We start from the raw sequence: 121,896 nt of genomic DNA, 5'->3' as shown, positions 1-121,896 counted from the left end.
AAAGCTTTGTTTGCCATACATCAGCTTAGGCTTTAATTTTTAGTGTTAGGAATGTCCTTTTCTTTACTGAATGCTATGATCGGAGCTAAGAAGATTTGCCTGTAGAAAACTGAGATGCATGCACCCTGGCTCTCAGACACTACCTCACTTTCAGATCCCACGGGTATACCAGCACACACAGGTAGGTAGCAGGCTCTAATCCAATCATTTCCACCCTAATGGATCTTATTCACAGATATTCTGAAAGCAATTATGGAAAGGCTGGGGCTTGGGGAAGCAGGTTCTGTACCTATTTCCCTTACAAATATAGTTTTAAGTTTTCAGAAAGGTTTTTGCGAATCAAAATCTACAGATAGGATCAAAAGGTTAGGGATTGGGCTGTATTTAGCTGTGCATTACGCAACAAAGCCTCTGCACTCCTCCTCCAAATGATGCCAGGTTAATCCAAAGGGCGCATGAAGCTCAGCTTTGTTGAGTTTTGTTATGTTCTTGGACTATTGTCTTTGCTACCTTTGGGAAAAACAAGCAGTTCTTTTGTATGCGATATAAGCAGAAAGCTGTGCTGCCCTGCCCCAGGTAAGAAGAAAACAAAGAGCTCAGTGTTTGACATCTGACCAGGAGGGGCATCAGTGCCTAACTGCCTCCCCTCCCATTAGACTCATTCTCCTAAGTGGTCGACCTAGCAGTTGGCAGATACGTCCACGTCCCAACACCACCAGCCCGGTTACCTCAAAAGCAGTGGCTTACCATGTGTCCTAAAAACAATGCAACACAAAGCCAACATACAGGCCAGGCACAGTGGTGTAGGATGACTTGTCTTTGTGTAGTGTGAAAGGCTGATGCTGCAGTTTCACAGCACAGAGACAAAAGGCAGAGAGCAGGAACCCAAAGGTAGAGTTAAAACTGTATTTTAACCAACGCAGAGTGTGTGCTTAGGTCTGTGTGTGTGTGTGTCTATGTGTGTCTGTGTATGCCACTCTGCACCACCTTGCAAGGCTGGAAAAGCAGGCAACTGCCACAGGATGTCAGAACTCAAGGGGCAACAAAAGCCTCCCTTATGAGTGTCAGTATTACATTTTCCAGGACATTTGGTTGTTTTGGAATATATTTTTTAAAGATGTATTTTCGGCTTTTGTCTTTATTAGATAGGACAGTGGATAGAGTGGATAGACAGAGTGGGCATGACATGCAGCAGAGGGCCAAGGGCTGGATACAAACCTGGAGCTGCTGCATCAGGGAATGAGACTTTTAACATGGGGTGCGAGCTCTAACTGCTGATCTAATCCGGCACCGCTATTTTGGAATATTAACAAGTGAAGCAGAATACTATCTGTCATGAAAAAGGCCTCAAGGTAGCTCCTGCTATTACCTGAACTAGACACACAGTCTAAAGTGGGGGCCCTGTGGCAAATTCAAGTTTGAAGTTATTTTGGGGGCAGTTAACTTTTTTAGACAATAGACAGTAGAGACAGGTAATAAGGAGCAAGAGATATGAGTGGTTGCATGCACTAAAGGTTCTTTGTCAGAACTGTGTGCTGGAAGAGGCTGCTATTAGATGGTTAGCATCTAAGGCACCTTAGCTGTACTGCTGCCATAGCTGCATAAACCAGTCAGCAGGCCCGAGGCAAAATAATAAAATTATTGCTTAACTGACACACGAGTAAGATATAGGCTACTGGGACATTTGAATTAAGGAGTCTGTGCTTTTCTTCTGATAGCTTAATGACAGTCTTCAAATATAACTTTTTAGCTTCGGGGTTATGACGCAGGAAGTCCTGAACACGTCAACTTGGTGTTCAAGGTTGATGTTATTAGAACATCGCCACAAGGCAACAGCAACATGAAGCCAAAAGCTTCGCTAGCAAACCTGTAACTGAAAACAAAGTCATAATCACACAGCAAAAAGATAAGGGCATTAGGGATACCAACAATATCAGAAATTGAATGAAAAAACTACAAAAATTACAAATTACACAGGGGGGGCATTCAAATGGTCTCTTCTTGTAAACACTGTAAACAAAAACCCCATGTAAAGGCACTATTATGTCTTCCTGGAACACTTGAACAAAGCGGCCATCGTTAATGTAATTAGTCACACCTGTGCTCTTCCTATGATAACAGTCTGCTTTGAAAAAGGGCATGAAGGGGCCCGGCAGACCAATTTTGCCCCAGGGCCTCCCAGCAAGTGAATCTGGCCCTGCCCCCACTGTTGTTAACACTAGGGATAGATGTCTTTGTTTGTAACAATATGCATCCACATCCAAGCAAAAGGAAACAACAACTCACACAGTATGAAAAAGAGCACCTGCTGCCACACAAAAGACAACAATAACACAGCCACAGAAAAACAAGTTTTCATTAATAAATCATGAAGAACGACACTTTTAATATGTCTGTCAACTAACATACTTAACATTTCTGTCATCAAATAAACTCCCAGATAAATGAATGGTGTGTAGCCTACCTGGCTGCCCTACCCCCTGGGCTCCTGCCCTCCTCTCAGCCGTTCGCCGTTGCCAAGGTTTCCGTGTACGCGCTGCCCGCGAGAGCGGAGCCGCGCGATTGTCATACAGTATTGGCAGACATGGCGGCGGATCTACAACCCGAGTGGATTTCTTGTCTCCCTTCTTCTTGGAGTTATGGGGTTACTCGGGATGGACGAGTCTTCTTCTTTAAGTAATTTTCCCTCTTAAGACAAACAGCTCGAGTTATTCTGTCCGTATGTGATTCAAACAAAGTGACCGTGTAATAATGACTGCCTTTCCCCTCTCTCAACAGCGAAGAAGCCAAGAGTACAACCTGGCTGCATCCAGTAAGTGGCGAGGCGGTAATAACCGGGCACAGAAAAACTCCAGGTAAGGTGATACTTAACGGCTGTCAAGTTTCTCTGTTGTGTTTTACGTCTCCCATGTTCGCCGTCATGTCTTGTTGTTGCTGCACATATTCCCACACCGATACTTCCCACAGTGAGAGGGACAGAGAGGCTGTGACATCCATGCTGTGTTTCTGAACGCATGAGTGGGCTTATGTCGCTCGTGCTGTGAAAAGTGAGTCCTCTCATCATGCCCACCTCTGCCCCTGCTCGCGCCACGTTCCTCGTGAGCCCCGTTTTGAGGTTGGTCTGTCAGTTAAGTTGACGAGTGGACGTTAGCTAACACACTTATACACTTGTGAAACGACGACTTTTAACTGCGAGCACCAGCATGTAAAGTGATTTCAGTTTAATGTATCACTCTAACGTTTTCTGTTAAACAAAACGTACAAAATGTGAAGTCGAGCCAGCTGAGCAGTTGACAGGTAGAGAGCAACAGCTGCGTTAGATTGAGGGGCTGGTAAAGGTTAGCTGTAAATCTACAAAATTAGCTTCTTTTCTCCCGCCACTCTTAAAAAAGCTCCTAATTAGTCCTAAACTCAGTGTGTTACTTAGCTAAATTAGACCCTTGCATTGTATTATGAGGTGACGTTATCATGCGACTTACTATGTAGCAGCCTCCTCATTCAACCTATCTGCAGAGCATTCCCACTCGTGCTAGTGAGGAGCTACTGCATCTCTGAGGGGCTGCAAGTAAAGACTGAGAAACAGACCATCTCCTCTATTAAGTATTTTAGTCTATGAAATATGTTGTCTATAGAATTTACCATAGTCAATTGATCATAAGTCAATTGTCGAATAATTAATCTTCACATTTTTGCTGAACTGTCAATTGTTCAGACTGAATAGTCCCTAGTTCTAGTTTCTAAAATGTAAGTATTTCATGCGTTTTTTTGTCTTATGTAATGGTAAATTAAATGGACATTTACAGCCATTTATAGGCCAAACAATTAACCAAATGAGCAAGAAAATGCTGAGGAGTATAATTGAGGAGTTTATCGGATTATTCGATAATCAATGTCAGTTTCAGCTCTTAAAGTGAGGTGCAAAAATTGCTTAATTTGTTCAACCAACATTTCAAAACCCACAATGAATTGATTTCAACTAGATGCTGACGCTCAGTTCTTACTTTCCTTATTAGTGGGAGGATTGACAACTGGGAGTGCATGGCCCCAGTCAATTTAAAGCTCCTGTGAGGAGTTTTTTGCTGGTTATAGAACAGACTGAAATTAATTCTGATTACTTTATATGACCTACAAAAGCAAACCAGACTGTCAGCGACAGGCTTGATTATTTCTATGTAGTTATTTTTAATGCCTGAAACTGCTGGCGGGGGGTAGGTGTCAGACGAAGCGTTTAACTGCACGCTGCCTTTGTTTACATTTTCCAGGGCAAGCATTTAAAGTGAATGATACATATGACTGTTGAAGAAAGCTGGATGATATTTTTGTTAAAAACCCCTCACAAAAAGTTCCTCACAGGAGCTTTAACACACACAACTTCTGTTAGTTTCCCCATTCAGCGTTCACATGTTTTCTGTCCACCTCTCTCTCTTTCACAGACCTACCCACTGGTTGGGAAGAAGGATATACTTTCGAGGGTGCACGCTGCTTTATCAAGTGAGTTTTACACCCTCCCACCACAAGACACACATCCATCTTTACCCTAGAACTGTATATAGTATCTAAACATGCCACATGCATATTCAAAGCATTACTCTTTTGCATGTCACCACCATTGCTGTAATTATAAACAGGAATTTATTTTACGGCAGCTTTTCCGCCTCAAATGAATGAAAAGCGCATTCAAATGCTGCGCTCCTGCTGAAAACATGCTGTGTTTTAGAAGTAAACATTGCATGGCTGTAAATTGGGAACCTTTACACCCTATTTCTGTTCGGTGGGAGCCTATCGCAAAAAGTTAATGATTACACAGGAACCTTGTGCAAATACTAGACAGACATGGGCAAAGTGTGGTTGCTGTCTTCTTGCAAGGTGTTTTATTTATTCAGGCTTACCGTGCTCAGAGCTCTGCCTGGTTGGAGAGTTGATACAACTTGTAATAAGTTCTCTTTTATTTTGACATTTAATAAACTGTCCTAACACAGTTATCCTCTCTGTTATATGGTCTGCTGACGATTTAAATGACACTAGTCTTAAGTCGAAATATTTTTAGGTGCATGCCGACTTACGGTTTGAAAGACTTCTTCTTTAAATGTCCTCTTACATTGATTTTGTTGGAACATTTGGCTTGTTCAGGTTGTTCCCCTCTCTGTTTAAAAACAAGGATCTACATGAATCACATTAGTCATTGGCAATGTTACATCGTTGTTCATCTGCAGTATGCTCCATATTTTCCTCTCTCTTCTCTGGTAGTCTGATGCCTGCGATTAATGAAAAGAAATTACAAGTGGTATCATAAAGTCGGCACCGATTCATCATCCATCATCAGAATATTTCACATCCAAGGATATGAGTGGAAATATTCTGTTATTTTGCAGATGAATTTCTCTGCCAAACTATAAGAATGCTTCTGTATGATTGAAGACATTGCTATACACAGGCTGAGCATTTAGGATATTATGCCTTATTATCCCCACTCAATCCCCTCGCTGCTTTGACTTCCTCGTGAATTTGAGGAGCTTTATGTGGCAGGTTGCCAGGCAGTCAGACTGAAAGGCAGTCATTTTATATTCCAGTATTTCATCACAGCTTCCTCAGTGCAAAACAGAGTCAGGGACCACATTCATTACTTGATCACTGTGATTCTGGCACAGTCCAATGACATGGTAATGTTCTCTGTAAGACAAGTTACAAACTAATCATGTTGTCACCCGCAGAGCGTGCAGACTGCATTCTGGAAGTGAAAAAAAAGAAGCTTTTATGCTTGAGCTACGTTTTACACAACAGTTAAGGCAAAAGTATAATACTGCACTGAATTCAGTTGTTGTGTCTGTGTGAGTTTGCAGTATGATTGCGATGAAACCCCATTTGTTCTGTCTCTACAAATGACTTAGCTGTTAATCTCTTTTTACAGATTCTACGTTTCTATGTCGAATCTGTTGGCAGGGACGTTGATTTCAGGGATGGCAAGTGTTCTGGTTTCCGTTTGTGCTACGCTTGTAGTCCGTGTAATATTGACCAATCACGTATCAGCAGGCTGCAGCGTATGCAGGAAAAACAGTCCGCGTGGAGAGCAAAAACAGGCGGAATGTAATTTGACATTAATAATGACATTCCGACTCCCATCAAGCGGCTATCTGACGATGATTTAGCTCCTTATTAATCTCTCTTCATGACTGGAAGCCGTTTATGCTAATCGCTGGCTACATGCCCGGTACGTTCACCGGTGTCCCCAGAGGCTAGACCGTCCTCAGACTATAACGATAGGATCAGAGATTGTTTAGCTGTCAGTAGATGTCACTGTGCTGTAGGCAGGATGCAAGATAAACCAGCTGTTTAACTGAGGAATAAGAGTATAGACTGTTGTGTGGTGAACACTTCAACCCAAAGATACTTCACTTACTGTCACTAATAGCAAAAAAGGTGCATAATTACATTTTTGTTTCAAAAATGACAAAACATATCTCAATTGTTGGAGATAAATTTTCTTTTAATCAACCAATCGATTGCTCTGCTAATTCTTGCAGCTCTACTGCTGACCCTTACATTTGAGTCAGACATATAAAACAAACATATAAAATCTGCCTCCCTTTAACAGTTATAGGAGGCTTATTGATTATCTGACAAACTAAACAGGACAATTTACAACATCCATGAATGAGCTGATGCACGACCGCTCAGCAAACACGACGCGTGGCATTATTTGTTTGTTTGCGAAGAAGCAGCTGAACCATGTGTGAATCTTTTAGTCGCCTGTGATACGAGCACCAGCAACAAAAAAAACAAAGTACAGAAACTTGACGTGTTCAGCCGGGTGAACTGAGCCCGTTCTAAACTGCAGCTCAGCAAGTAAAATGCCAAAACACAGAGAAACAGCCCGGGGATACAGTATCTGATCAGCAATGTGACCAAATCTGTGTCTAATTAAAAAAGATACATACTTTAAAGACTTTAAGATACTTTAAAGATACACAGTGCGGCTCTGTAGATTGCCTTCTCCTCTCCTTCGTCACAATCCTTTCTCACCTCTCTTATTCTTCATCCCCCGCTGTCACTAATTTTATATGTCACTCATGTCTGTCCTCTATTTTTGAACACTGCATAACAGCGACAAACTGAAATGTCTAATTCATTTCTTATTGTTAGTTTTAAAAAAAATGGCCTAACTCCCTTATGTAGAGGGCCTACAGAAACGATTCATAGGCGTACAACATGCCTGTTTATTGGATCAGACAGCACTGCTTAAAGGAGCAATGCGCCCCTGGAAAAAGCCACTGTCAGTCAAAGCTGGTGTTCTCTGTGATCGATAGAAGCAATAATATTTGAAATTGGTGCCATAGATGTGGAGAAAGTTGTACAAGCAGCTTGAGGAACGGCCCAGCGAGAGACGCTGGAGAGAAATACTACCGTTTTCCAGTCAAGGACATTGATTGCTGCAGGCAATGGCTCAGGGCGGTACAGAATCCGAAATACGACGAGAATATACCGGTGGATTGTCCGAAAAATCTTCGGGTCTGCAGTCAACATTTCAAACCTGATGATTTTGAACAACACATGACATCGGAGGCGGGCGTCCTAGATTGAAGAAGTGCAGTTTAGCGAGCTCCCTGGCCTCTGCCAGATGAGGCAGTTTAAGTAGTCTGGCGTCCACCAAAGGCATTGCATTTTGTTTCTACCATAATGGCATTATCTCTGCATAATAGAATGATAGGACTGAGTTTGAAAGTTGGCGAACTGGCCCTTTAAATAAAAGCTGATGCTGATGTTGTGGGTTAAATGCAGATAATTAGCGACAGAGGCTGCTAGCTTGTTTATACTGTTGTATTGAGACTAATTTTCCCAGGCTGCTTAGCGGCCCAAAAGCATCCTTCTTTGCTGTTTTACTTAGCAAGAGCTTTTACAGTTCTAGTTATGTGGTCAACACTGTTTATGTTTGTCATTAAGCTGCGCTGATAAACAAGTATGGTCTTTCATTATGAAGATTCATCTTGGATGTGATCAAGCTTGAGTAATTGGACTATGTAAAACTGCTCTTGTTAATGTCATCGTGACTCATTGTTTTGACAAAGAGAGCTGTTGACAGGTTTATGTGATAACTGTCTTGGACAGTACTCAGGGCATTTTGAGGCTTTATGTGAGGCTGCCAATAAAAGCCTCTGAAAACTAACCAAAGCCATTATCCCGATGACAGCTGGAAAAGAGATATGTCTGACTGTAGGTCATCATTACTCCATCATTAATTAAATATTGGTAAATATCGCACGTTTAGGGTCAGATCCTTCCATTTTTAATACACAATAAAAAGATGCAAACACCTCCTCTTGACCATTGATACATTCCTCTGACTGGAGTCTTTTTAGAGCCTGCAAAAGGATCTGGCCCTTTCACATGCTGGCTGTGTGGCTCGGCTGTTACCATCAGGTTACACAGTGTGAGCATGGAGGAGCAGATTGTGCTGACGTAGTCTGTCCTCTGACGGGATGGGATGAGACGGATGGAAGGTGCAGATTGTTGGTGCGATAGTGTGGACGAGAGGCACAAGATTTGATTCATTTATGTCGCAGTGAGTTTTGATTGAGTGAAGGTCAGCGCAGACGGTAATTGAATCAGCCATGGCTTACTGCTCTCCAAAGACCGAGCATCAGTCTCTTTTGAGTTTGTGGGTTGAATGCAGGTGGCCCAATGCCAACACAGCTTTTTGTTAGCTGGTCAGTACTTGATGCCCCACATACAGCAAGTGATACCTTGTTGTGCTGTAAATCTGCGAGCTATTGTCCTGTTTATTTCATTCATAGGCCAACATCTACAATGTAATTCAGCGTGTCTCATCAAGTTAAAATGCCTTGGTTAAAAATGTCAGCTTCAGTGCTGCATAATGATTCTGTTTAACAGCATTTTTTCCTTCAAATGTGCTTGCTTTAAAGGACACAAGCACACTCACTCTGTATCCTTGTATCTTTTCATCTGCTGTGGCTCATTTAGAAGAGTGTCAATACGGCTCAATAGCACTCACCTATTAGTCTTAATACATTCGAGATTGTAAGGCCAGTGGCTCTTTGCTCTTGCCTCAACTGCTGAACTTTGCAATAAATCAGAGATCACTGAACTCCGTCCAGGCATTCTCCGGCTCTGGTCCTCCAGGAGCTGAAACAATAATCCACACATGATAGTGACAGACACTCTTTCTTTTAGATTACCTGTCTGTTACTTTGAACCCTGTGTTGAGAGTTCTGACCTGGGAGACTTATCTCTAACCGAGCTCCACCTGGTTCGCTAAGGCTGTTATGCATTTTTTAAAGGACACATGCAAAATACTGAATGCTGCATATAAGCTCTGTTTAGCATACTGAGTATAGAGACAAGCAATTGGACGATTTATTGCCCTCACATTTTCTGTGTAACCCTCCTGGGCGCTGAGTAGTGAATTCTGCAGTAACCCAGAGTGCCGTATCTGTTTGGTCAGTTTTTGTTTGTGACGTAAACAGCCTTTAGATGAGACTGTGCCATCTGGCAGATTTGTGTTGTCCATTTTATCTCCGTAGCACATAATCCCACATTTTAACTTAAGCAGCGGGACATGATTTGGCCAATTGAGCCAGCATTTTGTCAGAGCGTTTGCTGTCAGTGTTTGCTAAGACGGGGTTCTTGACCTGTGGAGACCTTTCAGACGTGTGTATCAGGATAAACGAGGTGAGGTCAGTTTGACTGCTGCAAAACGGTTCATTTGTTAGTGGAAGAGTGATGACCCTAATTACGAGTGTGTTGCCTCGTGGAGTGTTTACAGCAGTTATGTTTATGAATAGACAGGTACAGATCTCCTGCCAGTTCCCTCTCTTTATTCTCTATTTTTGTCTCATTTATTTAGCCTGGAAAAAAACCAACAGCTGAAGTCCAGGCTAACTGCAGTAGGTTACACAATGAGATGGCTGACATCTTGTTTCCAGGGCTAATGGGTGAATTATAAGTTAAGGAGGAGGCTCAAACACCTGACCCAGACAGTGCTTCAGACCACGAGTCTAATAACTGCTGCCCAGTTATTAATGTTTCATTTGATGACATTTTATCAGCGTCCTTTGAGGGTAATTTGCTGCTCCTGAGTGCTCATCAGAATAAAGTGCAATATGAAATATAAATATTGTACAAGCCTGCTCTGCAACCACCACTTTCATTAGACCGTTCACTTCTGCTGCTGCATAATTCATCACTCAGAACAGAGGAAAGCATGTCAATTAAATTTTGACCAATTATGACAAATATCTCTCTGCTACACGTCTGTTTATTTATTGGTTCATTCTATGCTCACACACTGACTGAATGTGTATTTAAAAGTAAGAGTATCTGGTTATTGTGATATATTCAGTTGTGTTGTTTGTCCCTCACAGATGAATAATCAAATGCAATTTCTGACATCTCTGCAGAGTGTTATCGATAACCTATAGAGCTTTCATGTATCATACTGGCCCTGCAAATATAGCTGAAAGAATATTAAAACACATTTGCTTGCTAGCTTGCTCATAGTTCCTTATTTAAACTTTTAGTAAAAACGTTTTTTTTAAAGACGTTTTTTGGCCACCTGGCAACATTAAGATCAATATTCCCTCTCTTGTAACTCTGTTTTTGGTCTCCACCTACTCCTAAGGTAAATATCTGGTTCTTAAGCTAAATGCTCCATTATGTTCCCCAGCTAGTTAGTTTACATTAAAAACACCCTGTCCTAAATATTTAATGTAAGGCTCTTGTGGTATTTGAAATAGTTTGACCAGAATGTCTCTATATGTCTTGCCTCTTCTGTACTTAAAGGGGCCGTATCTTTTAAATGGATATTCTCATATTTTGCACGGGTTTCACATTTTTGAGCGTTTATTGTTCTCAGTGAAAAAGTGAAAACATTTTAAAAAGGAAGCCTCAACTCGACCAATCATCATTCACTGTCAATCACCTCAGGCTGCCTTCTTGCACTAGCTTGTAGTCAAGTTAGCCGAACCGCCAACAGCGTTAGCATCAGTCATTGGAGATTTCAACTTACCATACTGATACCTCCTGGCGATTCTGGCTCGTACATATAAGTTTGGAGTGACAGTGCAGTGTGGCCTCTCCCTCCAAATACTGTCAGCCAATCGTGGCTAAGGTCTGACCTTTGAATGGCAAAATGGCTTGTTCGTTTCAGGAGGAAGGAGAGGCTCCGAAAAATTATAAAATTAAAACATGTATACAATTTTTAAAACGAAACAAACTTTACCAACGTGATTCAAAAACATAATAGAATAATAGAAAATTGATTGCCTAGCTAAAATATGTCCACTTTAACTATAATCTCTGCAGTCCCATACACTGCTGACGCTGACACTTAAGGGCATCAGTGAAATAAGGCATCTTATCAGAGATCTGAAGAATGGATTAGCATGTCACAGACTTCAAGCTTAGGGGATTTTTTATTTTCACAAGTGACATCAGCTAAAGTGAGTTAAAAACCTGCATTGCTAGGGGACAATCTGAGGAATACGCTGTCATTGATTAACATTTCTGTGTATGAGTGTTTGCAGTTCCTTGGTGTGTAGCTTCACCTGGATTGTAGCAAGATTTCATGGTTGAGGTCTTTATCTTTCAGGGGAAACACGACTGGGTCCATGTCAACCCTGCAAAACTGTCAGTCACACATTTATGGCAGACTTTAAACGCTGTCTCCTCTCTCTGGAGAATAATCCAGGCTTCTATCTGTGAGCTCAGGCTCATATCAGACCTCATTATATAACCCTAAAAATCCAGTCCCAGCAGTGTGAGTAAAACTGTGAGAGAGGTGACCAAGTGTTCGGACTCTGAATAGAAACACAAAATAGGGCTCTAATTTTTATACTGTAATAATTAATGATCACAGTTTTGACCACCGCATTGAAGGTGATTAAATAAGATTAAGTTAAACATTGACTTCATCGTAAAAGTGCCGTCTGGCAACACCATATGTATCACAATACATGGGTTACAGTTTAATACCTTTATGTAGTATTTTGATACTGTTAGTAAGATTTCCATTTTCTTGCTAATTTAGAAAACTTCATAGTACAAAAAACAAAATACATCATGCAAAAACTTGACAGTCAATGTTTTTTAATGCAATCGGAACAGTCTGATCTACATGTTTAGCTCAGTCCCAGGAACATCCAACATCATATCACAACAAATATCACTACTCAATCTGAGCGAATTTGACTGTATTAGTAAAAAATAAAATCTGCATGAAATAATTAAAAAGTGATATGGTTTATTTAAGAATTAATACAGGAAGATAATGATACTTTCATATACCCCTGATCCCTGAATAACATGGTTTATCCTGTTACAATGGCACCTGTCAGTGGGTTGGATATGTTAGGCAGCAAGTGAACATTTTCAGAAGCAGGAAAAATGGACAAGCGTAAGGATGCGAGCGACTTTGACAAGGGCCAAATTGTGATGGCCAGATGACTGGGTCAGAGCATCTCCAAAACTGCAGCTCCTTTGGGGTGTTCCCAATCTGCAGTGGTCAGGACCTACCAAAAGTGCTCTAAGGAAGGAAAACCGATGAATAGGCGACAGGGTCATGGGTGGCCAAGGCTCATCGATGTGCAAGGGGAGCGAAGGCTGGCCCATGTGGTCTGATCCAACTGAAGAGCTGCTGAAGCTAAACTAGCTGAAATATTTGGTCTTGATAGAAAGGTGTCGGAACACACAGTGCAACTTAATTTGTTGTGTATGGGGCAGCGTAGCTGCAGACTGGTCAGGGTGCCCATGTTGACCCCTGTCAACCGCCAAAAGCGCCTACTATGGGTATATGAGCATCAGAACTGGACCACGGAGCAATCAAGGAAGGCAGCCTGGTCTGATGAATCACATGTTCCTTTATATCGTATGGATGCTGGGTGCATTTGCGTCACTTACCTGGGGAAGGTAACGCACCAGGATGCACCATAGGAAGAAGGCGGCGGAGGCGGTGTGATGCTTTGGACAATGTTCTGCTGGGAAACCTTGGGTCCTGCCATTCATGTGGATTTTACTTTGACACGTACCACTTACCTGAACATTGTTGCAGAAGTACATCCCTTCCTGGAAACAGTATCCCCTAATGGCAGGGGCCTCCTCCAGCAGCAAAATGCACCCTGCCACACTGCAATAATGGTTTGAGGAACACGACAACAAGTTCAAGGTGTTGACCCCAAATACCCTCCAATTTCCCCAGATCCCAATCTCATTGAGCATCTGTGGGATGTGCTGGACAAACAAGTCTGATCTATGGAGGGCCCACCACTGCTAACGTCTTGGTGCCAGATACCTCAGCACACCTTAAGAGGTCTAGAGGAGTCCATGCCTCAACGAGTCAGGTTTGTTTTGGTGGCAGAAGGGGGTCATACACAATATTAGCCATGTTGTTATGGCTGATTGGTATAAAGCTGTAACCAATCACAGGTGTTTTCTTAAATCAAGCTGTGGTTATCTATTCTCTGCTTGTAAAACATGACTGCTGCTGCAGGCAAGACCATTTGGAGTACTCAGTTAACCTTCAGTGTGATTTAACTCAATTTTCCATGTAGGATCAATTCTTTTTATGCCACGGGTGAAGACAATTCTACTGTCTGATTAGCTGGCAGGTGTAAACCTGTATATCAGGTCTGCTCAAGGATCAGCAATTACATGTTAAACCTGTATTTTGAATCAGTGCGCATGGTATAATCTCTCTGAAATAGTAAAAAATACTGTCTCTCTCTGAACACTGTCATAGGCACTGTGTTCGTTTCATGTACAAAGCCCTTAATAGTTTGAACAATTGTATGCAAGATACTGAATGCATCCAAAAATATGGAAAACCAGCACCAGTAAACTCCCACTGCTGAATCTAACCTCAAACCCAATCAGAACTAATTAACCGTATCCTGGTTGCTGGGGCAACAAAATGTCTTTTTTTGGCATTTTCTTTCATTTGAACAAGTACCAACAAACCACTTTCCCTCCTGGATGTCTCTAGGTCTTCTGTCCATAGTGTGTGTCTCAACTGGTAGCACCGTGGAGTACTTACAGAGATTTATTATTAAGGCAACAAGTAGCGCCAGTTTCTTCCATTTGTTTTTCTGAAGCTACTGGGGCAGAGTGCACACTGGACGTCTCACCACTCTGCCACACAAAGACAGACGACCTCATTCACACTTACGCGCAAATTAGTTTCCAATTCACCCAGCGTGTGTGAGAAACTCGAGCACCCATAGAAAGTTCACACAGATGCAAAGACAACATGCAAACAAACTCCCTTAATAAAATCTTTAGAGGATGATTGACAGTTGTATCTTCGATCGTACCTTATCCATTATTTCCGCTGAATTAATGAGACTGACAGACAATGTCGTCAGTATGGTGGCTAATCGTAACAATAATCTTGAAGCCCATATTCAGTGTCCAACAGTATATTTGTAAAGAAGTAAAATGTTTGTTCCCACACACATGGCTAACATTAACAAATGGCACACCAGGGACGATGCTTTATTCAAACTGCTCAGCTCTGAGAGTGTTTACTCACCCCCTTGGCAGGGGAAGGCTCTGATTGCTGTGGCTGCTGACTCACTAACTCTGTCAGTGCTCGGCACTCATGCTGCGCACTTGTGTGTGTAATGTGATTTAAGAGGGAAACTAGTGGACCTGGATCTGCTGTACATCATCCCCGTCTCCAGCTCCATAACTCTCTGTTGTGTGAGGCCGGGAGACAGACAGTCAAACGAGGCAGGATAGGCTGCTCAGACTGCTCTCACGCGTCGCAGACTCCGTGGGGTCCTTGCCATCTGGAGGAAGAAGTGTGTTTTGGTGTTTGGCTGCTCTGTTTGTGAACATATGTGTAAGAGATCCTCTGATGTTGTCAACTGCCCCAGGTGCTGATTAAGACAGTTTGTGTGTGAAAAATCCACATCAGAAATGGCGACCGTCTGCTGTTGTTTCATAGTGTTCCTTGATGCATTTTGTTGTTTATAGATTATTGGCACTAACAGCTGCTTGTTCCTCTTTTTACCTTATGGGAACGGTTCTTTATCTCAGGATTGGGAAGTAAAGACATGGCTGCATTTAAGTGGATCAAAATACTCTTCTCTTAATCTGAAAATGAAGAGAAAGTCTGTCAGAGTGCTCGACTATTATGTTTCATCATTTTAAAAATGATCGCAGACTAAATGACCCTTCAATTCTCTGCAATAATAGAGAATATGTATGTGACCCCTTGTGATATAGAGTTTGTTGTTTGACTGTGGCTTTAGCGTGGTCCGAGCACACAGCCTGTTTCTTTGCCCCTAAAGCCTCTTAGTCGTGTGGCGTCTTTGATTTAAAGCTGATGGAGCTGTTGAATTTGAGTAATCCCTGTTGTAATCTGCAATGAGCCGTCCTTTGCTGATGTTGTGCCAGGTTGAATGTGGGGGCAGCTGCCTTCTTTGGGGTCAGGCTGTTGGTGAGATATTACTCCACACACTTTATTAGGTGCACATTTGCATATGAGAGCTTGGCCTCGTTTTGGGAGAATCAGATACAATTCTCACAATGTAGATTTCATGCTTTACTTTGCCATGCAGGGAGAACCAGCTTCTTAAGTCTCCGTCTCTTCTATTCTCCTATAAACAGTTAACTCACCTTTTACTCTTTTATCTATAAAGCCGAGAAGAAGATCAGAATTTGAAGTCAGAGAGGGACGAGCTAGAAAGTGTGAGAATTCAGCATCTTGATCCTGGCAATCTCTGCTCTCCTCTGATCAAATGTTCTAAAAACCCCTCCGGCCAGACCGACTCCTTCTTAAGGGCCTGTTAAGTCCAGGCACTCAATATTTCTGGAAGCTTAAAGAGGAAAACCGTCACAGTGATCATGGTATGATGCAGCAGAAATAAGAGAGGGGCTGATCAGTGCTTGTGCGAAAGCAACTGTGCTCTTAAAATCCTGCATTTCCGCTATCATACCGTAACAAAGCCTCCACCTTCAGAATCTCTCGTCTGTCTACCTCAGCGCTGTGGACAGAGCACGGCCCAGTTGTTTTCCAGATGGTCTGTGATGATTAGGCAGCTTTTGGAAGCCGTCGCTCTGCCCAAATGTTGTACAGCTGTGAGCTCTTGGAGCACCATGTTAAAATGTCCACAGAGGGCTTTTGGAGCAGCATATTGTTTCCTGAAACAAACTGTTACAAATCCAGCCTCCGAATTCGTCTTTATCCACATCCAAACAGGCAGTCAGCACTTCCTCTTTTTTCCTCTTCAGCTGCTATGCATTAAGAGAATCCAAATCCTCCTTTTTCACAGTTATCACATGTGAAGGGTTGACTGAAATATTTCAGCATACCTTCCTTTCACACTCTTCCAGGGGGTTGAATAAAAGCTTTAGTGATGTACTGGTTGCTGCCAAGTTTTCAATTTAGCAGCAGTAGGATTAATATCCTACCCTGCTGGTCCTGTGGCTTTAGCTTATTCTCTCCCTTCTCCCCCTGCAGACCTCGCATCTCCCACTATTGTCTCTCCCTGGCTCACGTGTTTTAAGCTAGACACAATTTATGCCATCAGCCGGACAACCTTTCTTTCTATGACTCCTCTGTGTGGTTTTAATCCGCTCATGGTTCTCGTCGGTGTCTGTTGAGCTCGGTGACAGCAACAAATACTTTTAGCTCCTTAGGTGTGAGCCTTTGATGTCTTTTTCCTCTTAAGAACCATACGGAGTGTTAATAAGAGGGAATAGCTGGCTGGCGGCTCCATATGTAGATTTGATAACCCTTCCCTTATCTCTAGTGGTTTAATCACTTCTAGGAGGGATTTGATGCACTGGGAGGCTCGTTTTTTCCTCTACTCCGTCAGTGCTGGCGCTTGTAGAAGCCATTCATCTAAAAAGTCCTTACGTAATATCACAACTGTGTGAAGGGCTTCCATAGTTATTCCCAACAAACATCAAACCTAAGTGAAACTGCTTTTTACAACCACTTACCAGGCCTCTCTTGTGTGTCTGTGTGCACGCGGTTTAGTGTGAGGCCCATCCTGACTTGAGTGCACTGTAGATTCTGCTGCTAGATGGGGCACTCGACAGTTATAAATAGCAGCCAGGTCATCACGACTGCTTCAAATAGCACCTAGTTCTCTGAGGTGTATAAGCACCGTCAGAACCATCAGATTAGAGAAGGAGGAGATATTTAAAACTTATTTGGAAGTAAATCTCCATCCTAACATAATACCTGTAAAGTGTGCAAAGCGGCCGGGGGATTTGGTTCTCTTTCAGTACACAGGGAGGGATGCAGTGACGCTGGCAGTGATTGGATAATACTCTGCTTTTATTGCTCAACTGCTGGGTAGTGACTCTCCTGCTGTCAGAGTACTCTCCCACGCTCTGTCCTCGGGATCTGGCCGTCCCTGCTTAAACAAATATTTACACTCGGTGCCAAGTCTTTCATTGAGTGTATACCTGCTGTGATTGATATTGTACATTTGTGCTTCTCACAAGCTTAATGCCATCACTGGAGTTACCGGGAAGAATGTGCAATAGCGGGGTTGGAGTCTCAGACAACTTACCAAAATTGTTGTCCCTCTTTACAAATGAATACAAGCTGTTTGTCCAACAGACACAAAAGACTGGAAAAAACAAACTGCTAAATGTGCATCCCTTGATCTAAATTGGTGCCTTGGAGGCACTGCATGCTTCCTGGAGTTAAAGCCGTCTGTTTCCAGGTCAGGTGATTTACAGATAACTGAAAGGAATACCAGTGCTGTACTGTACATACAGCCTTACCTCAAACTCTCACTTCAGATGTTCAGCAGAATCCAAGGTGTATTTTTAATAGAAGAACCAGCATTTTATTAAATGTCCAGCTTGCAATCCTTTTTGATTCACCTTCCTAGTAGGAGCTGGGTTTGAGGAGGAAGTTTGCATTTAAAACAATGCTTTTAAAATGTTTAAAATCTCTACATTTCTTTGTTTCCTACCCACCTTTCTACCTAAAATACCCCTTTCCCACCAAAATTAGCGCAATGACACGGCTTTTCAGACCCGGGAAGACCCGCTTATAGATGCCAATTGTCTTTGTTCCCATTGCCAGTGAAGTATCCTGTTTTAGGTCTCTTTTCTGCTGCGTCACCGATGGACTTTACAAACGCGCCGGAGACAGGGTTAGTAAACAGTGAAGATGTTACGGTGGTTACTCATTCAGTTTGTTTATTAAACTTGTCAGCGACAAATCTGGAACGATGTTTGAGCGCTGCTCGGACGGAGAGGTGTGGAATTTGTAGCTGAGATGACAAGGAGTCGCAGAAGTTACCCAAGGAGCATAGCATCGCACTGGAAAGGGGTAGGAGATTCGCGTGTTGACACAGGTTTTGTGTTGCCATCAATGCCGATTGGAGCTGAGGCGATAATTACCCGGGTCTACTGCAGAATCATTTGACCCGGGTCTGAATGCCGATTGTAACCTTTCCCATTAAGCAAAGAAAACGGGTGTTAGTGGGTTTTTTGACCAGTGGGAAAAGGGCTAAACATTGACAAATCTTTGCTTTGATATTTTGAAGCCTGAATTGTTTGTGATTTACTATTCCTTTCTTTTTAATTTTGCAACCCTTAAAGCACGTTACCACCACCACCTGTTCATGCACTTTGCAGGTAGCAGAAATATGCATAACTGAACCCCATGCTTGTGCACATGCACGTCTTAATGCACATAGGTGCTTTTTGACAGCAGGAACTTTCCCCAGGAACTAGGAACCTTTAGAGGAACTCTGTGCGTTTCGATAGCAGGAACCAGGGTGTAAATTTACTTCTGGGCAAAGTGATTTACCCCCTGAAAAGTCTGTGCTTGGGGGTAGTACTTTCCAAAGGTCCAGGAACTCTCAGGACGGGGCCTGCAGTGCTGATCGTTTCTGATTGGTCGAATTCTCGTAGCATTTTATTTCACCCGCCAAGTTTAAAGACTGCAGCTGCAAGTTATCATCGTGCTTCGAGATTGTTTATCACCGTGCTTTGAGATGGACGCTAACAGGCTGCCTGTAGTGTCACACAAATGATGATGCTGGCCCGTTCTTTGCTGTATGGTCTTCTTCTTATTGCCACCTACTGGACTGGCTGTGTAGTGCAGTTACTTTATTGCTTCTCCATACGTCATTGGCCTGATTTGCATAATATTCCCGGGACTTTAAGCCGCTGTGGAAACGCAGACAACAATGGGCCACAGGAAACATTTAGTTCATGGAAGAGAAGTTCCTCCAACTAAGTTCCTGGTACTTTTGGTGGAAAAGCACCTACAGTTGTGAACCTCAGGATACTAACAATACAGTGACCTACTCTTTAAGACATCACTCTTCCTTGCCACTAGTGCTTAAAAACTCCATAGGTTACCTCTAAAGAGAAGGTGCAATGAAATCAACCTGTCCCTCTTTTCAGCTCCGGGCAGCCTGCTTTCAGTCTCACTTAGAGGGTGTGTGTGAGAGTGTGAGAGATGAGCCCACAGTGCAGTGAGCTGACAGGGGCTTCATAACCGTAGTAATGGTTGCACCACATCGTGATCCATCAGTCTAATCAGCTGTCAGCCCTCTGCAGCATGTTTCTGCAGCATCAAGGATGAATGTCTCTGGAAGTCAAGAGTCGGGTTTAAATATCAGCACTAGTTGCTCAAGGATAAATGCAGCCTTCCCACCTCTGTGTTGCTATTCACAAACTGCTGCGTGCCGGCTTCCCTCCTCCTGTCTGAGTGAGAGGGAGCTGACTGTGTTTCACTGTAAGACCTCTGCTGGCTGCTCAGATAAATACACCCTCAACTCTGACTGTGACGTTATGATCGCTGCGTTTCTGCCTCTGCGCTTCTGTGTGTGAGGCGGTGGGATTTAGCTCCACGTCTTCCCTGTGTGACAGCTTTATTACTGCCTGCCACTGGACTGATGGGGGGGGCTTATTGAGTGTGTGGGGGGTGGTATGGTGCGTGTATGAAGGGGTGGGAAATATAACAGGTACAGATGTCAAAATGGTGGAGACGAGTCATGATATGATTTTTACTGTACTGCACCGAAAGAAGAGACTTTTTCACATCTCATAAAGTGGACCAAAAGAATGAGCACAGCTTACTGCATGTCAGAGCACAGATGTGATACATGTAATCTAGTTTTCTATGGTATTGTTGCAGCTTAATATTTGATTGACAGATCAGAAAATATTTTGACAACCAATAAATTGATTTTGTCCTTTTTAAAGTGAAAATGTCAAGATTGTGATGGTTCCAATGTGGGTCTATAATTATCTTCTTTGTGGTCTTGCATGATACTAGATTTATTATTTTTAGGTTTTAGACAAAACAAGACATTTGATGGAGTCATTGTTGTGTGATATTATCAACTTTTTCAGCCCTAGTTGTGTTACAGCCGTAGCTGTGTAGGCCTATTTGTATGCTTTGATACAAATATGGAGTTTGTCTGTTATTGTGTTTGAACACTTTTTATATGACGTTACGTTACGTGTGCTTTGGTGGGTTGTCATAAACCAAGTAATGCTGTTATATGTTTCATTCTTTATCAAATACTCAGCAAGTCGGTCTTTAAACTGACAAGCTTGAAGATTCGTTCTCTTGGGCGCCACCGTATGACGATACACTTCCCAATTGAACCAGACGTCTACGATTGGCTCCCTTTGTAGCCGTTTTAACTCTTGATTTTCCTCGCTGACAGCCTCTTTTCTTTTTTTGACTGTTTGCTTCATCTGAGCATCGAATTTGTTTCTTTTTCTTTGGATTTTCACTTATTTTTGAAGTTGTATCTGTAGTCGTCCATCTTTTCTTTGTTTGTTCAGCCATAATAGATTACTGTTTAGTCACAACATTTACAGAAACCGGAAAAGCAGCCGCTTAGCTCCGCCTACCCTCTCTGGCAGACCAACCACTGCTGGCTGATGGAAAACGCGCCACAGACACCCAATCCTTTATATACTGCAAGTGCAAAGGCTTTCATGAGTGGGCCATAGACTCAATCACCATTGTGTTACCTCATTCAACGATAGATAGTGACCTGACATTTATATACATGAAAAACTTCGAGATTATTACTTTAAAGACCAGCTCCAGTCATGTTTTAAGACATATAAAATATTCTGTTTGATATGTTTTATTTTCTGCAAAATACGTTTAATTACCTTGTACAAATCATCCCAAGGCACCTCCTCTTTCTCCCTCATTCAAAATTCCTGACTTTGCATAGGCCCCGCCCACTATGCAAATTTCCAACCGCCTCCTCCGTCATGAAGTCAAAACACGTCTCTGCCACTTGTTGAAACTCGGCTAGCTTGAAATGTAGTAATTAGTAGCAATAACATTAAGTCAGTAGTGAATTTGCTAAAATTATGATGACGGTTACAGCTGGCTCACGCATCGCCGAAGTGGTTGCCATAGGTTGCACATAATGATATGCATAGCGTCACCCCGTCCATTAATGGGATTGGCTCCCTAGCTTTGTGACGTCTCAAACCTGCCAATCTGAAAACGTGTTGTTCAGCCTGTCCTTGGTGCACTGCAGTTTAAAAGCAGACAGGCCCAGCCATGGAGATGACTGCTGATGTTGTCCCTGATATGTCTTGTAGCACATGAGAAACACCACATGGAGATGTTTACAAGGTTAAACACCTGATTTTCACTGGAGGGGGGCTTTAACACTTCTGTTTACAGTTCTTGTGGTTGGTTTGTTGTTGAGGACACTTTTTAATACATGTTTTGGCAAAAATGCACATTTTCTTATTTGCTTCGGTGGGTTGTCACACACCCACAAGTAATGCCGTTCTTTATGTTTTATTCTGTAGCAAATCATCACCAAGTCAGTCTCTAAAGTATCTTTAGTTCACAGTGTAACTTCTCAGAATAAAATAAAAGACGTCAGCTTTAATTTGATTTGGCTCAGTTCTGAATAACAGTGATGTCATTGACACTCAAAGGCAAACTTCTCCTTATGGGAGTGTGTGTAGGAAGCAACATAAATAACTCAAGCCTCTGAGTATTTTTAGTCCTTTTAAGACTTCATATTCACAACTTTAAGGAGTGATTCTGAAATATTGTATGAATGTGGGGCCTGGCGCTTGATGCTGCAGACCTGTATCTGTTTGTCTACAGAGAGTCTCAGACCTTCCCCCCCTCATCCACTTGGACGTTTCTGTGTATTGATTTGGAGCTATCCTAAGTGGACTGTACGTCTTGTGAGCTGTTAGGTTTTCCTCTGCCTATTTGTTTTCATTGTTTATTTATGGAGGGGGGAGGCTCATTAGTCATTCAGCATGACAGTGTAAATGTGTACACAAGAAGTTTGCCAAGAACTAAAGCACAGTGGATGCTGGTCCACTGCCAAGCTCAAAATTGGCTTCACCTCACCTACAGTCAGAATGGCAGTGCTCTCAAAAAACATGTTTATTCCCTTTTTATAGAAAGCTAGCCAGGAATGTGCCTGACAGAAATTGTTTATTTATTTTTTAAAATCAGTCTCACATCTTTTAGTCACAAGTAACATCTTTGCTGAATTCAGATAGATTTTTTACTATTTACACAAGGCTAGTCTGAGAAACAGAGGTATTTAGGTGTGGCTATTAAGGAGTCTGTGAAGTTTCTCAGTCATCCAGGTCGTGGTAATTCTAAGTTCTTTCCAAAAGGCAGCTGGACTTGGTTGAACTTCTTGAAGATGTTTCACCTTTCATTTGAAAGGCTTCTTGAGTGCTAAACTGACTGGTGGGCAGAGCTAGAAATACAAAGCCCTTTTCCCGCTGGTCAAAAAACCCATTAACACCCGGCTTTTTTTGCTTAGTGGGAAAGGTTACAATCAGCATTCAGACCCAGGTCATATGACTCTGCAGTAGACCCGGGGTAATTATCGCCTCTGCTCCGACTGGCATTGATAGGAACACAAAACCCATGTCGACACACTATTCTTCGGTAACTTCTGCGACTCCTCGTCATCTCAGGTACAAATTCCGCCCGCCTCCATCCGAGCAGCGCCCGAACATCGTCCCAATGTACCATCTTCACTGTTTACCTACCCTGTTTCCGGCGCGTTTGTGACATCAGACAGTGACGCAGCAGAAAAGAGACTGAAAGGAGTATACTCTACTTGCAACGGGAACAGAGACAATCGGCATCTATTTTTATTCGGTGGGAAAGGGGTACAAGACTCTGTAGGTCATTAGTATGCTAATAGATGTGTGATCAGGGGAGAGTCGTTAACCTGGCCTGTTGACCAAATGGCAATGAACATCGTTAGTACCCTCTTCCCTAGGGTATTAACCTCAGCCAAAACTTCTGATAGTGATTAAAATTCTTAACGTTACCAGGCTACTGTGGGTCTAATAGGAACATGTATTTCTTCTGTATATCCAGCCATTCACCAAAACAACCTCAACCTATTTTACATGAGAGAATTTTGATAGTCGGCAAAGGAGTTTAGGTCTGACCACACACCTTAGTCAAACATGGATGGAGATATTTAGCTGCTGCCCACGCTGTTTCAGATATCAGGTGCTGCATGACTCAGAAGCATCGCAAACACAGCATGGTTGCTCATGAATGCATCGATACTTTTTTGGAAGCATTGGCAAAGTCCAGCAGCCATATTGAGCCAAGAGAGATTGCTGGTGATGTTCCAGCAGTGTTAACAGAGCTGTCATAGTAATGAGATACTAATATACACATGGTGAGAGCTTCCCTCAGGGAAAGATAAGAGGGGCATGTGTAAATTAGACCAGCTTTTGATACTAATACTCCCACGTCTCATTGCAGCACTGCAATCACAGTTTCAAATGGACTAAATAAACCTCAGCTCGGTGCCGTATGGTTTGGGGCATTCCTGTGTGTTGCTAAGCTCCGGTTTTTCTTGCTAATTGTGGATAAATTATTGGCATCAGTGTAAAAGGCAAAAACTATAAACCTCAATCACAGATATATTACTTGCCTCCAAATAAAAGATTAAGTGGTGGTGTTAATAAAAAGGGCTCGTTTCCCAAAACTGTACAAGATTAGTGTGTCTGCAGAGAATGCAGCGGCGTTTAGTCGACTAATGCAGGACTTTAGTAGCTTAGTCACTGCCAGAGACAAAGCTCGTGGAGCAGCTGTACAACAGACATGAGCCTATGACCGACTGTCTCTCACAAATTGGTCAGTGTTGATGGTGCACAGCTTTCTTGCAGAGAAGACTTTGCAGTGAAACAAATGTCCAGCCAACATCCAGTTACTTCCTTTCTATCACAAACTTGGGAACTACCCTGTTGCTGTTTTTATGCAATCTTTAACCATCACCACTTATATCAAAGTGCAATAAGCATTTAGATATGAAATAGTGTAGCATTAGTCATGCTGATTGTACCAATTTGAACATAATTTCATGTATCACATTGCTTTGCTTTTTCAGGTTATTCATTTCTTTGTTTCCTAGTCTCGGTGAGGTGCAGTGTTGATTTGCCCCAGTACAGTGAATGTTTCAAAGGATTATAAAGATTTTTATTAAGTGAAATATGTTTCTCTTTTCAAGAACTCTTATTTTGAAAATCTCTGTAGTGGCAAACGTGACCACAGTATGACTTCCTTTTTGTTACCGAGTTGAGAAGAGTACTTGTCTTTTTGTCACAGAAAGCTTTCTCCTTTGTTTCATTGAGAACACTAGCGCTTCAAGCCACCTTGATTTTTTTCTGCTCGTAAATTGGTTTACTTAAAGCTTTTGTACAAAAAGACTTTACGTGCATTTCAATAACCAACACTTTGTCTAACTGTTAGGCTCGCTGATGCAGTAGGGGAAATCAATCAGAGTGTGCGGAAGAAAAGGTCTTCTGTGAGCAGATTGTGTCCCCTTTTCATCTCATTCTTAACCTAATGCTTACTTTTTCTTATCTTATAATTGGCTGCCTTCACCCTATATGCATCTACACTTGAGATAATTCTTACTAACCACGAGTCAGTTAATCTTTAACATGTTTTGTATACAGAAAAGGTATCTGTCAGGAGGTGCTGTGGATGTTTCAGACACAGGCTTCTCTCGGTCTACTGCAGTATTCTATGAAATGAAAAGAGGACTTAAGTTGGATTTAAATGTTTTTTTAGTATACATTTTCTGTGTTATTTTTGACATTTATTCAATTTTAGTGCAAAAAGATTAAATAAAAAAAGTGCGGGCAATTGCTGTCACCTGCTGTCATCTCCTTTCCTCCCATCCTTCAAGACCAGATGCGGGTACTTTATAAAACGAGGACATATGTCTCTTCTCACTTGTAGGTTTCATTGTAATGAAAAAAATGCCATGCTGTAAATGCCAACTACTTTAAGTTTCCAACAGTACATTATTCCCAAATGCTTGGACTCTGTTTTGTTTTCGTCTATCTTTTCGGGCAGTCAAAAAACACTAAATGAAACAGATTGTCTCATAGGAAGATAGGAAGGGAAATGCAGAGCCTGCAAGCCATTTGGTTTACACACAGGCAACACAGCAGCAGGCTCTCTGTCTTTATGTGTGGTATATTGATTGGCACGGCTGAATAGTGTCCCTCTGTTATTTACATAATATAAAATATATTTTGGCTCCATTTGACGGTTTTCTCTAACTGATATACTAGTGTCTTCTCGCGGAGTGGAAAGCAGTGAGAATAAGATCAAACATCTTTAAATTTAAGAACATTGTCTCTCTCTGAAAAAGGTGGCGTTTCCTGTTATTTAAGCCGCAAATGTCCCAGTTTGAGATCTAATGATAGTGAGAAGGTTTGTTGAGAGGATGCAGTGGTGCGATTGTTTTCTCTTGACTCTTGTGCTAAAGAAGGAGAGATCTCAGACATCTCGATTTACCACTCTGCATTTGTGCTGAGTGTCGACCTTCACCCGTGGTCAGAAATAAGATCAGGGATGGAAACAGCCAAAAATAGTGGCCTGCATCACTTCTCCTGAGTCCTGACAGGGTGAGGAGTTTAGTGACCCTGCTGGACCTTGTTGAGAAGCTGATTCACTCTTTATGAGGGGGTTCAGACTTTACAGAGGATGCTCAATCCTGGTGGTTACCTGGGAACAGGCGACTGAGAGGAGACCTGCGACTCAGTGGAGAGGCCACATGTTATTATAAGCCTGGGGGCACCTTAGGGATCCCCCAGAAGCAGCTGGAGGAACCTGCTGATAAACATGATGAAGTGACACTCAGCCTGCACCTGGGGCGAAGAAAAAATGGAGGAATGAAGTGATGTTATTTGATGGTCCTCCTGAATCTGACAAAGCCTGGGCTGTTTCTGCGTGTGTGTGTGTGTGTGTGTGTGTGTGTGTGTGTGTGATTGTCTCTCTGACATGTGCTGCTGTTTTATTCTCCTGCAGCTCAGCCATTAGCAGAATGAGTTGCCGCGGAGATGAAAGGCTCTTTGATCTGAATTATTTTGAGGTTTCCTCGTTTGATTGAAGATATTTTCAAAAATTAAATGTAGGTTATTCTGTGATCAAGGTTTAGTTTCTGACAATGTCTGAGTGAGTTTTAAACATTTGTTTTTTCTTTGATCTAAATAATCTCTCTGTCTGTGTGGGAGTGTTATAGGCATAATTGTGTAAAAAATCAGAATAAATCAGGAGATATTTGCAGACTGACTGTGTGATTCTTAATATCATAATCCATAAAGATATCCAATGCCTGCATCATGATGTGTCAAGTCCCGCGTATTGTAATTTATACATTAGACAAAAATGAGCATAAAACATGGGGACATTTTTGCATTTCATGTCTGGATGAGAGTGGGCACTCTCATGGCTTTCAATAAGCATGTTGGATTTTGCATGAGAGAGAGAGAAAAGGTATTCAGCAGAAAACATGACTCATCTCTGCTTTGGATTTGTCTGTCTATGCGTAAGGCTGTTGGACTAAACATAGATGAGTCTTAACATAAAAGCAGCTGTGCTCACAAATCCCCCTTTTTTTGATGAATATGCATAAATGTAGTGACATCATCTAATGCCTTCCTCTGCTGTGGTGTTAATTGTTTATGTCTGCATGCTTTCACTTGCTCAGCTTTGCATCTTCTTCCAGCTGTAGGGGCCGCTGACTGTGCTGCTGAACGAGAGAATAAGCATTAAGATTGAGACCAGATGTCAGCCTGCATGCTATTAGGGGTTTAGCTAACTGAGTGTAATTAATGATTGTAGCCAGCAGAGGGCGTCAATGGAGCATGCCATGCTCCATGATGTACACCCAGTTTCAATAGTCTAACATTGCAGTGAAAGAGAGTGGGTGTGTTTTGCGGTTCATTTTAAATGTTGGATTTGTTTACCTCACACACTATTTTATATTATCGAAGTCTAAGAAGCTGATATTGATAGGCTGTAACTTGTTTTCATATCAGTGGATTTTATACAATTCTTTTTAAGTGAAAGTTGTGTTGAAGTAATTTCAAGTAGTTCTGTTAATTATTTTTATTTGATTTATGTAAAACTCCCCCAAAAGTTTGACATATATATATATTTTACTATTTTGTAGATATTTTGTGTAATGACTGATTGTAGCCTTTAGGGGGCAGTGTTGGATTCTGTCCAGATTATCTAGCGTCTCTGCGGAAACTGTAATCATTATTATTAGAAACTTTACTCCATTAAGAAATATATTTCTGCTCCAGAGTGGGTGCAAATGAATTAATGCATTTCTCTGTGTGTGAGGGGAGGGGTTTAAAGCAGCACTAGAAAGCGTTGTGCATCCTCATTGACAACATATTTCCCTCCTCGCCCCCACTTTGTGTGCCTGTTGCATAATCAATCCAGGTAAGTGGTACTTAAAGTGCATGTTCGACCAAGAAAATAAAAGCCTTACCTCTGCCAAGAGTAGGAGGATGACTGGGTGTATTTCACCTTGAGGTGTTTACAGTGAAGTGTGGTGTCCAACAGGGAACATTTCTTCCTACTGTCTTCCTCTATTTTTACTGAAAATGCTTTGTGCATGCGGCTCATGTACGGCAGAAACTGCTTCTTCCTTTCACCTTCCCTTCAGAAAAAGTGCAGCATTTGTGCCTAAGTTCAAACAGCTAGGTTGAACTATTCACCCAATTACTCCCTGTCTCTCTCTCTCGCCTCTCCAAGTACTTCCCTCCCTTCTTCTGATCTATGAGCCTTGTCAGGATGTTGATGCATCGCCTCCTTGACCCCTTATAACTCTCCACCTGACACATGCAGCTGTTGGTCAGAAGGCCGAAACCACGAGGGAGGAACCGCAGTCGACACATTGTTTGTATGAAACAATATTCTCCCTCCACAGTTATCATGAATAAGCTGGACCTGGCTGCTCGGCTGTAGGCGTGCTGAAGTGTAAAGGAACAGGATTTGAACCATGGATAGAAAAAAGCTTGTTGTTCTTTTTCTCTGCAGATTTCAGTAATGCAGCTGCACCTACAAAAACACCAGTGGGTGACCGTAGAGGAGACACTCCCTGTAAAAGTGAGGAAAACTGGGCCTCTCCCTCTGATGAGTCTGTGTCACAGAGCAAACAAAATGATGGAGGGAACTTAAGCGTGTCTTAGAGAATCTATCCTCCAAATGCAAAGCTTTGTCAGAGTCCGAATGAGACTTTGTGAACTGCATGAGGAATAGGAGGGTGAATAACAAGCGGCGAGAGACACGAACGTGCCAAACTCACATTGGATTGAGTCACTGACTCAGTTGACCGCCCAGCACACAATGCTGTCCTCAATTTGTCTGCTTCCCCTGCACACGTTCAGTCATTGTTGTAGAGTGGCATTGATTGTCCCCTTTTCCTATATGGATTAACAGGGTGTTATAATAGAATGTCAAATCAGGATGTGGGAAAGTTCACTGAGGATGTACTGTCTGTGGGCCCTTCTGTTTATTAGCAATACTCGCATGTTAATCTGCACTTTGACTATGCCAAAACACTGCCATGAAGATGTACATGCTGTACATACATGTTCAGATTTGTTGACTGAATACACTTGACTCCCTGTGACTGTGCAACAAACGTGTCCTGTGTCTGTGTGTTTTTCCAGTTCATGGCTGCCTCTCTGTGTGTTGACGTGGATTAGACTTGCTGAAGAGGCAGCAGCTAGGTTGTAGATCTGATGCCGTAGCCAATCCATTGTTTCTAAGATTCAGCTTTTAGCGTGGCATCTGATTAGTTTGTTGTTGTTGTGTCTGCACAAATGTGTTTTTTTTTGTGTCTGTGCAGAACTTCTGTCTTCCATCAGTCATTTGCACTTTGTTTATATGATACATATAACGCACCTAACAGAGCAAATGCACAGCAAAGGTCACCAAAAGGTAGCCTGAAGAAGTAAAGAAGTAACTTTATATGTTGTTTAGTTAGGCTCTTCTGTCTCACATGACTGAAGCTGCAGGCAAGAAGGGGAATATGTGCTCTCCGCAATGTTTGTTTAGTCATCTGCTGTTTGCCTTCCTGCAGCCTGAAGATGATAATATTTGACAATCTGCAGCACATGACGACTGTTTTTGCGCTTGCTTCTACAGAGCTCATTTGGTTAAGAGAAAAGGCCTGAATAAAAGATGATTGTAATCAACAAATGTACATGTAATTGTAAGGTAGCACTCATGTCAAAGTAAATATCTGCCTTCCTGATTACAGGCGCTGCATCCTCCACACATCTCCCTCCTTTTAATTTCCAACATGGAACATTTTCTGAAGTCGTGCACTCACTTTCTCTCTCTCTCTCTGTCTCTCAGAGGATCTTGTTCTGTCACTCTCATGGCTGACCCACTTCTGTTGGTCATCTTTTTTATAATCAGTCGGACCGATGTCTCCGTGAGGAAGTGCCGCTCGTCTCTCTGCTCACGCTAAGCAGTTATCTTTGCCCGGGGACGAGAGGAACTGGAGCTTAAGAGATCTTTTATTGCGTTTCATTACAGTGTCGGTTAACGGCTGCCATTCTGTAAATCTTTCTGTCGATCGGGAGATGAAGTAATTTTCATTCAGCTGCTACTGTGGCTGTGGCTTTTCCTCCAACTACAGTATATCCACATCCCTGCCTGTTAGAGTTCTGGATGATAGACTGATCAATAACGCCCATCAGCAGGGGTGGTATTATTTGTCCGGGGCCGCAGAGATGATATTGGATTTTGCTCCTATATTGAGGGCAGACACGCTCCTCCCTGTCACACACTCTCTGTCAGATTGACACACACACACACACACACACACACACACACACACACACACTGCAGTTAAACTTTCCATGACATTATTGGGTTTATCAGATGTAGGCCAAAGCAGAAGCCTGTCCCTCTGGCAGGCCTACTGAGCATGCTCAGTGCTGCTAAAGGCTGCATCAGAACCTCGTTCTACTACTACAACTACTTTCTGTCAGTCTCTCTTTGTGTGTCTGTCACAACACAGGCCCAATGAGCATGGCAATGAGGATTTACAGAAAGTAAACCACTCTTTTATCCAGATGCTACAACTGGGTTTTAATCTCTGGTTTTCTGCTGATTATTTTATACTTTTAGTCGATAAAATGTGACAAAACAGTGAAAAATAAACAAATAAATCCTCAAATTTGAGACGCAAAACATTCTAATGTTTGACATTCATGAAGGGGCAGCTCAAACAGCCTGGACACTCCAGGTGGATAATATCAGATCAGGTGACCCCTCCGTCTCAACATGTGGCACAAACAGAAGAAAAAAACACAGACAGCAGGCAGAGGAGCAGAGCCAGAGGGATGTCACAGTTTCTGTGTCCTCATTTCATACTGAATAGTAACTGCATGCAGCTGTAAAATCCTAATCGTTATAGCAAACTGCTTACAACACGCCAGCTTACGAGCGAATTTCACTTCAAATTCAACTTCTCATGGACAAAGCAAAGTGTCGCTGTTACATTTACTTCTTATTTATGTGTTTTCTGTGGTTTTTCTACAGTTTTCTTCCCCCAATTCCCAAACGTTTCTTTGCATCTGTGAGTAGCCTTTCCAATTCCATGTATTACATAGTTGGACAACAGTGTACATAAAGAGCAGCATGCACAAAAAAATCAAGCAATAATTGAGTATTTTTATTCCTGCATCCTCAAAACCTACTTAGAAATATGACTTAATGTGGAACTGGGGCACAGTGAGTGTCTCTTTCGCTGTCTGTTTTCATTTTTAAGAGCCTCATTGAAATATAGATTCACTGATTTTGTTCCCATAGAACACATGAACTTGTATTTAAAGTGTGTATTAGAAACACTTACAGCTACAACAACACAGGGAGAAACATAAGATACATAAACATATATTTAATCCCTCTATGCTCTCTCAAGCATCTATAGTCGTCACTGTAGTAGATTACTCTCTCGTTCTTGAAGGGGCCATAACTTTTGAATGGATATTCTCATATTGTGCATGGGTTTCACATGTTTGGGTGTTTATTGTTCACAGTGAAAAAATGAAAACTGCATAATTCCGTGTTTTTCCACAATTACATTTTCAAAAAGGTCGCCTCTGAAATGGGCCGTTCAGAACAGCTGCAGGTTTCTACGTAGAACCTTGCTTTCTCTGAAATCGACCAATCGTCATTCACCGTTACTCACCTCAGGCGGCCTTCTCGCTCTTGCTTGTAGTCAAGTCGTCGTCAAGATTTCAACTTACCCCTTACTCTACAACTTTGGAGTGACAGTGCAGTGTGGCCGCTCCTCCACGTGGGATCCCACACGTGGGGGAGGGGCTATGCTGTCACTCCAAATACTGTCAGCCAATCACGGCCAAGGTCTGACCTTTGAATGGCAAAACGGCTTTCAGGAGGAAGGAGAGGCTCCGAAAAATAATGAAATTAATGTATACAATTTTTAAAAAGAAAAACAACCTTTACCAGCGTGACTCAAAACCACGTCAGAATAACAGAAAATGTATTGCACTCTTTCCTAAACGTAATGATGCACCTGTTGAAGTAATTCATGAGCTGTGACTAATTCAAAAGAAACTCTTTACCATTTCACTGCTCTGTCTCCATTCATATGCATTAAGGTAATTACATTGGTCTTAAAGTAAGTGAGGGTCATAAAACATCAGCCTTTTCATGGCGGGATGATGGTGCTGTTGTCCGGTTGGGTTGAAAAGAGTTTTCACTCAGTGTTTCAGCAGTAAAGGAAGTAACTGTGAGAGAAGACGGAGCCTTAGCAGCCAGTAAATTTCTCTCCTGGCGGTGATGAATGGATATCTGATGTAGATGTGGAGTCATTCACTGAGAGAATAAAGAAGTTTGTTTAGAGGGGAGATCAGTTTATTTCCTGAATGGATTCATAACTTATCTTTTATGACATGCAGACACACATCGCCTCGAGCCGGCTGGTGCAGGGTTGATTAATATCGTAGCATAAAGTTTGCCTTCGCTCTGTTGCTGCACTGTACAGTGTGGTGTAGGTATTTGTGCTGCGAGAGCTGATGCTGCATCTGAAGCCTTCTCCATAATCAATCTGAAAACACATGATCTCAGCGGGGGAACGAGCGGGCAGAACGGCCGATGAAACATGCTGCGCTGTGCTCCTCCATTGCTGTAAACTCATCAGTTTTGCTGGTTGTGGAGACTCCCTGTGTAGGTGGATGGAGTTAGTGTTATTGGCTCTATCAAATCAGCACCGTGGCCTACATTATCCACTCCCAACAGGCTCATTACACCCGAAGACAAGAGCTTCTATATTCATTAGACTCACTAAGAACTGTGTGCATCTTTTAAGCATTTACCTGGAGGAGATGTGAGCAGGCGTGTAAAGGGTTTGTGTTGTTTGACGATTTTGTGTATGGCTTAGAGGGAATTTCAGTTTACTGTAGATGTCCAATCATCACTGATAGTTAACATAGTCACTTAAAGAAATGAATTCATTTATTTGTGTTACACTGATAAATAGAGCTGTGCTGCAGTGCTGCTAGTTCCTACATCTACCAGGATGCATTGTGCTCCAGCAGCCTGGACTAGCCTCTGCTGCTTTCCTTCTGCTGTATACTCATATTGTGCGATGAAATGTTCACTGGTCAAGGAGTTGTTTTGGCGCTTGTTAGCAGTACAACTAAATGGCCAAGACTATACTCATGACATTGTGTGCCGACTGCTGCTGGAAGCCGGAAGAAAAACTAGATTCTGCAGCAGACACTTTATATAGCTAACTCAGTCGATAAAGACGACTTTAAAATCAGCATGTTTCTCTATAAGGATGATGCAACTGTAAGATGCCATTCTCTATCATGCATTCAAAGTTAGCTGGCTTTGCTGTTTGTCTGGATCGGTTGTGCCGATTTGAGTGTCTTCAAATGGAAAATGGTAATGCACTGTCCTTAAATAGCGCTTTTCTAGTCTTTGCGACCCCTCAAAGCTACACTACATGTCACATTCACCCATTCACACAATGATGGCAGAGGCTGCCACGTAAAGTGCCCGACTGTCAATGAGTCATAACATTCACACAGCGTTGGCTATGGAGCAATGTGGGGTTCAGTGTCTTGCCCAATTACACTTCAACATGTAGACTGAGGGAGCTGGGGATCGAACCACCGACCTCTCGTGTGAAAGATGATCAGCTTCCTGCAGACGGATCTTCAGGTAGCCGTGATGTGAATTCTACCATTCACGTTATCATCAGAGGACGTCAAATGATGTCCAAGTATTTGATTTTCTTCTTTTGTTCTGCGACCACAGAAAGTGAGCCAACATTGTATGCTCATACACTCATTTCAAATGAGAGACATGCATATTAAGGAACTGGCCTAGTGAGTGTATTCTCAATGTTTTAATCAGTTACACAAGACTGCTTTTACTGGTTTAACCCTCATCATTGCTGCCATGAGTCTGCAACTGTGATCCACATACTGCAAACCCGCAGTTACATGTAGCCTACCAAATAACAAATCTGTTCCAGTTCACACTGCTTGTGCTGTCTTGCTAAATGTTTGTTCTTGGTTGAATATTGCTCTAATGTCAATAACAAGTCTCCATATCTGATAGGAACACCTGTCCACTAAAACTGGCTGTCTCCAACCTGCATTCAACCCTGCACGCTAACCCATTAAATCCCTGACTCGGATGTAAGGGATATTAGATGATATCTGCAGGAAAGATGGTCGGAGATTGTCATGCACACTGTGTCTAAGTACTGGTGTAGGCACTAGTAGGAAGCGGAAATGTAAGTTCCAGTGTAATAACAGAGTTGTAATGCGTGCACAAGAACACCTCCTCTTGTATTCATGTATTCCTGCAGGGCCCGGAAACGAAATCTCTCGGAGCCCCAGAGCTTACCGTTTATATGACTTGATCAGATTCCAACAACATTTTTGAGTTTTTCCGCAAGACTCAGAACAACATCCTTCACTCATCATCCTGCAGAACTGAAGCCCCACGGATTGATGCTGTGCTTAGCCAAAGGTTTTTGTGTTTATCTTGAACAGTTGAACTATAAATAATTCATAACCAAATAATTACCTCTGTGTTTGGTTGCCTCGGCGTTGGAAACACAGACTTGACAGGCTGATGCTGTCAGCTGTGTGATCTGAGATGCAAAGGATCTATAAATATTACTTGAATAACCAGAGCTGGAAGCCTCTGTACCCTTTGCAGAATACTGATATACGTGGAAAAAAATGAAGCCAGTCAGCATGCAGTCATGAGTTGGCCGAGATGTGTTGAAGGGGGCTGGGCTGTGCTCATGCTAGAGTGCATCACTATTGGTGTTTTGAATGCAAACTGTGGAATTTGTGACTGTCAGTGCTGCCAGGGCTCACAAAACAGGCCGAGCAGTGAAGCGAGTCTGTCTGACCCCTCTGTTCACTGCTGGCCTTCTGTGAGGTCACTCACCAGAGACATTGTGTTTAAAAACACTCTGGGTTCACTGATCTGCAGGCCTACTTTTCCTCCCACTCTTTCTGCTTCATCCCTGTGGTAACTTGAGAATCTTGGTTTAATCCCAGGATCTCACATAGCCCGAGTCTGCTCCAACTATCATATCTGCTAGAACACTTGCACGAGGCAGTTCCTAGAAACAGCCTTTCGATTTTCAATGTGTCAGTAGCTCAGTGATTTTTGGCCTGCCTGTGTAATTATGGTCAGTGGGGTGTTGCAATTCATGAGAGGATTCAGCTCTCCTAAACTTCCTGGCAGCCTGGGGGGACTGTGAGTTTGACTTCCTCATTGATTGGGCTGTTTTGTTAGCCTCTGCAAAGTTAGCCAGTTCTTTTTTCATCCTTGACTAATTGGTCTTTTTCCAAAGTGCTTGTGTGAACTCATCTTTCTTTCATGATATCCTTCAAAAACTACATTGGAAAAATGCCATGGATTAAACTTTTTATGGCATTGTTTTACTATCTTCAGTAGCTTTACACTCACTTTGTCAGGGTGTTACAGATTGGACACAGCAGTTTATGAGAAATGTTTTCATCTCAGTGTCAGATGCAAATACTTTAATCTCTGCAGCTCCAGCGCACGATAAAACCTGTCCTGTCTGAGATTTCTCAATTCCCAAGAAAACATACCTCCATAGAGAAGTGGAAGCAGCTCCAGAGAATTCTCTCTGCTGCTCCACCTTTGGAATCATGTTAGATTGCATCAATCTTTGCTGGTATCTTCCCTGGAGCATGCCATAGCATGCCATGAATTAGCTAGTTGTGCTTTAAATGTAGCTTAAGTTATCCAGTGTGTGCTTCCTGAAATCACTGCACTATATTAACATGCATGAGAGAAGAAGTTCATATTCATTGAATATTTAACCTCTACAAAGTCCTTTAATGAAAAGGGTAATAGTAATTTTCAGTTCACTGATGTCACTGGAGTAGTGTTGCTCTGAATGTGACTGCTCAGGCACTCAGCAGTCTATTGTTGTATTTCAGCTCCATTTGACACACACAGCTAATTACTGAAGCTGGAGACACACCCCCTTTTCCCCCGCACTTACACACACCAATGCACCAAGAGGGTGGCCATTGCAGCCCATCTTCTCACTGGCTCCCTGAAGACAAGCTGGTAACAGAAGTGTTTGTGCAAGCAGTATTCTTTCGCTCTCGCTCAGTTGGAAACAGAAGCCCCTGCTGAGTGCTGGCAAACTTTGACTGCGGCCGTCATCTTCACCATCAACCCTCCGGCTGCTGCACGCAGCCGCTGTACCTGCTGCTGTTTAGAACACCAGTAGGTAATGACCTGCAAATCAGTGACAAAGGACGGAGCGTGGGAGTGGAGGTGGAAGAGGAAAGAGCCATAGACGAGAGCGAGTGGGCAGGTAGAAGAGGATCCTCAGAGAGTGGATAAACATGTGAACACTTAGCGATTCCCTCTCCCTTCCTGTCTCTCTCTCTGACTCTGTGTGGGCCGTTAATGAGTCTGAAAGCTTCTCCTCGGCATCTGTCAGCTGAGAACCGGATGAATCCTCGAGTGAAAGCTGTAGCTGAAAAGAAACGCTCTATTTCTCATTGATAATTGGTACAATATATAGAAAAAGGGGTTTCTTTAATATCTTCTTAGCCTCATCCATAGACCTCCCTATGAGACCTGTGCTGCACTGCCAAGGACAACAGTTGTTAAACACACAGGATATAATGCAATTCAAGGGATGAATACCTTTTAGAGCACCTCAGCTATTCAAACTCTGGATGTAAGAAACGTTGCATTAAATATTTTATTTTTAAAATATCATAAAATCAAATCTCACTCACCATTATGAGCTTTTCAAAGGTAGCTCTGTATATTGCAGGGCTGTTGTTGGATTGTATTATGTTGCACAGGTGATGCTATTGTTCACAGTGTCTTTGCACAGTGCGTCGTTACTTTATGAGGCCTTCAGCTTTGACAGCCAGGCAGGAGCGCTGGAGCCAAACCGCTGTGATAACATCAACAGATCTGAGCTTGCCCACCGTGTTATCCTCCCTCTGTCATAAAGCCTAATGGTGTGTAGCCATCAGATGGAGAGCAGTTAAGGTTTGGGTTGAGATAAAACAGTTTGCATGACCTTGGTATGGTCACAACCCCACTTAAAAAGATTCTTGGTACAGAAGTTAGGTATCCCACTCCCACTTGAATGCCTGATGAACTGGTATAAGGACTAGTTTGGATTTTCCATGATGCTAATTTATACAAGGAAAAGAATAAACAGTCTGCTGCTGGGTTGATCTCGAATGATTTCACGAGTTTCTCAGACATTTTTAGCCCTGAATGTAGAACGCCTCAAGCTATTAAAAGGAGCAGTTCGCCCCTGGAAAAAGCCACTGTCAGTCAAAGCTGGTGTTCTCTGTAATCGATAGAAGCAATAATGTTTGAAATTGGCGCCATAGCTGTGGAGAAAGCTGTACAAACAACTCGTGTGGTTTCGCCCATTCTACATTCCTACAACACCCAGCGTGCATAAAAACATCTTCAGGTCTGCAGTCTACATTTCAAACCTGGCGATTTTGAACAAGACATGACATCAGAGGCGGGCGTCCTAGATTGGGGAAGTGTAGCTTAGTGAGCTCCCTGGCCTCCTCCAGATGAAGCATTTTACATATTCTAATGGAGGTTTTCCAGGGCCCATTGGAGAAGCGGATAGCATCTTCCAATGGTAGAGAGAAAAATTAACCTAGGACTGAGGTTAAAAATCGGTGTACTGGCCCTTTAAGTGATTTTAAATCCATCCTGAAAATGTATGTTTTGGGATATTTAGCGGGACTTGTTGGCTGTGATGGTGACATTTACCTTTTAATCATCTTGCAACGGCCCTCAAACTGACTTGCAGTTAATGAGTGAGTGAAGGAAAACATGAGAATACTTTGATTAAACTCAGTGTTTAGACACAACTTTAACGATGTGAGGAGGATCAATCCTGCAAGTTGTTCGCCCTGACAGTGGGAAGAATTTTCCATAGAATAGTTTGTTTTGAACACTCACATCCAACATTGATTCAGGCATCCTGGATTTAAAAAGACATGCTCCCTTGTGGCTACACACGGCACACACACAGATGGCTGAACAGCTTGCTTTGAGTTTCTCCTTTGACACTTTTGTGCGGGTGTCGGAGCACAAGCTCCTCATTGGCCTTGGATCAATCCCTCATAGATTGAGTCACTAAATATCATATCAAATATCCCCCATCTCTCTGGTTTTTCTTGGGGTGTGGTGTCCATTCTGTGTCCCAGGTGGTGGCCACATCCCCTGGCTCCAAGCTCCAGCTTTGGGGGCTCTCCCTGGAGGACCAAAGATAGCTGAAGGACTTAATGCTCCCCCTTCCCCCTTGCTTTGAAATGGAAGCATGATGCATTATTTATGAAGTATAGCAAGTCAAGGTAACTCACTTAAAACTGACGGTGTTAACATCCATGTTTTATTTTGTACTGTTTCTAGCCATAAAAAATGCATTTAGTAGTTAGTTTTTTGTCTAAACTCAATGAGAGTTATGAAGACTCTTAAGAAAAGTGAAAGTATCAGTAGAAGGAGGGAACAGGGAGAGAAAAGCAGCCACCAACAGTGTATTGACTGTCTCTGGGTGTCTTCCTGCACCATTGACTGCTCTCAGCAGGTTGATGAGTGGAGGAGCTGTTTGGCATCGAAGCTGTGGCCGAGGTCATTGTCCGGGCTTTCATGTCTTCAATAGCTGCAGGCTCCCTGCTGAACCTACTTAATATTCAGTTCTTTCTTTGCCTCATCCTATTGAAACTAACAAGCTTCAACCAGCACGGTTCTATTAGCCGCAGAAGTCAGGAAACACAGTATACCTCTGCGGATACAGTATTTTTCAACAAATTTACCACAGCCCTGATCAGGATGAGTCCAAATACTTTCATGATGAGCCTTGTGAGGCCATGGTTCCTTTTTAAACATGCTCCTTTGTCAGGACTTGCTGAAGAATGAGCTGAGGGAGGTGTACCTCACCGCATTACCAAATGCCAGAAATCTCTGAGCTCACTCAGGAAATAAAGCTCATATTTATGTGCATATTGTTGACCTGTCTGGATTCAGCCCCAAATAAACAATGGAAAAACTTTAAATCTGGGATATGGTGTCTCTTCAGATCTTCCATGTGGTTTTGTAATAATGCCTTTAGCTGTTATGGAGTGTCTCATATTTTTTCCATTCGGTTTTCCCTTTCTTTGTATACGGAAACCCACTTCAACCATTAAAAGAAAAAAAAAGTAGATGAAAGCTTAGCCTTGATAATAAAAGTATTCCTTTGGCAAATCATAATTGTGAGATATAAGTTTTAATTATAACTAAAAAGTTGTAATTATGAGATAAAAATTCATAATCATGAGACAAAAAGTTGTTTTTATGAGATAGAGTCGGAATTATGAGATAAAAAGCTATGATTGTGAGATTAAAATGAATGAATTATGAGAAATAAGTAATGTCTTTTTTATCTGAAATTATGATTCACCATTGGGACATTATTTTTTTTATCATTCTTTCTTTTCTTAACTGGCGGAAACGGGCTTCCATACCTGACGTGTGGAGGTCTAAAAAGTATTAGATGTGAAGACTTAGTCATATCCGGCTACTGTAGAGGAAATAAAGCTATCTTTTATTAATTTCAACATGGCAACATCACGTGCTGCAGCAGTTTCTCTCTCTCTCTCTCTCTCTCTCTCTCTCTCTCTGTAACCTGTGTTGGCTCGGTTTGTAATTGTGCTGGGAGGAGGGAATAATAAAAGCGCCACTGGCCACCTTGCTTGCTTTACATCCGGACCGTGACATCATCGCTTCTCTGGTTTCAGTGTGTCTCTACTACGGGGCGCACGCGGCACAGCAGTCTGCGCGAGAGCTTCTGCCCTGTGAGCACACAGCAGCACACTGGGCGCACTTCACAGCACACGCTTCTTCTTCAAAGTAACAAGAAACTCTCACGTTGTTACATTTGACGTTCACGTTTGGATAAAACGGTTACCTTTTTTTTGTTCAGTCTGCGCGGTGTTTTTTCTGGCCCGTGTGACTTCAACGCGATTTTTTTTTTAACTGCGTGGACATTTATGGAAGCTTTTCATTGTAAGTAAAAAGCTGCAGTGTTGTAGATTTGTGCGTCATGCTTTGAGTGGGGTTTGTTTGAAACGCGATAATTGAGGTGTGCGGGGTGTTAAATTGTGCTCGTGGTGATGGCTGATGCTATCAAACGGCTATTTAAATGCAGCCCCTGTGATTAGCTTCTGTATTGCAGTTTTAACCAGCTCCTGCCAGGCTCTCAGTCAGCGTTTGTTCCTCCCATTACTTCATGTGCAAACTGCTTCTCTACTCGGGACGACACACCACCACTCCGATAGTGTATTTAGTCAGTGTTTTGTTAAGGCTGTCTATGTTGTTAAGTTAGAGGGTCCTGTGTGCTCGAGGTTCAAACAGTGGTATATATATAATAAATTACATGTGTTTTTATATATAACTTTTGTAATATCACTTAATACTTTAGGGATATATTCACCAATATGTTTTTGTTTTTTAATAACAGTTCTATTTACATTATTTGTGATAAAAGAAATTGCACTTGTTTGGTATAGGATTTACTACTGTACTTTGAACCTGCCTTGCCAAAAAGGAAATAGCAATTTTCGATCTTATCTCTCACAATTTTAAAACTCATAATGTGCGGGTCAGTAAAGCTGAGCCCCAGGAGTTTCATGTAACTGTACACAACAGTGAAAGCGAAGCCCTGCAGGGAAAATACTTGAAACTTCCTTTCTCAGTTTCTGTTTTGTCTGGGGACTCTGAAATTTCAGTGCAGTCTTATTTCAAAGCAACATCTATCTAAATCTCATGTTTAATTCTCTGTGTATGGAGTTTTTGAAAAAGCATATTCCAAAGTGTTGACCATCATGTTACTATAAGCTGTCCTAAAGAGCCACTGTCCTCTCCCCCCAATGACTGTAAGCTGTTACTTTGCATTAGATGATATTTTCTATTCCTGGCAGTACTCGAGTGCACAGTGGTTCTGGATGCTCTTTAAAAGCTTTTATCTATTACAATTACAGTTCAGGCATAATTACAGCATTGCCCACTGTGTTTCCTGCAGTGACCAAACTATGTCCTCTCTTTAATTATCAGTGTAGACCACATCACATCTTTTAAATCTAATAAGCAACAGAAGATGTATTTGATTCCTTTTTTATATTGTGGTTTATGACAGAACTTCTGGGACACATAAGGAGCAGTTGAACCTGTTCCTCATGTTGTGTTCTTTGGCATTATGTTAGCAGTTTCTTTTTGTTAGCCTTAGGACATGTGCAAATATCATCTGTGAGGTGAGCTGCTATTTTTCTGTTTGACTGTAAAAATAAGGCAAATCTGAGGTCTGTTTTGATCCGTAATGTCTTTGATTGAAGTATCTCTGTTGGGGCTTTTGGTCGAGGAGATCGTACACATAGTATAGTGTGGTTTAGCATGTGTGCAGTGCTGCTATCACCGTGCAAAGCCAAAGATTAGGATGACACTTGTCAAACCCAGAGGGAGGCTGTGCTGTCCCAAGTACTTATTCACTCTGAGCTCATTCAGTGACCATTGCCTTCAGTCTTCTGTGTTTCCTAAAGACTTTAAATTTTTCAGCAGAGTTTCTAACAGGCTGGATTTATTTGAGCTGGTCATGCAGACCTTTTTAAGGCAGTCAAGTCTGATAAACTGTGAATTGTAAGGAGCAGCCAGCAACAAATCTTGGATGGAGTGCATCTGTTTTAACCGGCCCTCCAAATACATTGTACTGAAGGAGACACAGATTTCATAAAACGGCCTGTCAGCTGTCATGGAGATGTACAGATTCCCTGTTATTGGCTCATAGTCCGGCCCAGGCACTCACTGAGCACAAGACATCAAGAGGGAGTGGAGGGCGGAGCCGTGTTTCATTCCAGGCTTTGACTCATGAGAGATAAAACAGGAAAATGCTGAAAGCTGCAGAGAGTTATGCTATCTCATATTCAGCTAATTTACTAGTTGTAATATACAGACCCATCCTTGGCTTCCAAAGTGCTTTTCAAACTCAGTTATTCAAGTGATAGCAAGATGTTTATTTTGCCTGATGGCAGCAGCTATGTGGGGGCATGACACTAGCTCATGGGAGTGAAGCCGTTTGTAAAGAAACATTTGAGCTTTGCATGTATTCAAAAGCTCTCTGTTGATTTGCCTCCTAATGTATTATGCCATAAACAGGGAAGCCATTGTTACTTCCTACTTAATACTGCTAGTTTACTCTTGAATCATATGAAACAGCCTTTTCACACATATTCCAAGAAAAACACAAGCCAATAGTCGAATCATAATTGAATCGCCTGCAGTTTCCAGCCTTTTTTCCATCTATATCTTTAAGGAGATGACCTTCATTATAATAGTCTGAGTGCTATTTAAGGTGCCATACATCTTTATCATCCCTGCAGTGAACTTCCATAGCTACAAAGTATGGATGTTGTTTCTGTCTCACATCCAGGAAATCATCATGACAGTGTTGTTTTGTTACAGTGCTTTCAAAAGACTGCCTTTCGGTTTCTTTCATGTACCTCATCTTCCATGAAAACCCCCCTGAATGCTCGCCCGCTGCGTGCTTTAATGAAGCCTGAAATTAAACATTGAGTAGCTAACAAGGGGAGTTCTGCAGAGACTGAAAGTGAAGATGGGAACTTTTGAGGTAAGCGTCATATTTGGAATTTCTCTGATATAAATACACCTTTAAGGAAGTGATTCTTCAGTGTGATGAGGAACAGTTGTAACATGTTGGCCTTTGGTCAGAGTTAGGTCACAAAGAGGCTTGTGACTGGAATGCACGGTATTTTACCTTCAAGAAACTTTCTGAATTTGCAAAAAAATCTGTATCCTCCTGAAGGCAGCTTGTTTCCATGGCTCTGAAATCTTCCTGACTCGCCTGTTCAGCTGTGTCACCTTGACACACTTTGCACACAGTCGCAGCTGCTTCGAGGGGGCTGCTAATTGAATTGTTTGTGAAAAAAAATCTGATTTGTGGCTCAAATGAGCAGCTGTTTCTGTGCTTAAGCACAAAGGTCTAAGGTGAAAGTCAAAGCTTCATAGGCTCACAGCTGAAGCTACCAGATGGGTTCCTTATAATGATTGTGGTGTGTGGTTTTTCCACAACTTTTTCCTTAAAGACATGTACCCTAATTCGTCCCGGATGTGACAGTAGTCCAGGTTGCTCTTGTGTGACACCACGTTGCTTCATGTTGCTGCGCTGTGTTTCATGTGGCCTCTCGGGGACTGCAAAGCCCCTGTATTGTCTTTTTTGTCTTTCCTCCCGCTGCCCTCCGAATGCCCACTCGCAAACTGCCTAGTCTGCTTGTTCTGCTCAGCTTTTGTGAGGAGCGCTATTCATACCTTCAGTCAATGTCCATGTGGTATTGAGGAGCTCCACTGCAGCCCGACTCTGTTTTCATGCTAGTTAAGAGTGCTCACCTGATAATGGGAGAGTGTTAATCAGTACCCGCTGGCCTTGTGCGAAGTTGTGTCCAAGTTCCTTCCTGTGTAATAGGATTAGATTTATAAGCATTAACGAGAGAATCAATAATAACTGAATGGCTTGTTTTGGTGATTTACAGTTGTATTTGTTTAAGGGACCAAGAAGTTTTCCTGTTGGACTCTTGGAGGCTTAGCGTGTGTGTGCTTTCCTGTTGTGTGCTGACATTTAGAAAGGATGTTAAACGTGTGTGATCTTAAACAATGACGCTTTGAAATGTCACCATACAGTCACACGTGTAAGATCAGACTTTAACGTGATTAGCACTGATATGTAACGTTAAGGAAGCTGTCTGTACCAGGTTTTGAGATAAGATTTCACTAGCGCAGCATTGCTAAGATAAGAGTGTGGTCCTTCTGGGTAATGTATGCGAAAATGTTCATATATACCACATCCTTGGGAAAAGAGGCGGGACTGCTTGATTGGTCTGACCTGCACTGTTCACTTCCCTACAGCAGGCTTTCCACTCCGCAGAGGACCCGAGGCGGCTTGAAAGGCATTCAATTTAAAATAATTAGGAAAGATTTGCTGTGGTGAGGCAGTATGTATTTATAGAAGTCGTGAGGACAGACAGAGAGGCAGGACTTCCTTAGTGTGAGGTTTCCCAAAGAAAAAAAGCAGTAGTTAAAGATGGTGAGCTTGAATTTTTTGTTGTGAGGTTGATAGATCATTGGAACCTTTTACTGTGTTGCTTTTTTCTATTACAGCAGCAATAAGATGTGTTTAAGATGATTACTATGAACTTTCCTCTACTCTATATGTTGGTTTAAACCATATAAACTGATACAGGGACCATTTGTTACAGCACATCTTCCTCGCTTCCTAGTTAATAATAGATGTCATTTTGTATCTTAAAGAGTTTAAGTGTCACAAATCATCAAAACCTTGCTCCCTCTCATTTCCCATACCAAACATTGTAGGTTATCTTCCATTAGCGTCAGCAGAAGTTGCAGAGTTGGTTCTTTAAAGCCTTTTTTCATGAATTCCACCATATGCAAATGAGCAACGGCAGTTCAGACTCTTCATGGAGAGTAGAGTTGTTTTTGTGTTTTGAACACAGAAGGAAGAAATCCCCTCTCTTTTCACAGTTAGGCAACACTTGAAAAATTTGACAGAACAAATGACCAGAAGGCCTGAGAGAAGTTAAGCTGCAAGGATGCTGGTTATTCTTCTTTTTTCTACTGTACATTCAAAAGAGAGACAGTTTGAGGCAGATTTAGTTTTAACATCAGATATTTTAGAACCTTAAACAGTCGAACATGAAAAAGATGTAATGCTAATCCAAATGCTTGCCCCTACCTCACCTCTTTAAAAATGTATCAAGCAAAGATCTGAATTCCAGGTTTGGTTTGGTTTTTCTTTGTAAAAATAATCACGCAAAGAAGCTCCCAAACTCTGGTGTTAAAACTCATAAAGAACTTCCCCCTTCTCGCTAATGTAAAGCTCCTTTTGGCTCTTGTTTGTGGTTAAACTGTAAAAGAGGAGTAAGGGATCAAAGACCCACCCAGAACAATAAAAGCTAAGCCTGTGGAGTGTTGACCCCCGAACCTTAAGCTCTTCATTACTGCAGCTCACTGCTAATTATTGTGGACAGGACAGTCTAGAAGCCAGAAAACTGCCCAACCCACCTTACTACAGGGTGGTCAGCTCTTACAGCCGCTCCTAGTACCCCACTTGTAAACATCTGAGGTCAAGAGGGAAGGAACCCCCTGGTGCCCTTCATCCATACCCTCCCAATAAACCAACATCTCCCTCCGGAAAACAAGAAGAAATCTTATATGAGGAGTATACAATGTTGTTGCCTTCTCTATTGAAGCATAATGTCACCATATGCTTCCCTTACGGTACAGCCCAGTGATTTTATGCCAACCTAATCTTGACTATAGTGACCACAGACCACATCCTCCACAGCATGTGCGACCATAAGTTGGCAGAGCTATTTTAAAAAAAACATATTTGCCCCAAAAGAGATTTAATCCTGAGCTGGTAGCCGAGCAGCTTCTGTTGATTTAGATTCAACATTGTCTTTGTTTACATTACCATTCATAATGTTTTCTGAGGGCTCTCACGCCGCATGAGACAAGGCAACCATCCCACACAGTCATATTGCGATCAACTTGATGCAATGTGGAAAATTAGATTTAATTTTGAATAATGTATGGTGTAATGCGGGATGCCTTTATCCTTTTTGTCAGCCTGTCACAGTAATATAGTAAATGTCACTACCTATAATTTGAATATGATGACAAAAGGAGAAACCACAGTTTTTTCCACTCTTTTCGAGGTCGTCTAAAAGGAGGAAATGTGTATTGCTGTTTTTCATTCGGTCTATTTTAGCCTACGCAACCACACCCATCATGTTACTCCATGGCCCCCATGTTTTCCACTGAGGTTGAAGACGATCGTGCCCTCCCATACCACATGGGTCATGTTGGGAATGTTTAGGACCTTCTCAAATGGCTAACGTCCTTTTAGGTATAGGAGCTCTTTGAAGTCACACACCCCCCTCTTAAAAACACTGACCCTGCACATGTGTCAAGCTGTACATCTGCAAGAACTTTCCTAACGTCAGGAGGGCCTTTTAATTTTTATAGATGATCCCCTAAAAACCTCGGTCCACTTCATTTTGAAGGTGATACTTTAGCTGAAGGGTTTGAACACTTCTATTAAGCACTTTTTTAATGTCCGGATCATCTGCTTGTAGCTTTCTAACAGAGAAACTGGATATGCATTTGATTATCTGATTCAAACGTTGAATTGTTTTGGATTTGGTGTAAGCATTTGGAGAAGTGCTTTAACCTGAGGGGGCCGCTCCACTGCTTGCATCTACAAGTCAGGTTTTATGGTACCAGATAAGAAAATTACCTTCTTCTCACTTGACTCATTACTTCAGGAAAGATTTTTATCAAGAATTTATGGTCTTTATTGCTATTTTATGGTCTTTATTGCTAGTGTTAAATCTCCTTCAATCAGTATTATGTGGATTTTCTAAATGATGGGCCCATTTAGAGTAAAATTGATGAAATGGCAGGTATGCTTTAGGGCTACCTGGCATTGAGAAGTCGCCTCTGCAACCTGTCAACCAATTTAGATAGGCAACAATGCATATCCACCATACCGTTCACACAAGGTAACTTCAGAAACCAAGATGGTGATGGCCAAAATGCTGACCACAAGGCTTCTAAATAGTTGTCCACAAAACTGTGGCTGTGACCATTTCCTGTATACAGGATCCTATCGTTTTGACTAAGTTAGGGGCAGTCACCCTGTTGATTGACCCTGTTGTTAACTCTTAGCTGGGGTTCGGTCGACCACCGAGTCTAGGTGAAGTCTTAAAGGTCAGACTTTTAGAAGAATGACCTGGTTTCCACTGTAGTAGATGTTTGACTCACTTTCTTCAGCTATTTTTACTTTGTCATTTTTTTTATTGGGCATGTAGTATTTGATTCACTTGTGGGAGCTTGCTTGCTGAAAGTATATATTTCCTGTACCCTCATTTAGAGCCAATGGGTCTTCACTACATGGACAGCCAATCTAAAAAGATGAGCTGAAACCATCTGAAAACTGCATAGATTTTTAGACTGGTTGTTGATTCCCAGTATTAAGGGCAATACTAGCAACCCTTCTGTGATAACAAAGCTGTTTGATTCAGAGCTGGTACTCATTTGTGTACTATTATTTTTTCGTCATTACCAGTATGCATAATGAAAAGTTCAGAAACAGCATTTAAACTCCTTTTCCATTTAGTCCTGGCTGAAGTACCGCATGAAAGAAAGCTTGTGGTGCATGCATCAAGTCACTGTTTCCAACTGAATCAAATGTATCAAAAGCTAAAAAATCCCAACATTTTAATTATATAATCATTCTTTTATCTCACTTTAGTGTACATAAATACCTATCCAGACTGTGCTCTCTTCTTAAATGTGTAGCCAACATATGTGCAGAGCAGTATAGGCATGTGTGAAGGGAAACCAAAGAGAAATGGTGCCGCTGGTCTGCCCAAAGACCGCACAGAATGCTGCGCTGCCAACAGTGCCTCCAGTAATTATAGGCCAGAGCTGTGGAGACTGTTGCTCTCCAGGCTAAACTGAAACTCAACCTCCTATTTCATGCTCGGTATTTGCTCTTTTCAGGACACGAGTACCCCATGTTTAAAACTGTTATTTTTGGGCCGTAGCTCGACTCTCTGGTGTTTATAGTAGAGCCTGAATATAGAATAACTGTCCAGCATGTAAAAACAGTAGTTGCAGCTCTTCTCTTGATTTCCATAATCTAATGTCTTGCTTAATCTATACTCCTGCCAATATGTTTGATTAATATATAAACAACAGGCACTCTTCAGCTACTGAACTTCCCATCGCTAAGCTACTGACAGGATAATCAAATAACAATTGATTTTCCATCTCCAGCTGCTACGTTATGAGAAGCGGAGGCTCGGGAAATTGATCATTTAGCAGTCTAGTTTCTATTTAAACTATAGTGATGAAACATAAGCTTAGGATTTACAGGCAGCAGTAGGGGACAGTGAAGCTTGTAACTCTTACTAGTTGGTTTTAGCTGCTCCATGGCTACCTAGATCACACACACCACTGACCGGGCTCTGCTTTACTGGAGCGCTGCTGCTGTTTGAAGAGGCCTCAGTCCTTTCTCTCCAAGGACTGTGTGGTCTGCATCCTGGTGCACTAATCATGTCAGGATGGAAGTGACTGCGAGTCATTGTAATTGGCCAGCAGGATGGGTGTGTGGCATCTTCTGTCATTAGATATTGGGTGTATGATTGACAGTAGCTTGCTGGAGGCTGCAGATTTTTATAATTTTGCAGATTTGAAAGTTGAAATTAGATGTGCGTTGATCTTATTTGAACAGGAAAGAGGTTTTGTTTGTTGTGACACATTTACTCTACCCTATCTTCCTGCGCTTGTTGGGGCATAAACATCACCAACTCTGTTTCATGGAGTGTTTAAGCTGTTTTTCCTTTAAGCTTCATCTTTTTGTTTTTTCATGGACTTTGGTGTGCCACGATTGCTCGTTCAGGTGTCTCTCTGACCCAATATATGTCTGGTGGCACCAGATTTACTGTTTGGACCAATTTTTGATCGATGGATTCATCCTCGGGCAGAACTTGTGAATACTTTTCCTATATTTTGTGTTTTTCATTTCTCATTTCTACCAAACCAGTACAAGCTTGTTTTGCGCTGCAGGTGAAGAGTTCAACCTGCAGCATATCCATTCACCCTTTCAAATATAGACGCATTGCTTTTGATGGACTTGTGTTATGTGTATGAAGTGCTTTCTAACATTGATCCCTCTTTTTTCCCCCTTCTCTACTCTCATTAGTCACAATGAGCGGAAGGTGACCTGCAAGCATCCTGTCTCAAGCTTACCCTCACAAGACAACTGCATCTTTGTCGTCAACGAACAGTAAGTCTCTTGTTTTTAGCTGTTTGAATTCCACTGAGTTGCATTTTTGAGTACTACAGTGTGCTGTTGCAACTCTTGATGTGTAGGCAACATTGCGCAAGTCTGAGCCTTGCCACCCTCTATTTGAATTCCTGCCCTTTCAGAGCAAAGCCTCCTCCATTCAGTGCTTCTTCCAATCCTCATAAACAAAATCCTTTGAAATAAGATCTAACCTTCTGTTTGGAAATGTCATTTTTTAGATGGATCGTTAGTTATTGCGCAACTTCACAGCTTCTGCTACAAGTGCCAAGGCAGAGTAAATAATCTTAATGCAAAAGTCTGACAGTAAAAAAGCTATTGTGTCATGTAGTGGGAATGCAGTGATTCACATGTGTCCCTTGTTTTGACCCAGACAAGAGTTCACGGCCTTATCGGCTGTCATAAGTTCAAGGAATTGTCCCCCCACATCCATGTGATCATCCCCACTGCTTTTAAGCACAGCAGTCATCACATGTCCGCCCACATGAGTGGACCAGAGGCCACTCATCTTGAACTTCCACTTCAACTCTATGAAACTGTCAGCCTAAACTTAGCCTGTTTCTTACTAAGCGTGGAAACAAAGGGCAGATGCCGATCTAAAACTTTGGCTTCCTTTGCTGCTTCCCACTCAAACTTACTTCCATGTCCCATTCTGTGAGTGTACTAAATATACTTGTGCTAGACCGTTTGCATCACGGCCCACACCCTGACACTAGCCTCAGCTTTCATGTTCCAGCCTAGACATCTCAGCTTAATGTTGTGCAACATGCTCTGCTCAGTTACTCATTTCCCTTAGAAACTCCTGTCATGGCAGATTCCTCATAATGTAGTGTTGTGCGCTGAAGTCACCTCATCGCAACTGGTTTCCATTATTCGATTGAGCAAAGAGTGCTAATTGAAATATGTTCTGCTTCAAGACATGAAATTTCACTCCCATGTGGGACTTTGTGGCCAAGAAGTAGTGGAAGATGAATCCTCTGATGGCCCATCAAGAGCACCAGTTTCGTCTTTTGTCGTTTTGTGGCTTGGAAATTAAAAATGTGGTTTCACCGGAATATGATGTGGCGCCTTTTTTGTCGCACCAAATGAATCTGAAGCTGCATTCGTTCAGCAGAGATGGAAAAAATCAAGAAAGGGTTGTGAAGTAGCATTTGGTGCCAGAACTGTCACACTGCACTCTCTTGACACATTCCTCCCCTCGCTGTGTTATTCTCACATCTCTGCTGTTTTTCATGCTGAGAGGCACAACACGCCCCTGCAAGATGATATCTAATTTAGCAATTAGGGGTTTATCATTCTGAGCTAAAATAAAGAAAAGATTCTCTATCAGATCTGGAGATTAACTTCGAGATAGTGACATGAAAACTTCTGCATGGCTCATTGTTGTTTTTAAGTTTTGTTACAGGGCAGTTTCATCCAACAGTTGGCTCTGTTTTAGAAAAAGTGATAAGCAGGAAAATCTTCACCCGAGACAAGTAATAAAAGGCAAAGAGGGATTTAAGCTGGCACAGGGATAAAGAGGCCAGGCTGAAAATCACTGCCTAATCTGCTCTGCACTTTAAGTACACCCTAAACAACAAGAAAGGTTAACGTTTAGCATCATGAATTTTTGTTACAGTTTTTTATAACAAATAAAGACTTATAATATAGTTTGTTTAAAACATAAGCAGCTGAAAAGGAAGTATGAGTTATTCAGAGGAAGGAAACCCACGCTCAGTCCTACCACGTGGCTGCATTCGTATCCCTATTTAGAAAAACAACATAGATCTGCAATGATGTGTGAAACTTATTTACACGTCCATGATGAATGCCCGATTGTTACGGGTCGGGGCATCCTCAGCTAAACATATCCAACATCTATGAAACTGTCACTCATACTTAGACCCTGTGTTATGCTGTGATGAAAGTTACTGCTCGAGCCACAGCTCAGTCTTGTCTTTGACAGGTGGCTTCACCCACCTCAGTGAATGTTGACCTCAGCATTCTGCTGTCATTAGTGTACATGTGTGTGCCTTTTTTAGCGCTGCACGTGGCTGTGTGCAACTAACAGGGAATATTTGTAGAACTCACATGTGAACATGAACTGTCCATACCTGCAATGATTAAACTTCAGATCTAAGTTTTACCATGCAGTTTATGCTGTGGCAGCCATACCTTTAATATTTATAGATTTATCAGAACCAGATTTGCAGCTCGCCTTCAAACCATTGTTTTGTCAAAATAACCGAACTTTAATTGTTAAGAAATATATCTTTCCTTTGTTTTGTAGTGTAAATTGTGGGAAATTGTGTCACCCAGCGTTTAGCAGGTAATAACACTGTGAGGTGCAAATTGATTACTGTGTGTTCTCCACATTTGTGACACGTGAACATGTCTGTGTGTCAATAATAACCCTTGTTGTCTCACACTAACCACAGACTGTGGATGTTTCACTGGTGTTTTGCCTGATGACCTGTTTGCATTCCAAAGTCCGGGAAGGTGCATTTTTCCTGTCCGAACTTTTTGTTGTGTTCATCCGAAACTTTGAGAGCAGTTATTACAGAGTTAATTAGCTAATCTAGCAAATATACTAAACTACCAGACTAGCTCTTGTGCTCCAGGCTGCCTGATTTACAAACACCATTTAAAACCAAACCTAATTTTGACAGACTTTGTACAGAACAGTAATACAGTTTAAGCATCATACATTTTTTGTAAGTTGATATAAATGTTGCAGAATCAACAAAATGGGTCTAAATATGGTCAAATCGCCATCACAGGTCCCTGAATTTTAGCAAATCAAAATAGTATTTGGGCAGACTTTATATTAGCAATTATCATTGTTCAAAGAATGTAAACAATTATGGGTCCTGATGAAACTTGATATTTACAACCCTAATGTATTAAAAGCATCCCACCTTAATGAATATGATGACGTGAGTGGAGTTAGTTGGGTAAATAATGTTGGTATCTGTAAATCTTTGGTTTTATCCCCCAGCTCTCTGCAGATGTATACAGTGATACTTGATCTGTGTATGCTTGCCTTGTCTTTAACTTTTTTGTTCATTAAAAAGAAAAAAAAAGTTCAGGTTCAGCACCAAACAAAGCAGCCTTATTTCTTTAGAAATGCTGCGTGGTCATTTTAAAAATGCACCCTCAGCCGCTCAGTTCAGTGCCCCCCCTCCCCCGTGTGCTTAGAGCACCAAGCTTCAGTGGCAGTGTAATCCCTCCTCACTTTTTTTGCATACACAGACCCACACACTCACACTGTTACACAAAATCCATGCAGGAGCAGGCAGGGATGTGACACACTAATACATATGGGTTAGTCTTTCTGTGTGGAATTGATTTAAAGGCTTTGTCTTGTTGTACTGCCCCCAAGACAACATGAGAACACAATGTGCATTTAACACAAACCATACAAATGTAGTATACACAGAGCTAGAAGTACATGGATATTTCGGTCACTTTTAAATCTACTGAATGCCACTTGTGCAGCTTGCAGGTTGCAGTCTGATCTCATGTTGAGAAACTTGGAAGTTATTCAGGGATCTCAATGTTTGGAGTTTGCATGCTCTCTGAATGCTCCTCTTGGTGCACCGGTCTCCTCCACCAGACTTCAGACACGCAGGTTATGCGGGATCAAATGAACACACTAAATTATCCCCATGTGTCAGAGTAAGTGTGCTTGCCTGCCTGTCTGTTGGCTCTGTGATGGATGTCCCACCTGTCCATGGTGCTTCTTTGTAGGGATTGCTCAGTGGACCTACACTGTACATAACATATATAACCAACTAAACACCCTGTTGACATGAAGCTGTGGTAAATAAAAAGGTGGTTGTTGTTTAGCTCTGGTATTTTACTTCAGCTATCACTGAGTCTGTACATCACAGTCATGTCCTCTGTGGGTTTGGGCTGTCATGAGAAAGGCACCACCCTCAACAAGAAAATAGTAGTTTAAAGCAGACACACACTTAAAACAGCATGCTGTGGAAACGAACGGTGACACAGTCCATGTGGAGTTTCATGCTGACATTTTAGAGGAAGGCAGCGAGAGCAAAGTTTCATTTCAAAGTTTAGATGCGAGTATTTCTCCACTGTGGGTGTGAACTTACTGAAAGTGATTGAGGAATAAATACCACAGGGCCCAGATGAGGGAATCCTTAATATAGAGGTGTCCTGTGAATTCACACCATCAAGGCTTTATTAAGATAATTTTTCAGACAATATATTTCAAAGTGGAAGCTACTTTTAAAGCTACTTGTCAATTTGTCAGCAAATGTTTTCATAGTTGATTAATCTTAATGTTTATTTTTTAAGCACAGATGCCAAAAAATGACTTCTTAATAAAGAAATCTCTGCCTTTGTTGATTAAATTAAACGACAAAGGAAACTGAACATATTTGGGTTTTGACTACTTGACAGAAGAATCAGTTTAAATATGTCACATTAGGTTTCTGGCTTATTTTGATTGGGGTTTTCCACAGGCCAAATGATTACTGGATTATTTGATTTAATATTGGCAGATAAATCAATAAGGGAAAAAAAATTGTTGCAGCTTAGGTTGACACTATGTAAGCAGTCCTCCAAAATGTCAAAATTGGCCAACAATTACGTTTACGTTCCTTCCAAAAACACATTGGTTAAAACTATTCGAATATCTATTTTTGTGCAATATGTCCACAACAAGGTATACCAATACAACGAGAGGCAAACTTACTTGCAAAGATATATTTAACAAAACTTCAACTTGTCTTTTTAAAAAATCAACATGCCTACGCCTGTCTGTTATGCTGGGGGTGAGAATCTCTAGTTAAGTTGATTAGCGTATAAAGAGACGTGATGCATTCAAAGTTCCTCCGTAACCAAGAGAGTACGCACAAGGACATATGAGAACACGCGAGAACATGTGAGACAGCCGCAGTAGTGATGATTTTACATCGAAGATTAATTTTAATATTCAAGTTTTTTTTTTTTTTTTTTTTTTTTTTTTTATATAAATGTAGTTATATATTTGAATTTAGAATATTCGTTGACACTCCACGTATATTTCATGGTGAGAAATTTATAAACAATCAAATGTCAAGTTTGTCATCACAATTAGCAATGAAAAAAACCCCATTATATAGTAAGGACGTGTTCTTGCCATGATGTTGCCTGATACTTAAAGTGTTCATAGTGGCTGTAGTGCAGCATCATTTGTCATTTCTATTGTTTCTATCTTCCTGCAGTCACAGACCAGCTCTTAGACTTGAGCAGCTAATTAGACACACTCATTACCTTTAAATTTCACTGCATGCAGATCGATTATCAGGCCAACACTAATTACCAACAAAGCCCAAACACACAAACAAACACTACAGTCCAAAGCCTGGAAATGGTCTGTTGGCCAAATAAAACAACCTCACTCATTCTGCTTCTTCACCCCTCTGAAATTGACACCATGGATTATGCTTCGCTAATGAATTCTCCTGTCATTGAAGGTGCTGCAAATCTTTATAGCTCCATTTCTTGAGTGAGCTCATTACACAGAGGAGAAGGCAAATCTCAGTTAGCAGCTATTTTCGAACGGTGGGTTGAAAACTGTGTGCTTTTCGACTCGAGAAAACATTAGTCGCCCACATATCCTCCCAGTGACTTCCTTGATGGTGTTTCCAGGGATGTGTCACCTCTACACAGAACAGCCTTATATTTTCAGACTCTTAAGTGAACAATAACAATAAGATTTCTCTTTTTGCTCTTATTGATCTAGCAGCCATAAAATAACAACTGCATAATAAGATGTTGCTGCTTCTTGCAGTTCAGCCTCGGCTTGTAACAACCCACATAACTTGTCTTCTAACTGCCTGCAAGTCAGCGTGTGATGTCATTGTTTCGTCTCGTCATTTTACTGAGGCGTCTGCAGGTAATATCAGTCCTGTCACTCTGCTGCACGGGAATGAACATCCTGTCTTTGTTGCCTGTTGTTATGAGCTGATGTTATCCCTCGTGATCCCTTTTTGTGTATGTGCACAAAACTAGCATGAAGTCTGAATTGTTAAGTTTTCTTAATGGGATTTTTAAAAATGTTTTAATAGTTTTGTCTTTGTCTAACAGATGAATCTTTGTGGTAAATATGAATTAACTGGTTATAGATGATCAAATGAAGGCCTACTTTTTATGAAGAATATTAAATATGACTGTTAGATCATTGATGAAATAGGCGGGAGTTCGCAGTGGCTGGGTTGGCAGCTTCTGTCCTTATTCAGTGACCTGAAACCAGTACATCTGAGAGATTACCCTTTTTTTCTCCGCTGCAGTATTTTTGCTCTACTCTGGTTTTCCTGTCCCGCTCCCTGTAGACCACAGCGTTGTTCCCTTCCTAAAGAATGTAGGACATCTCCATGGGCCAGAAACAACGTATTTCATAAAGTGTTAGATCCTATGTCACATGCATTGAACTTGATCTTTAAAAACTTATGAGTATTTTGACCTGATTCATGCTGGATTTCAGTCTGTCAGGCAGACTGTGCAAACCATTTAAAGCTGGGGGGATGTATCTGCAGTGACAGGGTGGGAGTAATTGGCTTGATTCATAGGCCCATGTTGAGAACTCATTATATAATGGTCTGAACTTCAGAGGAATGATGGCTGAACAGACAATAATGTCTGCTTCTTCCTTTTCCCTTTCTTTTCCTGAGGTCATTGAACATAAATCGGCAGTCTGTATTTCCGACTCATGATTTTCCTATGTGCTCTTTGTCTTTTCTAGATCTGCCCCGAAAGTGTCGGCGAATGAGAAGAAGGAACGGCCGCTTAGCACCATGAGTGAGGCCTCCAACTACACAGGCGGCTCGGACTACGCCGCAAACCCAAGCAGCCCAGCAGGACGAGTGAGTGACACACATGGAGATGGGATTATCGTGCATGTCAGTTAAGTTTGGAAAAATACTAAAAAACTAAAAGGGATCATATTTGATGCCTTTGAGAAAAGTCTACAAAAATGTTCTTTTTTTTGTGGATTGACCTCAGTTTGCTATTTTCTCCTTCATACTGTAATTCTAGCCTTCAAGACCTTCCAAAAAAATTCACAACTTTGGGAAGAGATCCAACTCCATCAGGAGGAATCCCAGCGCCCCGGTAATCAAGAGAAACTGGCTTTATAAACAGGTGAGGAAGATTCAATTGCTTCTTTAAAACATTTATTCTAAAAAAATAATGTGCAGAGAAGCAGAGCAGCTAACTTCAATTTTAGCCAAGCCAAGTCTATCTGTCAGTTGAAGATGAAATGTCTGGATAACTATTCAGTTGATTGTCACCTTTTTTGGACATTCATGTCAACCCAATCTGGGATCTCATCGGCTATAGTCTGACGGCGATATAGCCTCTTGGGACAACGGTGAACATGCCGGGGCATGTATCCGGCCATTAGCAATACGACTTCCTTTTCCGCGTGCTGCATTGTTTTTTAATTAACGGGTCTTACTTTTGCCAAAATTTCAACATCGTGATGCAGATTTGTAAAAAGTAAAAATGAAGCTTTGTCAGGTCTCAAGAGGAGAAGAAAACTACTTTTTAAAATGCTCCTTTGTTGAACAGAGGTCGGATCGATCATTTCTGATGCATTGGAGGTGGTCAGGAAATCTGAACGCTGAACGGCTTTTGTGACATCGCGTCAAGGGAATTTATCAGATTGTTAGCTGTTAGCATGCAGATGTCTGTTTACAGAGATTAATAAGAAGCTAAATCATCGTCAGATGAAGCTGGTGGGAGCCGGGATGTCATTACGTCCCGCCTACTCTTGCTCTCCACACGGACTGTTTTTCCTGCATACGCCGCAGCCTGCTGATACGTGATTGGTCAATATTACACGGACTAAAAGCGTACTACAAACAGAAACCAGAACACTTGCCATCTGTAAAATTCATGTCCCTGCCTACAGATCCTACATTTCTATGTATGCATTCTACATTTCTATGTAGAATCTGTAAATAGAGATTAATGTCCATCTAAAGATGGATTGAAGAGACCTTGCTGAGGACTTGACCTTTTTAGCGCCACCATCAGGTCAGATTGTAATCTGTCCCTAGAGGGGAAATTCGGTGACATCCCCCCTGTACTTTGTGTTGATAGTGTTGTGTTGAGCATGATCACACACTGAACAAAGGTGGTGAACATGCTAAACATTATAACAACAGAACTCTGGCATGTTAGCATTTTCATTAGCATTCATCTTAGCTTGTTCATATTTGTTTGATCATTTTTTTGATGAATGCATTTAGAGTATAACATGGATGTATTTGGAAAAGTGTTTTAATTTCAGCTTTAACCCAGAGGTCTTGTGCATTCAAACTTTGTTAAATCATTTTCAAACTCTATCGCTATATTATAAAGACTTCTTCCTTTTCACACATAGAACAAGGTTAGTCTCTCTCTCTCTGTGTAAGATGTGCTACAGCCGTCCTGTGATAACAACAGAGGAGGCTTTTAGATGTCTTCCAGGATCTGAGCTTCTCTTTGTCCAGTGTTTCTGCTCAGCCAGTCATCCAGAGCGGCCACTGTTTAAATACCAATCCCTCATCACGGCTCCCTGGTTACTTACAGGAGGGTGAAAAGGGGGTGCTTGAGGCAGCCCTTTGGTCAGACGGGGCTCTCTCATGCTTTTTAAGTGGGAGACTCATTTAGTTTTGATTGCAGCCTCCTGGCGCAGCTTTGTGAACACATGATGGCTTCCTTTGGTACAGCTGCCAGCTGCTTTTTCTTTGGGGACCTCAATCGGGGTGACGTAGATCAAGGAAAAGACTCACAAATCTGCTACCCTGAATAAAAGCTGGATTTGCACTTTTATTTTCCTGCCTCATTGAAACCTGGAAGCTATTGAGGTCCTTGGCCGGGGGAAAGCTGCAGCCCTTCAGTTGATCCACTGGGAGAACAAAATGCCACAGTGATTGATGTGATGGTGAAAGCCACGTTTTTCCCGCCTGAGCAGAGAGAGATCTGACAGAACTTTTGATAGAGTTTATTCATGAATACTTTGTGAACTTAGTGGTTAAACCTTGGTTAAACTAAGGGAAGGTGATGAGTTGATGGATGCGAGAAATTTGACTCTTGTTCTTACATTTCTGATGTGCCTCTGTTAAGTTCATACGGAGCCGCATCTGGTATTGTGACTTTTTGATACTAATGTGTTAAACACGCTGGTTCATGGAATTGAATTTCCATTTAAAGTAAACTGCTGCCCACATGCTGCTTCACCATAATGACACAGTTGCTGAGGTCCCTCCCCCTGCTTTTTTCTCTGGGTGGAAGCCACGATTAAGGACTCTGCTCAAGTTTTCCAATAAAGCCAACGGGGGAGTTAATACCCTTTTCCTCACCCCTCATCCTTCACAAGCAGCAGCCTGAAACCCCCTTTGATCACAGCATCGCCGTGCTGAAGAACAACTTAAGCAAAGGAGTTTTTTTTATGTTTTTATTCCCCATTGAGCAACAATCTTCTCTAAAAGGTGGAAGCTGTTTATTTCATTGAAATTTTAATACAGCGGAGCACTCTCTTTATTATGTTTATTCCTTACAAGACATCAAATGGTTCCCTTGAAATAAATAAATTACCCCTACCACATCTCTGGCCAGCAATTTGTGAAATTTAAGTGGCAGAAATTGTGCAGAACAAAATGGATGAGTTCCACACAAATCCATTAAAGCATGATTTAATTATAATGTCGGTCCAAGGAGGCATTTTGTACTGCAGCAGCAAAAGAGGTGATAACTGGTTCCTTGAAGGCCTGTCAATCACTTTGAAGTGAAGCATAGCAAACTTTCAACTGTTTTTAAAAGGGGTGCAACGGATCACTAAACTCACGTACAGATCCTATCACATTTTTTGAGTTACAAATGGGATCATATCTCGGATCATTAAGAAAAAGCAAAGCATATTTACAATAATTGTTAACTGAAAAATGTTTCTGGATGCAGAAAAATCAGACTACGACGCATCTTTTAATTATCAGTATCAGTAGTAAGTCAGTAAACATTACAAACTCCATAAATCCTTCTGTAGGTTAGTGCGTTACAAGTATAATCTACAAAAACAAGGTTTTTACAGAGCAGCAGTGCTCACAGCGGACGTGTGTGTATTTTTTTTACTGGCTACTGTCTTAAGTCACAAGCCATAAAACAAACTGTGAGCATCGTGAATCTAACTTTGTGTAAGAAGGCTACCGGTAAGTTATCCGAAGCTACCGATTGTTATCACAAGCGACCACCAGCTAGCTCCTTCAAAATAAATGCGGACGCGGAGAGGGGGAAAGAAGAGCAGATGCTGTGCACCTCTCGTTAAAAATACCACACACAAGAAATCAAGATTCTTAAGCTTTAGGTTTAGCATCGCGGTGAAGCTTGTTTAAGGTTGGATTTTTGACTGACTTTGGTGAACGTCTGTTGAATATCCAAATTTAAACTAACTTCCTAACCCAGTCTTGCAGCAGCTGCTCCGTGATCGTTTTTCCCCCCCAAAACTGTTGTTCAGGTTCTGCCACGGCGTCTATGCAGTATGGTTCATGTCCACATGACCCCTCTAATCATTACAAATAAGAGTCAGCACAACACACAGTCTTGTCTCTTTTCAGTGCAGCTGTGCATACGGATTTAGAGGCAGCAAAAAACATATTTTACATCATGATGTTAAACTGTGCATCGGTCCGCTGATCACATGCGTTCTGACCTGTGGGAAGTCTTGAGTTCATGTCGTAACAGAACCTTGTTCCTCTGGTGTGTTTTCAGGACAGTACAGGGATGAAGCTGTGGAAGAAGAGGTGGTTTGTGCTGTCTGACCTGTGCCTCTTCTACTACAGAGGTGAGTCCTGTCCTCTCAGCTACACTAACACGTTTCATCAGCACTGCACAGCTTACAACAGGTCAAACCTGTGACCTTCAAAACCACAAGCAGTGCTTTTGGCGATTGTTAATGAATTTGAATCCAACCCCTGCGCTAAGCGGCCCGTCAGGTCCAACTGAGGAGATGTTTTAATTGAAATTGCTCTCCTGTCGTCTGATTTGCCAAGTGATAAATCATTTTTTCCCCAAGCAAAGCCAGGAATGTTAGAAGAGAAAGCTCAGCAGGAAATTTGATTTTGCTTTAAAATTCACTCAAGTTTCTAGATGATGCTGCTGTTTGTGTGCAGTTGTTGCATACTAGTGTAACTCTTGGATTCAGTTGCATTAAACAAGTTTATGTAGCTATTATTTAAACATGCTCGTCTCATTCCACATCAGACGAACCGCTTTTATATTATCACTGTGGTCATCTTTTTGTGGTTTTATATCATTCTGTAATTTAGTGGAGACAACCCATAATTTCACAACCAAGAAGTAAAAGTTCCATTTTGATTTTGTGTTTGATATTTTATTCAAACAAACCCTTGCATCTTAATCATTGTCAAATCTTAGTCATGCTTTATAATGATAGAGGATAATCTGGATATATAATTGAATGCAAACTTTTAAACTGCACTGGGACTCCCACAATAAGCCTGCCTTTGCTGCTATTGCACAGTAGGAGAAAATGTGCTAAACGGGATCTTTTATATAAGATGCTATTGACTAAGCTGTTAGTGATTTCGTCTTGTAATGTCTATATCAAATATTGACACGGCTGTGTCCAGAGAACACGGACAAAAAGAGAAATGTTTACTGTGTAAGATAACTGTAGAGGATGTGTACTGCTGCAGCTACAGAGAAAATAAGGGTCTTGCCTGGAACAAATCCATGTACCACAATGTCCCCTGCCTTCTTGATGCGGATACAGTCATCATTTCTGCTGATCACGATGACATCTAGTCTGTGTTATTTCTGGTGTCTGCCAGTCCTGTCGCCCTCTTTCCGCCCACTGACTGACAAAAGCCACAGCCAGCAGCAGACCCAAAGGCTTTATCCAGACGGACATGTAGAGAAATCCATCCATCAGCAGAGAGTGGGCAGAGGGGTCATGAACTGTGCTGCCCCTCCTTTAAGCTGGACTGTGGTTATCAGACTATTATTGTGCGCTCAGTGACTCCTCTGTAATATCCTCTGTGATTGAGTGTTTCAGAGGTATGTGGAGACTTTGTGAATAAATAAATGTGGGGGAAGTGGACTGCAGGTACAGCTGATGCTGGCCTAAGATAAATCCAACAATCCTTCAGGCTTTAATCATGCAGTTTAACTTCTAACCTACCAGAATCCCTTCATATATTACTCACCATTAAAGCGCCATATTCATCCCTGTCCAATTAGAGCTAACATAACATCCCCAGTCAACACACAAACATGGACAGTTGCCAGTGAGACGGAGCAGATGCACATATGGGACTGCAGCACTCATTTCCCTGATACAGTTTGTTTTCCTGCACTGTTTTGGGTAAGCAGTGCAGATTGCTTATATCAAATTAGGAGGGTTAAGCAATTCTCTGCTTAAAACTCGGGACTCAATCTAATCCCCCCTGTGGAGAGTGCTCCATTGTCAATGTGGAGCCCTGTCTGCTAACTTAATGAGGATTAGAGCGGCCTAGTCGCATAGGACATCGAATCAATGCTTTTCCACTGATTGGACTCTGCTCAGCTGACCAACACACTCATCATCTTTTTTTACTTCACATTCAAATTCAAAATTGTTTACAAACTAATGCTCCACAACCTCCTAATGCATTGTGTTGACTTGGTCCTTTTCTCTGCAGATGAAAAAGAGGAGGGGATTCTTGGCAGCATCCTCCTACCGAGCTTTCATATATCCATGCTGTCTGTGGATGATCACATTAACAGAAAATATGCCTTCAAGGTCAGTGCGTGTTTGCATTCCTGTCGAACTTTGTCAGACTGCACATTTAATGGTTGAGAGCACAGAAAGGTCCGTAAGTAATTAGTGTTATTTAAAGCTCTGATAATATAAGATGGGGAAACCTTTAAATCACTGCTATACAGTTTAAAGGTTGGTCTTAGAGTCCCTCTTTATTATGTAAATCAACTGTGTAAGTTTGCTTTGATCATTTCTCTACTGAAGAAAAAAAGTCATACACAGTAAAGTAATGCAAGTCATACTTTAAACCTGAACTGTGCATCGCCAATGCTAAGAAAGCAAAGAAGCCAACAGTGATATGTCTGTGCTCGCTGCTGCCAGTGGTGTAGTACTAGAGCGTGGCAATAGATGACTCGGAAACCCCAAGTTACAGGGCAGCAGGCATATTTTATGGTGTATTCAGTATTTGACTGTGGGTCCTTCACAAACCAAGAGAGACAAAAAAGTTGACCTGCCAAGTACAGCCGAACACAGACGCCCAGGAGTCTGCCCAAGGTCTCTCCAACCACACAGCCCACTCCTTTTCCAACTTAGACTGAGAGAGAAACATGAGAGCGGGGCACGACCTCTTCAGTTTACAGTGATTCACTCAGGAATGGGATGACTTTTTGACTTCATAGTTTTCATCCTAAACTTTTCCTGTCCCTCGTTGTTGTGGTCATGTCATTTAGAGTTTCTTATTTCCTTTATTATCTCAGGAAGTTGGAGTAAGGACAGTGCTTTTGTTTTTTTTTCAGCCATCGGTAAACAGGATATTGAGGTTGTGCACTAAACATTCTGTTTTTCTCTTTCCATGTCTGGCCGTAACAATAAATTGGTTTGTTCTCTGCAAGCAAACAGAGCAGCTACAGAACAAGGCGTATGTTAGTGGTAAGTCCTACATTACTGTGACCCTTATCTCGTGGTATGCAAGAAGCCATGATGACTCACGGTTTGATGTATTTGGGTGCTACAGATGCTCAGAGCCAACACGTAGCATTTTTTTTACCACTATTCTTAGAAAACACATTAAAGTAATAATCTCGAAGATTTTCATCCAAATAAATGTCTGTTAAGTCACTATCACCGAATTAGGTAACACAATGCTGATTGAACAAATGCCCACTGCATTTGCACTATTACAGACTGGGTGTCTGGTGCTACTTGCGCGAAAAAAAACGCAAGCGGCGCCCAGTTAGTGACGCGTTTTCCATCACCCAGCAGTGGTTGGTCTACCAGAGAGGGTAGGCGGAGCTAAGCGGCTGCTTTTCCGGTCTCTGCAAGTGTTGAGAGTAAACAGTAATCTACTGTGGCTGAACAAACAAAGAAAAGATGGATGACTACAGATACAACTTCAAACATAAGTCAGAATAAGAAACAAATTCGCTGCTCAGATGAAGGCAAACGGTTTCAACCGGAGCCAACTGTGGACGTCACACATGCAACACAGTTTGGATATCTGGGAAGTGTGCTCCCGCAATTACTGTTTATTCACCAAAGAGAGCGAAACTGAAATCTTCGAGATTATAACTTCATTCATGTCATTTTTGCCACACAATATCAAGAAATCCACATTTAGAGATAAACCTACAAATAAGCAACCTACACCTGTCAGCTAACTCACCATTTTCTCCTCTCCTCTCTCTTCCAGATAACGTTTCTCTGTGTGTCACTGTTCCTGTCCACTGTCTATCCAGGCGACACATCCCAACATGCGGACATACTATTTTTGCAGCGACGCAGCCAAAGACATGGAGTCTTGGATGAAAGTAATGACAGATGCTGCCCTTGTGCATTCAGAGCCGGTGAAAAGGTTTGTAGGAGCATCACTAATGTAGTCATTTTTACAGAGAGGCTGTATTTTATTCGAAGCAGGGAGAATACAGTGGGCTTTCTCGCTCCAGTGGAGAAGAAGACATTTGAAAAAGGCATTTGAGGACATTTCTTAAAACACAAATGATTGACCTTGTTTTTCTCTTCTGCATGCTGATTTTTTTTTTATTGAAAGCAAGCGCTTTAAAATCCTTCTGTTAAGCTTTTAAAGTTCTTAAGCAATAGTTCAACACGCGCATTTGACATTTCTCATCTGTGGGTTTAAAGAAGCTGTGACTATTTAATGTTATGTAACTGTTTATTTTTTACCATTGAAGTGTTGCTTACATGAGAATGCCATGTGCATGTGGGCATATCCCGCCTGTGATTGCATGCTGCAGGTTGTTTAGGGGATGTTGTGCACAGCTGTGCTGGCTGATCAGGATCACTGACTCATCAGGATGAGTTTTTTTTCCTCCCTTTTTTAAACTGTGTTAAATGACTGTGATTTGGCAGCTCGCCTGTCTAATGCCCTCCTTTTACATGGGCGAGCAGAGGCGAATTAGTAAAGTGCTTTGTAATTACACAGCCTAGTAGTGCCTGAAATCCACTGAAGAGTGCTGGTAAATAGGACACTGTGATGTTGTTATAAAGTTATAACAGATTTGTAATATCTTTATAGACAGTATCCCGTATCTTTTATCCTATAGACAGTATTACATTTTATCACCGCCTTACATATTTAAAGCTGGTGGATTGTGTTTAAAAGAACAAGACTCAGAGCCCCACCTCCTTATCTGTTAAGGGCCTTTCCCCTTTAAGTGTTTCTACCCTCTCTTTTAAACCTGTCTGAGTAAATGCGCGCTGACCATTAAAGGGCTTATGGTGTGCTCAACTGGGCTGCCGGAGCCACAGAAGGCTGGAGAAGACATTACGTGACTAGTGCTGCTATTCAAGAGGATACAAGTGGAAACTGTGAAAGGATGCCTTTCCAATTGCCCTCCTACTGCTAACCCAGTGAGCCGTGCTACTGAGGGGAATTTGCCAAACTTTGAAGCTGTGACCTTGACTCTGTTTAAGGCCAAGGAGCAGTGGTGTCGGTTACCTCCGGAGACCTCCCTAAGGACCACAGAGCTGTAGATAGGGCTTCTAGAGAGGAGGCAAAGGGGAGTTGCAAATGCACAGGCGGTGCTTTATTGAAGATATCTGATTTCCTTTTACACGCCTGGCCTCCTCCAGCAGCTGGAAAAAAGATTGTGCACCACCGCCCGTTTTCTTTTTGTTTCCAAGCTGCCGGCGTTAGAAGAGTTCACAAAGGTAGTGCATTAGTTCTGCAAGATCTTTTATCCATACTCGATAGAGTTTCTAAAACGCCTTTACTGGTGATCTGTGACACAGATGAGTATCCCAGCTGCCACTTTAATCTAATGTAGTTATCATCCTCCAGTGTCTGCTCAGGTGATCTCGTGTCTTGTTTTCCTTTAGTCTACATAGTTTATTTTAATTATTATTCTAAGGAGTCCTCTTTGTCTTCATCAGGCTGGACAGGCTAAAAGTGGAGCAGTGTGGACCGCAAGAAATCAATCACGTGGCCAACAACAGGCCGCCGCTCACTCAGCCTGAAATCCAGAACAATGAACGCAACCGTGAGGTGGACCATGAGCACGCTGCATCAGTCGCATCCGCCACAGCAGAAGAAGAGAGGAAGCAGCGGGACGCTGAGCGCTACGGCTTCCAGAAGGACGGGACTGAGCGCGAGCGTCCGCTCACAAAGATCAACAGCATCAAACTGCAGCCAGCTCAGGCTGCAGCTGTCAAGGCGAACATCGCCTCGCCGCAGACTCCCACAGAAATGGATGGTTTACATCACAGCCCTCGGGTCAATGGATCTGGTGAGCCGTGTCCATCTAATGGTACCGGAGTTCCCCCTCAGCGGAGTCCCACCCACGAGCCGGACCGGACCCTGAGTAGGACCAGCTCTATGCAGCAACTGGAGCAGTGGGTCCGCACGCAAAGAGGGCGCAACCAGGACGATGACACCAGGAGGTTAGTTCGATTATTATTTCATTTTATAGAATATGAATCTAAATTATTTCATTGTGTGATCTCAAAATATGTGTGCTGCAAGAGGAGAATGTGCCAAGTCGTTTGAGGTTATGCACAAGAGTCTAACTTTACCTTCTTTGACAACAAGCTGAACTTGGCAAAACTTGGTATAATCTAGAAATGCTGATTTACCTGCATCTTTAGTCAGGAGGGATTCTCTCTAAGCACCTGGGCGCCCACATACGGCACATATGCAGATTCTCCAAAGCTTCTTAGACCCGTTTTTCCTGTAAAGCTGTGTTAAAGCCAGAGGATTCACCCACTCCTCCCCATCATTTAAACACTTTGATATTACACCATTGAGTTCACCGCTAAGTAGAACTGGGGGATTCACAATAGCTGAGCAGAGCTGTTAGCTGGAGCTACTGCATGAGACTGTTCCCCCGCTGTGAGTCTCATTTTTAATTGGTCGAGATTAAACTTGCTCTCTCACCATGTCTGCCTGTCTGCCTGCCTGGCCGTCTGTCAGTGTGTCTGTCTCTCCATCTGTTTATCTGTCTGTACACAGCCATGCCGGTTTGCCTCCATTTACACCTTAAATATGTTTAGCAGAAAAAACTGACATACACGCCTTCTTTGTGAAGATTTTCATCGATGAGACTGCAACACTTATTTTTTTATCTCCATGGTGGTCCTCTTGGATAAATGTGTACACACCCTCTCCTTCAACTCTTTCACACTCTCTTTCTCATTGCATGCGTGTCCTCCAGAAGGATCTTTAGTTTCCATTTAATCACAAGTCTTTTTTTAAAATGCTACTGGGTTTTTACAGACTGGTGAGTGTTCCTGCCATGATCTGTCAGGGAGTCTCAATGAGAAGCTCTCCTGATGCCAGCTGCACTGACTTTGAACCCACTGTGGAAGTGGAGCTTTTCAGTGCTTTGTTGTCACTGGAAAGCTCTAATTTGTCCAAGGGAGAGTGAAGGGTCTGAATTCAATCTATATAACAGACTAGAATAGAGGTGTTTTGCTTCAAACTTCAAAGTATTAAAAAGGCAAATTAGAAACTTTCCTTTTTAAACTTTGCTATTTCACAATATTGCATTGCTTTGAAGTTAGAAAGTTAGCAGGCTATAATTGGGGGTTTTGGTTTTGGGTTTTGATATTATTAAAAATAACCAAATGGAAAAAGTAAAAATGAAAATCTTGCTGAATATGAATTTCCTCTCTATTCAAACCTGCCAGATAAAGCCAGTTATTTGCTTTTTGTGGCGATAAACGGTAATTGCGGGAGCACACTTCCCAGATATCCAGACAGTGTCGCATGTGTGATGTCCACGGTTGGCTCCGGTTGTAACTCTTGATTTTCCTCTCTGACGTTTGCCTTCATCTGAGCAGCGAATTTGTTTCTTTTTCTTTGGATTTTCTCTTATTTTTGAAGTTGTATCTGTAGTCATCGATCTTTTCTTTGTTTGTTCGGCCATAGTAGATTACTGTTTACTCGCAACAGAGACCGGAAAAGCAGCCGCTTAGCTCCGCCTACCCTCTCTGGCAGATCAACCACTGCTTGCTGATGAAAAATGCGTCACTAACTGGGCGCTGCTACTGATTTTTACCAGACAGCCAGTCTGTAATACTGCAAATGCAAAGGCTTTCATCAGTGGGCCATAGGCTCAATCACCATTGTGTTACCTCGTTCGGCGATAGAGAGACATTAATCGAGATTATTACTTTTAATACATTAATAAAATAGTTTCAGAATAATTAAATTGTGGGCTGATGTTAAAGTCCTAATGAAAACAGAAAGATATTTAAGCACGCTCACACTACATGTGAAATTAGTTTCTCTCATATCTGTGTTATTAATTAACAAGTAAATTGTTCTACTAATCTATTTGACTTTGACTTAACATCAGTTGGATAGTTTGTCAGTGTAAATGAAGTGAACAATATTTCTTCAGCTCCCTCATTGATTTCTGTTCTGTCTTTGTCCCCAGCATTACATCATACCAGACGCTGCCTAGAAACATGCCAAGCCACCGGGTCCCCTATATGCCTCATTATGGCGACGGCTACTGCAGTATGCCCAGGAATAGCATGGCGCAGCGGGACAGCATCTGCAGCATGTCCCCATCGCTCTACGACCAGGCCCTGGGTCCCTCAACGGTCGACAAGCGCCGCTCCATGCGCGACGACACCATGTGGCAGTTATTTGAGTGGCAACAAAGGCAGGCGTACAGCAGGCCGCCGGGGCTTTACAGCAACATGGCCAGTCCCAAAACCATGATCAACCTGTCTGAGCACGCTGCACCCAGCCACTCCATCCCCCCTTCGCCCTCCCATGGCTCACTGTCGATGTACGGCACCTACTCGCCAATGAGATCCTACAACATGGGCAGCGCTCGTTCAGAGCTGTCCTCACCCGTCTACAGAAGAGATATGAGCATTGACAGGCGGCACAGGCCACAACCCAACAAGGTCTGTTCAGGCACAAAAACATGCGTAAAGCTCCTGTGAGGAGTTTTTCGCTGGTTGTGGCACGGACTGATATTTATTCTGATTACTCTATATGAGCTACAAAAGCAAACCAGATCATCAGCGACAAGATTATTTCTATATAGTTATTTTTAATGCCTGAAACTGGTGGTGGGGGATGAAGCTATTAACTGCACGATGCTTTGTTTACATTTTTCTGGGCAAAAATTTAAAGTGAGTGATACATATGATTGTTAAAGAAAGCAGGATGAGATTATTTGTTAAAAACCACCACTTAAGCACGTACAGGACAAAATCAGCAAAGAGATAAGAGGTACGACTTTGTCTACATGGGGCGCCTAAATCAACCATTGGTGCTTTAAAGGGCCAGTTCACCGATTTTCATCCGCAGTCCTATCATGCTATTATGGGGAGCTAATGCCATTATGGTAGAAAAAAAAGCTATTTTGCTATGTGCCTTTTGAGGAAGCTATCTGCTTCTCCAATGGGCCCTGGAAAACCTCCGCAAGATGACGTACAATGCGTCATTTGCCATGGAGCTTGCTAAACTACACTTCCTCACTCTAGGACCCCGCCTCTGATGTCATGTCTCGTTCAAAATTGTCAGATTTCAAATGTAGACTGCAGACCTGAAGATTTTTTTTAAACGATCCACCGGTATATTCTCGTCGCATTTCGGATTCTGTACCGCTCTAACCCGCTGTCTGCAGCGATCAATGCCCTTGACTGGAATATGGTAGTATTTCACTCCAGCGTCTCTCGCTGGGCCGTTCCTTTCAGAGGGGCGCAATGCACGCTGGGTGTTATAGGAATGTAGAATGGGTGAAACCACGAGCTGTTTGTACAACTTTCTCCACAGCTATGGCGCCAATTTCAAATATTATTGCTTCTATCGATTACAGAGAACACCAGCTTTGACTGACAGTGGCTTTTTTTCCAGGGGCCTATTGTTCCTTTAAGTGGCGGTTCACCTACAAAAAAACAAAACAAGAGAGCTTTAGTTCTTATTGGTAACATTTAGAAAAAACAAATCTGAGAATAAAATGAAGGTGAGTTAAATTTTGCGTTAAAAACACTTTTACAGGGGCGCTGGTTTGTCTCGGTTGGTAGAGCAGGCGCCCCACGTGCAGAGGCTGCAGTCCTCGTCGCACTCATCGCGGGTTCGGCTCCTGGTCTGCAGAACATTTGGTGCATGTCATCCCCCGCTCTCTCCTCCCAACGTTTCCTGTCTATCTTTGGCTGTCCTTTCAATTAAAGGCAAAAAAGCCCAAAAAATAATCTTAAAAAAATTAATAATAATACGCTTTTACAAATAATCAAAAGAAGCATCTCTTTTTATAATCAGTGCCAGAACGCGCTGTCAACAGTCTCCTTTTGGAAATCCATTTTACTTAAGGAGTCAGAACTGTTGTCAGCGTGTGCTTTGGATTTTCGAGAACAACAGGGACCCTAAAAGCTTCGTAGCTTTTAAAAGCTTACTACCCTTTTAGAGTGTTTCTGTTCCCATCCATTCATCAAGTAATTTTCATAGTTTTGAGCAGCACAAACTAAATACCAATCATTTATATACTGTATCTGTGGGGACATGAATCGGAGATAAAAGAAAATATATTCATATGTCTAAATACCACTGAGGGTAAAAACAAATATATTTATGTGTTTTGATGGACTGTTGACTGTGCATGATTACTAAAAGAAGTCCGTAGTGTTTATTGCTTTTTTTAATTGTGTCCAGCAGTATGCCTACCCACCTGATAGGAGGTCTATGCCTGCAGGGATCCCAGTCCAGACTATCACTGCCCAGTCTCTCCAAGGCAAAACAGTGAGTCCTCATCCATGTTGTCCCCGTCTGTGTCTGTTTACGGAATTCATGTAAAACAGCACTGAGTAGTTTCCTGCTTGTGCTCTCTTGTGCGCTTATTAATTTGGGTTTAATTGGACTTCTTTGAGCGACAAGGCTATTTTCATAACACCCCCTACCCTCCCTCTCTCCTTCTCCCTCTCTCTGTCCTTCACTTCCTTCCAGGAAGACTTTGTGACAGAATCTTTAGAGACAGATTTTGGCAGGACTGGGATGTATGTTCCAAGTGGTAGGATTTAGGGTGTTTCTCACTTCAGGAGCTCCTTTGACTCGCTTCACATCAGTGAAGACTTAAAAACCCTGTCACTCACAACTCTCTAAGCCAGATCAGGAATTTATGTCAAAGCGGCGCACAGCACTGTGTCCTCGTGGAGCTGGGAAAGTGTGCACTGAATTCTGTATTAACTGCTGAACTCTTCTTCTGTTTTGAGTGGACGTGTGGATATTTGCATGCTGCTGACACTTTGGATATTCTCATGGTCCTGAGCTGCATGAAAACTCAATACCTAGATATAACCACTGTTCACCTTCTAGCAGCCTGATACCTCTAAACCTCCTGTCCTGGTGTGTTCTCTCCTTTCCTCTCCCACTCTCCCTGCGCTGTGTCCCTGCTTCCTTGTGGCTGTGTGTCCCTCCCTCCCTCCTTTGCAGCCTGAGGAACTGACTCTGCTGCTGATAAAGCTGCGGCGGCAGCAGGCAGAGCTAAACAGTATCCGGGAGCACACTGTAGCACAGCTTATGCAACTAAACGCGGATGGCAACAACCCAAAGGTCAGGCCCCCAGAGATTCCCCAGCAGGGGTGTGTGTTAGCATGTGGTGTGTGTGCCATCTTTACCCACTGCCATTATTCATCTGGATCTAAAGGATTCTTTTTGGTCTTCACACATGGATGATTAATGCAGAAGAGGCAGTACAGTGGTCATTTTCTCCATAAAGGGCTAAGCTTTGCCATATTTAGAGATCATCTATCTTTCTTTCAACTTTTTCCACAACTTGTGAAGAGTCTGGAAACAAAAATAATCCTATTTTACAACCAGCATCTGGCAGTCAGATCATGGCATTAGATCCATTTCAGTCAGGCGAGCAGCTGATTGAGTCTATTTGCTTCCCCTACTTAGAGTCCAGACAGATGTTAGCTGGAAAGGACACTTGAAGCCATTGGCGAGCTTAAAAGGTGATCGACAAAGGAGGTCAAGGCAACTAGCTTTTGTTAATCAGACTACAGATTTGACTGTTTCTGCTGTAAGTCAATCAGGCCTGAGGTGGTCGGGTATTTAGGTGTGTTACACCTTTTCAATGTTTTATAACCTACCTACCTACCTAATCTCTATTGAAATATTCTACATAGAAATGTTGAAGTGTTCTGTTTTCCGTTTGTACTACGCTTGTAGTCCGAGTAATATTGACCAATCACGTATCAGCAGGCTGCAGTGTATGCAAGAAAAACAGTCCGTGTGGAGAGCAAAAGCAGGCGGAACGTAATGACATCCCTGCTCCCATCATTGGCTATCTGACGATGATTTAGCTTCTTATTAATCTCTATAAACAGACATCTGCATGCTAACAGCTAACAATCTGTTCTAGATCTAAAATTCAGCTTGAGATAAATTTCCTTTACACTGTGTCACGAAAGCCGTTCAGTGTTTAGATTTCCCGACTTAGTCGAATGCATCAGATTGATCTGACCTCCGTTCGACAAACGAGCATTTTAAAAGTAGTTTGAGGACAGACCTGACAAAGCTTCATTTTTACAAATCTGCATCATGATGTTGAAATTCCGGCAAAGGTAAGACCCGTCAATTAAAGTCAATCACAAGAAAAACGGGTTCTTTTTCTGAAAACAATGCAGCACGCGGAAAAGGAAGTCTTGACTGGAAGTTGTTTATCGCTAACCGCTGGCTACACCCAGCATGTTGTCCTCAGAGGCTGTATCGTCGTCCGACTATAGCCGATGGGATCCGAGATTGCCTACCTACCTAACTTTAGCCAAAAAAGTTGCCATACTTTGTTAGTGGGCTAGACTAATCCATATTTTTTTTTACCTTATTTAGTTTATTTGGAACGTAACAAGACACTCGTCCCTTGTTTAAGTTGTATTGTAGTAATTTTCTCAGCCTCTTTTTGATCCAGTCTCTTTATGGCCATGTGGTTGCTAAGGACCTTTACTCTTTCACTCCCCATAGTACACTCAGTCTTTTACCATATATAGCACATCCTCTGCCTGACCTTATTTTCACCTTAGTCTTGCCTTCCTTTCTGTCCTGTTATATTTAGGTAAACTGGACATGAGATGCCTGTTTGTGTGTGTATGAGTCAGTATGAATGTGACCTTTTCTTTTTGTCTCACTCTCCTGTTGCCTTCTCTTTGCTCTCCTCTTTGCTGCTGACGTTAGAACGACATTCTCTCCCATCACCTCCAAAGGAACCTCATGTATTTGGACAATCAGGTGGGGTAATGCATGAATGCATGGCCCTGTCTCTTCCTGTCATGAACTGAACTCATTTAATGCTTTGCTATTGTTATAAGAAGCAGTACTGTCCTCTGGAAAATCCTTTGAGTTTCCTGTTTGATGCCGAGCTAACTTATCATTCCTTTTTTAATGTTGTTGATTATATAGGCAGAGTTACAAAGCATGGACCAATGTCACGTATCACAGCATTTATTGCCTACGCTTGTTTGCCATGTTGTCACCAGTGACTGTATATAAAGATGGACGACGAGTCTCCATCTGGTCTCATTGTACAAAATTGTAGCCAAAATAGCCCCTGAGGCGGACGCTGCCATCTTGTGATGGTGACGTCATTTGGAGCCAGAGTTGCGCAGTAGAGATCGGCGGAAGGAGCGGCCGTAGCCACTTCTGCTAACCAAAACACACACTTACATAAAGTATTTAACAGCAGGACAGCTTCTTGTGTTGGTCTGAGGTTAATGTTCACAGATACGTAAACTTCAATGACTGTAGTGATTGCTTTAGCTACGTCTCCTCTCTTCAGTCTTCTGCTCAGGAGCCGTATTTGTCAACAGAGCTGTCAATCATCCTTTTTACAGCATCAAGTAACTAATTAAAAATAAACTTGTCAGAAAAATAAACACTTGGACATAAATCAACATGATAAGAACTAACTATAATGACAGAAACCATGTTTGACGTGTATTTTGATTTTATAGTTTGACTCATGTCCCATCTGTTAACATGGAGGAGGCGGGCTTTATGCCCTATACTGCAGCCAGTCAGCAGGGGGCGCTCTAAATGTTTTGGCTTCACTTTTACGGAGCTGTCAGGTCGTCCATCTTTTTATACAGTCTAAGGTTGTCACTAAATAGATGGGCATCTTTAACCATTCATAAGTCCCTAAACTCATTGTCAGCTACACTAACTGCACATCTGAATATCACTTTACACTGTATAGTGTGGAGACATGAGGCTTTATGTCTTTTATAACATAGAACTAAGAAAGGCCTTTATTGTGTAACTGAACTGCTAAGAGCCTGCAAGGATATTGTTACCTATCTTTCATCGTTTTTTTTATCGCTCTGAAGGGCTTTGAGCGTTTCAGCAATTACAAAGGTGCACTGTATAGTACACAGAGGAGCAATAACACTTCTAATAATACAGACAGAGAAAATAATTTCATATTTAGACGAATTGGCCTCCTTTAGTGCAACCATTAAAAAAAATATGTAATTTAGCCATAAAGTGACTCTTAACATTTGCCCTCTACCGCCAGATACATCGCAACAATAGTGCTAGCTATATTTGAGCTCTCCACCCCTAATAAGAAAACATCTTAAAGCTTTGCACCTTGATGTCTTCCTGATCCTGTTTGTAAGCATCTCTTATCGCTCCTCGCTCCTGTGTCCATCCCTGTCCAGTCTGGATGCTCGTGTTTGATCTGCCTCATGAAAGCAAATGAGGTGTAACTTTATTGTCAGTGTTGTCTCTGAAGTCGAAGCACTGCTTTAAACTGACAATTTATATATCACTCCTTTCCACACTGGACTAGATGAAGGAAAATGACCCCTTAATCGTCATGACTCACACTTTGATTGAGAACTCTGCCCCGAGGCCTCAACTTTACCAGCAAGTAAGGCCAGCCTAAGGCTTTGCTCCGCCTCATCCTCACCAGTCGCTGTTGTTCTTTTGGTCTGTCGTGCTGCAATGCTCCTCCTCCGGTGTCCAAGTCCTCATGGCATCTTGAGACTGGTCTCCCTGTATTGTTTGTTTTCGCCAGCACCTTCTCATCCATTGCTTTTGACTGTTCTCCTCTTATTATGAGAAGTCATGCAAGTATGTGCATGACTTATAAAAGAGTAGTGATGTGTTTGCTTCCTCAGTCTCGGGTTTGTGTGTTGGAACTTGATATAGTTTACTTTAGAAGAACCGCCTATCTGTGGTTGCATCCAGAACATTCAGGTAGCAAAGCCTCCAGTCTCTACTCGTCTTGTTTTGTCTAGGGCCCTAACCAGTGAAGGTTAGTGTGTGATCTTCAAACCCCTTTGCAGAATGTGTTCCCTCTCATTAGCAGAGCCACCTGGACTTGGCAGTGAGACTCTAATTAGTACGACTTAATTGTGTGTCGCCAGACATGTCACTTTTCAGTCGGCTGCTTCAAGTGCCATGTCTTTCTGTGATTATAAGCACAACAAATAAATAAATGTACATTTCACTATCCAAAACTTGAAGTCAACTAGTGCACCAGCTGTGGAGTAGACTCTATACGGCCAGGGTGGCATACTGATGATGAGGAAGACAACAAATGTCTTTATCTTCCTTTCTGCATTACTTCCCTCTCATCCTCTCTTGTCGTTCTGCTGGGTGGAAGGATAAAGAGAGCCGGCTTGTGTGTGATGATGGCTATGACATCACTTTGCCACTTTTGTGCTCGCCTCTCGAGGTGAAAAAGTGCCGCCGAAAGACTCCCCTGTTGCCCACCCTCACCCCTCCGACCATTCATTGGTGAGCCAGCCAGGCAACAGCTGCATTCCCACCTGTTCAGCTGCATAAATTCTCCTCTTCCTCCTCCTCCTCCTCCCCCCTCATGTCACTTGTAATCCGCACCACACAACACCACCGTGAATCTCCCTGAGCTGTGGGAGAGTTTGCATGTTCTGTGTGGAATGCCGTGTGGTTCTCAGGTCCCACCTGCTTTAACTGTGCTGTGTGGTTCAGCTGAGGGAAAAGGTGTCAAGAAAATTGTGTGTGTGTGTGTGTGTGTGTGTGTGAAAGAGTGCAGGTGTGTGGAGTGTTAGTTCGCAGTCGAGTCTGTAGGTATTTGGACAGTGGGTCATTATTTTGTTGTTTTGGTTCAGTAGACTGGATTTGAAACTGAATGATGACGTTAAAGATGAGATAAAATAATCCTTTATTCGCCGTGTGTTGACTGTTATCTTTAGGGAGGGTTTAAAGTGTAAGGATTGAACATTATCACATTGTACAACCAAAGCAAGCAATGTTTTTTGAGCCAGATATGTGATCTGAAATGTGACATGATTATGTTTATTATGATTAAGGACCAGCATATAGACCCAATTTAAAGACCAGCTCCAGTCATGTTTTAAGACATATAAAATGCTCTGCTTGAAATAATAAATTGTTTCTGATATGTTTTTTCTGTAAAATACGTTTAATTACCTTGTAAAAATCCTCCCAAGGCATCTCCTCCTTCTCCTTTAGTAAAAAAGAGTTATGCAAATTTACAACTGCTCCCTCCGCTGTGAAAACAAAACATGTCCCTGACATCGTTTAGTGGCAACTTGTTGAAACTTAGCTAGCTTGAAATGTAGTAATTAGTAGTAGTAACGTTAACGTCAGTAGTGAGTTTGCAAGAATTGACGGTTACAGCTGGCATAATGATATGCATCGCGTCATCCCGTCCATTAACGGATTGGCTTTGTGACGTCTCAAACCTGCCAATCTGAAAACGTGTTGTTCAGCCTGTCCTTGGTACACTGCAGTTTAAAAGCAGACAGGCCCAGCCATGGAGATGACTGCTCATGTTGTCCCTGATATGTCTTGTAGCACATGAAAAACACCACGTGGAGATGTTTACAAGGTTAAACACTGGATTTTCACTGGAGGGGGGCTTTAAGAAAACGTAAAGCAGATATCTGTAGGGTGTAGGTTTGCCATTCACTGTCTGGTAATGACAGTATTGAGAATGATAACCGAGTTAAAGTGTATGTTAACTTAAGAAAACAATCTGGGTTCCTCCAAATTTCTTGTCCCTAATATGAATCTCAATTAATATAAAATGTTTGTACTTTGACCTTAATGTCATTTGAAATCCAGTGAGCAGAAACACAAAACAACAAAATGATTATTTCACTGTCCTGATATTTGTGGATTTGTATTGCTTTACATGTATTGCTTTTAGATATAGGAGAGTGGGTGTATGATGACGCATTTTCTGGAAACATGGGATCCAATGCAGTTGAATTAATTTCCCCTGTTTGAGCACTTTTTCCTCTTTGAATTAAGAAGTTTGTTGGTTTCAATTCAAGTGAAAAGAAGGATGCGTCTTTCTTGGTTTTCTCTCTACATGGATGTAGGATAAGAGTAGAAGTAAATGAACAGTCTGACATTAATCAGCTTTTGTATGTCCTTAATGCTTCTGAGCATTATGAGTGTAAGGTCAGCCCTCAGGAGCTCTGTGGTTATGTTGTTATTCTGGGAAAACCTTTAAATAAAATTAAACTTTGACTTGACGCAACACATTCAAAGTTGACCACAGGCAGTCCTTGGAGAAATTAGCCGCAGAGCATGTGCTGGAGAAAACACAGATAGTGGACACAGCTTATGCACCGACTATAAAGTTTAGTTTGCAAGATTGTTTTCAATAACTTGTGCTGATGGAGACAAAATGTGGGCGACGAAACACGAGGCGCCAGAATCTTTGTTTGGACTGGCTGCTCTCCCACTGTTGGTTTGCTAACTTAGATTGTTTGATTGAGGGAAATATGAGTTTCGACTCGAGGACAAAACCCCTGGCTCAGTGAGAGAGCCTTGTCATGACACTGCATTAGATCTCCAGATTCGAATGTGTATGTGCATTGTTGGTGTCTCCTTCTAATATTACGCGTTTCTTCACAGCTGAGTCCAGAAGACTACAGCCAACACGCCTATACATGTATGCCAGAGGAGGCGGACACTGATGTAAGTCCAGCGTTGCTCTCTCACATGATGTTAGTTCCAACTGAACATTATGGCTCATAACTTTATTGTTTCCTCATCAGACCAAACTGAGTCGGTTGTGTGAGCAGGATAAACTGGTGAGGACACAGGAGGAGAAACTTCAGCAGCTGTACAGAGAGAAGGTGACTAAACACTCCACATCTGTCATCATTACTTTCACACACAAAACTCTGATTAAAATGTGCACAAGGGTGCCAAGTGAAAGAAAATAAACAAGATAAAATATATACAGCTTACACTGAGCGAGAGAAAAACAAACATCTGTTATAATGTTTGACTTTAGGCTAGTTGCTGTCATCAGCTTTTAAGAGTTGTCTGGCTGGAACATTGAGGCACTGTCTTACATAGCTGCTTTAATTTGTTTGATAAAATGAACGACTAATACTTTGGGCTCCAATAAAAGCTTTTCCATTTTTGCCATTGTGTAAAAAAACAATCACAAAAGTCACAGTTTTACAAATTAAAAAAGTTACTTGCATCCATATTTTTTGCAAGAAGTACTGTACAATCCATAATATAAGTTGCACCAGAATAAAAGTCTTAGTCTGTTTTTGGGGGGTATCAGCCTTTTTCACAGCAGACATTTTTACATCCAACAGGAGGAAAAGCACAGGTGTTTATTGCAGCATTAATGATGGCTGTATTCCATTTAGCTGCTTCAATTTCATGGCCCATGGTTGTGTGCATGCTGACTGCCTGTCATGGCTTTCTCAGACACCTGAACAGAACCATTGTTAAAGTTATTATTAACACCTGTGCTTTTCCTCCTGTTGGATGTAAAAATGGCCGCTGTGAAAAAGGTGTTCTTTAGCTATTTATTCGTAAAAACCTGTATACGGTACAAGTTATTTCAACACTATTTAAATGTATTTTCATTTAAAACACATCCAAAACACTTCAAAGTCTACCATCTGTTTTTCGCCATGTCACATCTGCAATCCTGTCAGCTATCGGTGCTGTAGGTAGCGGTAGCTGGCAGCCTACGGTGACGTTGATTGTTGTGAGGGGGGAGATCTGCAATGGAGATCTGCAATGGCGCTCATGACGGTGCATGTCCGTGATGAAGGTTTGTCAACAATGAAGTTAGTTTCCCTTGCTTTAAACAGCGAGACGTTGCAGCGGCTTGGACCTGGAAACAGTTTAATATGACGTCACCACTTAACGACAGGATTAAACTTCTGGGTAAAATACTGTAACACAATAACATATCTCTCTGCATTTTATACTGGTATATTGGTTGCCTCTGTATATAGGATGCAGCCCACTTTTTAGATGAAAAAACAAGTATTAAAAGTGCCTCTTTTACACCGAATATTACGGTATTAGAGCTTCAAAAGAAAACTTGAGCCAAAAAGTTGTAGAGGCTGAATAATCCGCTATGACTTTGCTAAAGTTCCCTGTGCTGCAAAGGGTACATTGACAAATTACATTCTCATGCTGCATGTGTACTTGATAAGTTGTATGTTCCCTCAGCACACCCTGGAGACGGCACTACTGTCAGCCAGCCAGGAGATCGAGATGGGCTGTGATAACCCTGCTGCCATGCAGAGTGTCATCCAGCAGAGAGATCTGCTGCAGAGCGGCTTGCTCAGCACCTGCAGAGAACTGCAGAGAGTCTCGACTGTGAGTCACACAGTACATCCACGCACATAACACGCAATCATGCCGAACACTGCTGCTGTCTTTCTTCAGGAGTGATATTAAGAAGAAAGTTTCTGCCAAATATTGTCGTTCACAAAGTTTATCTCCCCCTAAACCAGGAGTTGGAGCGCTCGTGGAGGGACTATGACAAGCTGGAAGGAGATGTGACTCTGGCTAAGAACAACCTCCTGGAGCAGCTTGAAGCACTGGGAAGCCCTCAGGTAGGATCATTCTTGAGACTGAATCTGCTCAGCTTTAATCTTTGACCACTTTTGCTGTCTAACACTGGCATGGTTTAAACTGTGTATGTGTACTGCAGAGCTTAAAAGAAAGATGAAAATAAGGCAGATTACCTTGAACACATTGGGGACAAAGTGAAGCTCCAGTGCCGTTAGCTGAAGTGTCGAGGGAAGTAACTGAGAGATCAAAGCAACATAGTGAGTGATTGATGACTGTAGCCGTGATAGAGCAGGTCTTAATTAAGTCTGTCTTTTATCTTGTCCTTCATCGTGGGAGAAGTGTAGAGACGGAGAGGAACCTTTGGAACAGTTATGCCTGATTGAGCCTGAGTCAGAGCCAATGATAATTCAGAGTAGAGTCAGGGGGCCAGCAGGGAGCCTGGACATCCTCTCCTTAAGTGCTCTTCACTCACAGACAAACCTGTCATTAGTAAGGGGATAATTACAATCTGCGTCTCCTGCTCCTGTGCTCGTTACTGTGTCCCAAAGTGGGGGTCAATCTGCAGGTGAAGTGAGGCGATTTGTGAACGTGTGTTTTGTGTGCAGACGGAGCCTCCCAGCCAGCAGCACGTCCGCATCCAGAAAGAACTTTGGGGGATTCAAGATGTGATGGAGGCGCTGAATAAACACAAAGCTCAGAGAAGTGCTGTTGATGCTATGAACTTCTACGGGTCCAAGAACAACTTCAGCAAGCATAAAAATGAGGTGAGGCACCGCATGAACCATCTCAATCACTAAGACAAAGGTTTGGCATTATTTATTGATTATTCATTTCTGAATTTGCAACTGTTTTTCAGATATTACCTTCAGGGATTTCTGTTGTTGAGAATCTATGGTAAAAATGTATCCATTAATTGGAAAGAATAATTTATTATAGAGTTTATAGTTGTTCAGACACTTATAGCACTGTTAGTAATGCCTCCAATACTTGTCAACACTGTGATATTTGGTATCAGGTGTTGGCGAGTACGTCAGTCAGTGCAGCCCCACAAGAAATCGACCTGCTTCTTCTTCTCCAAAACTCTAGTCTACATAGGAATTGACCCTTCGCTAGGCCCTGCCCCCCTTGGTTACTGTTGCTACACCTGTCAAGCTTTCGCACCGGCATGTAAATAGAATGCTTTCAACTATAACAGTGAGAGATGTTCCAGGGGAAATAATAGCAAATGGAAAAATAGTTTCCAAATATCAGAGAGAAGCAGACAGAAAGGACGACAATGAGCATTTGAAGGCTTCATCTAGAATATAATTTGTCAGCGGAGTGTTGAGAATGAAGAGGACATAAAAATCGAGGCAAAAGCTCACCGGTCCGAATGCAAGCGTCAGACAACCCACGTCTTGAAAATTCATGTTAAGAAAAATCATTTACAGGAACAACAATGTTTCTGCACAGGATATTATTGTTTTATTTGAAGCTAAAGTTTAGTTATGACTCCCTATAACTTTCATTATCTAATATGTTTCAGCCCATTGCTAGCAAAACTAAATTGTTCCACTTTTTCATTTTGTTTTAAGTGTGTCAGGATATTGCTCGCATCTCTGGGGCTTGATCCATACACTGGATCTACTAAAGGTACAACAGGAAAGCCCAACAAAATCCTGCACAAGATTGCCGCAACAATGGCACAAACCAAGTGGTAAAATAAAGGCTGTGCCGATTTCATCGGTGGTGGTATCGAAGGCCGGACAGGGTCGCAAGCGGAGACCAGTTGACTGTCAGTTTTTAATTCTTGTCCGACATCTCTCCTCTCGAGTTTTTGGCTTGAAAATAGCGAAAAATATGACACCCCCCTCTAAACTTTGATGATATCTGCTGTCGGACTTGCACATTTCATTTCCATTTTGGCATCTCTCCTAAGCTTGACAGGCCTCCCTCGCCTAGTTACGGTTGCTAACGTAGGATTGGACAGTGGCTGTTCAAGGGAGGGGCTTAGCAAAGGGTTTCAAATCATGGTTTTTTTAGGTTTCAAAATCCTTAAGTGTTCTGAGCCAGGCCACAATGATCATGAGCACATCCATGCAGGGTTGGTAGCATACAAAGGTAATAATATTACTCATGTTACAGTATTGGAAAGGGAAAAATAGTGTAGGAAAATCTCTAATGGAAATAACTAGTAGTAGCATCACTGTAGCTCTCTTAACCCAGATTTCCTGTAGTTATAAAGATGATGACCAACTTAATCTGAGTGCTCAAACTGCCAGCCCTGCTCTCGGACAGTATGAGTGGTGGTATTGGAGTGGATGTGTCGGTCACACTGTAGCAGAAGGTGGAGCTCTCTCTCTGGCTCATCTGCTGGTTTGGCTGCCCTGTGGGCCACAGCTTCTCTGCACCAGATGGCAGTTGCCCTGAGCGTGCGTGGTGGCGCCATGTGTCACCTTGCTTCCTGTCCTGTCATGCCCTGTATAATCCCCAGGAGGAGGACTCGGTACCCCCACGGCCACCCCTTCCCCAGTCCTACGAGCCCGACCCCCCCACGGTGCCCCCCCTGCCCTCTCAAGCCGGTGTGCGCACTTCATCCCTCCACAGGCCGGAGGACAGGAAGTCCAATCACAGGAATGGCACGCACAGCGTAAGCTAGTCGACCCAATGACCTCATGGCCGACCCCGCTCTCAGCTGTGTGGTCACACGTCATTGCTCGCTGTTGTGGTTTTCACTTTAATTTTGCCCGACATCTCATGTCTTCTGGATTACTTTTGGTTGGATCATATCCCTTTTTTATTTGACGCCATTCTTCCATCATCTTTTTTTTCTGTTTTCAAGTTGGATGCAGCCTCCCCCCTCCCGACCATTTATTTTTCTCTTTTTAATGTATCTGCCGTGTCTTCCTCTTCTGTGTTGAAATGAAGTGATTTTGTTTTTGTTATGTTGTCCTTGGTTCCACTCTAAACCATGTCTGAGTTTGAATGTGTTTGTCTGCCGCCTTCTTTTTTATTTGCCTCTAAAACAGTCTGTTGACCTCAAACCGCATGGAGAGTTTTTCTTCAAGCTGTATATATTTGTGAAAGTTTGGTCTTAAAGAAAAAAGATCTGTTTTCCACTACCTCTGAAGTCATCCTCCAAGGAAAAATGTAACTTAACAGTTTGCATCAAATTTTCTATGAATCGCTGCTGCTCTGTACGTGGGTTGAACTTGTCCTTTCTGTCTCGCCGGCAGGGCCCGGACTACAGGTTGTATAAGAGTGAGCCAGAGCTCACTACAGTGACTGAAGTGGATGAGAGCAATGGAGAGGACAGATCTGAACACCCGTCTGACCATTCAGGAAACAAAGGTACATTAGGATAAAGTAACGGCCGTTTTTCAATAAGCTATTTATTTTGTTGACACCAATAAACTCAGTCACTGGTTTGATGAAGTTATACAGTGTGACCTATTAAACTTGTTTCTAGCACGGATAGTTGCTATGGTTACCATGGCATTCAGACAGGATTCACTTTAGCTTTAATACCAGGTTAGGATTTTATGCACAGGAATAAGCCAGGTCAAGATTTATGAAGTAAATCTCAAGACGAGCAATGAGTGGTCATTACACTTATACCTACATTTACACTCTAAATCACAACACCACTCTGGATTTTCTAAGAGGTTGAAAACAAAGATGGGATATCCTACTTAGTTGTTGACCTATTTACTCAACTGTATTTAGACTTCATGCCACAATACTTACCTTCACTCAGAAGAGGTTGGTGAGAATTTCCAGGACACCTTATTAGCCTACATTTGATGAAACGGCTTGCACAGCATAATCCAGATGTCCTGAAGTTGAATGATTACACTGTAGCTCCAGACTCGTTTCACACACTGCCACACAATCAATAGTAGCCGCCTGATGATGCTGCCTGCAAATGCTGCAAGACGTACAGTAATTGTCGGCAGTTACTTTGTACACCCGGGGGTAACCTTGAAGGTCTCGCTAATACAACACAATTTATTCATACACTACTTTACCATACCTTACTCTTAGATACAATTTTTACTAGTAAGTCTTAAATAAGGCTAATTACGGCACAAACACATACTTTACTTTAATATCATCAGTTCATATGAGTATCCTATCTTAAATTCAGTATCCTCCTCAGTGAACTGATATAATCGTGTTGTATAAAAGCAAGTGTTCTGTCACTGAACCAGATGGCTGACTCACCTTTTGTCTTTGTTACCTGCAGGGATGTCCTACCCAGTTGGCATTGTCCCACCCAGGACCAAATCTCCAGTGCCTGACTCGTCCTCCATAGCTTCATATGTTACCTTAAGGAAGAGCAAGAAGCCCGACCCCAGGACGGTGAGTCCCTGGACCATTCACTCAGGGGTGATGTGACTTAATAACCTTCAGTTGTTCTTTTGGACCACCTGATTTATATTACTAACTCTATATATCGTAAGAAGGGCTACACATTAAAGCACTTTTCCTTTGCGGAAAACTAGACGTCTTTGTCTCTAAGCAGTAGAAACACTATAATTAAAATACAAAGGCTTTTTCCCCTTGTGTTGTTCTCTAACCTATCTCTTCATTGTGAGCCTCCTGTTCACAGCAGCAAACAGACCACCACTTAATTTGCTTGAATTGCATTTACCCTCCACTTAATTGTTTGTTTTGGTTATCTAGCTCTTTGTTGAGAGCGAACATGTGGCAGGAGAGGCCACTCGTCACGTGGCCGGGGGTGTGACTCATGCTCTTAAACCAGGCTGTCATAAAATTGAAGCCAAGCTTAGTTTATACAATTTCCAGCCTCGAACACGATCAACTTAGATGTACTAACCATGTCATTAGTGCGCCACAGTGTAGGGTGTGTCCTGTTCTAGTGGCTCTGTTTGTGTTTGTGGACATATAGTACACATAAACTGCTGCACACACATGCACACATACAGCAGTCCTCCTTGTAGAACACTCAGCTTGTGGTTGTAGGAGAGTGTGTCACGGGCCTGTAGAGTTCAGCTTGGGCCTTTGGGTACCAGCCTCTTGAACAGTCTGGACAGTGGAGGCTCCGTCCTCAGGCTCTGGACTGAATCCAGATCTGCCAGCCCCTCCAGCACGACACCGCTGAATGTGAACAACTTCCCTTCTATTCATGTCACATCATCTGCCTCTCCTGCTGAGGCATTACCAGGCCCCCAGCCTCTCTGAGTGCACCCATGCGTGCCAGCAGGAGCCTGTGTGCGTGCACAGCAGCCAGTCAAGTTGTTTCCATATGTGGTTGGACTTCTGCTCCTTTTGCCTTTAAGAGAGTGAGCAATAAAGAGCTTTTTCACTATTGTTATAGTTTTGATGTCACTCATGAGTGCAAACTAAAAAGATTAGACGGTTTTTAACAATACCTCTTATTTACTGTGATGGAATCTGATCTAACCACACCATGACATCATGTAGCTACACACCCAAACTGTGGTTTTGTGTAATAAAAATTTCCCATGGTGACATTTGTCTCTCAGCATGACATCATTATTAACTGCTCTTCCCTGTGTCTGTGTACTTCTGTGGTGTGCGTGAATGTCTGTGGCCGTCCTCTCTGTGCTAACAGGAGCGTCCACGCAGCGCGGTGGAGCAGCAGCTGTGCGCTTCGGAGAGCGGCCGTCCCAGGATGAGCGTGGAGGAGCAGCTGGAGAGGATCAGGCGCCACCAGCAGGGTGCCCTCAGGGAGAAAAAGAAGGGCCTCAACATCCGCGGTGGCAGCCAGGAGAACACACCTTCTCGCAGTCACTCATTTACTAAAGAAAACCATTTTCGCAGCATGCAGGTAATGTGCAACTTCTGCAGAAACTAAGGCAGCACATGAGGTCAGAGTGGGCTAAAGTTTTAATGCTATGTTGTATTTTTTCTGTCTTTTTTAGTCCCAATTAAGGCGCAGAGATGACGTGGTCAGCAGTGACATTCAGGAGCTGGAGGCCTCACTCAGGCAGCAGGATGTGGTGAGGGAGCAGGAGACGCCTGCAGAGGAGATCGCCCGTCTCAAAGAAGCCTCGCAGGCTGATGTCTTAAACATGGACCGGGAGGTAAGGCTCAACGGTTGGCTCTTACTCATCAGATTAAGAAGGCTGACATAATCACTCACAACTTATTTAGGAAATGACAATTATTGTGGATTTTATTCTTAATACCGCAGCAAGCAAAAATCTGTTTGTAAAACTAAAGTGGGATAATTATCACCCACAATAACACAATTACATGGTATTAGTACGATAAGAAGCCAAGAAGTGTTCTAATCTGGTGTTGTAATAAATTATGTAATGAACAAATTTGACTTTGAGCTGGTTTTGTAACTGTATGCCAAGTATAGTTTTACTTATTGTATTTTCTCTTGTTATTTACTTCATATTTCACTCTGTGTTACCTGTGGAGTAGCTTAGCATAATTGACAGTTAAAGAAACTCAGGCCCTCATTCAGCCTCTGCCTGAAACGACTCGGTCAGCTCTGTCCTTTAAAAAAAACCCGCCCCTACAAGCCCGCTTTCTTCTGATCGGCCAGCTCTCTGAAGCCTGCTGTGGCTGCACTTTGTGACGTCACAAAGTGCAGCGTGTAGAAAAAACTGTGTGAAACCTGGCATTCACAGCAGCCTGCAGACTGAGCTGAGAAGCCTGGGGATTCCTCCGACCTACTTTTACCTACAAATTTGAAACTTCACCCACGTTTAGTCTGGACATCCAACACTGTAACATTATATATATGTCTTAAAATGTGAAGCAGCATAACACCCCCTCTTTAAATATCAAAGACTCCCTAAAAATGCTTAATGAGTGTACAGCTAGCAAAGTTATCGGGAAACAATGCCAATGTGCTTTTTATATCAAAGGTAATTTTGAAATGGAGTTTGAAGTAAGCTAGATAAAGAAACATTGTTCTTCACCAACATTAGCATCCCTACAGGCCTTCTTAAGAAACTAAGCTACCAAAATGTTGTAATACTCCGAGGCCATCATTTTTCCCATGACAGTGTGATATTAAATTCATACTTTGGCTGCCTATAAGCCAGGCGCTTAATTTGAGGGGGTTTCTTGCTGTTATTACAAGAGTTACAGCCTCTCTCCTGATTACTTCTCTTTACAGTTTATTTTTCCAACCAATCTCTGCATGCCGCTTATTGTCTCACATTTAGGACAAAGCCTACTGTGATGCTCCATTTAATTCTAAAATACCCAGAATTTGGAGCAGCCTCCCTGTAGAGACTGATGAGCGTCTGTTATATACATTTATATCTGCATATTTTGACTGCTCTTTGTTTATTTGTAAAGCAATTGGTATTCCATTAAGTCTCTCTGTGTTGTGTATTTTCAGCTTGCTGTGCCTGACAAAGTGCTGATTCCTGAGCGTTATGTGGAGTCGGACCCAGAGGAGGCTCTGAGCCCGGAGCAGGAGGCTGATAAGCAGAGGAAAGTTGACCGCATCAAAGCTCTCATAGCCAAAAACAGGTAAACAAACCATAATGATCTGTCTTTACTTGTAACATTTCATTAGCAAGGTCAGTTCTGTTTAGAACCTTGATGTCAGGTAAGGCTCCTCTGGCTCTCTTTACAGGTAAGAACTAATATTTCCCCACAGTTGTCATGCAAAGAATTCTCTCTAGAAGTGCGGGGAAATTGCACAATCAACATCAACATAGAAAGCTCTGAAGGGACCTGCGTGCTCTGAACATGCAGATCAGTGCCTTACATTTGCAGGAAAAGTAGCCCTGCTCTTATATCAAAGCCTCTGTGACATTTTAATCTAAACGTCAGCCGCCTTTAATTGATTTTTAAAAGAGATGGCTTCTCTGTCCCGGGGTAATTGTGTTTACCCTGAAACCTTGTTATAATGTGCCCGTTTAGTTCCTCCGACCATTCCAATGTACTTTTCTCTGATGCCGACATCTGTAATTTTTGTCTTCTGACTCCAATCGCACAAAATTATTTGAGATGGTCATGTATAGAAGCCATGCATAGTGTTCCACATCATCTAAGATGGACTGCAGAAGAACAGCACCCCCATTAGAAAGAGATGACTGTACAGCGAGGGGAACTCGAAAGACACATTTTAATCTGTTAATAGTATTTTTTATAGATATGATTTAATCCATCATGATGAAATTCAAAATTACCTACTATATAAAATTTTTTTAAATTTGTGTGTAACATGATTGGGTTGTGAAGGGTTAAAAAAAAGTTACACACTGTGAGTTACAGAGAGCGTTTTGTATGTGTCTGTCCTCCCAGCATGCAGAATGTGCTGCCTAGTATGGCTCTAAGCCCAGAGGAGGAGACTGTGGAAGAGGTCACCATACAGGAGAAAGAGAAGATGATTAATATCTCCTACGAGTTGGCAGCAGAGGCCTCCAAACGCAGCAAGCTGGTAGCAGGTACATCTCGAGAGAGAAGAGGGGGGAGGTGGAGGGTTTGAGCTAAAGAATGCATGGGATAAAACAAAAAGGAGTGAGTGCCTTGTTCTTAGAGGTCACTCCTTTTTTTTTTAATCAAACTGCAGCTGCTTCCATTGTGCATGTGTTCAGTCATTTATCACTGTAGTAGCTCTCATTCATTTTGTTCACTTAAGTGTTTTATTTCTGTGTTGTTTGGCTGTTTAGTAAAAACCTGCTGATTTATTTCTGTTATTTTACGTGTGCCTGTTTGTTCAACATGTTCCTCTGTTTCATTGCAGTGAAAAGCCTGTCGCCCTCTCCCCCACCCCTTCCACAGTCTCCTAACACACCCCCTCAACTCACTGATGGGTCTCACTTCATGTGTGTGTAGTTGCACCAGTAAGGGCCTTCATCAACATGTTTTGTCCTTACTCACAATGCTAAAGTGTTCTCGGTGTTGTAATGTTTGTCTGTGGACAGTAGACGCACGTCAGAATCGAGAGATTGAGTAATATGTATTGTGTGTTGTTCTAGACCCACCATTTGTTCTCATCTTGTGGTATTGCTTGTAGTCTGTGTAGTCGCATGACTCGACCCAGTGTTGCTGCTGTGCAATTATATTTTTCACAATTTAAAATATTTGTTGTAAGGACTCAAATGACTGCTATTTACAGGAAGTGGTCACTTTATAAGGTACACCTGTACAATCAAATGTGGTTTAATACAACAACAACTTCTTACAAAATGTAAAATGTTGTTGGTCAGCATTGTTTGAAATGAGAACATTAAATTATATGTTTATTACTAAGGTCATAGTTTAAAGCGCTTGTCAAACTAGCCCCATATGCATACTTGAGGGGCAGAATATTAGAAAATAGTCACAAAGCACTAAAAGTTTTATCTAGAGAAGCCCTTCTGGCAAAACAGGAGTATGACCACTTTAAGGGAAAAGGCATTTTCACAGTGGTTATGTTGGTCTAATTGCTAGCTAGGTTTCATACTAAAATACTGAGAGAATAATGTCACCAAATGTATCCACTACCAGGGCTGATTGGCTAGCTTACAATACATAGAAACCAATGCCAGATCCATGCATCCATGTGTAGCTAAGTTATAGCTAGCTGGCTAACCTTTGCTTGCTTTCTTAGTTATTGCTAGCAAAATAATATCTTAGTCGACATGTTACTTTGCTGGTGTAATAACACTGGCATGCTAGCTAACATGATCCATGATTATTAGTTATGTATTATGACAGTGTTGATTTTAGCCAGCAAGAAATGATGTAGCTAATGGTATAAAGCAAAGCTATAAATGAACCTGATGCACCCTTCATCATTCGCATTCAGTTCCCTGTACGTCGCATCTCTGTTGTGGGTGATTCCCAGGATGCTCCCACCAGTGTCATAACCATGGAAATCACACAAAGTACCTTTAACTGTTGATTATTAGAAAATGATTATATTAATCATGTAAGTTGACTTTATTGCAGTTATGTTGGATCGCATTAGTTGTTGCATGTGTATCTGATAAGGTGGCCACTGAGAGTACAGTAGAACAATATGTTTTTGGGGAAATTAAAGGTATCGTTTGCCACCTTTGCCCCCATTGTAAAATCTATTTCTCTTTCTACAGCACAGGCCCTGGCCTCAGTCAAAACCTACACATGAAGGAATCAGCATTGGAGGTATAAGAAGACTTCCCCAAAGACATCAGCACAAGGCTCCGGCCTACAAGGAGAGAAACTGCTTACTCCGAACTCCGGAGTCTTATCCTCCGACACCTGTACGCTCACTGTGACGTCTTAAGCTTCTATGCCACCAAACAACACTTTCTCTGTGACATTTCTCTGTTATCGCTCCTCTTCGGGGCACAGCACTCTCCTCAACCTTCTGAGGCAATACAGCTTTGATACTGTTATCGTTGCAGTTCCATATTTAGTTTTTACAAGGCTTTTAAGGTTATTTTATTTATATGGTTTTTATTAGGTTCTTGTTTGAATATGGGCCAACTGTACATAGATATGAGGTTAAGAGACTGAACTCTGAAGTTGTCACAAAATCTTTAGGGCAACGCCACAACATTTTCCTTACTTGTTTCACCGCCTCTCCCATAAGGTATGAGAACATGTTTTCACAACATTTAAGTTCACTTAAATTTTTACAAGTCATTGAATTTGTTTTCCAGACATTGGTCATTAACTAGCCATTCATATTTATCTACTGTAAAGAACATTTGTCTATGCGGAAGATGCGTATATAAGAGATATAGATCCCTCTATTATAATGAAAGGAGGGGCCACTTTAATGCTGCAGACTGATTATAGAGACGATTATTTGTAACTTCTCCTGTTCCTGGGTTGTAATTATTTAAAAATGGGATCTTCTGCAGTCCCCGTCGCATTGTTGCCGACACATATGTGAATGTCCCAGCTTTATTCACTCTATACTGTCTTTTTTTATTGCTGAGAGATATATTTAAACTAAGAGAAGGAAAACAAATCAGAGTTTGGTTCTATTTTACGACATGTTGGTTTGAAGTCTTGGAACCAAAACAACAAAAGATTAGCACATGTAAAAAGCAATAAAGATGAGATGTTTGTGGATCCAGGATTAATATTTTTTTTTTCCTTTGTGTAAAAAGTGTAATTATCAGAGGTTTACTGTGTATATAATGTACATGGTATAGCAGGATGGGAATATGTTTCCAACATATGGTTACATACTAGATTTGATTTGCAAATGTTCATATTCCATCTGTTTTATATCATGTTAAATAAATGTTGCTGTTCTTAACAAACAAAGTGTGTTTTTTATGACCATCCTTGTAGCCAGCTGTATTAAAAGATAGGAATCAAGCCATGTAACACGATAGAGAAATGGCTTGAAATATGTGAACATTTTGAATTTATGCTGCAGTAGTGGACAGTGACTTAATTTTTAAGCTTAACCAGGAATAATCAAATCTAAAATGGGTCATTTGTAGGGAACAGATAGAAGTGAATGTAGGATGATTTCATTTACAGTCTGGTTTGAGATCTTGAGTTTTAGTGACAGCTAATTTCAATATAGAACTATGGCTCCCTCTTGTGGCCATTTTGCTGCTGCTACACTGCTGATCTTCTGCAGCAGTGAGGACAGTGCCAACGTGGGATGAGTCCACTTTATATCTTTCATAAAAATTCAAATGCTCGTGTCCAACCAATCCTGGATGAGCATTGGACAGAATTGTATTTCTTTTTGTATTTCAAGTAAATGGACACTACTTTCTTAAAAAAGACAATATTTTTAAAGGGGGTTATGATGTAAATGAGAAATGTGCAAATACTTACGCTTTGCATGGATTTTTAGAAGTTAACTGACCCATTACGTTAATGACAAATTGCATAATTTTAATGATCAACTGATTCTTTTAAATTTCCTCAGGCCAGGTTTTTAAATATCAATTCATCTGATACCCATCCTAACACAGCAGAATAATGTAGCTATTTGTAGAGATCGATTTAGGAATGCCCCATTAAGATCCAAGGTCTCTTCATCCATGGAGTCTTGGTCACGATGGCAGCACACCCAGTTTTAAATACAAGTATCACATGTTTAATCATACAAATACATAAAAGCAACATGTAGGAAATAGAAAATGAAGACAGGCATACAGGCCATACGGGCGATATTCTTAACACATTCCACCTCAAGTCAAGGATTTAGTAAAATAGCAGCATGTTTCCTTCAGGACAGTTTTTAAAAGACCTTAACGTGTATTCAGAGTGCATTCACAGTGTTAATCAGAGTCCACCCTTACTAGACAAATTTCTTCTCATTAATTTAACTAATTAACTTTAAAGCATTATTACAGTGTACTATCCAGAGGCCTCAGTAGATACTATTTTTTTAGGTAACGTGTATGGTAAACACTATGAGAAATACTGTGGCTCCTGTATTTGAAAGAATTTATGTGATTTCTGAACCACATGGAAAGTTTAAATACCAACGTCAGAGTTTCCCCTCCTCGTGCCACCTCTGACCAATCAGAGAGCAGACAGTGTGCTTTGACCCCGCCCTTCTTCTGCAGTGAAGCGCTTGACTGTGCCACGGTTGAATTTTAATGCTGAAAGTGTCCCACGGTACGAACGTACGCCGCTGAAATGGCTGCTGCGGCTGCAGAAGAAACACCCGCACTGTCGGTTGAGAACGATGTACCGCTTGTGGAGACAAATGAGGGCAACGGTGAGGGGAAAGAAGAGGGCCTCACCGAACCGGAAACAGAGGAACCACCAGGCAGTTGTGTAGAACCGAAAATGGAAGAGGTGGACGCGGAGGCCGGTGAAGAGAAGCCCGCAGCAGCTACAGACAAGGCCGCGAGCGAGGCGATTGTGACAGACGACAGTGCTGTAACGGTGGACCAGGAGGCGACAACCGCCGCGGAAGAACCGGAGCAAAAGCCAGAGTCACAGGAAAGCCCGGTGGAAGGTAACAACGAACCTGCCAACGATAACACAATAAAGGAAGCGAAGGAGGAGCCGGGTGAGGACAGTCGGTGCTCGGGGATAGACTGTGAAAAGAGCAAAACAGTTTGTGAGGATGGGGAGAAAGCCAGCGGCGGTGGAGACGGGGAGCTGGGCGACAAGAGGCGGCCGAGCGTGGAGATCTCCTCCTCGGATGGGGAACCGTTGAGCCGTATGGACTCTGAGGACAGGTTGGTGGAGAAAGTGACAGGTTATTCTGCACCAGTGATGGTTGAAGATGGTGGTCCTAGCATTGCTTTCTTGAACCAGCAAAGACTGAAAAATAATGTTTTTTTAGTTTTTGTTTGTTAATAGATTGCATTTTTGGCTCGTGCATTGTTGGGTCTTTCTGATATTGTAATCAACTCAAACCCCTTATTTATTTCCACTTTAGGTTGATATAAATAGTAGCAACTTACACTGAAGATCAGAACATAAAATATAGTTAATAGTTAAAATGCACATAAAATGTGTTTAGTTTACTTTTATTACTTTATCTGACAGGGGCCGTGCACAACACAGCTGTTTGGTAGGAGTTAGCTAATTTACATCTGTGATCCCTGGGCAGGAAGATCTAAAAAACAAACATTACAAACAATTAATAACAGTACAAATTAACAAATTTGACAGTGTATGACATTAAAACAACATACATTCCAATATACCTTTCCTTCTCTCCAATTTGGAGGACGGTTCCTTACAAAGGTTACAATCCGTGATCACATGACAGGTTTGCCTTAAGCCATGTTTTAAGTTTTGTTTTTAAAATGCTTAAGCCTGTGCAGTCTCTGATATGGGTGGGAATTAAGTTCCACCTTTCTGTTGCTCTTACTGAAACTGCGGATTGACCAAATGCAGCTTACTTAAATTTAGCTGAACCGTCCCCTCTTGCTGATGCCCTGGTCTCCCTAGTAGTGTTCCTGCAGAGTGACACTCATTACTCTGCCTGTATCATTTGTTTTTGCCTGGTGTGGTTTCCACTTTAAAAAGTTCCCCTCCTCAGAAATGCAGCTTCTTCTCTCACATTGAAAAATGAAGACAAACTGAATGCAAATCTCTAATTTCACTGATCTCATGAATAAAACTGGAGCTAATTCTCTGGACTTGAAATGGGAATAAGTAACAGTTTTCTTGGTGAATGAGTGATGGGGAAAGTGTCGCCTATGAGCCCTTAAGTTGTGTTGATAGTTAAAAAATGTTATCATATTGTGCTAGACCCATTAAATACAAGATATAATTGATTTGGCATGAGGGATAAAAGTGGCATGCATGGCAAATCGGTTGCAGCCTGAAGGCTTTCACGCATAGTGACATTTAATGTGGCTGCACCTGTTATTCATGACTGTGCAAAGCTATGAAGATAATCTTTATGGGTTAAGCACCCATGCTTTTACATTTGCTCTGTGTTCATCTCACTCTCTCTGTTCTTTCAGTATCAGCAGCACCCTGATGGAGATGGAAAGCACGGTATCCAGCGGGCGGTCAACCCCTGCAATGATGAATGGACAGAGCAGTGCCAGCTCTTCCGGGCCTAAAACAGTAGCCTATGCCTGCTGCTGGGACCTCTGTCCACAGTGCTTCAACTCCAGTCCTGATCTGGCAGAGCACATAAGGGGCATTCACGTTGATGGGCAGAGAGGAGGGGTCAGTAGACGTTAAACTTTTGGACTTATGCTTGACTTCCTATCAGACAGACAGGAAGTCAGACAGGAAGGACAGGATAAGTCAAGAAAGATAAAGAGCTATTTTGCTGTTACATTTGACAGTCCATCCATACACATTTGGTGCAACTGGACTGGATGCAGCCATTGAGTGTTAAAGGGGTTAGCGCATATTGCTCAAAGCAGATTTCATTTGAACTACATCTTGCCAAAGAAATAGTCCCAATGTTCACTCGGCTTTTTGTTGGATTAACTGGACTAGCAGGGACACTGGTTTGTAAGAAACTGTTGCTGTTAAAATGTTTAAGATCTAGTGTTTCAATGTTGTGAAACATAATATAAAATCAAATTAACTTTCATGTTATTTGGCTGTAGGTAAAAATATCTGAAACCCGGGAAAACATTACAGTAAAGCTTTCTGAATACCACTAGATGTACAGCAATAATAACAGGTTAAATTCAGCGATGTTTTAAAGGCCACTGTAATAGTAAAATTAGTGCAGTTTACTAAGCTGTAATGTGCCACGTACTGTACAGTACTTTTATAGTGAGAACAGTCAGGACAAGTTTTACAAAGTTGAGTATAAAGCTCTCTTTCTTGACTAAGACAAAAGGTCCAAGAGAAGCCTTTTTCACCTGTACGCTGCATTCAAGAAAGACTACAGACTCCAGAGAACAGTTCAAATTTAGGACTCTGAACTGTACATATATAATTAGAGAAAATCATTCTTTGGCAACTTGTTTGTTGTTTACTGTGCCTCCCTGTCTCTCTCTTACTTTCCTCCATGGTGTTGTCTTTTTATTTGTCTGTTTACAACACTCCTCTCTTCATGCCGGTTTCTTTTTATCCCTCAGGTTTTTGTCTGTTTATGGAAAGGCTGTAAGGTGTATAACACACCGTCCACCAGTCAGAGTTGGCTCCAGAGACACATGCTGACCCACAGTGGAGATAAACCCTTCAAGGTAAAAAAAATTACGCAGAAACAATACACACCTGCTGCTGATAATCCAAAATCTGATGATTAGGGAACATATTAATCATCTTACCTCTTAGCTACACAGAACCTGCTCTGCAAAGCCATTGACTTCATAAAGTTTCTTAGTTGCTTATTTAAAAAGTTCTTACCATATGCCATATCCAAAACATTTCCTGCGTTGTTTTGTTGTTCCGCAGTGTGTAGTTGGAGGCTGCAATGCGAGCTTTGCTTCCCAAGGAGGGTTAGCTCGCCATGTCCCCAGCCACTTCAGCCAACAGAGCTCCTCTAAAATGTCCAGCCAGGCCAAACTAAAGGAGGAGTCTCCCTCCAAGGCCGGACTCAACAAGAGGAAGAAACTCAAGAACAAACGCAGGTGCTCCCTACGTACGTACCTAACAGACACACAAACTTACCCTGCTTCAGAATCTTTCTCATTGTGCTTTCTGTTTTTTCTCTGTTGGGAAATTAGAAGATGAAACATTTGAAACAGCTGAAACTGATTTTTAAGCTTCTAACGCCCCACATCTCTTTCACACACACAAACACACGTACGTAGGCTCATACCAGCTGTACATATGGATTCTCCCTGTGGCAATGTTCTGTATTTCAGAGAACAACTTTTTAGTCTTTTTTTAAGTTGATCTCGGATGCATCTGGTTGATACTGAAAGTTTGTTAACCAGTGGCGGGTGTTGCCTGTGATGGCCCGTGTCTGCATTATGCAAACTCTAAAGACCACTTGTGTGCTTCTACTTGTGTTGAAATGTAGATTATGTTTGTGTTTAATGATGTGTTATTAATATGAAGCATCAAAGTTGAGTCATTATCTAAATAGTTTTACATTACACACAAATAGGTTGTTGCAATTTGCTGCTGTTGTCTTAAAACATATCACTTGTTACTGTGAGTTTTACTTTTGAAAACTGCTCTGTGGTGCATTCAAAGACACTCTTAAAAAAGCTTTTTATTCATGAGACATAGACACAAAGACAAATGAAAGAACCCAAGAGAACCGTTCTTGCATTAAAGATGGGATGACATTCTTAAATCGAATAGAAAATAATCAAACCAACAAAATTCACCAAAGTGTATTAAGTTTTACAAAAGTCTCTGTATCCTGTTTCATACTGTACCTGATTGGTTGGAAACAAATCAGCCACTTGTATCCACTTATTCTCTTGTATCTTGAACTCCTTGGTCAGCAGGGAAATGGCTGATGTTTTAGATATTTTCTATCCATCTAAATGCCGTCATTTTTCTGCCTTTGAATCTTGTTTAAATAACACTTTTGAATTACACCGTACTACACTTTTTAAAGGAGAAAATCTTCTGTAACGACTCTAAAATATCCGTTCATACATGGAGTTGGAAGCATTTTGAGATCCTCTGACATTTGATGGACATGATCTATGCAAACAGCACATCTCCTTTCCTAAAGAGAAAACAAAAATAAGCAAACAGAGATGATCATATTTCTTCAAGTTTTGTTATTTTGCGCAAATATAGCAAATGTTTTGGAGGACTGTTCTCTGTTGTTGTCATTCTACACTTATGGATGAGTTTCAACAGAAACTGTATCCACACTACTGCGTACGTACAGTGAGGCAGCTATTCAGAGCAACTAAACGCGGATGTCATTACTTCTGCTGTAAAACCACAAACGACACAAAGCACGTGATGGTGACATAGTTGTGGTTACTTACAGAAAGACTCTGAAAAGTCATTATATATATATATATATATATTCTGATATATCAGGGCCTCAGTGGGATCTTTGGTGTTACCGTATGCTTGTTTGACTCTCATGCGAGCCTGTCCTTCTCTTTCCTCCAGCGAGGCCCCACGACTTCTTCGATGCCCAAACCATGGATGCTATTCGGCACAGGGCTATCTGTCTCAACCTCGCAACCCACATCGAAAGTGTGGGCAACGGCCACAGTGTGGTCTTCAACAGCACGGTGAGTCTGTGTGCAGCTGCAATCATTTTGTCAGCGTTATAAAGTGTTTGCCTCCGGCAACCCGTTTTCCACTTTAATGGGTTTAAACACAACAAGCAGCTGAGGTCAGAGACAGAGGTTTAAGGATGCATTCTCTTTTTTTCAGTGCATTCTTCTGCTTGTAAAGCTTTACTTTAGCATTAATACATCACCCATTTTTTGTTGCATCTATTTATTGAAAGGTTTATGTTATAATGTAGTAGAAGTATTCCTGTGCACTACAAACACTACAAACACTTGCATAACCCTGATATTTAGCAGACAAAACAAAGCCTTAACACATGCCTGTTGAGACATTGTTGAAAACTTTTAAAGGTCACTTACTTTGACTTACTTTATTATACATTTAAATCTCAATCTGTCTAATGTACAAAAAAAAAAAAAGGAATCTGGCGAGTCTTTAATTTTTTTCTTGCATATATTCCTTTTAGACGACAGGGGGCATGAAAGAACCACTGTTTGAGACTCTGCCTCCACTGACTGCAGGTTTTTTTCTCAGTGCACTTGAATTGAACCCTGTGAATCACCCCAAGGCTTGATGTTGTTTTTCTCTGAATCGGGCTGCACGCTAAAGACAATTGGATTATCTTTGCGTGCATCGCTTCGTCCACTCTGAGCCCAGTGCGTAATTCATAATTTACAGGCTCTAAAATGCTTTGGCACCTCACAATGAGGGTAAATAAGAGCACTCAAAAGACAAGTTTTCTCCACCTCACTGACAATGTTTTCAAAGAGAGAATGAATTAATGCAATATGAAGGTTTATTAAAATATTAAGGTTGAATTTTAATACAATTTGAATGTGAAGGGTGTGAATGCTTTTCTGGTGAAGTTCCACTAGGGAGCACTCTCACTCCTGTGCAAGACGCTCAATATGTACAACAATGGAAAAACAGAGCTGGTCATCATTAGTCCGCCACAGGGAAGCTTACAGTGAGTCCCTATGAGCAGAAATCTGACCTGTGTAATTGTTTCTAGAGGTAGAAAATTTGCCATTAGGGTATTTTCCTCCCACTGAGTGTACTCGGATATCAATTATACATTTAATGTGAGAACTCTTTTAGCATGCCACCACTGGCTAACCTAGCAGAAACAATTAGTGTACTGCTCGGGAGAAAGGTGGTAACATCTCCTAGGGTACGTCACGCGTTAAAGTACTTGGATACATCCTCCACATTTGAAGGCACAAACATGCTCACTACAGTAGGAGGGTGGTTTATTAGTGTGGGCAATGTGGTTAAAATTGGGTATTAGATAGAGAAAGATTAGTCTTCTGTCCTCGTTACATGAGATCAAACTTTTAAGCTGTGTAAGAGAAAAAAAATCGTCTCTCCTGAATCCAAGACAATTCTAAATAGCTACGGTGCTGCTCTTTTTCACCACAAGGTCTTTGCCTTGTCACATGTCTTGCTTTTTCTCCCGCCTTAGCCATCATGCTAGCCACCAAACTGACTCTGTGTCCACTCCATTTCAATCCCTGCTGGTGCTTTAAACACAGCACTATCAACCTATTGTGTTGAGATCAGAGCTATCCTCACTACGGTATTGGTCTGCTCTTCGGCTCACTTCTGCTCTGCTCCTATAAAACCTCAGCTGCTCACCAGCAGCCAACAACTTGAGCTGAAAAGCTGAAAAAAAGTGAAGCTAAAGCTTGGGAAGAGGTTATGGGAGGTAACCGCATACTTGGACACAGACTGAGGAGGAGGGAGAGACAGCCAGGGGAGGGAGAGTAACAAATGGAGAGAAACAGAGACTTTGAGAGAAAGGACACAGAAGAGGGAGGTTAAATGAAGGTCAGGGTCTTGGAATCGGAAGGAGATTTGGCCAGTTGGGCATACACTCCCCTTCTCGCTAACCCCTGGAGGATTGTGGTGCAGAAGGACTTCGGTGCTGCGTCAAACCCCGGGCCCCAGTGGACCCTCCCAGGCCTGAGGAGATGGAGCATAGCCGTGGGGGTTCTGTGGAGTTTGGCCGGTGGGCCTGCTGACACACCAGAGCAACTCAGGCATGTTTATGATGGGATATTTTTGTTATTGGGCCAATCCGCCAAACTACGTCATCCACAGCTTGACCCCCTGACACGAGACAGGCACCCACTTTTTAGCCGTCCGGACCTCCGCTGGCTTTGGTCCTGCAGTTTTCACTGCCTTGTTTTTGAGCCACACTAATATCCACTGTTCACTCCCTATAACCTCCCCCTCTCCCTCCCTCCCTCTCTCTCTCTTACCTCCCTCACTTGTGCCTATAAAGGATTAGTATCTTTCCCTTAAAGCACCAACTTCCATCAACAAACCACTCAGCTCACAAATCACTTCATGCTGCTTAAACACAAGCCCACTTCTTCATCTCCAGCCTTTACATACATGGTCATGGCCTTTTCAAGTGTATCCTGGGCTTGTGATTATTAACCTGGTGCTGTGAGGGGCGAGAGGGTACAGGTTAACAGCTATGTATTTTTAATTAAAAGGGCAGTAAAGCAGCTGCTGGTGTACTGAGTCATAGCCGCAAGGCTTGAGACGCTTATTGTAGAGCCCATTACAGCCAGCACAGGATTCAGGATAATGCTGCAGCCAGGTCCTGCTGTTGTCTCTGAGAGGTTGTCTTGTCTCCCTTGTGTGGGTGTTATTGTGGAGCAGCAATAGCCAGCCAAGCCCAAATGGAGAGCTCGCAGATAAAGGCAGAGACAGATAAACAAGAACAAAATGCAGTGACAGTTGTAATTTATGAGGTGAGACTAATTCTCTGAAATGCTGGAAGAAGTTTTTGCATCTTCTTTGGATTGAAGTGGAAAATGAAAGTGGGGTCTCAAATAGAAATTCCAGTTGATCTGTATAAACAATGGAGAAGAAAGATACAGCCTATGTTTTCATTGTGTATCATGATCGTGACCTTATTCTGGAACCATGGCTTGGTTTTTGTTACTGTATTAATGAGAGAAGATTTGAGGCTGCTTCCTGACTCTTTGGCGTGCGTGTCTGTATAGGAGCAGACTGTAAGCTCAGCGAAGACTGGCAGAGAGACGGACAGAGAAAGGGGAGCTTTTCCACCTGGCATGAAAATCTCTGAACTAGTCAAATGTTCAGTTGTGGGAACTGACTTATTTTAAGTTGTACAGGCTATTTGTGTCTTTGGATGGAATTATTCTAAATATGAGAACAAGTCACTCTTAAGGATCATTCCTTTTGTTCAGATGTTCAGCTGATACTTTAGCGGTTACTTTCCTGTCTGCAGCTTTTTGTCATGCACATGCAGACTTGTAAAAAGTTGATTAGAAACATTATTTCTAGGGATGCACCGATGCATCGGATGAACATCGGAATCAGCCGACATTGGCAAATAAGGTGGCATGCGCAGATGGCAGCGCAGCTGATGTTTTTATTATTTAACTGCTTTAAATGTGCAGTAAATTTAATTGTAACATAAAAGTATTTATGTTTTCAGAAAGATTTTTGTTAGGCTACGTAAGCACTGAAAAATGTTTGTACTTTAATCAGGTGCTTGTACGTTATTGTAATTGTACTTGTAGTTGTTTTATTTTTTTATTTTTTTCAGTGTAAATAAAAGATGTGTTGGGAATTTGAAAGATTGAATTCATGCTTTCTCAAAGAGTGTGATGAAGGCCTGAATACATTTATTTTTTTATCATTTAAGTTAATTTTGGCCCCTTATCCAGACGGGGGCAGTAATAATGATTAAAAAAATTGATATCGCCTATCAGCAAAATTGTTGTTTTAAACATCGTTATCTGCCCTGATTTTCTCAAGCGGTGCATCCCTATCTATTTCCTTGTATGCATGGCAGAGAGATCCATGTTCTTCATGAGAATTCTAACCTGGACAGTCAGGTTTCTCTAATACACTACCCCCATTACAGAAAGCAGCCGCTCAGCTCCGCCTACCCTCTCTGGCAGACCAACCACTGCTGAGTGATGGAAAACGCGTCACTAACTAGGCGCCGCTTGTGATTTTTTCAGACACCCAGTCTGTAATACTGCAATTGCAAAGGCTTTCATCAGTGGGCCATGGCTCAATCACCATTGTGTTACCTCATTCAGCGATACATAGTGACTTAACAGACATTTGTTTCAATGAAAATCTTCTAAATTATCACTTTAGTAACTGATTTTCAGATTCAGATTTATAACACAGAAGAACAAATACGATATGATTTATTATTATAGGTTAAGATGTAAAGGGTAAAATGTACAAGCTAGAAATGTATACAGTTGTTACTGGCCCCATATTAGCCCCATCTTTGGTAACCGCATCATTGAAGTAATGTACACATTATTGCATCAGTAATTATTATCCAACAATATAAAATAGTGCAGTTGGCCAATCTGCCGTATGAAACGTATCACTTTCAGTAAGTATTTTTTTAATGCAGACTTTTGTGCATTTTTTACACATTTATTTTATTTGTAATTTCGTAGTATTTCTATGTCAAGTCAACGACACACACAGTCATGTTCACAAACATGACCCAGAAAGCACTGACCCTGCTGGACGCTCCCAAAGGTCTACTCCATGTCTCCCCCTATCCCAGCCCCCCTCTGATTCACACACAGGGAAACGGATGCACAGATCTCCTCTGATTCTTCCTAACAGAGTCAGACTTCAGTATCCATGTTTGTTTTTCAAATTTGATTTCACATCAATAATATTTCCGTTAAAGTGTGAAAGGCTCGCTTTATCGCATCATTCATACGATTACTGCTGCTTTGCTCTCTTTTCCACTCTTAGGGGTTTCATGCTCGCACCGTATTACAGACAAGAAACAACAACACGGCTGATTTGCCAAGTTGGCTGAAATTTGCAAAGCTTCTCACAGACAATCTTAAAGGCGACGTGCCAACAACAACATTCATATCTGCTTACCGAGTGTGAATATTTCTTTCAAAACATTCATCAGACTGTAACAAACAATGAACTTTCCTTACAACTTTTGCCAGACGGATCCTGGAAAGCTCATCTAAATATTCATATACACTCTTGCCCTCTTGAATTCACTGCAAAACCACTAGCTTAGAGAAAGTATGGATACAGACAAATAACAAAATGCACATTTTAAATTTGTGCTAGATAGAAGACGAAAGCGTTTTCCTGAAACCAAAGACACTAATACGCGTTTCTGCTCTGAAGTGTGAGAGCAAGAAAAGCTGTAGGATGAGGAGGAGAGTCATTTCTAGGTCTCTGTCTCTTGTCTCCGGGGAACCTTCTCCCTCCTGTCCTCAAACCAGTTTCCATCAAAGCCGCAGCCGGTCCCTCGAGTCCCAAAAATAATTTCAGATATTCATGTGCGTAAGAGAGCTTCTTCACATGTGAGCTCATTCCCTCGCCTAAAAATAGACGCTCCTTACAAAAAAGAGCCCATTGACGCAAGAGGTTATATCTGTGGCTATTTTAGACGCTCCTGGTTATTTTTCTAGCTTCGCTTTTCCTAACTGACAATATTTGTGTGAATACCAGACCAGTTTTACTATAAACCAACACAGCTTGATAGATAAAAAGTTATGCGTGACAGGGGCCAAGTATGCAGGAAATCTGGTATTGTCTCAACTGTGTTTGCACAAGAAGAAAAGCCCTGGAGTTTGAGGTTGTGTTGGCAGATAAGATTAGTTGGGTAATAAAGCCAGGTAACAAATCACACATTAAGCGATCCTTACTTACTGGAACAACTGTTGATGCACGCCTGTTTAAAGCCGTGTTGTGTCTGGTGCTGACATAAGCAGCGACTCGTTTCTGCTCAGTGTCGCTAAAGAATGTCAGCTGTGATAAGCACTTCTCAGTGAAGTCCAGAAACTATCTTAACTTTTGTCTGCCTTTTGAATTCCCTGGTTTCAGCGTGTAGCAGAGGAATGTGGGATGGATCCAGTTGAAAATAGAAATCTCACCGAGCTCTCGCATGCATTATTAAGTGCTCTCACATTGCTTATTAGTGTAATGATCAGCCACTGTATCACTTGGTGAGATGTTTGAAGCATGTAGCCTCATTATGCGTTGGAAAAGAAGGGGCCATGACGGGGGCATGCCTTTGAAGCCTGCTCTCCGCAGACATGAGAGGATGCTGCAATAGGAGACAAACCCAACACACTTATGCTAATCTGATGCTTGTTAAATCACTCAGTCTCTTGAAATTAGAAATTAACCATAATATGTAGGTTAAATTACAGGTCTACGTCAATTTCTGGTACAGTGTGACAGAGACAGACTTGAGTGAAATGACAGAATGAGACGAGCGTGGTCGTCTTGCTCTCAGGCTCTTAGCACTTTGTATCTTTTATAGTTCATCTTGTGTTTTCTCGTCGCTGTGCAGGTGCTAGCCAGAAGGAAAGAGGGGTCTGGCAAGGTGAAGGTCCTCCTACATTGGACACCTGAGGACATGTGAGTACAATTTTCCATCCCCTACTCTTTACATCTGCTTTTATTTCTATCATGTGTATTAGCATTTAGCATTTTGGTCATCTCTAGTTACAGATTTTGCATAGAAGTGTAGAATCTGTAGGCAGGGATGTGGATTATAGGGATGGACGAGTGATATTGACCAATCACGTATCAGCAGGCGTATGCAGGAAAAACAGTCTGTTAGGAGAGCAAAAGCAAGCGGAACGTAATGCACCGTAATGACATCCTGGTTTCCATCAGCGGCTAACAGACACCTCCATGCTAACAGCTAACAGCTAACAATCTGTTATAAATCTAAAATTTAGCTTGAAACAAATTCCCTTGATGCTGCGTCACAAAAGCCGTTCAGCGTTCAGATTTCCCGACGTCCTTGAATGCATCAGAAATTATCATTCCAACCTCCGTTTAACAAATAAGCATTTCAAAAGTAGTTTTCTTCTCCTCTTGATGACGGACCTGACAATGCTTCAGTTTTACTTTTTACTAATCGGCATCATGATGTTGAAATTTCTGCAAAGAAAAGACTCGTTAATTAAAGTAAATCACAAGAAAAACTTTCTTTTTCTGTGAACAATGCAGCACGTGGAGAAAAGTAAGTCTTGACTGAAAGTCATTTATCGCTAACCGCTGGCTGCACGCTCGGCATGTTCACAGTTAAAGCTATATCGTCACCAGACTATAGTTGATGGGATCCAAGATTGGCATATTGGTATTGCGCTACCTATCACGATAGAGAGATCACGATTAGATATCTTGGGTTATGTTGCCACATGGTGAGAAAGGCAATATATTCTGATTGAAAACATTTTTTTATAGTCGGTGTATAAAGAAAAAGCCACCATGTGCATAAAATCTGAGCAATAAGAGTTTTCTTTTTTATAAAATAAGAACAGCTGTATCTGTATCTGTATATATATCATAGTCCCTGCAACATGCAACATCAGCACTACTTTGTATGCAATCTAATATCCAATTAGATGACTGCTTAGTTTTATGGACCACCTACTATCAACATAAGTGGCAAGTATTAACAAGTATACAGTATGAATATTTCAGTAAAGGGTTTGTGTGCATGACAGTTATGTGTTCATTAACACTTTAGGATTCAGCTTTAACCTCTAAAATGTCTCTGATTTTACAAGCCAGCAGCTGAATCCATATGTACAGTGTCCTGCACATGCTTACCATGTACAGCCCGGGATCGTCTATAAACATTTCCTTTTTGAGCAGCAGGGGATCATGCATGCATGAACATTAACAATATATATGTATTGCTCTCTGATAGTTTTACGATTCTCCTCTCCGTCCTGTTGTGCACTCAACATGGTGGCCTTCCCTCATGTCAGGGCCTGCTATAAATCCAACCCAACATTCTTCTCTGAGCTGATCCAATATTTGTTGTGACATCTTTCAGTGTGAAGTTCAAGGTCCTCTTGTAGTGCATGTCACGCTGACACCTCTGTTTGAAGCCCAAGGTCTTCTCTTCAAAGGGGGCTGAGGACAGCTGTGGTCAGTATCAGCCACTGTCCTCACTTAGAGTTATGATACACCTGCTCGTGCTCACTCGTAGCGGGCTGATTGGGAGAGGACTGGTGGTGTTTGGGTCTGGCGCTGGTTCTATACCATCTGCTTGGCTCAGTTTTCCTTGAACTAACCTTGAACTGGCTCACAAAACAGTTTTTTAAACACTTGATCAGGATCCAGAATTACTTTTTCTATGGCTCTGGATGGATTTGCACTAGAAAAAATTATTCATAGCCCATTGGGGCACGAGCCACTCCCCCTAGTATGCACGAGTTGCCTACCTATTCCCATCCCACCTCAGGTGAACCTCGGCACCTCTGAAGCCCCAGCTCATTTAAGCAATCGGGCAGAAGGGCAGGAAGGTTCTGCACTGTGCTTATGAAATGTGTCTTTCTCTTACAGAGAGAGAAAGCTTCACAGGATGCTGTGATTTTCAGCTCAGGGGAAGCTCCCACCTTACTTCCAACACTCCCACTCCCCCATTAAAGGGTCTGACTGCACAGCCTCTGAGGATGATCAGAGAGAAGAGAGAGGAAGAATGAAAGTGAGGTGGAAAGAAGGTGAAAAAGGGTGGGAGATAAGAAAAAAAGCAAGCCAGGGGAGAGGAGGACGATGAGGAGGGTGGTGGGAGGGAACGAGAATAAGGTCAAAGGAGACAAATTAGAGTTTGGAAATCAAAGAAAAATGGCTTACGGAAAAAGAAGAGCAAAGAAACCCGGATGATGCATCATGAAGTAAACTTCAGCTGACAGCTTCCGATGTTGCCAAAACCTTGTTCTCTGAGCCTCATGCTGCTTCATCCCCCCCCCCCCATGCTTCCTCTTCTTCTTTCCTTTTCTCCTCTCAGATCCACCTCCGCTATCTCCTCCCCGCCCTGCATGTGGGAGTTTAATCTTGTGCATAGAGAAATAATAAGAGGAAAGGCGGAGGGAGAGAAAGATGAAGTTTAGTGATCAGGAAAGACTCCTCATATTAATTCCAAACAGAGAGACACAGATGGAGATTGATACGGAGACTCGAACACAGATAGAAGCAGAATAGATGAGGGAAATAATGTGGGAGACAGAGAAATGGAGGAAAGTGAGAAATGGGAGTGGGAACAAAATGGTTCTGGGGGAGAGAAATGTGGTCGAGTGAAACCAGAGAGTGAGCGATACGGGGAGAATTAAACAGAAAGAGATAAAACTAGATTTCCTGCGTGACTTCATCCATGCAGGAGAATCAGTGACGCTGCTGAGTCATACATTTGCCCCGGGGCTGGTGAGTGTTCTGGTAATTAATACGCATAAGCAATCCATAGAAGGGTGGTGAAGGAAAATGTGCAGTGATCTCTTAAACTGTGAGCATGGTTGTGTTGACTCCCAGGAGATAAAAGTTGACCAGGTGATGAATATATGAGCGCTATATATACGTTTATTCTTGTACGTTTGTATCAGTAGTGCATGTAATTCACTTTTCTCCCACTCCATTGACTCACTGCTGCTTCACCTCTTCATCTCTAGTCAGCAACTGTCCAATTTACGGGCTGAAATGACAATTGCAGCTGCCACATTTTGTCAGCTGTAGCTAGTAGGGCTGGGGACAAATGATGGACAAAAGTGATGTCTGGAAGTACTTTGACAAAAAAGATGAAGATAACATGCTGTGCAAGATATGTGGTGTTAAACATAGAAATACTTGTTCAATGTTTAACCATATGTGCTTAAAGCACAAGGAGAAGAACAGGCAGTCTCACATCACATCATTTGCTAGCCCTGTTAGCTCACAGCGTTGAGATGATACCCGAGCGGAGAAGATTAGCCTAGTAATATCTAGGAGGTCAGCGTCCGACATACGTTTTTTTTAACGGTAAAAAAATATATATAATTGTAAATTAGGGATGCACGATATTGGATTTTTTGCCGATATCCGATATGCCGATATTTTACAACTCATTTAGCCGAATTGCAGAGATCATAAACTCTCTTCTGTATTGGAATTAGCGTACAGTATACAGGTGATACTCTTATCGCATTTGTTACAACGATCGGGGTGACGGGTCTTGAGATGGTTAATCAAGTTTGTAGTGTTGAAAGACTTTGCCTTGGCTCTTCCTCGCATCACTGAAGCTGAGCAGTCTTTGCAAATAGCAGTTTTGCTGTCTATTTCGGACACTTTGAAAAACTTCCACACCACGGACATTTTGGCTTCTCACTCTCTCATGCTGCAGGTAGACACGCGTGACGTCATCACGCTGCGCCGCGCAGGTCTTCTTCGCGCCGGGGACATTGCGCCGAGATCGGGAATTTAATCAAGTATGCAGCAGCCCCTTATTTTATCGGTTAATTATATCGGCGGATATCAGCGTGTTGGCCGATGTCCGATAGTTCATTTTTAAGCCAATATCGGCCGATACCGATAACGTGCCGATAATATTGTGCATCCCTAGAGTAAATATATAATTACTCGTTCATAAGGTAGTTAGATTACTCGAATATTGAGATTATTGGAAATGCCCAATCCCTCGTAGCTAGCTCACTATTTAAGCTAACATGTTTTTTAGTGTTTCTGTGCTTTGTCCTTTTAAAGCAAGAATCAAGAGGAAGCTTACATTTACAAGATATCACATCTAGGGGTGGGTGGGACAAAATATTGATATGGCAATATATTGTCGTCCTGACTGGTCGCTAGGTTTGCGTGAAATATCAATATTTTTATTTACAAAATATGGTGCTCTAAACAGATTTTCTCGCAGTGAGTGGCGCTTAAGACATGAATAAGGGTAACGGAAACTCATTAGCAGAAGAAGAAGTTGACAGCAGGATAAAAGAAAAAGAAGAAGACAGCAGGATAATGTTGGACAGCGATGGAAAGAAGTTAAGAGATGCGCCAACCACTTCCAAAGTCCTTATTTGGTTTTACAGTCGTTCTATTGTTCTGTAAATGTAATTTACTGAAAACACGGACATTGTTTCATCTCAGCTTGTGTCAAATTCTGTGAAACTGACACCAAATTGCAGTAAATAAATACATTAATCGGATATCTTGATGCATCATAATAGGATTGTCTTGCAATACATCAATAATTGCAGAATCGCTGTTCTGTGACATCGTTATCATGAGCCATGTATTGTATCGTGAGTTACGCTGTGATTCCACCCCTAATCATATCCCAGTTGATGGTCCCAAAGAGAGTCCTATGACACTGCTCTTGCAATGCAGTATAGAGGTAGATGGACCTGGTTTTATATTATAATTAGTAAGGCATAATGTACAGTGAGTGGGTTGTTATAGCTGATTGGAGCCCTGACTGGGTGATGCAGGACATTGCTGGGCTGCAAACCTCCCAAATTACACGAAGACAGAGCTGCTTCCTTTGTGTCCTTAAACCTGCTCTAACAATGGCAGCTTATATGAGAGGAGATAAACATACAGTTTAATCACTTCCTGACACTTCTGCTTTTTGCTTTTGGAATAGCTAAACAAACGCTGGGTATCTCTCCAAGTACAGCCTCATGCACATCATTTCCACATGTAATGAAAACAAAAGCTTGACAGGCCAGCAGTCGCCGCTCAGGGGAGGAAATCTGGCGAACTGTATTGTTTTGAGACGAGGATGGTTAGTAGAGTCTCAATCGAGCCAAGTTAATATTTAATCTTTGACTCGGTGTAATGTCCTCGTATCTGACACACAATCTGGTGGTCATTTATTCAACCATCAAGTGTCGTGACCCTCAACACCAAGGTCAACATCAAGTGCTGCACTGTGAATGTGTGTGTGCCAGTGGGTGTGTTTGTTTACATGTATGTCCTCAGTAACCGAGTCAATGATTAGCCGTGTGAATGTGGGAAGTCATGTTTATTAATGCTGGAGCAAACCATTCACATTCTGACTGACACTCATTAACTCCATTTGGGTTAATGAGTAACTGATTAACACGAACCATTCTGAACATGAACCAGCAGCGGCTCACACAGGAGGTAGAGGCGGGGGCTGTGTGGGCTGAGAGACAACAAGGGAACCATAATTGCTGTCTAATCTTTGATGGATGGGTGAATGGATTCCCCTGCACGCTGTTGAGTGCTTCAGAATAACAAACAGTAGAACACACAGTCAGTGACAGTGAACGCCTCGAGCCACTGGCACATCATGTTATGACAAACTGCACGTTGTTTATCAAGCAAAGCATGATTTATCTCTTCAACCTTTGTTAGCCAGTTTTGTTGTTTTCAGTGCTAACAAAATCAAATGTAGTAAAGTATTTACTTTTTCAAAAGAGTCTTATATTTAACTTTTGATAGTGATGTATAAGCTTATGAAACATACAGAAATATAACATCAGTCCTACAATCTCTGTGTTATAAAACCTCCTCAACTCCCAAGGAAAGAAAATCTTGTGATCTTTGTCACATCAAAGCCAGCATGCAGAATCCGGGCAGAGTTAAAGGGTTCTTTATTATACTTATGGTCTGTTAGCGACATCCATTAGAGGTGTGAAAATTCTTTGTCTTCTTTGTACATATCTTTGATCATGAACACACGTATCAGTAATAGGTTTTACGTGTGGCCAATTCCTGCTGTGACCTGCCTGAGCAGGCGGTGTCATTTTCTAACATAACCAGCTGCATACTTTTCCCTGTTCTTGCTGTTTTATTTTTTTTTTACTTCTTCACACTATAGAGACGTAAAATTGATGGTTTTACTACTTTTAGATCTAATTTGAAATCTTACTCAGGGTTAAACAGCAACACACACGCAAATAGGAAACATAAAAATCGATGTCAATCAAATTTTTAAGAATTTGCTCAGCAGTCTTAGGCTCTACCATTGACTCAACCCAGCCAAGGAAGGCTGCTGAAAAGTATTAGTCTTGTTTTTCTTTTTCTTGTCTTTTTTAATCCGCACTTTTTTGAAGTCGAGGTGAAATGAAAAATGTCATTTTAATCCTTTTAGATCACATCCCCGGTAATTTTGTGCATCTATTTGACAATATAGGCCAAAAAATAATACAGAAAATCCATTTCTTCGTATTCTTATATCAAAATCTGATCATTTTTTCTTCCTGTAAAAAAAAATATCCTGTGTGCTTACGTAGGCTAGCACCAAACAATTTCAACCAATCAATCTGCAACATTTAGCCGCAGAGCACCAAGAACGCTCGGTCAGTTAGCTAGCTACTGCGCTGTGGAGAACGTCTGTCTACGCCCACTTCTCAACGATCAAATCAAATCCCTCTAATGATGTGTCCCGCCTGCACGTCCTATTTCACTCGGAAATACGTCACGATACCGAAACTAGATACTCTCGAAATGCCGTTTCAGCTCGACTTTAACTTCAGCTGCAGCATTTTGAGTGGTCATTTTGTGTTTGAAAGACATACAGTTGCTCTGAACTTCCAACAGCAAAGGGCAGGACAAGGCACCAAGAAAATAGTGCCACTTTTTCTACTTTTGAAACTTGCACTGGCAAAACTACTCCTGTAGGTATCTAAATCCACTGATAATTCAAAACCCATTGATAAATAAGCCCAGTTTATTCAATCACAAATCTGGCTCCATGAGAATTAGCATGGCAACCCTGTCAAATCCCTGTCAGCACTAATGAAGTGTTTTGAAAGAGCTGCTTCCATTTCATTGTGCGATCACAATATTGAGCAGTTGTGTGTATTGTGATTGCATTATTGTATGATTTTGCAATATCAGGTTTTCTTTTGGCTGCAACGACCTTTGCAGTGCCTGAATCAGCACTCAGAGCTGCCTCTCCTCTGCCCTGCAGAATGATGCAGTTTATAGGGAAAGCAAGCAGTAATTCCTGCTGAGTAACATATAAAGCCGTTTAATATAAAGTGATTTAATATATACTTGTTCCTGGCAGAGTCAAAGTCTTAAAGCCATCATTCTAGGCTGAGAGAGTGGGCTGGTACCCCTCGTTGCTCTCTTCACAGAGGCCTCACTCACAATATACATGTCTGCCTCTTACAGTAGCAAGCCAACCAAGAGTCTCCTCTGGAAAATACATTATATCCATTTGTCTTTATTTGGCTAGGTGTGACTAGACGGGTTCTTTAGGTGGAGACGTCTTTGAAAGTATGTTTGTGTGAGTGATATGAACACTTTGGTGTAAATCCTTATGCCTGACACGTGTGTGACACGCTGACCCCCTCGGTTTGGCCCTCCTGTGTGCCTCACATTCATCAGAAAATAATTACTCATCTGTCCCACAGCACACTCCCTCTGACATGTTTACAGTGACTCTGGAGTGGAACATGTGCGTGCAGTGCACACAAACACACATGGGTGTTTACTGCGTATTTAACACTCAGCAGGTCCTCCTCTGTCATTCGACGTTTGCTTTGCACAAGGACACTAACTCAAGACTTAGCTAAACTTTAAGGCCGCTTTGAAGGGGACTGTTTCTTGTCTTGTCGCTGCGTCTGCGTCAACTTCCTCTTTCTGCTCTCCAACCATTAAAGGGGATAGATCAAACGAGAGAGACTTTACTCATAGCTTCCTTTCAGGGTTACATTTTGGATACAAATTAGGAGCACAACTTTTCTCCTTTTCTATCCATAAACCTGCCATCAAATGCAACATGATCAGATATCTTTGCCATCGTTGCTTTCACATGGGCAAGCTTCTTAATTTTACTTTGTTACATTCAGTTGGACGCGGTGTCAGCTTCATTTTCAGAAGCCAGTTTTCAGCTGTCATTTCCTTAAAATAATAATCTTGAAGATTTTCATTTCAGTAAATGTAAAAGTCACTATCTATCACTGAATGAGGTAACACGATGGTGATTGAGCCAATGGCCCGCTAATGAAAGCCTTTGCATTTGCAGTATTACAGACTGGGTTTCTGTGGTGACATTTGCAGAAAAAAATCACAAGCGGCGCCCAGTTAGTGACACGTTTTCCGTCAGCCAGCAGTGGTTGGTCTGCCAGAGAGGGTAGCCGGAGCTAAGCAGATGCATCTGTCTCTGCAAGTGTTGTGAGTAAACAGTAATCTACTATCTACTATTGTGGACAATGTGTTACAAGGACTGTCCTTATGAGGCCAATGAGGTAGGTGAGGACAGTGGACGAGCAGCCCTGCCTACTACTTGAACAAAGTATCCAGAGCCGTATAGAGGCTCAGTGGAGGTCCAATATGCTCCATGATCCACCATTGCGATGTCGCAACTCTCTCTCTCTCTACGGCTCTGAAAGTACCATCACTCAATCAGTCAGTCAGTCACATACAGACCCATGTGTAGGGCTGACCCGAGCGGTCAGACAAAAATAAGTGAAAATACAAAGAAAAAGAAACGAATTAGACGCTCAGATGAAGGCAAACAGTCGAAAAAGGAAAGCGACCGTCAGCAAGAGTTACAACCAGAGCTAACTGTGGACGTGACACATGCGACACTGTCTGGATATCTGGGAAGTGTGCTCCTGCAATTACCGCTTATCGCCATAGGTGCCACCAAAGGGAACAAAACTGAGATCTTCGAGATTACCACTTTAAGCAATATAGTCAGTTTGGCTTCTTTATGTTATGAATGGATCAAGAATTGGGCCCTTACTTTTGTTCTTATGCAACACGCTTGAATGTGTGCACACCCTTGTTGAAGTAGCATTTTTTTCTGATCTGAAATCTGTGATACTGAAGAGCATCGAGTTAAGCTCAGGTTAAATAATGCTTTTACAAATTGTTTTTATAACTATTATAACCTCAATTATTTTGCGTAATGGATCGTTGGATATTGGTGGGTTATGAGTTCACTACTGTGGCTTTCTGTACTTTATAGTCTGTACTAAATTATCCCATGTAGCTAGCCCCAGCCTCCAGGCACTTAAACAGGCCATAAAAGGATTTGCAATCACTGTTCAAGCGAGTGGTTGTACATTAACTTGAGACACTTAACTTTTTTCCCTCGCTCACCACTTTCCCTTTCCCCTCTGCGAATTCTTCTTTTCATTTATCTGTTTCCCATCACTTTTTTCTCTCTTTTGTTCTCCATCTCTACCTGCACTAAGTCTCACTGAATGTGCTGCATGTGAAGGGCAGCCATCACCCCGTCCCGCTGAATGGGCTGACTAGGCATGTGAATGAGTGATTTGGCTGGGTGGCTGCCTGCAGAAGGTGTGTGTGTGTGTATGTGCGTGCGTGTATGTCTGCATCTCTGGGGGCTCCTGTGATGACGCACGTAGTGACGGGGGGAATGCTGGGGGTGGAGACGGGGGGGGAGCTGGAGGAGAGAGGGGAGGCGCAGTCGACTCGCTAAGCTCTTTGTTTCCTCTGCACCTCGACTTGCCACGCCAGTGCTCTCATACACTCCCTTCATTCACAGGGGATCAAGCTGTACAGTAAGGTGCAGCTGAGCCGTACAGTACATCATGTGCACATGTGTGTGCGCCTGTCAATCTAAAGACCTCCCTACCCTCGTGCTTCAGAGGCGAAAAAAATCATAAAATCTCACATGCATGCAAATATAGATGGATTTAAATGCACAGAAACACACTCTAACATGCAGGGGGAAAAATTCTCCAAAGAATATTTTTTGGCCCAGTTTGCCAAGTGTTGGAATCAAACCCGAGGCTGCTTTGATGAGACCACCCCACATATGGATCATTTTAAATGCACAATAACACAATCTCACATGCACACTTACACACACTCTTCCACAGGTCCTGGTTTGATTTATTCAGATGCATTAAAAGCGAGCTAATCATAGAAAGTAGAAGTTGTTTGTTAATTAACAACGTGGGAGGACGGTATCTTCCCCTCTGTATGTGTGTGTGCAGACCTGCACTCCCCTGTGCCTGTGTGTCAGTCTTTGGTCAAGGCCGTGTTACTTATGGAAATGTACTCAGTGTTCAGAGGGAGGTGTTAACATGTGTGCTGGACTCAATGAGGCTCTTTGTTCATCTCTCTCACCCCGCTCCATTCAACCTTCCCCACACTCAGTCCCCCCTTTTCTCTCCCTCTTTTTTAGTTGGAGCCTAAACCTTGACCACATGTCCCCCTCTCTGCGTGTGTGTGTGTTGTCTTGCAGACTACCTGACGTGTGGGTGAACGAAACAGAGCGATCGCAGCTGAAGACTAAAGTGGTGCACTTGTCCCAGTTACCGCAGGACACGGCCATGCTGCTCGACCCAAACATCTATAGGTGAGTGTGTGTGTGATGCCAGTGGCCTTTTTGTGCACATTCACAAACAGAGACAGGAACACACATTACTGCAGGAGCATTTTATTCTCAGTTCATATTATTCTAATGCTCAGTAGGATTCATTGTGTGAAGCATTTAAGTGCCACAAGAAAGTGTTTGCAAGCACCTACCTCTGCCCTGCACACCTGTGTTTCCCCGTTTGTGCAGCATCAGTAACACTTTGGTCCACCAGGGGGCAGCAACTCCTGACTTCAAATATTAGGTTAAAAAAGTCAAGTGATGACAAGGATGTCATTCATCTGCAGTAGCAAGATATTAATTAGTTTGCCTGAAATCTAAAACAGTGATAATGAATATTTTCTTCTACTAGAGATGAATTTCAGGTGTTTAAGCTGCTCGGCTGATACATTTGAATACCAGAGATTTATTTGAGGAAGTGATTTAGCCAAAATCTTGTTTAAAAATAGAACTAATTACAGTTTCAGATTTTAAAACGTGAAATCTAATTTCTTTATAATGTCAAAATGTAGATTAACAGCCTACTCTCTCTCTTAAAATGCACCAAATTCTACTTAAGCAGCTCTGCCGGACTCACTACTCTCGTCACTGCGATGAAAATCAAAGTTAGCGTTATAGTTCATATACAAGCCTGAAAATGTGCCCTCTTGAAGAGGAGCGATGTGTCCAAAATAACAGAGTGGTCAACTTACCGGAGATATATGGCTCACAAGTGTGCTGATCAGCACGCAGACTGCCTGATTTTAATTGGACCTGAAGGCTCAGTAACTGTTGGGGCTGCTGCTGGACTCTGGTTTCACAGTGAATATAACCGTCAGCACTCAGCCAGTTTGTGTCAAGGTTGTCCTGATGTATAAAATCCCCCCAAACAAATGAGGTGGTTGCTGCCTGTGGCAGCAAATATAGATGGGTACTTGGAATCCCTGTGCATGTAAATGGGATGGAAGTGTAGGATTGTATACAGTCAACAGTGCTTGTCCATGTTGTGGCTCTGACATCATACATTACACAAGACTGGAATCAACTTCACAACGTCAAAGATGCTTTTGTAAAGTGGCCTCACAGACTTCTTCTGTCCTTTCAGAGCACTTCCTCAGAAGCGACTGAAGCGCAGGTAAGCTGAAGCAGTTTGACACGTGTGCTTAGTTATAAAGGAAAGTATATAGACTTACACTTTAGGATACATGTAGATACGATACGATACGATACACTTTATTGTCCCCTTAAGGAAATTTGTCTTGGACTCCAATGGTGCACACACTTCGCTCCCATTACAGTAGGATCAGTAAATTAAAGACAATAGAAACCAACACAATCCACATGTAGACAAGAGTGCATGCCAGTGAAAGACCACAAACATGTAAGATATCAGATATCTATGGATGGATCGGCTGTTCTGTAGCACTTTACAGCAAACAAAAAATTATGCAAATCAAAAACCATAATGGGAATCAGCTTTATTGGCCAGGTATGTTATTTATATTACAGATATGTAATAACATATTTTATGTTATTATTCTATAGTATTTAAACAAATGAAGTTTACTTTTTTACTCACATAAATAACTACATGAATAACTTTTCTGCTTTTTAGTAATAGCAGTATAAGCATAGTTCTTAGCAGTGCTGGTGCACACACAGTTGTACAGACATAAGCTTTGTTGATGCATAAAAGCATCTTTTATCTGCATCTCTCAAAGCTTTAATATATATACAGTAATGCGGTTCTTTGAATACAGATAAAACAGAGCTGCTGCTGTATTCTTTCGCTTGTTAGCTCAACTATTAAAGCTACAAGTCTGTACTGTAGCGCCGGTCACATTTTGAATCCCCTTATTCTTCGTGCTGTAGTGCAGATCAAATGATGCCGATGCTTTGATGGTATGGTAATGTGTGTGCATTCGCAGTATTACCCGCAGCCCCGGCTGTCCTGTGGTGAGACATCATTGTCGATGATTACTCATCGCCCACGGTGTCACTGTTCCTATGTACCGTGAAGCCAGTTAATTGGGAAATGGGCCATTTTGGAGCCACGACCCATGGCATTCCCTGTTCTCACTTACACATGAGGTCATACTTGGATGTTGTTCATTATTCCATTAATTGACCTCAGAAGTTTAGTGTAGCTTTAAAATACACAGTGTCATTTGTCTATAAAGGGAATCAGCTCAATGTCAGAACATCCAGCGTGAAGCTCATTTCTCAAACTTAATCTCTCTTATGACACGCTGAGAACAACTCATTCTCTCATTCTGTCTTTCTCTCCTGTCTTTGTGCTCAGCCTGTAAGGAGTCATCTGTGGACTTGATACTTAAGGGGAAAGGCTTGTTCATAGGAACTTTATCTATATGGGATGGGACGCTGGTCATCGGTCTCTGCTCAACGGGGGAAGTGAAGTGTCGATAAAAGGAAGCGAAACTTGGCAATGCTGCAGTTCTCCTTTCTTCCCTTTTCAATTTTGTATATCTGAAATGACTGTTGTAGCCAAGGGTGGTGTAAAAGGGGACGACACTTTTTAAAAAAAGTTTGTGTTCAACTTCAATGAATGTGTTTTTTTAAAAAGCACCAAACTGAAAAAAGAATGCTTAATACCCGATGGTGTAAAAACTGTTTTGTGTAACCTTGTCAGAAAAAAACAGCATATTTTATAACTGTTTTGTGTAAAATATTTATGCAGATTTTTAACTTATTTTTCTACCATTGTGTACTGTGGGTTTTTGTGAAGGTTTTCAATAGAACCGTATTTACTGTGATAATCTATGTCAACTCTTAGTTGTAGGGATATTTGAACACTTCTAGATGTAATTATGTTGTACACGACACGAGTCTTAACAGAATATGCTATTTATACTGAATGCAGTACTTTTATCTGTTTGTGTGACGATGAAATATGAGGCTGTGCCAGTCATGTCTGACTTGCATTTAATGCCAAACACAACTTTCCAGGAGCAATAACTCGGTAGTTAAGAACACAACTCATAATCTCACCCTTCTGTAGACAGGACAGCTCTAACATCACAGCACTTCAAAAGTGTCACTCAACCCCTCTCTCTTAAATGTAACATGAACTCTCTTTATCATAGTTGTTATGATAACTTTTCATTATTGCTTTTTTATTGTTAAAAAAGGATTCTTTTCTACTGTATGATGTCCCTGTTGGAAATGGAATACTGTGTTTTATAATAAAAGGGGGAAACAAGATGTTTGTACAGATGAGGACGCAAGGTGTTGGAATGGCAGAGAGGAGCAATGCATCCATTGTGGTATGAATATGAGTTCCTTATGTGTGCGTTGGAGGGATTGGCGGGGTTATTTGGCGTCCATTAGCAGAGCAGCTTTGGGAGCATGCTGCGGAGGAGCTAATGACTGGGCCAGCGGGGCAGAACCCCTGCTGGCCTCAGCTGTTAGTGAACATGCCTGCAGAGAAAACGGAGTTCAGGGAGAGGTCTGCTGCAACACGGCCGTCCTGCTCTTCCGCGTCTCGTGCACTTCCACACACATTCGTGGGGTTTTAGGACTCCTGCATGAGGTATAATGAGGCCTCCAGGTGCTGTTCCATTCTTAGTGGGGGAAAGTGATGAAAGTTTTTGGCACTCTTTTTTTTTTTGTGATTTCACAACTCTGCAATGTTCTGAGGCAGCTCATAGAACTTTTATGGCAAAGTGATGAAAGGTGAGTCAGGGTCATTACAATAACCACACCGCCAGGTCGCCTCACAGTTTAGGAGATTGTGAACCTTTTAATGTGTCAACAAGTAAGTTTTGTTGGTTCAAGAACAGCTATTTTGTTTTTGCTGCCATTATATATTTATGTTTTCTTCTTTCGTACTTTTTTCCCTCACTAAGTTTGTCCGCCTTCCTATTTTAAAGTGTCATTTGAACCCTGTTATGACTTAATGTTACAGCTTTAACACTCCAAACTTTAAAGGTAAAACAATTTAAGTCTGTTAAATGCCGGATTAATGCATACATTTATTGTCCATTGCAAGTCAATAACGTTGTTCCAGCCTCTAATAGAACTGAGTCAATCAAAAGAAAGAAACATTGGGATGCCTTTATTGTAACTTCTGTACAAGATTTTCAAACTTGTAGAATTCAATGTACACTTCTAATGTTGGAGGAGGTTATTTAGTTTAAAGCAAGTCCTATTTATCCTGTTTAACTGCTTAAAATCTCATTTTATATTCCTGCTCATGTTTGCTTGCAGTTTAAAAGGTCGACTGTAGTTATCGCAGCATCACAGATTTAAAGCCGTCTGTGAGCAGGAAGCTCTCGGTGATAAGCGTGTACTGTGACGTTAGCTCACATTATTTACAGTTATTCGGTCGCTCATGAGTCACAGCGCGGGACAGTTGAATAGACCTGTCAGTTTCTTGTAGCAGCGAGTAAATAACATTCCCACAGTTCTGTCGACAACACTCAGCTAATTAATTACAGTCTATTTGGCTGTGACAAAGTCGGAGTCGAGGTTACAAACAGAAAGTGGGCTATATCAATATTGCTCTGGAAGATCGGCCCCTTTTGCACAATTGTACATTCTTACATTCTCATGTAATATTCAACTTAAGCATTTTAATGTCTATAAATCCAAGCAATTTGAGTATCCATGTTTCTTTACTGTCTTGTCTTTGGTACATTGTGTTTCCAGCTTTTCCCACATGCGATTATTTGCAGGATGTTTACCCCATTGTTACCGAGTTTTTGTCCTAACCATGACTTCAGAAGTGACATCATTTGGAGCACGGAGAATGATTGATGGAAAGACTGGCAGGCAGATTTAGAGAGCGGACAGCAGCTCTGCCTGCAGAACCTAATCCTGGCTCAGCCTGTCTGTGAAGGAAACGCTGGGATTCTACCCTGAAGTGACGTCTGTTCACTCGACCCATGAGATGAGTTTTCCTCCTTCATCTCCTCTCACTCCCGGTATGGAGCCAAACCCCGTCGTCCTTTGTATCTCCACTGCAATATCTCTGGTAAACTGTTTTTGTTTTGGATTAATCACAGCATGTTTGCAGATGTGAATTCATTGATGTCACATTCGTTATGATCGATCTAAATTACACCACTAGTGGAAGCACATTCTGTACTGTGACTGTACTGTGACAGTCCATTACTCATGTGTGACAGTTTATCTGCAAGTGTCGCCCAGTGGTTCTGCGGTTCTACTGTTCCAACCTGGAACTCTTCCCATCCTCTGCAGCTCTGCTAACTCGTTCCTCAATCATTCATATGAGTTTTTCATTGCGCACAATATCTTCCCTCTGCTTTGGCTGCATGCACGGCTGTCTCGGTAATGAATGAAGGCATTACATCAAGAACAAAAGCCATGAGCTGCTGCGCTAAATCCTGGCCTGGAATTGTTTTTCCTCACTGCCTCACATATTTCAGAGGAAGAATATGAGCAGGACTTATTCCTTGTTATTTTAGAGGCTTATTAATTATTGTGGCATATTTGAGGCTGCAACAAAACAGATTTGTGACTGAACTTCATACTAAAAACATCACTTTATGCTTCATTGCGTCCGTATTTGGTTATGGATGGATATTTAACTTTAACTCAAAGAGCCGTTTGAGCTTCTGTTCATCAAAATCAGCTCGCGTAAGAAAATAACATTTGTAATCTAAGAATCATATCACACAAACATTAGTTTCATGCGTTAGAATAACAACAGCCCATATAAGGTCTTCTTGAAGGAAGCTAGAGCAAGTACACTCATGGTGTGTTTCTGCGGAAAAGAGGACAGCTGCAACAGTATTTGTAAGCTGGCTAACTCTTCCTTTGTAGATGAGCTTTTAATTGGCTTTCCATCATGTTTCTTCCTTTGCTGCAGCAACAAGCCCTAATGGTCTTTTTATTGAGTGTCTTATCTAACTCTGTGTATCTCTTTCAAGTCTATTTAAGATGCTGAAAGTCTCTGTTTTGACATAACTGTCTGTCCGTATCTTCGTCTCCTTGTGATATTCACTCCGATGGGTTATTCATTTGTTTGAGCATTGTCCACAAATATATTTTGACAGCTTCGGACGCTTCCATTAGTGCAGACCGCGTGTAGAAACGGTCAATAATCTGTCCTTAAGTGGCTCTGAATGTTGACCCCTCCTGTCAACACAAGGACGTGATCCTGTCTAAACATCTTCCAGCTGGGGAAGCCAGTCGAGTCTCAGTGGTGGTGTCTAGCCTGCTATCCACAGGGTTACCATGCAGGGTATCCCATCCTTCGGGTTATCTCAGATTTTGTGGAGCTCAGGATATTCCTATCTTTAGCATGATGCAGTGCTTTGTCTCAGGGTTATTGCACAGCGTGGTGCTAAATCTCATCCTGGGTACACAGAATGAGTTTGAGTGCGATAGCTAACATTCAGACAGATTATCACGTGGTTAAATCTAGTCCTAAACTTCCATGGGAATATTTACAGCTGAATGCAAGAACATGCAAAGACTTGCAACAAGCTCAGCTGCTGCTGTTTTAATGTCCATCCTGTCTGTCCTCAGAAGCAGCACCTGCCAGCAGTTTCTTTGCACACAGTGTGTTTTCATCTCCTCACCACCACAAGTCGATAGTAGGTACATTGCTGCTCTGTGCGCACAAGAGGACACCAAGGTTTTGTTACAGATACACGCAGCCTCACTGCCACTACTAGATCCCATGTCACTTTTTCTATACGACTATTTCTTGTGATTTACTTTAATTAACAGGTCTTACCTTTGCCCACATTTCAACATCATGATGCAGATTAGTAAAAAGTCAGAGGATCGATAATTTCTGATGCATTCGAGGAAGTCGGGGAAAGCTGAACAGCTTTCGTGACACAGCGTCAAGGGAACTAATCTCAAGTTAATGTTTAGATCTAGAACAGATTGTTAGCTGTTAGCATGCAGGTGTCTGTTTTTAGAGATTATTAAGAAGATAAATCATCATCAGATAGCCGCTGATGCGAGCTGGGATGTCATTATGGCGCATGGCGTTCTGCCTGCTTTTGTTCTCTGCTTTTCCTGCATACGCTGCAGCCTGCTGATAACTTGCCATCCCTAAAATCCACACCCCTGAGATTACAATAACTATGAAGAGGGGCAGGGTAGCAGTTTCCAGTATACGCTAAGCTAGGCTAATCACCTGCTGGCTCAAGCTTGATACCTAATGCCCAGACATGAGTGGGGCTTTAACCTCTTATTTTATAATTGGAAATAACACAAATAAGCACGTTTCAAAATGTGTCAAACTATTACTTCAATGTATCATGCCCTTCTGTATCCTCATGCGGACTGTCCCAACACACAAGCAGCACATGCTCTGTCTCTCAGTGCAATCAGTCCATCAGACTCGGGGACATCATGCTAATATCACAACACGGGCCTCAGAAGGGGGACAGTCCGTGTGTGTGTGTGGAGGTTATGTAAGTCATCATTACAGTCGACCTGCGAGCAGTAGGAAGGCCTGTATTAATGAGTTCATGTCATGCTCTGTCTTTGTGCCCGCCCCACACTCAGTCACTGCTGTTTCTACATCGGGGCTCTGCCACAGTGTCAGATGGCCCTTCGGCTATTTACCCAGCATCCCGCTCGCTCTCCACTCTGCCATGAGTGTGTACAACTGAACAACAGGACCAGTTTGTAGTTATGGATGATGCTGACATTGTGTGTCATCCGCACTAGAGGAAAGCAACCGTTACCTATTTCAGCCCGGAGTAATGGTCTGTGTTTGATTTGTTTATGTATCATACAGCCTCTCTTTTGTCATGTTTGTTTTCCAGTTTCGTTGGGAATAAGGGAGGATTAGATTCTGCAAAGAGATGAGACTGTTCAACCTCCAGCTGGTGATCATCATATTATAAATAAGCACCAAAATAAACATAAACCCACGATGCTCCGCTTGCTGACCATCTTGAATTTATGTTTCTGACCTCTGCTTCTGATTTATATTTCTGATATTTATTTATTCTTATTAAGTTATCTATAAATCAGAGGGTTTTTTTCAGCTTTGTAGTTCATACAGTGACATGAGAATTAATTAACATTCTCAAGATTTATTTCAGCTTACAAGAGATACATTTTATGACAGAATCAGATCTGAGCATCCCGCGGGGCTGCATTCCTGACTCCAGGCCAGCAAGAGCATCTTTTATTCCAGACAGCACTTTGCTCTTCTCAGTTTTGACACTGCATCTTAATCGTAGCGGGCTGACGTGCTGATTCATGAGGGTCAAGGGAAGCGGATGGGATGACGGTGATTGCAGCGTGCTGTGCGCTGATGACAGATGCAGAAATAAATGGTAAAGGCTGCTCTCTGTGTTCTGAACCCCGAGCTCAGGGGAGAACCTATTAGTGAAGGCACATTAGGCATGCCTGGCGTCGGCTTCCCTTTTACCACATGTGAAATCGAATATCTCAATCCTTTAGGTATTGTGCTTTAACGTATCTCCCATGTATGCATCTCAGGAGGATGGAGGTCGTGAATGACTGAGGGCAACATATGGAAATAATGTCATGCTTCTTGTCTGCCTTTTAACCAATTCCCTTG

The 121,896-nt window shown here is 42.0% G+C and overlaps 2 protein-coding genes across 3 annotated transcripts; both read left to right on the top strand.

The window, feature by feature from the left end:
• Window positions 1–2,584: 2,584 nt before the first annotated feature.
• LOC138612531 (pleckstrin homology domain-containing family A member 5-like) lies at window positions 2,585–89,952 on the top strand. 2 transcript variants are annotated; one of them, XM_069685843.1, is made up of 29 exons: window positions 2,585–2,676; window positions 2,779–2,855; window positions 4,434–4,491; window positions 48,684–48,767; window positions 55,516–55,672; window positions 55,809–55,913; window positions 59,526–59,598; window positions 61,457–61,557; window positions 63,252–63,367; window positions 64,906–65,412; window positions 67,410–67,890; window positions 69,647–69,730; window positions 70,421–70,540; window positions 72,164–72,217; window positions 73,776–73,856; window positions 76,862–76,924; window positions 77,005–77,085; window positions 78,437–78,586; window positions 78,724–78,825; window positions 79,390–79,548; window positions 81,258–81,413; window positions 82,000–82,114; window positions 83,010–83,125; window positions 84,363–84,578; window positions 84,673–84,834; window positions 86,115–86,248; window positions 87,029–87,171; window positions 87,471–87,570; window positions 88,804–89,952. In XM_069685843.1, exons 1-28 carry the CDS (start codon window positions 2,585–2,587, stop codon window positions 87,560–87,562), a joined length of 3,879 nt encoding a protein of 1,292 aa, XP_069541944.1. In that variant the 3' UTR covers window positions 87,563–87,570; window positions 88,804–89,952. The 2 variants fall into 2 exon arrangements, with proteins under 2 accessions (XP_069541944.1, XP_069541943.1); XM_069685842.1 differs by lacking the exons at window positions 2,585–2,676; window positions 2,779–2,855; window positions 4,434–4,491; ... (3 more) ...; window positions 59,526–59,598; window positions 61,457–61,557 and adding an exon at window positions 62,379–62,445 and having other exon boundaries at window positions 63,206–63,367.
• Window positions 89,953–91,267: 1,315 nt separating this feature from the next.
• Window positions 91,268–116,566, top strand: LOC138612834 (zinc finger protein aebp2-like). The gene is made up of 9 exons (XM_069686306.1): window positions 91,268–91,863; window positions 93,106–93,316; window positions 94,189–94,296; window positions 94,508–94,694; window positions 96,143–96,267; window positions 102,621–102,688; window positions 113,247–113,360; window positions 114,463–114,492; window positions 115,660–116,566. The coding sequence occupies exons 1-9, from the start codon at window positions 91,313–91,315 to the stop codon at window positions 115,664–115,666; spliced, it is 1,401 nt and encodes a 466-aa protein (XP_069542407.1). The 5' UTR covers window positions 91,268–91,312; the 3' UTR covers window positions 115,667–116,566.
• Window positions 116,567–121,896: the final 5,330 nt, after the last annotated feature.

Source organism: Semicossyphus pulcher, unplaced genomic scaffold (assembly GCF_022749685.1).
Source record: "Semicossyphus pulcher isolate SPU_LCO1_2020_fin unplaced genomic scaffold, fSemPul1.0.p SCAF_8, whole genome shotgun sequence".
Classification (NCBI taxonomy): domain Eukaryota; kingdom Metazoa; phylum Chordata; class Actinopteri; order Labriformes; family Labridae; genus Semicossyphus; species Semicossyphus pulcher.
This window is presented reverse-complemented; position numbering and strand designations above follow the sequence as displayed.

What these genes read in the sequence shown, in the direction of transcription:
- LOC138612531 (XM_069685843.1), top strand. Translation starts at nt 2,585, where the DNA reads ATGGCGGCGGATCTACAACCCGAGTGGATTTCTTGTCTCCCTTCTTCT. An exon ending in ATCTTTGTCGTCAACGAACA is followed by an intron (nt 48,768 to 55,515) that starts GTAAGTCTCTTG and finishes TGTCTTTTCTAG; the next exon opens with ATCTGCCCCGAAAGTGTCGG. An exon ending in GCTCTCATAGCCAAAAACAG is followed by an intron (nt 86,249 to 87,028) that starts GTAAACAAACCA and finishes CTGTCCTCCCAG; the next exon opens with CATGCAGAATGTGCTGCCTA.
- LOC138612834 (XM_069686306.1), top strand. Translation starts at nt 91,313, where the DNA reads ATGGCTGCTGCGGCTGCAGAAGAAACACCCGCACTGTCGGTTGAGAAC. An exon ending in GTGGAGATAAACCCTTCAAG is followed by an intron (nt 94,297 to 94,507) that starts GTAAAAAAAATT and finishes GTTGTTCCGCAG; the next exon opens with TGTGTAGTTGGAGGCTGCAA. An exon ending in CAAACGCAGGTGCTCCCTAC is followed by an intron (nt 94,695 to 96,142) that starts GTACGTACCTAA and finishes TCTTTCCTCCAG; the next exon opens with CGAGGCCCCACGACTTCTTC.